Raw genomic sequence first — 134,587 nt, forward strand, 5'->3', positions numbered from 1 at the left:
TTGCCACAGTGCCACTAAACAAAACACTTTAATGATATTTAGATCTTCACAATATTACACAATCTTAAGACAGTACATGGCCTTAGAATGACAAAACAGAAAATTTGGAATTTAGTCCTGTTAATTTCAAGCATTTCAAATCTGCCATGTAGCCTCGGTGAATGTCTGATGATTATATTGCTTTCAAACAATTGCTATTGTCAAAATATACTATTTCAAGGCTAACATTATATTACTTCCCCCTGTCACTAGTACCGACATACATGCCAAAAGTCTTTGAAACTAAATAATTTCCCCCTCTCACTAGTTCTACCAGTACCGAAATACATGCCAACGGGAAATGTAACATCCACAATTATCAGACTACATTCTAGAAAAATCTGTAGCCAATTATTACAGAATTGGATTAAAACCTATAAAAATAGCTTCCTGACCAAGGCTTGCCATTCAAACGCACTCCCAAGTATTCCTTCATTGAACTAAAACATAACTCGTCTAAAGCAAGCAGAGAATTTTTAAAATTTCCTATTCCATAATAATTAATAAGAACCAATTATCGGTTCATCAGATTATTTTTGACAAGATTTTGGCTTTCAAATGAAATTCCTCTATGAAAATCCTACTGACTTTCCTTCAAGAAACAACTAAACCATTAACTATACAAAAGTATATCTATTAAAGGGCCGTCCACACGGTCGAGCTTTGCTCTACGAACTCTGTTCGATGTGACGTCAGAAGCGGAGAAACAGCTGTTTAGGTTCCGACTTTTCCCACTTCTGCCATCGCATCGAACAAAGTTCATCGGGCAAAGCTCGACCGTGAGGACGGTTATTCAGAAATACTCTCTCCTTTCCTGAATCAATCCTTACTTTTAAAAATACCTCAAGTCTTTCATCAAATACTGTACACTCCAAATCAATCTTTCGCTTTCAACCTTCCCATTAAACCCTTATCCAAACTGAATCCTTAAGGTGCGTCCACACGCTCGAACAATGCCCGACGGTCAAAAATGATACCATATCATAGGCGGAGCAGGATGACGTCATAAGCGTTGAAACGATGGAAGTCGATCTGGCAACAAACAGTGGTACCAGATGAGGTTGCATACCACTGTTTTTACTCTGCTCACAAGGCAAAGACCGGCAGACAATTGTTAATTGGCTCTCTCTCTCTCTCTCTCTCTGTGAGTGGTAGGAAGAGGAGAAGAGGCTTGGGAAGGTAGGGAAGTCCCCCCTCCCTGTCTGTCCTCAGCTTCTTTTCTGTGTGTGTGTGTCTGTGTGTGTGAGGGAGGAAGAGTAGAAGAGGCTCGGGTCAGGAAGGGATGTCCCACCCCTTCCTTTCTGTCCTTAGCTGCTTCTTCTTATCACTCTCTCTCTGTGTGAGAGAAGGAGAGAGGAGGAGAAAAGGTCCTGGCCTGGTAGGGAGGTCCCCCCTCCCTGTCTGTCCTCAGCTTCTCTCTCTCTCTCTCTCCTTGTGAGAGGTAAGAACAGGAGAAGAATAAATAGTAAAACTGATCAAAGAGGTTAGTGAGCACACGATGTCTCCTCCTAGGATGGACTAATAAGTTTGTGAGACATCCTAATCCTTGTATTCTTTGTAACTTGTATCACTGGTGGTTGAAGGTGAAAAAAATATATATTTATTGAGAATTTAGGGTAGTCTCCTACACAAGGAGAGCTTAAGGCCTGTCCACACGATCGGGCCTGATCGGCGGACTTCCCCTCTAACGGGCACACTTGACGGGCAAACCGTCAAATAGCCCGATGGGTCTTGTAGCAAAATCACCATGGTGGTGCCCGATGGCTTGAGCTTCGACCCTGGCAGACGTACGTTAACCACACACATTTCTTTTACTGAGCCCTTCTTTGCACCATATTCTCTTCTTTTTTATCAAACACAAAGCAATTATCATGCTACACTATCTTCTTCTTTGCGGTAGGCACCATGTTTATCGTACCGCACTGAACACACTACTGGCATCGTCGGGCACGCCCACCTCTCCATCGCCTCACCCGTGTGGACAACATTCACGGATAAGTCCGCCAGAATTTGCCCGTCAACCCTAGAGCACGCCGATCAGGCCCGGTCGTGTGGACAGGCCTTTAGAAGGAAAGCTTGGCTAGAATGAGAAGTTACAAGGATTTGGATGTCTCAAAGACTTTTGTTAGTCCATCCAAGGCGACATCGTGTGCTCACTTATCTGTAAGAGCAGATTTTACTGTGCATTTACAGTGTCCCAATAATTTTGTCTAGCTTTCTTTTAAACTCTTCCACACTGTCGCTGTTTACAACTTTTGGTGGCAGAGAGAGAGAGAGAGAATCATTACTAAGTTACGTGGGATCTTAGGATAACTGGTAGGAGAGAGAGAGAGAGAATTACAAGGAGTTACAAGGATTAGTATGTCTAAACAAAGACTTGTTAGTCCACCTGAGGAGACATCGTCTGTTCACTTATCTGTTGAGCATGTTTTAATGTGCATTCATAGTGTCCTAATGATTTTGTCTAGCTTTCTTTTAAACTTCTACACTGTTGCTGTTTACAACTTCTGGTGGAAGTTTATTCCACGTCTCACATATCTTGTATGCAGAGAAATTCCCACAATGGGATGTGTTGTATCTCTTCAGTTCTAGTTTTCATCCATTTATTTTTGTCTGGTTTTCGTTTAATGTGAAAAGGTTACTATCTACTTTTGTTATGCCTTTCTGTTTTTTTAATATTTCTATTAATTGTCCTTACAATCGTCGTGTTTCTACGCCATACATGTTCAGGCTCTCTATTCGTCTTCGGTATCGTTACTATTTGCCTGATGGATGGAATTAACTTTGTGGCTCTTGCTTGTACCCCTTCTAATCTATTTATGTCTTTTCTTAGTGTTGGTGACCAAAACTGTACTGCATATTCAAGATGGGATCTAACTATTGATGTGTACAGCTACAGCAGTTTCCTTGTTCCTGTATTTGAACTGCCTTTCTATGTATTCCACTAGTTTCTGTGCCTTCTTTTCTGCTTTTATGCACTGTTTTGTGGATTTTAATTCCTTGGTAATAATGACTCCAAGGTCCTCCTCTTGTTCTACACTATTTATGTCATTCCCAAGCAGCATGTAGCTGGCATGAGGGTTGTTTGTTCTTATTTGTAACACTACACTTATCTACGTTAAAAGACATTTGCCATTTTTTTTACCACTCCTATTTTCATTAGATCATTTCTTAAACTTTCCACTGCATCTGGGTCTGCTGCATTTACACCTAGTTTGGTGTCATCTGCACATTTGGCTATCCTGCTAGTTAAGCCTACATCAATGTCATTAATGTAAGTAAAAAACATGAGAAGCCAAAGACAGAACCCTGGGAAACTCCGCTTGTTACATCGGCCGATTCTGATTCTTCGCCATTTATTACGACTCTGTTTTCTTTAAGTTAGCCAGTCTTCGACCCAGTCTGCTGTTTCTCCTACAGTTCCTAAAGCTCTAACTTTTGTCATCCGTTTCTTGTGTGGAACTTTGTCAAAGGCCTTTTGGAAATGTAAGTAGATTATATCTATTGCTCTACTACTGTTGTAGATACCTAGTATGTTATGAAAAAAACTCCAAGAGGTTTGATAGGCTGGATCTGTTTTGTCTGAAACCGTGTTGGCTGTTTAACAATACGTTGTTTCTATCTATGTGATCCACATTTTGATCTGCAATTATGGACTCAAAAATCTTGCAAACGACCGACGTTAGGCAGATTGGTCTATACCTGGTAGGGGAGAGAGAGAGAGAGAGTAGTCATTGTCAGGTTACTTGGAATCTTATGATAGTTGTAGGAGAGAGAGAGAGAGAGAGAGTAGTCATTGTCAGGTTACTTGGAATCTTATGATAGTTGTAGGAGAGAGAGAGAGAGAGAAATCATTGTCAGGTTACTTGGAATCTTAGGTTACCTAGTAGCAGAGAGAGAGAGAGAGAGAGAGTAATCATTGCTAAGTTACTCAGAATCTTAGGATACTGGTAGGAAAGAGAGAGAGAGAGAGTAATCATTGCCAAGTTACTCAGAATCTTAGCATACTGGTAGGAGAGAGAGTAATCATTGCCAAGTTACTCAGAATCTTAGGATACTGGTAGGAAAGAGAGAGAGAGAGTAATCATTGTCAGGTTACTTGGAATCTTAGGTTACCTAGTAGCAGAGAGAGAGAGAGAGAGTAATCATTGCCAAGTTACTCAGAATCTTAGCATACTGGTAGGGGAGAGAGAGAGAGAGATCATTGCCACATTCAGATGCAATGGCAGTTTGTCAATATTTAACCAACTTGAGTTTCAAACTCACATCCGGATCGAAGCTAGGCTCTCAAATGAAAGGACGAGGGCGCGAACCACTGATTCCCAGTAGTCATACAAGAACTTGGAACCCAACCACTTCTGTACTATAGCAGATTCACATCAACCGTGCATTTGACGCCTAGGCTAGTCCCTTACGACGCTCCTGATTGGCTGTTGATAAGGCAATCACAGGGCTGGAAACGCTCAGTCTCTCTCGAGAGTTCACACAGGGAGGATGTATGTTCCACCTCTCCGGAAAGACGTATCCCTCAGGAGAGGTGGAACATACATCCTGCCTATGTGAACTCGAGAGAGACTGAGGAGTTTCCAGCCAGCCTGTGATTGGCTTATCAACAGCAAATCAGGAGCGTCGTAAATCTACTATTTAGTACATTATATACATACAGATGTTTTAATGGTATACATAATGCAACATTCGTCCATTACGATGCTGTGGAGGAGTCTCCCTTAGGATGTTGGGCAATTAGCACCTTATGAATTTATTTGTATTTTGATGTACTTAGTTTTTTTTTATTTATATTTTGATGTATTTATTTTTTCTCTGTTCCACATCAACTTCTGTCACTTCTTTCAAATGAAGAACACATTCTTTGGTAGCTTGTATTTCAAGTCAGTGACCCTTGCAGACTTGTTCCATACGAATAGGGGCTCAGCTTCTAAATGATAATAATCATAATAATATTTTAAGGGGTCTACAACAACAATAAAAATGTTAAAAGTCAGTTACCCCTGCAGACTTGTTCCATACGAAGTAGGGGCTCAGTTTCTGAATAATAATAATAATAATCATAATAATAATAATAATAATAATAATAATAATAATAATAAAATAATAATAATTCTAAGGGATCCACAGTATTAAAAATATTAAAAGTTCGTCTATAATTTGTAAACACCTTATAAAAGCTTTCGAACCCTTCTCTGGGTTCATCTTCAGGTCAAAAAAATAAAGTGTTTATAAATTATACACGAACTTTTAACATTTTTATTACTGTGGACCCTTTAGAATGTTGTATAAAGTCTCGTGATAGAGAGTTTTCCCCAAATACTAATACTAACAATAATAATAATTGGATGACCAGAGGGAGAACATCCTCAATACAGAAAGACAAGGGCAAGGGAACTATACAGCAAGTAAGTACAGCCCCATGATCTGCCTACCAGTAATGTAGCACTGAAAGAAGAAACCAAGACCATGGTGAGCAAACGAGCTGTGGAGATCGTGTGAGATCAATCACCGGGTTTCTACACCCGTCTCTTCCTGGTGGAGAAGTCTACAGGGGGCTGGAGACCGGTGATAGATCTCTCTCCCTTTAATTGATTCGTTCGCCAGACAGGGTTCACGATGGAAACAGCACGCTCAGTGCTCAATTCCATCAGGGAGAACGATTTCCTGCTTTCAGTGGACCTGAAGGATGCATATTTTCAAACACCCATGCATCAGTCCTCCAGGAAGTACCTCCGCTTTATCCTCGACGGGACGGTGTACCAATTCAGGGCGCTTTGTTTTGGTCTCGCAACCGCCCCACAGGTGTTCACACGAGTGTTAACTCTGGTGTCGGCTTGGGCCCATTCGGTCAGGATACGTCTGATGAGGTATCTCGGCGATTGGCTGGTCCTGGCGAGCTCCCGCTCGCAGTTGCTACAGGACAGAGATCGACCCCTCGACTTATGCTGCGATCTGGGGATCGTGGTAAATGTCGAGAAGTCAGATCTTGATCCCAAGCAGAGGATAAAGTACCTGGGCATGCTGATCGATACAGTAGCAGCACAAGGCTTCCCCGCAGACTCGCAGATCAGCAGGTTCAGGGAGGCAGCCAGACGGTTCCTGTCACGACAAGAACAGTCAGCTCAGCAGTGGCAAGTCATGATCGGTCACCTGTCGTCACTATAGAAGTTAGTCCCTCACGGGCGTCTTCACCTGCCGTCTCTCCAGTGGAGACTAATGGAGTGCTGGTCAGAGGCACTGAATCCACAATCCTTCCTGCTTCCTCTCACGGAGGAAGTAAGGGAGGACCTGGCCTGGTGGCTAGATGACAGGAACCACTTAATAGGAGTGCCCATGCGCACTCCCCCTCCAAAGATGCTGGTGTTCTCAGACGCAACGACCAAGGGTTGGGGCGCACACCTGGAAGAGTTGCTGGTTGAAGGCTTCACATCAACTTCCTGAAACTCAAGGCTGTATTCCTCGCACTCCAAGAGTTCCGGGAACAACTGATGGGACACTGTGGTGTTGAGCGACAACACCACGGTAGTGGTATACGTCAACAAACAGGGTCCTAGTGTCTCTCCCGTTGCACCAGTTGACAATGCAGGTGCACGAGTGGGCCATAGCTCACTCGGTAGAGCTGTCAGCCAGATACATTCCAGGCAAGAGGAATGTAGTGGCAGACAAGCTCAGCCGCCAGAATCAGGTGATTAGGACCGAATGGCCTCTACACCCAGATGAAAAAACTTCAGGTTTTCTTCTAAGTTGTGCCGGACACATGGGTAGCTGCAGAGGACGTGTTCCAACATCTGTGGGACAACCTCGTAGTTTACGCCTTTCCCCTGTTCTGCATGATTTACAAGGTGATCATCAGCAGAGTGCTGATCATCAGCAATCTTCGGATGATTCTGGTGGCACCCAAATGGCCATTTGGTATCTGGATCTGATAGCTCTTCTCTCGGAGGCACTGTGAGAGATTCCCCCATGGCACAACCTGCTGTGTCAACCATACATAGAACAGTACCACCAGGCAGTTCATACCCTGTGTCTTCACGGCTGGCGGTTATCCACCATCTCTTGTGAGCAAGAGGCTTTTCTCGCCAAGCAGCAACAGAGATGGCTGGTTACCTCAGACAGTCCTCTGCAGCAGTATACCAGGGAAAGTGGTCCATCTTCTGTGGTTGGTGTCATAGACGGGGTCTCCCTCCGCTCAATGCCACTCTTCAGCAGGTAGCGGATTTCGTCGTCTTTCTTCGCCGAGAGAAGCTCCTCTCTGTCTCCGGTCGTCACCACGCTGGACAGGATGGTGATGTAGGTAAGCTATGTAACTGAGCTCCATTCTATCCCTTTCATTTAGGGATAGAAGCATTTATCTATCCCTTCCCTAACAAGGGGGGCTTCAATTGGACACCAGTGGGAGACAAACCCAATACTTTATATTTGGCTCTTACATAGGACCTAGTTCTTGCATGCTATTCATAAGAGGTATGCTTGCCTCCCTCTTACGAATTGGTTCAGAGGTCTGACCACTGATCTTGCACACTTCGATCAGTTGGACAGAGGCTAGGTTCCCCCCCCCCCCCCCTTTGCTCTTACCAGGGAGGGAACCCAGGTTGAGCAAACACCAGTCTGTTTACAAGACTCAGATTCCACCCACCAATAAGTGATTCTTCCTTATGTAAAGGACCGAGGGTTTGTATTATGTGTTGGAACAAATCACAATTTTTGTAAGTAAATTGTATTTTTCTTAACTATACAAACCTGAGGCCCTTTAAGCCCCGTACACACTATGCATCATGATGCTCGCAGTGTTAGATGGAAAGCATTGAAAAACGACTTTTTCAACATGAAGCCGCATCACCGTGTTCATGGGTCGGAGCCATTTCATTACTCAGCTCAGTGTTGCACCATCATTCAGAGGGGCAGGACAGCCGCTCTCCGCCACCCGCCAAACCCCTTGAGTGGACAAGGACTAACACAATACACATTATTGAATTACTGAAGGAACATCCATCTGTTTGGAACATCAAATGCAAGCAATACAAGATGAGAAACATCAGGAGTGCAAGCTTGGAAACCATAAAATCAGAGTTATTGAGTTTTGTAAACTGTACATTGCAGAATGATGACATTACTAAAAAGCTGCACACCCTGAAGACACAATTCTACAGGGAAATGTCTGCAATCAAAGCATCACAGAATTCTGGAGCTGGCACAGAAGATCTCTACACTCCGAAGTTATGGTGTTTTGATGAGCTGCGTTTCCTGTAATAAAAAATATTTGTGTACTTTGTACCTATATTTGAACCTTACTCTCAAATAATCCTCCCTAAGGACATTATAGATGGCTTCACAGGTTTCGGGGATGATTAGATCAATGCTCCGTTTTGAAATCCTGGTTGAATATTGGAGGCTTGCATACAATCCTCCAGCTGCAAGAATGAGCTCCTGGTGATATGCTGTTTCAAAAGCTGGTGTCCTGTTTACAAATGTATGGTTCAATTTTTTCCAACAATTTATAAAATGCAAGGATTGGCATTCTTGTGAATTTTCAGTCTGTTGGATTTTTGACTTGTAGCTCCAAAAATATTTTATTGAAGCTTCCCTTCAAAGGTCGCCGAGAAAGCCATTGTTTACACCACAAGGTTCTACGTTTCTTCCTCAAAAGTTTCTTTTTTTGCAGCACACAGAGCAACTACACCCCACAGTAGTCTCCTGGAAAAGTATATCATCGGTAGACATCCTACCGTTGAAAGCTGAACTGCGAGAACAAGTGAGCAGTGTTGCAGTACAGTTTGGCCGCTATTAATTTTTTTCAACACCACTACTGCATCACATAGCTGATACATGATGGCATAGTGTGCGCCATGCTTTACATATAGTCCCACCTCATGCCACCCCTCACTCTGGGCCTAAAGCAAAGCTAGGGTCACACATTCACGTATCTTGACGGCGTATGCCCACGTATGAGGATAGTGGGCATCATCGCAGTGAAATAACCTTGAACAGCTGGTAAACAGGACACGGGCTGACGGACGTAAAGCCAGCACCGTAAATTGCGCTGCAAATGTAACGTTCTATGTACATAACTTCACGTCAGTACCACGCCCACCGTTGTGGGGCCGTAGGATACAAAAGGGCCAGCCTGTAAACAGAGGATACTGTAAAGTGATAGAACACGTATGAGAGAATGTAAAAACATAGCACCTCTGAAAATCAAGGTTGTAAATTCAGTTTGACAGAATTCTGCATGTACTGTAAAATATTGTATATTTTTTCAACATATAAAAAATTGTCAGACATTATAATATACATACCATTGATAGTCCCAACATCTTGGGCTTCTTCTGACGGACAATGTGGGGCTTGACGAAGTGGAATATGTTCAATATCCACTTTTCCCAGTCCGTCAGGCGTCTGCTCGCCCCTTGGCCACTCTTCTCGGCAGTGAGGCGTCCGAAGCGGTTCCTGAGGGACATGAAACACGCCCAAAACTCGTTGCCAGTCATTGGTGACTTGTCCTTGTCATCAAAAGCCCTTCCACACCTTGGCTTTGTCCTTGCAGGCAGCCATCCCCTTGTATATGAATTGGGCCTCGTGCTCGAGCATCTCACCCACCAGCCTCTCCTTTTCGTCCGACAGGATGACATAGAGGTCCTCGACATCTTGGCTGTCCTCCGTCTCAATCAAGGGAACGTTCTGTCTGTCGTCAATAAGGGTAGCTTCATGGAGAGTTTCCATGTCCCTGCCATCACTCTGTATCTCATCCAACTCTGACTCCTGTAGGTGGAAGATGACATTTCCCTCATCCTGAGTGTCTTCAGGAGAGGCTGTAGGAGTCTTCTCCGGGCCAAAAGAAGGTCCTGCAAGATGTGACATTGAAGGTCCCTTCCTTGGCCGTTTTGTGAGGTTCAGCATCTTGAAGGGCATTGTGGAAAGTACTTGGAGGAGACTGCTGGTCTCGGAGACGGAAACAACAGCTGACCTAAGGATGCCGACCTGACCTTTTATACCATGCTACAGCGTTGCCACGTCATACAGGGTTGTAAATGTGCGAATCAGTTTCCCCGTAGGCTACAGCGCATTTAGAAGGCCCACATGCTTCACGGCGGGAAGAAAACACCAGCACCTACCCCGCTGCAGTCACCGTGGGTCCCACGTGCAATGCCTGGAGTTATGTCAGATGACATTTGGCGTGATCACCCACGACTTGTTTTGAACATTTCAAAACTGGAGAGTGGGCTACGGCGATCCAGTGGGCGGAGCTTAGTGCCCGGACGACCCGTCACCATATGTCCACAATTTTACTGTTTTACGGAACATTTACAGTTTACTGATGTAAGCTGTTGCCGAGTACCAATTTCCGTTCGTGCATGGGCGTGCGTGCATTGATACGTGAATGTGTGACCTTAGCATAAAGCAAAGTGATATGTTCACCTCCAGTCAGGCGGGACTCCCGACCATCGGACAAGCAGTTAGTGCCGAACTACCTTGTTAGTAATTACTATTTTACGAACAGTCCAGCTGGCGCTGAATAGTAATTCCTTATGTAAAGGACCAAGGGTTTGTATAACGTGTTGGAACAAATATCTCTCTCTCTCTCTCTTTTCAAACTTTATAAGGTAATATGGAAATATATCTTGTAATCTTTTATTTTCTATAAATAATACAAGAGACTACCAAGCCAATTAGTTTTTCTTAAATATTTAATTATTTCCTCAACTTGAACTGACTCATTGGAAATTTCAGTCCTTTTTCACGAATGGTAGTAAATCCCATGTCTGACCTTTCATCACTACTATAAAGATTTTTCCATGGTCCTTCATCCAAAGAAAGATAGCCATTCAGAATCAACGCATAGTTACAACCATTTCAGGATCTTCAAATACCTTCCCATACTCCCATTCCCCAGAGTTAAACGGTGTAAAATTGATTCCTAAGGACATTATCCTTCCACTGTCATCGTTAACTGAAAAAAGGTGCTTTATAACAGATGATCTGTGAACATGGCCTTTCTGAATGTAAGCTGTCAAGTTTTTGGCATCTTCGTTTCTGGTAAAGTAGATGAGAGCTCTGAAATCTTCATGTGCACTAAACAGATCAGGAATGGTTACTTTTGATGGTAAAGTACTCTTGAACTCTTCATTAAGAACTGACATAACCGTATCTGTAGCTTTCTCATAGTCGTCACTCCCTTCACCACAAAAATGTGTCCAGTGACACCAGTCATAGCGGTTGATTGAATTTCTTAGCCCCCTGTGAAATGCACAGTAATCATCACTCAAGTGAATTACCTCTAGTGCCAGTAGATTTGGATTAATGTCTTCATGATGAAATATAACAAGTGGGTCATTACACCCATATTTCTTAAATCAATTAAATTAACCACTGTTACTTTGTATTTGCCAGGGAAAAATTTTCTAACAGTACAAATGTGGCCAATGATAGTTCCATCCACCTCAGCATTCTGAGGTTCTGTGCATGATGCATCTTTTATATCTCCAAAAGAAACTAAGTCATGGACTTCCACTTTAAAATCATCATCTGTGTCTTGTTGAGGAAACTCATAACCACTTGAGAAAATGTCCTTAATGAACGCATCTTTCTCCTGATGACAAGAGTTCAGTGAAGCCATGGCTGCACCTAAAGGAAAAAGGTGAAGGTAATAAGTCGCAATGTTACATTTTAGGAATTAAATTTGGGACTCTTCATCTTTAGGATTTATTTGTTAAAAATAAAAATAAAAATTAAAAAGTTAATATATGGATTTACATTAATTTTCTTTAACTTTAAAATCACTCACAAAGAACTTCCTTGCTGGAATTTTAAAATGACTGTAACAAAGAAATTAACATTTTATTGAAATCATTAACCAAAACTTAGCAAGGCCTAGGCCACCGCAACTAAGAAAAATGGCTCAAGTTAATTACTGTATTTGTCTTTACACAATGTTGTAGCTTGGTCTGTCTAACTAATGTTAAACAACAGAACTCGCTGATCTTAGCCTTTCAGCCATAATCCATTGTTTGCCCTCAGTTTTTGTTATGAAAAATTATATATTACGTACTTATTAAGTTGTTTCAAAAACGGAAACAGGCTGATTCGGACCATGTACTGGCTCATTCGGACCTTTATCCAGGCTTATTCGGACCTTCATATGATTGGCCGATTCGGACCTAATATGCAGTGGCGGCTCCTGGCTATCATTCATAGGGGTGCTGCTACATATTTTTTTTTCAATTCCTTAATATTAACTCCATAAACACACACATTATATAGTACATATATATAATATATATGGCACTATAAACAATCCCGAAAACTTAACTTCTTCAAGTTCTGTTTTTCTTGGGCTATGACTGATTACTAATGGATGATTACCCTAATCAAATTTGAAACTGTAAACAAAACTGAAAAAATATTAAAATACAAAATTCAAAGAAGTAACTTTCGGCAGCGGAGAGAGACTGGTGGACGGACTGACTTAAAATTGAGAATATGAGGTTACATAAAAATATTAATTTTATGTAAACTAAGCGTAGCAAAATAAAAAATCATTAAACCATTAAAAAGAATAAAAATTCGAAAACAAACACATTAAGTATGACAGTAAAATAAAATAACATAGGCCTATATAAAACAAATGGACTAAAGAACACCCACCTAAAACAGACGCATGCTTAACTGGCCCTACAGACTATCATACATGTATGACCAACATGTTTGTTCATACACTGCCATAGACTAATAAAATGTTGGATCAAACGTCATTACGTGTCGGAGAAGCTTAGCGGAAACATGAACAAAGGAAAAGCTTGTATAGCTATTGTGTCAATAAAAAAAAAAAAAAAAAAAACTGATTTTCAAATGAATGATGTTTGAGTCCCTTTTATTTAGCAACGCCTATTATACATGTGTATATACTGTCTATAGATAAGGTAGGTAAGCAGGGATGAAAAAATATTTAGCTTATCAAATATATTATGAACAAGTGGTTTTACACACACACACACACACATATATATATATACATATATACACACAAACGTGCACATGCACGTGTTACTATCTAATTATGCATATTTGCAAACCATTGTTATCCATTTTCTTTAGTTAAAAGAAACTTTATTCAGTCATTTGGTTATATATATATATATATATATATATATATATATATATATATATATATATATATATATATTCATATACAACTATCTAGAAATTCATTTTTGGTATATATTTGTGTATTTTTCTATCTATTTCTGTGTTTTTCTCTTTCTTTCTTGCTTTCTCTGTTTATTTCTTTTTATTCATTTAAATTTTTCATTCATTTCTCTTTTCACTTCTTCATTAATTTTCTTAATTATCTCTTTTCCTATTTATCTATCTCTTAATTGATTTTATTTTTGTGTTCATTTGCTTATTGACGTATATATTTCAGATTATTTATGCAAATGAAATAAAAAAAAACATTTCTTTGGTTAACACATATATCTCTTTTTTTTATTTATTTGTTTAGTCAATTATTTATATTCATTTACATAACTATTCATTTGTTTGCCTACTTTGTACAGATCTTTGTATTTTATATATATATAGGCTATATATGCTTGCAGTTATGTATGATATATATATATATATATATATATATATATATATATATATATATATATAAAGAGAGAAAGAGTGAGATTTATTTACTTTTATTGCTTTAGATATTCTTTAGAAATCTGATCTGCTGATATACTAAATATTAAATTTATGATTTGTTTATCTATTAGTTTATTCATTTTATAATTTTTTTTCTTTTACTTGTACGAACATATGTTTATCTATTTATATATTTATTTATCTGTTTTAATAATGCTCATTTTCTATCAAACACAGACAAGGAAATGATTGCTAAAGTCCCATGAACTCTAACCACAATTCTTGATGCTCTTGTGTGTTCGCCATGGCTGCTGTTGACAAAATGAGCATGTATGATCAAACAGCAACACAGACTTGTCAAACATGCTGATCAAACGTCTTGTTGGACGGACCAGCTTCAAACAGCTTGTTCAATCCTTCAAACACGCCAATACATTCTCAAGTTGGATTGTCCAACGCCAATTTGATCATACATGTTCGATAGTCTGTAGGGCCCCTAACACACACACACACACACACAAAACTCTTATCTCTCTCTTCTCTCTCTCTCTCTCTCTCACTGAGGAAGGCAGCAGAATCGCTGCCGAAAGCTATTTTGAATTTTAGTATCATTGACATTATTGTGGTTATCATTTTTTCCCATTTGTTGCAACTCCCCACTGAGTTGATTATTCTGCATTACATTGCATATCATTAGTATCGTCACTGATTCGATCATTGTCACTAATACTATATTGATTAGGCTATTGACAATTCCAAGTCACACCTTCGTCCTCCAACAGTTATACTCTGTTTTTTTTCCATCTGTCCACCGGCCTGTGGTGTTTGCGTATGGTAACACTGCGTCCCGGGCTTTAGATAGTTACACTGTGTGTAAGTTTTAGGTAAATAAAAGGACATCTGTGTGTACATTTGCAACTGAAAAGTGTTTTAATAATTTACTGTATGTGAATTACACTGTTAATATTCGAAATAGGATATTATTATAATTGTTGAATGTAAGCTGAATGTAACTATCTAAAGCCTGGGACGCAGTGTTACCATACGCAAGCACCACAGGCGGGTGGACAGATGGAAAAAAAAAAAAAAAAAAAAAAAAACAAAAAAAAAAAAAAAAAAAAAAAAAAAAAAGTATAGGCTAACACTGCTCGAGAGGAGGTCAGTGCTCTCCAGGGCCCATCCCACTTACGTGCGAGCTGGCTACATTATCACCCTACTAGCAAAATAAGAACTGCTGTGCACCAGCAGTTCCACATTGTTTCAATTATTTTTTTTCTATAAAAACAAGAGAATGGTAATAATTTTGAAAGGATTATTGATAATCTATACTTAATTTCTCATATTCACGTCTATATTCATAATTTTGTGCATATATATTATGAAATATATAGGGGGTGCTGAGGTTCCACAGTGCCTGCTGACGAGCCGCCACTGCTAATATGTATTTACATATGTAACATATGTGACATTGTTTTTTAATATTGGTTCAATGTTTGTAATCCATAATAATTCCAAAGTCTATTATGAAAATATACTGGGGAAGCAATGGAAATCCACTCCGCCCACGTTACTAGGACCATTTATTTCATACAGTTACATATTGCTCTAATTTTTTAAATAGTTCATGTAAAAATAAAGCAAAAATAAAGCTCAATTTCACCCGAAACAGTCCCTTTATTTACACTGGCGCATAGTATATATGTGCACATTTCTTCAGTAGCTGACCAGTTGTTATTTTCCTTTCATTCCAGTCCTCCCACGGTTTCATGACACGCCCTTGTAGTTCCTTGACGTGCTTTCTCTGATGTCTCTTTAATTTGGCCTCTTTAACCCTCTTACGCCAATTGAACGTATTAAACGTCGAGATAAATTGTCTCCCGGGTGCCGATTGGACGTATTAAACGTCGACATAAAAGTTTTTTTTTAAATTCGCAGAAAAATACTTATAGGCCTACCAGCCGAAAACTTTTGAATCGCGCGCCTTGGGGGATGCTGGGAGCTCACTGTTCAAGGCGTTGTTTTGTTTACAATCGTTACGCAGGCGCGCAAGCGCGAATTTCTTTCTTATCGCACTAAAAAGTATCAGTGACACATCTCAGAAATTATTTCGTCACTTTGACATAATTTTTGCACCATTTTAAATTAGCCGTTACATGGAGTATTATATATGAAAATGTGCGCAATTTCATGTAGAATACAACACAAAAATACTCATGATTGTAGCTTTTATCAATTTTGAAATATTTTCATATAAATAACGATGTGCCAAAATTTCAACCTTCGGTCAACTTTGACTCTACCGAAATGGTCGAAAAACGCAATTGTAAGCTAAAACTCTTATATTCTAGTAATATTCAATCATTTACCTTCATTTTGCAACAAATTGGACGTCTCTAGCACAATAATTCGATTTATGGTGAATTTATGAAAAAAAAAATGTCCTTACGTCCGCACGGTAACTCTTCCAATAAATTTTTTCGTGCGATTTTCGTAATGTTTGCACCATTTTAAATTTGCCGTTACATAAAGTTTTATATAAGGCAGGAGAAGGGCGCAGGAACATATACACTATCCATTTGATATTTCATTGTCACATCATCAGGACATCTATATAAAAAGGAATCCGAGCACATAATTAAAAGAAACATATACAAAGCATAAGAAAACTTAAAATGGAAACTAAGTTAAACTTAAATACTGAATCACACTTAAATACATTTACACATTAAAAACCAAGAAAGTTTAAAATGATCCTTAAAAAACTAAACTCAATAAAAGAAAAAATAAAGGTAAAAACGAACTTAAAATGAAGAGCAAGGCGCACCTCTCAAAATGACAGAGACAAACGCACTAAAAGAATACACAAGAACAGAAAAAGAAGGCGGACAAATATAAACAAACAAGCTAGTTATGCTATGAACAAGGGAACAGCCGATGATTGGCAATTTAACGTAGGTACAATTCTCTTTATTAGCAGACTTTCCAAGAGAAGCAGTTCTCCAGGTTCCTTGACTTGGCCAATTATTTTAAAGTTGTCATATTTGACAACTTTAAATGGAAATGTGCGTAATTTCATGCACAGTACAACTAAAAACAACCCATGGTTGTAGCTTTTGTCGGTTTTGAAATATTTTCATATAAATAACGATGTGCCAAAATTTCAACCTTCGGTCAACTTTGACTCTACCGAAATGGTCGAAAAACGCAATTGTAAGCTATAACCCTTATATTCTAGTAATATTCAATCATTTACCTTCATTTTGCAACAAATTGGAAGTCTCAAGCACAATATTTCTATTTATGGTGAATTTATGAAAAAAAAAAAAAATTTTCCTTACGTCAGCGCGGTCACTTTTCCGAAAAAAATCAGAAATTTTTTCGTGCGATTGTCGCAATGTTTACACCATTTTAAATTAGCTGTTACATAAACATAGTTTTATATATGAAAATGTACGCAATTTCATGTAGAATACAACTAAAAATGATTGAAGGTTGTAGCTTTTCTCATTCTGGAAATATTTGCATATAAGTCACGATAAATAGAAAAAAACCACGTTCGGTCAACTTTGACTCTACCGAAATAGTCGAAAAACGCAATTGTAAGCTAAAACTCTTACAGTCTAGTAATATTCAGTCATTTATCTTCATTTTGAAACAAATTCAAAGTCTCTAGCACAATATTTAGATTTATGGTGAATTTAAAAAAAAAAAAAAAAACTTTCCTTCCCTCCGTGCGCGGATTCTCCGCTGCAAATCTCCGAAATGCGTACGTCGTATTATCGTTATATTTGCTCCGTTTCATATTAGGCGTTTCATAGAGTTTTATATATGAAAATGTGCGCAATTTCATGTAGAATACAAAAAAAAATAATTGAAGGTTGTAGTTTTTCTCATTTTCGAAATATTTGCATATAAAAAAAATATATATAAAGAAAATTGACATTCGGTCAAATTTAACTCTTCCGAAATGGTCGAAAACTGCAATTGTAAGCTAAAACTCTTATAGTATAGTAATATTCAATTATTTATCTTCATTTTGAAACAAATTGTAAGTCTCTAGATCAATATTTAGATTGATGGTGAATTTTTGAAAAAAAGATTTTTTACGTCCGAGCGTTACGAATTCATGCATCATTTTGTGATAATATTTTCTCTGTGTTGCTTTGATCGTTTTACAATGTGTTATATACCATAATGATCGCAATTTAGTGTACAATGCAACGAAAAAACATTAACTCATTAGCTTTAACCGTTTTGCTCACAGCGCGATTTGAATACAATTATATATGAAATTTTGTTTTCGCGCTATCATATATTTCATTATTTATAGGTATATGATAGTGATATTTTTTCATTTCTGATGGTTGCATACTAAACTTCAGGCAATGACAAAAAAAGGAGCCAAAAATGAACTCTTAATCTTGAAAACTAAGCGCGCTGTGATTTTTTGAAAAAAATATTTTTTCCTCTTTGGCGCTCACTCCGAGACCGCCTCGGCATACAGGAGACGATTTTTATTATACCCCTTCGGCGTAAGAGGGTTAACAAGCTTAATTCACCTGATTCGGTATTTCCTTTGCCTCTAAGTATATTAAAGATTTAAGTGAATAAGATGCGAGGTTACTTTTTTGGCTTTTTTGTTCAGCTTATGATCCCACCCCTCCACATGGTTGTTTGACCTAATACTGCACCCAATCACAGACCAGTTCTCCATTTTCCACACCTGACTCTGCAACCACGTTAGGTCAACATAATCCATAAACTCTCTAATTGGCCCAATGACACCCACCTTGCCTGAAAGTTCATCAAAGGTTTCCCTAATATCATTGCTATAACATAAAATTATTAGTATGGGTCCAAATCACCCAAAACAAAGGTCCGAAACAGCCGAGCAAATGGTCCGAATTAGCCTAAACAATTGTCCGAATCAGCCTAGTAAATGGTCCGAATCTGATCCGAATCACACAAGGTCCGAATCGGCCTGCATCCGATTGTAACATAGGTATATCAAATAAACCCCAATACCCTGAGGTTTCCGATTCATTTTCACCACAATTTATTTGACTAACTACCATGGACAGTAGTCTTGGACCCAATCAATTTCATTGTTTACAAGAAACGGTATTTCTACAGAAGCAATCCGCGGTGGCTTAGACTATGGCAATTGACTGATTCCTATGTTATTTGAGTTACTGTACAAGATTTAAAAGTAATATCCATTCGGCCGGCTGTAACTAAGCAGTAATTGACCTTTGAAAGTTACATAATAGCCGCACCAAACTCAAAGGTATATTAAAGTTTAGTTCCAACCAAACGAAAAAAATATTCCTTACAACCCTTGTAAAGCAACTAAAATAACATAGAAAATGTCAATTGCCATAGTCTAAGTCACCGAAGAACGGTCCTATAGGAAGGTACCAAGTATTCGTTACGGTGAAGGAAATGTAAACACAGCCGCCATGTTTAAATTCCCCAACCACCACTGGAGCCATATGGTTCACTAAGGGGGGGGGGGGGGGTAACGCACAGGGGTGGGCGGGTAAGGTGGAAGGTACGAGTTGTCTTAGCAGCACCCCACTGAATAGTAACATACCTTGACGCAACTTTCGGCGAAAGCCTAACACTCACTTTCCTAAAACATAATAATTAAGAATAATGTTTGGACCTTACCTTAAAGGGGTGGAGGGTACAAAGCAGCAGCTGCTTTTAAGAATGCGTGGAGGCGGGTTTTGGGTTCCTCAAAATGCAGCTTGAAATAAGCAACAGCCAAGTACCCGACGAAGTTATACATTCTCCTCCCGTATCTTGGAGTCGACTGAATGGGGGCAAAAGACCTGCTTTTTCAGGAGGCCGTGGTCCTGGCAAAAACCGATTAGTCGATCATAATTACCTGAGTAAAAGGCAGAAAAATCTTTGTAACTCATGTAACAATTGTTACATGAAGTTGGCAAAGAGTTCCTGGTGAGGGGCTGGGGCGAGCGTGAAGTAGATGCAGCAGTGGATGTCATGGCGGCAGATTCAACAGTGTTGGAGTTCTACAGTTAGGAGGTGGCAGGAGGCCAGACTGTAGAAAAGGGAGGGTAGGAGAGGTGGGGTGGAGTAGTAAAAATGCTTTGATGCTATTGGTTGAGGCAGGGTGGGGCTGAGGTAAATGAACAAGCGCTTAACAAGATAAGTTGGCAATGTTAAGGGTAATAAAAGTAAATGGGTAGTTAAGGAACTAAATGTAAATGTGGGATGGGTTCAAAATATGAAATAATACAAATACATATATAACAGGCCCAGGAGGGGGTGGGATTTAAGTCCTGGGTGGTAAATGTGTAATGGGGCCTATAGTTGTTTTAATAAATACAAAAGACCAAATTAAACATAGGTTAGCATATAACAAAACTAATTAAACTTGTAGGGGATGTTGCCTGACCAGGGGTGGGGTTGGGCCTGCTGTAACCCCCCTTAAAGAACCAAACCAACCTAACATAACCTAACCTAGCAGGGGATGTAACCTTACCTAGTAGGGAACTTAACCTAGTAGGCAATGTTGGCTGACCAGGGGGGCTTTGCCCCCCTTAAAGGCCTAACCTAACCTAGTAAGGAATGTAACCTAACCTAACCTAACCTAGTAGGGAATATTGCCTGACCAGGGGGCTTCGCCCCCACCCCCCGTACCCCCCTTAAAGGCATAACCTAACCTAGTAAGGAATGTATACCTACCTAGTAGGGAACATTGCCTGACCAGGGGGCTTCGCCCCCCCGTACATTTTAAAGACCTAACCAACCTAACCTAGTAGAAATACTAGGCCTAACCTAACCTAGTAAGGAATGTAACCTAACCAACCTAACCTAGTAGGGAATATTGCCTGACCAGGGGGGCTTCGCTTCCGTCCCACCGTACCCCCCTTAAAGGGCTCCTAACCTAACCTAGTAGGAATGTAACCTAACCAACCTAACCTAACCTAGTAGGGAATATTGCCGCCTGACAGGGGGGCTTCGCCACCCCCGTACCCCCCCTTAAAGGCCTAACCTAACCTAGTAAGGAACGTAACCTAACCTAATCAGGGATATACTAGGCCTAACCCTAACCTAGTAAGGAATTGTAACCTAACCACCTAACCTACCAACCTAGTAGGGGAACATTGCCTGACCAGGGGGGTTTGCCCCTCGTACCCCCCCAATTAAAGGCCTAACCTAACTAGTAAGGAACGTAACCTAACCTAACCTAAGTAGGGAAATACTTAGGCCTAACGAACCTAGTAAAGAATGTAACCCCCCCCCTAACCCAACCTAACCTAGTAGGGAATATTGCCTGACCAGGGGGGCTTTGCCCCCCCATACCCCTCCTTAAAGGCCTAACCTAACCTAGTAAGGAATGTAACCTAATCAACCTAACCTAACCTAGTAGGGAACATTGCCTGACCAGGGGGCTTCGCCCCCCATACCCCCCCTTAAAGGCCTAACCTAACCTAGTAAGGAACGTAACCTAACCTAACCTAGTAGGGAAATACTAGGCCTAACGTAACCTAGTAAGGAATGTAACCTAACCTAACATAGTAGGGAATATTGCCTGACCAGGGGGGCTTCGCCCCCCCGTACCCCCCCTTAAAGGCCTAACCTAACCTGGTAAGGAATGTAACCTAACCAACCTAACCTAAGCTAGTAGGGAATATTGCCTGAGCATGGGGGCTTCGCCCCCCGTACCCCCCCTTAAAGGCCTAACCTAACCTAGTAAGGAATGTAACCTAACCAAACCTAACGTAGTAGGTAACCAAGTAGGGAATGTAACCTAACCAACACCCCCCCCCCCCCGGTATCCACCCTTGAAGAACTAACCAACCTAGCCTAACCGGGTAACCCCCTTCAAGGAAGTAAAACTAGTAGTTAAACCAACATATAACAAACTAAACCTAAGGGTATGTTGCCTAACCGGGGGAGGGGATTCGGCCCCCAGTAGGTAAAATGACATATAAACCTAACTGTGATGGGTGTGGAAGTGTTGTAAAATGTTAAAAGTAACCATACATAACTGCATCATAGTAAGGAAAGTGGAAGGGAGGTGTAAATTGTAATGTCTGTAAAACTGTATAATGGAATATATTTAAATGTAGCTTTTATAATAATAATGGCAAACTATATATTTATATGTTATATATTTAAATGTAGGTTTTATAATAATAATGGCAAACTTTAATCTAGGTATTGGTATCGGTGAGAAATGCATTGTAAATGGTGTAACGTAAAGAGCCAGTCGTGAATACTGGAAAGGGGAGGGATTGACTTGTGTATAAATAATATAGGGAGTGTGTATGTAATATGCAACGCAATGTGCAATTTCACGTAACAGGTAGGTAGGTAGGTAGGTAGGTATCGAAACGTCCTAAAACTGAGTTCTATATCAACACGTAGGCATTTTTAGGTGTCTGTCCTCAATTATAACATAATATTTCAAGTTATATATGGTGAAATGAATAGGTGGGGATATTTCAGAACAGTTATTATACAAATACTATGGAAAAAGGAAAAGGAATAAACACTAGAATTCACATAACATGTTTAATAAACAAATTAGGTAAATGCTTTTATGTAACTCAACGTATGGTTACCAGCCAGGGTTCCCACATGACACCACTACCAACCAGCCAAAGTCTACCATGAAACCAGCCAAAATCCCGCCAAATGGAAATCCAAACCAACCCAAATAACCGGCAAATATATGTGCGTTATATTTATCTTTATAAATGCATATTTTTTATCATATATATGCTTGTATAGCGGCATCATAGTTTTAGTTAGATAATATAAACTAATATAAGAATACAGGAAAAAAAACGAGAATGAATTGAAATTTTGAAATGAGGCTCGTTCTCTGAGAATCCGGCAGCCTGTTTTGTGGTCATCTGGTGTGTGATTTTTATTTTAATTCCATCTACATATTTTGCTGAAATGTTACCAAGTTTTTACTGAAAACCTATTCAAATTCCCCAGATTTTCCTGAAAACCTTCAAAAATTCCCAATCTGGGGAGAGATTCCTCAAACGTGGGATCAGTGTTTAGCTCAAATAGAAAGTGTTTGAAACCCAGCCAAAATACCACTAACCAGCCAAAGTGAATTTTTACCCACCAAATTAGGAAAAAAAAAAAAGCCAAATTTGGTGAGAAACTGCCAAATCTGGGAACCCTGTTACCACCCAATCCTTCACTCAGTCCGGTAGCAATGTAGGGGTCATACTGTAACGTGTTTGGCTAAATACATATATCCCTCCCGTAAACCCCCATTTCTTTCCTCACTAAGAAGTCTGAGTTTAGGCCAAAAGCTCCCTTACAGTTACCGCAAGCGCAGTAGCATTAGCGCATGTGTAGTAGGATTCAGTGTTGTGGTAGTAGTAGTAGTAGTAGACGAATATGGGTGTGGAACGGCTCCACTATCGCTAGTTTTGTGATTTCTTATTTCCGCCTGTATTTCGTGTTTTTAAAAGTGATAAATGTGGGAAATACCACAATAACACGGCAAAATCTCCCCCCAAGTGGTTTCTCCCCACCCAAAACCCCGGTTCCCACTGGGGGTCCCCCTTACCGTAGGATAGAGTTGGGGTTTTGTCCCCACCCAAAACCCCGGTTCCCAATGGGAATCCCCTTTACCGTAGGATAGAGTTCAAAGGTAAATTAGAGTCGTCCGAATAAATATTAGTTCAAATTCTTGTTCAGGAGGTAAAACTGCATAGAAAAACCGCAACTGCCATACTCTGGGCCGCCGCGGATAGGTAGTACACTAGATCTACCCAAGAAACTACTGCTGACAAATGGAATCATTGGTAGCACACTCGTCTCAACTGCACTGAAGCTCTTCTGTACGGTGTACCCCCAAAAGTCTATTCTCTCATATCTGGCTGCACAACATTTCAACACACCATCAGTATTCTAAAATCTGCTAACATCAAACCAACCAACTGAAATTTTTAATGCTAGCCTGTGTTACTTAGGCTAAAGCCCCACCGAATCCGTCCCGTCCGTCTTTAGGCGTGTCCGACTTGTATATATACGTGAGGCCCAAGCCGCGGCCGCTCAACCAGACAAACGAGTGACCAGTGACGGTTACAACAAAACAGTCATTTCAAACTTCAGGAGCACTTCCCATCATAAAGGGAGCGCGCAAAGTTTGCTCTGACTCGTTGTTGTCAACCAAATTAGAGGCGTTGAACAGTAGGAAAATCTGGACGTATGACATAAATTTAGAAAAGGAAAGAGTGGAGAATATGCAACACTCTTTCATAAGTTACCACAGCATCCAGACTAGATTTTTTAAATATTGTCAGCTGTCGCCGAAAAACTTTGACTTAATACACGAGGGCATTATCTCTCGAATATCAAAATTTTATACCAATTACAGAAAATCAAGATAAACAGACATTAACCTTACCTTCCACCAACTTTATATCAAGGGTAGTTACTGTTCTTGTTTAAGATTAAGTCAGTCCTGTGCTGGAAAGGCTTCTTTCTCCTACTGAAGTGCGTCTGGACACTGGAATGGACTGGATGAGAAAGTTGTTGTTGGAGATTAAGCCAGCCTTGTGCTGGCACGGGCTCTTGCTCAGTTGCCTGGTGGTCTTTTTATACAGCAGCCAGGATAGGACTGGTGAACGCAGCTCAGTGTTGCCAGATACGAAAGCCGGAATTTTGAGGTTTCTGAATCAGATACCAGCACACAAGTCACAGCAAGAGCAGAGCTAATCTTGCGACGTCACAACTTCCGCATTCAGCACAAGTTCCTTCTTGCCGGCGCTCCCATCAAATACAGTAGCTGCCAGTTGTCACAAACAACATCTTTCATTGGAAGATAGAAATATGATAATTTATGCATGTTTTTCCCTCTTATTAAAAGTGATCAGAGACACTGCATCAAGTAGCTATTGCGTGTTACAGAGAATTATGTGCCCGAGATTTAAGGAAAACTCGGGATCGTTGAATTTTAATACATTTGAAAGGAAACCTACTTTTCACATTTTTTCTTTTTATTATTCAAAACTCATGTTGTCAACGTGACAGATATCATTCATGCGTGACGTAATGGTAGGTAAAATGCGCGTAATAGCAGTGAAATATTACTAGGAATATTAAAAATACGCCGTATTCCCTTTATGCTAATAATAATTTTATATATGTAGTATGCCGTTATGTTCTCCAACCTAAAATATAAACACGAAATACAATAACAAGATGTTGGAATCCTCACTCTTGTGGGATGCTGGGATATGAAAATAATAGCATCCTTTCCTCTTAAAGTTATGGAAGCCACCTTAAGACCATGGGCATGCGTCAGCTGCCTCATACTCTATATCATTAATTTACAAATGGTAAAAACAGAATATGTACTAAGCTCCATGGATCTGAGAATGCATGAAAACAATAGCATCCTTTTCCCTGAAAGTTATGGAAGTCACCATAAGACCATGGGCATGAGTTCAGCTGCCTCATACTCTATATCATGATTTTAAAAAGGTAAAAACAGAATGTGCACTAAGTTCCATGGGTCTCAGAATGCATGGCCGCCGTCCGAAGAGAAATGGGATGGAGTCGATTAATTTAAGAAGAGAACCTAGAAGAAAAGACATATATGCAGGAGTGTTAAGAACAAAAAGAGAAGCTGTTTGCTATGTCTTTTTTTCAGTAAGACTAACGACAATTGAAACATTAGACATGTTGATCTGAAGATTTCCAAGGTATTGTAGCGGAAGAAAAATCTTCTAGGTAATAATTTTACAACACACCCTACCGCCAAGTTTCATTTGTTCTTCGTAAGTATTTTTGTCATTCAATGATTGCTACATCGTCCAACGGCATTCAGTTTTAGCGGCATTTACCCCACACCCGACACTCTCCATCTTGCTGAAACTTGCAGCTGGTGAGAGCAGATATGGCTCCTTTCTCATCCTTCACACAGAGTGATTTTCCTACTCGTCCTATATTATTAATACTTTGGTCCTATCACTTTTATATAATCACCTGGAACAACTACAGATTCCTTTATTTCTGAAGGAAAGAACACGTACTTAATTTTTCTAACAATGACACCAACTTAATTATATAATGATAATGTAGCTACAAATCTGAACTGACCTGAATTGAGTATAGAATTTAGGTCAAAGGCCGACCACAATTGGACCTATGAGGCCATTCAGCGTTGAAACGGAAATTGACTGTAAAAGGTTTCAAAGGTGTAACCAGAGAAAAATCTCGCAGTTGCACTATGAATCAATTGAAATAGAGTTTGGAACGTAAGATGAATTCAGTTGAATATAGAATTTAGGCCAATGGCCAAGCACTGGGACCTATGAGGCCATTCAGCACTGAAAAGGAAATTGATAGTAAAAGGTTTGAGAGGTGTAACAAGAGGAAAACCTCCAGTTGTACAATGAATCAACTGTTAAAAAGAGGGTGGAAAGTAAGATGAAGAAAGAGAATAGGAAATGACGTACTGTAAAAGGAACGAAAGTGGTTGCGGCTAGGGGACAAAGGCACGCTGCAAAGAATCTTAAGTATGCCTACAGTTCACCACTTGAGGTCCACTGACAGCACTAACCCTGATCAGGAGGAACGTAAGGTGGAAGAAAAAGAATATGAATGGAGGTACAGTGAAAGGAACGAAAGGGTTGGAGCTAGGGGCCGAAACCACACCGCACAGAGCCAACAGTGCACTGACGGCAATAACCTCCATAAAGGATACTGAGTTGAGTTGAATATAGAATTTAGGTCTATGAGATCATTCAGCGCTGAAATGGAAATTGACAGTAAAAGGTTTGAAAGGTGTATCAGGAAGAAAACTTCGCAGTTGCACGATGAATCAAGTGTCAGGAGAGGATGGAAAGTACGTAAGTTGAAAAAAAGTGTCTATAAACGGAGGTACAGTAAAAGGAACGAGTGGTTGCAGCTATGGAACAAAGGAATCCTACAAAGAACCTCAAGTGATGCCCATAGGACACTGTTTATATCGTTAACCATTATGTAGTCCCTACATATTATTAACCGCTGTGTAGTCCAACACTTAAAAGCAACTTGCAAGAGTTAATTGCAGCAGTACTGATAATGCAATGTTAAAAACTAACTTTCTAAACAAGGAACAACAATAGTTTTGCTACAAAATGTAAAGTAAAAACTTCTGTAGATTTTTAATAAATGTTTTTCCCTGCAGCTTCCAAACTTTAATCTCCATTGAAATTTAAAATCTAACTCTAAGCAGAATCTCAGGCATTTAAATTCATTCAAAAACATGAAAGCATTGTACTGTTGCTTGGAAATATAATAGAATAGTGTCTCCTGGGACCCGAGGTCATTCAGTGTTGAAAGGGAAACTGAGAGTCAGTAAGAGGGTTTGAAAGTTGTAACAGGACAACCTTGCAGTTGCACTATGAATATTTTTTAGAGGGGGTGGAAAGTCAAATGGAAAAGACTAAGAAAAGAGGCACAGTAAAACAAATGAGAGAGGTTGTAGCTAGAGGCCGAAGGGATGCTGCAAAGACCCATAAGTAATGCCTCAGTGCATCACATGAGGTGCACTGACAGCACTACCCGCCTATAGGAACCGTTTCTTGGGAAACTCCCTACACAGTCAGTTCACAAAAGAGCATCTTAAGGCCAATTAAACCAACCCTTATACAAATAAGATTTATTGCAACTCAGACATTCTTACAATGCACACTATACAAATGATGATCCACTTCTTTCTCCCCTCTAATTAATATTTAATAATAAAAATTGAAGATAAATACTATCTTCACACGTACTTCTAAATAGATATTCACCTTGCTCTTCCTATCAAATACATTACAGCAGTTAGGATAGAAATAAATGGAAGAAAACACTTCAGGCACAAATGACAGTTTACAAGATAAGTGTAATAAAATGATGGAAAACTTCTCATTTTTTTAATAAGGCAACTTTCATTTGCTCAGTGATCAGTACGAAATATTTGCAATTCGGTAATCATTAGCATTTTTCCTTTACTTTCAAACAGGCATTTGCCATCCAAGGCCGGGTATTCACACACAGGTTTACCTGTCAGTCTACCCACAACCGTTCGACGGAAGTGTGTCCACACACAGTAGAACTGTCAATAGGGCAGTCAACCGTGGACTCAAGGTCATTTCCCTCAATTCTCGTCTAGCCTTTGTCGTGGCAACACTATATGGCAGAGATGGAAACTCCGCTGGCTGATAATGAGTTGGAGCTACATCGACTAGCTGCTGCGCCAATTCACTTAAAAACAGGAGAAGCAAAAAGGCGTAACAGAGTACTGTCTAAATATTAATTTTTAAAGTGTCTATTCTCATAGAATTATTGATGAATAAGGTTAAATTAGAACTGAGGGTTGTTTGTTTGTATGGTGTTTTTACATTGCATGAAACCAGTGGTTATTCAGCAACGGGACCAACAGCTTTACGTGACTTCCGAACACGTTGAGTGAACTTCTATCACCAGAAATACACATCTCTCACTCCTCACTGGAATGCTCGAGAATCGAACTCACGGCCACCAAGGTGGCACACCAACACCATACCAACCAAGCCACTGAGCTCGACCTGGGGGTTGGTCTAGTATATATGAAACGTAAGTGAAGCCTGCTTTCACTACCAACACTTTTCGTAAAAAGGTAGGACACTGGCCTAGGCCTATACCAAATTGTAGTATTTATCACACGGAAATGGTTTTTATTTATTATATGATTTGGACTCACAAAGGTCTACAAATAGCACTACAGAGTCTAACAATGAAATTAATTAGGCCTATACATGGTTTATTAATATTCTGGTCGGAGTGACTGAGATCCTTCCCAGGCGAAATCCAGCAGCAAACAGTCATAAAATCGTTGGTTACTCGTCCACACGTGCGATCACCTGTCAGTCCGTCCAAAGAACTTTAGGCAATTCCACCAGTTCATCAGTTTTGGTGAGTGGACTGACTCCACCCACAAACTGTCACCCACACGTATGTTTTAACGTCAGTTTCGTTGAACTGAACTGACAGGGACTCTGACAGGTAAACCTATGCATGAATACCCCGCCTAAGAATCTTCAGTTCACATGACTTAAAACATTTTAGTTACTTTTTGCTCCTCCATGTACCTCACAAGGTTCTTTAAACTCTGACCTTTCATGTATATCTCTAGACGCAGATGCGAAATTGCATTGTTTCAAATTATTTGTACTAATGTCTATGCTAACCTCCCAAACAATGTAACGTTAACTCACAAGCAGTGTAAGAATGAAAAAAAAAATCGCAATAAAATATTCTTCCTTTCATACAGGCTGCATTCCTGGGAGAACACTAAGATCTTAACAGCCTTTTTTTAGGTTAAATTTCCTTCTCAGGATACTCCTTATATTACACCTGGTTCATGTTTGGCATCATCAGCATTCAAATTTTGCTCACAAACTATTCACCAAGATTTTTATAGGGGTTCTAACAAGAGACAAGTATTTAAAAATACACAATGTTGAACAATACTTGTACAGCAAAAACATTTACAAGGACAAAAATGCATGAATATGTTTCACAAAAAATTCAGTCAATAATAATAAGAAACAACTAAAGATTTACCAAATAACACAGTTGTTGTGCAATTTATGAAATAATTACAAAACATTTCAAGTACCCTAATGTAATACAGTCTGAATTGGCTGTACCTACCAACACAGGGAATACACAATTTTTAAAATACAGGGGATTCTTAATACATTACAACATAAAGTACCATTACCTTCAGATGGGATATAAAATCATATAATTCTAAGAGGTTAATTAAAATTATTGCTGTTCTTCTTCTTTCACTTTAATAATTTGAAATTTCCACATTTTTGGGTAAGCTGTGGAGACGATGACAAGTGTAATACCGATGACAGTAAAAGCAATGTAGCCTGCTGTTAGATCTTTATGAAAAGCTGAACAGATTCAACCACCACTACTAATTGCCTTCAACAACAAGGAGACTCCTCTTCCTTGTACTTTCTACTGACATGACTTCATGATTTTGATCTCACAGATAGTGGAGATTACTGCCACTACAGTAACCTAAAGATAATATTTGTGTAATTGGGGAAGATATACTTAATTACCTGATTTTACCAAATAATGGAAAGGTAACTTTAACGACCGTCCATTTGAGTAATGTATTTTAACTATGCAGTCTGGTCAAGATGCATGAAAATTTTTAATAATAATAATAATCATAATATACCAATCTGTCCAGCCCAAGTACATAAAATTAATAAAAAGGACAGGTACTCTATACTTAAAAAGCATCCACCTTCAAATAATTGTGGATAAGGGACCTGTTCACTGACATGACACACTTAAAAAACCATGGACTTCTAAAAGACCCCAATAATCATTTTATAAATGAATAAAATATTACTGGCAAAGATGGCAGATACATCTAGATTCACAAAACAAGTCCTGTGAAAATAAAATATAAAATTTTTTGAAAAACTTTCTCTTTTACAGAAGCAAGGAATAATCCTATTTGAATTCCAATAACTGTCTTACACAGCTACAATTATCTTGCATTAGTTACTGAAATGACCAACTATATACGTTCAAGCTTGACGCTCACATTATAGGCAGAATTAACAATAAACCAAAAACAAACATAATGAAAACAAAAATTACAGTACATGCTCTGGAACTAACATATCAAAATCCCTGACAATCTGGAAACATTTGAAGCATAGTATTTTAAATTCAACTGGCTATTAAATTTGAAATTAATTTTTCAAAATCTGAACTGATACATAATCTCTTCCAACTACCAGCCAAATCCCTCTTGGCCCCATAATTAAAAACACAATAAAAGTTATTGATGAGTATGGGATTTTACTTTAAACAAACAAGTTCCACACTTGTGGAAATGTATGAACTTTGGACACAAGAACATCTGGATAAATTTCACTACCACTGGGATAGAATAATATATCGTGAAATTAAACCCTTTTCATAATCCTGATCTAGAAATGTAGAACTAGACAAATTGCAGTAATATGTACAATATTTCCATTTACATTTCCAGTACAGTGTATATAAAGTAACCATTTTACACATCTGTATAAATACTCAGTTCAAGATGTCAATAACCACCTTATTGTTTGCAAGGTGCTTTTGTTGGCACAATTACAGGGTATAACATTAGGACAATTTAAGATGGAATAATAGCAGGAATGAATGCAAAGGCTGTAGAAATGCTTAGAAGAAGAATTGTGAACATGTGGACTTCTGGTGAGTGTAGGTGGGGCAAGACAAAATGAAGCAAGCATAGAATACTAAATAGTTGAAAATGTGACATTAGTTAGGTGAATAAATGACAGGATAATGAATATGGTAAGCAAAGAAGTTAACAGATACAGTGATTGGCGTGACAGTCAGGATGAATTTGGAAGAAACTTAAAATGGACACATCTAAATATTAAACAGTAGAAAACAGAGTAGAATGAGAAACCATGAAATAAATATAGGAGTTTTGCCAAGGCTTAGATATGATAAATAAAGTCCAAGAAGCCCAGACAAAACTTGAAAACATGATTTTATTACAGCAAAATTTACAATGTAAAAAGGAAGAATATTATTTCACTGTTACACCATGCTTAAATAAAACAAGCTGCAATACACTGAACTAATGTAACTAGAATAAGAGAAGACTAGAAAGAGAAAGAGAAAATGTGCAAATGGCATTCAATATAGGCAGAGGTCGGCAAGGAAGAGCACAAGAATATAATGAGAAAAGAAGGGTCTAGCAGGTAGGTGATGAGGAGAAAAATAAAAATGTAACAAATCATGATCTCAACACAGAAGGAAGATTGCAAATGCGATATCAAAGTGGCTGATGAAACAGAAAAGATATAAAAAGACAAAGAATATAAAGATAAAATGAGAAAAATTCAAGTAGAAGAGAGGAAAATAGAGGCATTTCTACAAAAATGTTCTAAACAAAGAAAATAAATATGAACTGGATTATGCTGACAGGGTAAAGTGACCAACGTAATATCCAAAGGGGTTAGGATTCGGATACGCCTTTGAGAAATAGGTGGAAAAGATCCATGAAAAATATGATAGAGAAGCATGTAATTAAAGCACTGGAGAAAGTACGAAAGAAAGGATGATAATGATGGTTAACACCAACGCACCCAATTTTGCCTTAATGACAGAAATGATCATAGAAGTATTGTTATGACTAGATTGCCTTGGAAGAACACTATACGTACTACTATGAAGAGGGTACTGAGAGGCATCATGACAAATGAAAATAAAGATCAACAACCTGGAGACATTTGAAAGTACAGTATTAGTAAACAAGCTTCTTCAATCACTGAACAGAAAAATGAGCACCTACAAACAAACAAACAAACAAAAAAAAAAAAACCACCACAAACAAACAAACTGGTGATTCTGAACAGGTGTAACTATGAATGCTAAGATTTATACCAGACATGAATCGAGATATTATACGTACAAAGTTGTTGAGATATACACTGTCTAGAGGATGAAACAAACTGATATTGCAAAGCCTAAGGTTGTTTGGGCACATGCCATGAAGGGAAAAATCTACCATGAGGCTGGAACTGTTAGTTTGTAAGGTTTTCCACTGATTTCTCTGGTAAAATAAAAAATATAAAGAAATTCAAATAATAGTTCCTATTAATTTTCAAATTTTAGTGCTTCCCTTACTTTGGAATCAGATCTGGACATAAATGTTCATTGGAATATACCATCAAAGCAACTGTTGATGAATTTATGATCATTAAACAAACCAGATGGTAAAACATACTGATTCAATCACAATCAAAATCCATCAACCTTAAAATGGCTAAGCTCTACAATTGAAAAGTCCAAGTCAATTTCTCGAGTTTCTACCAAAGAGATAAGATGAAATTTATTGGCACCTTTACAGCACTACCCTAACTTCTTGATTCCTTTATCTAACAGCTTTTAACAAATAGGTTCTCCATGTTCCAACTATTTCAAGCTGTTTACTTGGCCGCTAACCTTCCGGCTAGCCTTCCTATATCAATCAAATGTACATGCTATTCAATAAGATTGTCCTTTCACAGACAACTTTTACACTGGTGTGATATATTAGGACAGGAGTACCATTTTCCAAGCTTTGGGTTATTCAACTGCCATTCCAGATTTTTAAGAAATACACCCTGCTAATAACACATAATAAACCTCTTCCCTTATGTATGTCTTACAAGACTTGCCTACACTCTATCCAGATCTGAAAACTCACTTCATAACGGAATAACATCTATCACTCTCCCAAAAGTAGGCTGGTCATTTCTGTAGAAAACAAAAAAAGGAATGGTCCTATGTGTTAAAATGGCTACTCCTAGAAAATAAACTTTATTGTTTACAAAAACTTAATATCAATCAACCCTATACAAATCTTAAATCTGGAAAATCCTCAATCTCTTTTCCTTCTTTTATCTCTGTCATCTCTTCCACGATCATCTCCATCTGGATTTCTCTTGGTCGCTTTCTTAGCTTCTGACAGAAGTCCAATGACACCAAACAAGTCATCATCATCTTTCTCATCACCAACACCTGATCGTTGGAACTCTACTGGACCAGAGCGACTTGCACCTGTGTCTGCTCCTGAAAAACCTCTGTCTGGTACAAAACGAGCAGTGGATAAAAGCTGGTCAAGATCAGCAGCATATTCACTTTCAGCATTCCTTGTTGGTCTATAAATGTTGGAGCTAATGTTGCTACCCTGTTGCCAAGGCCTGTCATATACATTATAAGCTTCATCATCTCCAAATCCAGAATCCATCCCACGGGACTGATTGAATAACCTCTGATCAAACTGGGCCTCTCCACCACCAGCTGTTTTCTGAGGCAAGCCAAGAGCAATCTGTTCTGTGACATCACGCTCACGGTTGGCCAATTTGCCACGTCTTTCTGCTGAAGAATTTGCAATAGCATTCTCACGCTTACGGTCCCTGAAAAACAAAACCAATTTATTAGTTAAGTATTAAAGTCACCAGAACCCATAGAGTACTAAGCAAAAGATAGTACTAAGCAAAAGATTTCTGTAATATACAAACAATAAAGTAGAAGTATAAATTTTATTACCTTGCTCGATCGAGGCGTAATTTTTCTCTCTCTTTTTCAGCCTCATCTGCTCCTGCTGTTGCTGGTCGCAATCCTGCATGTTCTTCTCTTGCTTTCTTAGCAAGTACCTTGAGGGATTCCTCCTTCCTAACTTTTTCCTTCTGTGCCATCTTCTTTTCTAGCTGAGCTCTCATTTCCACCTGTAAAATTATTTGATTTCATCTTCATGATTTTGATAATTTTTGTATACATAATACCATTTTGAAAATATCATGTTTTCAACAAAATAAGCAAACGTACTGCTAAAATAAGTGAAAAAGAATATACAAACCTGTTCTCTGGCTTTTCTATCAGCAATATACAGGGCTTCAGACAGCTTTGCAAATTTTTCATTAATATGAACAGATTGTAGACCTCTACCATCAGCAGCCAGACGTTTATCTAGAGGAATTGTATAACCCTTGGCATTTTTCCAATTACTAACACAAGGTGGGATTCTCCACTCTTGTTGCTCTTTGACTGTGACCTAAAATTAGAATACTGTTAAAATATATGGACTCAAGAACAATAAAGGCACAAGGTTGGAAGAAATACACTATACATGCAATTAGTACCTCAGAGAATTCCATTCCTTTATAAATATTCCAATGATATAAAACAGTTAATGAAACTTTAAAAGTTATATACTCACAAGTTACTATGACCATCTAATGTGTTCAGAAAATGTTTATGGAAAAATGACTAGACTGCATTTTTAGAAAGACAAATACTAATCAATTTTGTGCATCACTTGAAAATACTTTAACAGTTTTGCAAGGGCTACAAGATTTGCTTCCATTACAAGTACTGTGGACCCACCAATTTGAAGTCCATTCCTACATAAAATAGTCTCACCTCGTCACGCATTACTTAGGGAATTAAATAATAACCCAGTAATGGTTATTATTACCTTTGTATTTTCCATTACATACTTGCTAAATCAATAATGCCCACTCTGTCTGTTATCTAAAATGTTCCTCAGAAAATTATCAAAACTTACCATAATAAACTCCTTTCTAGTGTAAAAATTTGACAACCATTCAGAAAAGTTTTTCTATAATACTGTGCGTAGAGCATTCTGTTAAACTAAACTTCCAACTACAACTGACATATAGAGTAAAAATATAATGTGCCCCATACAATAATTTCCCAGTTTCAATTATGTTTTTACTTACCTAGTTCATTTTAGTTAAATTACTTCATGGGAGAAAGTATTGTAAATTTTAATCAAGTTGAAAATATTAACACTGTTACAAATCAGTCACTACATTTGAATGATGTAACCCAATGATAATTGCTTACCATTTGAAGAGGTGTACCTATTGAAAATCAGGATATAAAGAAATGCTGCCAACTCCTACAGAGCTAAAGCTCAAAATGTCAACAGAGTCGTCTTGAGTTTATTATGTTTAAAAAATGCATGCTATATTTAAAAGTGCACACACTTTTTCTTGGAAACAAGTTTACGTATAATGAATGTATGTAAAATAAAAGATCACCATAATGCTACCTTGAATGCTCTCAAAATTTGAAAATGTAATCCTTGGAAAAACTTGAAAAGGCTAAAATATAAAATTTTAGAAAGCTTTATGTTGAAAATTAATATAAAACAAAAGAATGAATAGTTATTACAAACTTCACATAATTCTATGACTTTAAACAGTATCAGGACAAAAACCTGGCAAATTGACACCGGAATTGTAACGAACTGAGAAAACTTTATTCATAAGGTGAAGAAACAGAAAATATGAAGGAAGGCACAACGGTTATTCTTTAAGAACTTTCTTTAAAGCTGCTATCATTACAAGTTCCTATTCTTCACATGCCAATACCTTTAACATGTTCTGACACAATCTTACAATCACTGATAGATCATTGTATATGCACAGCTGCAAATTTAGTGATAATCCTGTATTGAAAAGAGCTGGTTTATTTCAGGACCTGAAATTTCTCAGAAGCCAGGTTCATTAAAAATCATAATTATTACCCTTACAATCAGTTTTGAAATTCATTCTTATCCTTATGTACTAGGACATTTAAATTGAGATTATGAAATATCAACAAACAATTGCTTTTCAATTTATTGATGCGTATAATAAAACATTTAAAATTAGACATGCATCAAACCAATTAACAATAATGTAGGTGAAATAAGACTGTGCTTTATTACCTTTCTGGTCGGCGAATGCATAACAGGAGCTGGTGGAGATGGTGGGCCACGGGGCACTTTCTTATTAATTCTAAAGAAAGGGAAATATTTTTACATTAGTACCTTACAGCAAACTTTAAAATACATCCAAAATTACTACATAAAATTTAAACTGTGACCTTAATCTTCTAGATATATTGTAATATAAACTTTTACTTTCTAGGGTGGGGCTCTATTTCTTACATCTGTTAAGACCTATTATTATTTTATATTAGTTTAGCATGACCACTGAGTCACAGTTCTAGACTCATGTGACTCACTGAAAGGATCATTATTAAGAATTAGTTTGTCCAAACCTCTGAGCCTAATAAAGGCTCTTCTCAGGCTGGTTCAATAGCTGAAAATCTGAGCACGGCTAAGTTAATAAAAGTGGACAGCTTTCAAAATAAAACTGAAAGGAATATAGAACTAGCAAAAAAAGAAAACAAAAATAGTTTGGCCTGAAGAGAGACATGTTAAAGAACCTTTGTGACTACAATGTGTTTTGCATGAACTACCTGATAATGAAAAGAAAAATAATCAACAAAAACAGCCCAACCTAGTACAAGATTAATGGTAAAATTAACCAAGACAAAATACAATTAACTTAGACTTATTGAAAATCAAGGGGTTGGTCTTGAGTTATCAGGAATGGCTTAGTCTCAAGTTATCAGGAAAGATAACAAATAATAATTTACAGTAAGTAACTAACATTTTGTTTGGTAATCAGTTAACCTCCAAACTGAAACTAGAGAAAATATGTGGAATACAAAAATAGCAAACCTAACAGTAAAATAAAAAATTTCATAATAAAATTTATTATTTGGATAGTACTTACCTACTGTTAAATTTAGCTATATCTCTCCGCCGATTAGGCGAGTCGGCATTCAAACAAAAAAATCGAATGGCTGCCCTGACAACTGTCTAGTTTACCTGTTCTCCACCAGGTGTTTCGAATGTTTTAGCTCGTTAGAATTCTCCTTAAAAGCCCACTAAGTTGTAGGGAGGCTAGGTGGGTCTACTTTAACAGTAGGTAAGTATCCAAATAATAAATTTTTATCATGAAAATTTATATTATTTGAAAGGTTTGTTGTACAAAGCCCAAAACATTCTCACCTGATCTGGAATCCTTGGTGGATTTTACTACCACCAGAAGTTGGATTCCATTCAGGGAGGAAGGCTCTCATAAATATGCAGCAAAGAGCAACCTTGCGGAGAAAACCGCTTTGATTTAGCCAGAATGAAATGCAAGCGGTATGAGGGACCCCTGTGCCTGGATCCAAAAGCCCTATAAAATGACAGTCACTTAAAATAAATACCTTTACGATATAAAGATACTCTCCTATACAAAATATGTACCTTCCCGCTCCCCAAAATATTAAAACCCGGGATTTAAACAAGAGAGCCTAAAGAATTGCTCTTTTTTCAGTTCGGTTCACGAAAAGACTACCCACTACTAGTAGTGGATTAAGGGCTTTACTGTTTTCAAACATAATTCTGTATACTTAAGGTAGTGATCAGGTAAAAACCAAATTGTACTTCTACTGTGCCACATCAATCCTATTCTGGAGCGACAAATTGACTTAACACTAAATGAAGTTGCAACTGCTGCTCACATTATGAATGTTTACCTTCAACAAAGGTAGAAGATATGGAGCTAGTTCTCATGCACTAGTCTATCCAATACATCCCAAAGGAACTTGTGTTCCTTGACAAAGTTTCTAAAAATCACAACACAAAATGTTAACTTTGCCTCTTCCAGGCATAACCTTCACAAATACATTCTAGGTTTTCTAAAACCACAACACAAAAAGTTAACTTTGCCTTCAAGTTTAACCATTGGCAAAGGCATTATAAGTTTCTAAAAATCACAACACAAAAGTTAACTTTGCCTCTTCCAGGCATAACCTTCACAAATACATTCTGTTTTCTAAAACCACAAAACAAAAAGTTAACTTTGCCTTCAAGCTTAACCATTGGCCAAGACAGCTAGGTTTTCTATAACCACAAAACCAAAGGTTGATTTTTGCCTCTTCCAAGCTTAACCTTTGACAAAGACATCTATGTTTCTTAAAACCACAAAACCAAAGGTTAACTTTGCCTCTCCAGCATTTACCTTTGACAAAGATGTTCAAGGTTTAACCTTTAAATTTAAATGCCCCCACACGATAGAGAAGTTTCCTCTTCTTCCCCACAAAGGGGTTACACTGGAATTCTTACAGGGCACTGTAAAGCATAGCCTTAACGTCACCCTCAGCTCTAAGGCAGAAAGCTAAAATAACATTCCCTTTACACCAACTTAAAGAAGGGTGCTGACAATATATTTACTTATTAACCACTGCTAATGCTAAATAAAAGGTTTTACAGTAAATTTAGATAAAGTTTAGACCTACATCTAAACTCCAGAGAGAGACTGATATAGAGATGAAGGGGCTTCAATCTCAACATCTTACAGTGCTGGTCCTCAGCAAGCTCTAAAAGTACTTGATGCAATGCGTACTGAGGAAAGTACGTATGGAACGATAACTTTGGAAGTAGACAGTGAAAAGTCTTATCTCCTCTAAACAGAAAACATTAACATCTACAAGGTTCCAGGTGCTGAAAATTCCTCTAGAATGGCACCCTCAGCAATACACAGACCATTGCTTCTGACCCCAGGTATTAGAGTAACGTAATTTTCCGATTTATTTAAGTCAACCTTGTTCTAGATTTAAGTACATTATTTCTTAAGGCAGTTAATGTTAAGTGTTTAGTGTTTTGTTTACGCTATAGTTTCTCGCCTCCTCCCCGCTCACTTAATTGCTTGAACTATCGTGTTAACGATTGTGGTTTGTTTATTTTTCGAGTGCGGCAGGACTCCTGTGAGGTGACTTTTGGAAAGACGGTGCCCGGCCTAAAGTGAGTTCGGGCCTTCCTTTGCTTCCTGATACCTCTGCAGCTGTCGATTATTGGAAAACATTGAATCTTGTTTTTGGAGCTGCCCTTCGCAGGTACACTTCTGTCACCTGCGACGTCGTGTGGCCTGTATTCGATGCAGTTGACTTTGTCACCTGCGACTTCGTCGTACTGCCACCTTAGTGGATATATATATATTCCCCTAGAGTATTGAGTGCCATCGTGTTCTGCTGGCACTAGAGGAGCTTTGGGCAGTCATCAGTCTATCTCCAAGGACACCTTAAGCTGCTGCTGAGGGAGCAATCTGGCTCGTGAGGTGTCAAGTAGGGAGACAGATACCAGGTAGGAGTTTGCCTTTGTGTTGTCGGGCAGGACCTTCTCCGACTCACCTGTACCTGTGGTTACCTGTGTATTCATGTCCTCCCTCGTCTGCAGAGCTGAGATGTATTGGATCACGGCCTCCGTAAAGGCGATTTGAATTTATTTTGGACTGAAGTTTCCCCTGTTTTGTGTGAGGAGTTTGTTGATTTTTTTTTATATATATATCTATTTTTCTATACAATATTTATAGACTCTGATGGTCCTTACACCCTATCGGCCTTGGTGTTTATATTGTAATTCATAGGTAGGAATTTAAGTGTTTTCTCACTTTTATCCTTCACCTTCTTTCTTTCGTTTATAGTTATAGGTATATTTGGGTTTTGGCCTGGCCAGCCATGGTATGAATATATTCCTGTTTAGACGTATTCTTGTGTTTGTTCTCTCTCATGTTTCTATCTAGGGCTTAGTTTTCTTAGCGTTTAGGGATCCTACGGGATTATTTGAGGACTAGTGTACGTCCTTTTCAGTCACAAGGTTGACTTAATGTTATTTTTGTTGTGAATAAATATTGTTGAGTTTTCCCTTTTGTTTTCGTCTCCACTGACCATTTTACGCAGAGTATTTTTGAACATCACTGAGAATATAAATAGTGCAATAAAAGAACTGCACCAGGACCCAATAAAGGGGTCCGTAACCCAATAAAGGTTTAACCTTTAAATTTAAATGCCCCCACACGATAGAGAAGTTTCCTCTTCTTCCCCACAAAGGGGTTACACTGGAATTCTTACAGGGCACTGTAAAGCATAGCCTTAACGTCACCCTCAGCTCTAAGGCAGAAAGCTAAAATAACATTCCCTTTACACCAACTTAAAGAAGGGTGCTGACAATATATTTACTTATTAACCACTGCTAATGCTAAATAAAAGGTTTTACAGTAAATTTAGATAAAGTTTAGACCTACATCTAAACTCCAGAGAGAGACTGATATAGAGATGAAGGGGCTTCAATCTCAACATCTTACAGTGCTGGTCCTCAGCAAGCTCTAAAAGTACTTGATGCAATGCGTACTGAGGAAAGTACGTATGGAACGATAACTTTGGAAGTAGACAGTGAAAAGTCTTATCTCCTCTAAACAGAAAACATTAACATCTACAAGGTTCCAGGTGCTGAAAATTCCTCTAGAATGGCACCCTCAGCAATACACAGACCATTGCTTCTGACCCCAGGCCATGGCAGTTTTAAATTAAGGACAGATCCTATGATAACTTGAAAATCTTATTATTGGGAGGGGAAATTCTAACATCTCCAAGCAGTTAAGGAGATGCCTAAGTTAATGGAAGTGTATGGAATTGTGTAGTAGAGTTGATTTCTTCTTAACGGAAGAATGAGATATCTACCGAGAGCATTGGAAATTCTTAAAATCATTTGCCCTGAGGCTGCAAGGGCTCTACAGGAGACACTAAGCAATTCTTGAACTTGAAATTGCTCAATAGTATTCACAGTAGATACGAGGGGCAGGCCTATGAGTCTGAATTAGGCCAAACTAAAGGAAACAACCACTGCTCAAGCCTGAGGGTCAACAAAGTAGTAGTAATCTTCGGATGTCCTTATTCATTTACATGTTAGTAAGTCTAAATGAGTGCTCCTTAAATCCACACCAAGTGCCAAACTTACGGATGTAAAGGCCCTTGTAGGCAGTTGTTCTTCCTGAATCCCCAATTGCTAAAACAGTCCTTCCAAAGAATAAATGATCAAACCAATATGTTGTTTCATTTCACTCAAAGTAGCAAACTTCCCACAAATACTTTGTTTCTGCCAGGGAATAAACCTGCTAATCATCCTGATGTCTTTCCATGTTGACCATTCTATGTTGGCCTCTTTCCTCAACAAAATGAGGATACAGCAAAGCATAGTGTTGCAACAAACGCCAACCAGCCCGAACAATTTCATCCAACTCCATTCACACTCTTCTTCCGTCAGTGGGCGATGGAAGGAGACAGCTGCCAACAGGAGGTAAACAAAAGGGCTTAAAGGATTGCTCTTTCTCCGCAACCCTTGGCGACAAAAAGAGACAACTGTCTGTAAGAGGTGACAGTAGCCGAGTGCTGTATCACATCCACCACGACTCAATGAGAGGAAGACAGTTTAAGTGACTCAGGACTCGGCCAAGTCCACAAGAGTCACCTACGTTCAACAAGTCAACAATGTCCAAAGTCTGCACGAGTCGACTGAGGGAGAGAGAACGAGGCGCCAGAAGTGAGAGGCGGTGGGAGAGGAGTTACGACGACTCTTCTGCCTCGCCTCAAAGTGAACGTACATACTTGTAAGCATTCCTATACGAAACTAAGTTAGAAATCTCTGAAGCTAGAATATCTAACTTGGCGAGAACTTTAGATACTACAGTGTAGACTTGAAAGAGAAACATTAATCGAGGCAGTAGTAAGAAATCTGCCGATAGCCGAAGAGGAAGCAGGCAAAGAACGAACACAAGCATTACGAAGAAAAAGGAATATGCTAACAGACGAGAATTTAGAATATCCAAAACAAGAGAGAGAGAAACTGTTGACTGAGTCAACACATCTAAATGTGTAAAAGTCGCTACAGATACATTGTTATCTCAATAAAATGTCTATGCCTATATTATATATTATTAAACCTATACATGTTAACACCTCAAACTAGGTGTTGAAGACGACAGAATGCGCCTACGGAGCAAGCATTGACGCTTACCGAAACGTTCCTTATGCGAACACTTTTAATGGTCCTAGGCACTCGCTTAACGGTCCTTTGGCGAATGCTCTAACCGAGATTCAGGCCATGAAAAGGGTAAAGTAGGTATTGGAGGGCACAGAATCCCAGCGTCCCGAGAACCGACCCAGTTCCCTGGCACCGGACACTACCAACTGTTGCAGGGCACTCCTAGGCTCGGGCTACATACTGATGAGGGCACCAACACCTTACTTCTAACAGGAAACATGAAAAAGAGCCCACACTATGGAAGGATTCGGAACGTTCCCGTCACAAACTCAGTTCAACTTGTATTAGAACTAAAAATAGGGTTTAATGTTCTAACTTCTCGTTACACTTTTCCTGAACCGAATGGGGAGCAGAGCTACCAAGGAAGTCAATACTAGCCTACTAAAATGCCTAGTCTGAGTAAGGATAGCCTGACAGGTTTAAGTCCAGACCTAACTAATTGCTTTCGCAATCTATTAGTTTCCCGTCTTTCCTATATCTGGCATATTCAGGCATAAATTTCTCAGAACAATTCCCTACATTCTTCACATCTAGTAGTTCCAAGATCACACTCTGTACCCTTGCAAGTACAAACGGAATGTTGATCAACTTCCAATTTCAACATCCTGGTTACATCAAAAACATTCCTATATAGCATGTTATTGGTATTTTTTCCGGTGGAAGATATCCTAGGAAAATGAAATTACAATACCGTAAACAGGTGTAAAACAGCCAAACTTCATAGAATACCAACAAATGCCTAGCCACAATGGCGGCAAGAAGAATTCTGACAAGAGCTAAAACATTCGAAACACATACGGGCAGCCATTCAATTATTTTTGTTTGAATGCCGACTCGCCTAATCGGCGAGCAGATATAGCTAAATTTAACAGTAGGTAAGATTCATCCCAAATAATGGAGTTTTTGGACCTATCTAAACAGTTAGAGCATAGTCAAAAAGTTCTTGCTAACTATACAACGGGAATAGAGGCCTCTTGATACTGATAAGCAATATTTCAAGAATGATTGCAAAAATTATCCTCTACCAGTAAGCTAAGGACAATCATACAAATTACTAAATCACAGCTAGATCAGATGTCTACTATTAGCCTAGAGTCATTGCTGCCATTTCCTTTTTTAGATGAGTGTAATATACAGGCAATTAACTAACCATAAATATGGGCTCCTAAAAATTATAGTTGTTGTGAAAGAAACTGATTGTAAAACGGGTTAAAATAGAAATATCACATTAAAAATATGATACACAACTGATTAAAATATCCACACATGACGTCCTTTCTTTTACCACTATATGTTTGGTCAGGCCCTTGTGAATCTGGCCAGGCCCTTGTGAATCAAGTATTTCAATTTATGGTCTTGTTAAACAACTGCTGTATAATAAAGGGGAGAATGTCCTACCTAAGAGTTTACAGTAAAAAGGTCTGTGAACACTATTATGGTTTATGCTAAAGGGTCATGAATACAAGAAAGGAATCTATGTAGTTAAATATGGAAAATTTTTCTCAAAGATTTTCTTGAGGTATGCTTCGTTAACCTAGGCTTAAAGTGTATATTACAGTAGCATAAGGAATGACAAATTTTTAATCAATTTGTATTTTTCATAGCTAACAAACCTGAGGTCTTAACAATAAGATAACTTTCAAAGGGCCAGCTGGTAACCGGTTAACACAACCAGAGACTGTAAAGCAAGGAATCTGTGAGATCTGGGAACTCCTGCGTCTGCGAGGTAATACCTGGTCAGAGACCGTGCACCAAACCACATGATGCTTCAGTCTTTTCCCCAACCCAGGATATATAATAAAAGAGAGGGGTGGCTAGAGGTGGGCAGTAAAACGTCAAGACCTCAGGTTTGTTAGCTATTAAAATACAAATTGATTAAAATTTTGTCATTCATTCATATGCAGAACAAACCTTCGGTCTTAACAATAGGATGGACTTATACTTGGTGGGAGGTACAAGTATTCTAAACCAGCTGGGAGTTAACCCCCCTGACCACCTTTCCTAGCAGAAAGAGTTCTAAAGAAGGTGGCTCCATGCCTGTGAGAAGCTAGATAAACTGATATCTAACAACTCAGCCATCTGGGTTGAAACACAAAGATTCATTGCATCTAGGGAACCAAAGAAAATTCTGGATGTTGATATAACAAACCACCCCTCACTCCCCCTTGCTAGAGAGGAGAATTTGCTACTGAATAGAGGGTTTGATTATTTCAACAACATAAAGCAAAACAACTATCAGTATGACTACCTTACTCACTTGTAACAGACCAGTCCAGGATATGACATGTCTATTCCTCAACCTGCCTGTAGGAAGAAGAAAAGAAGAAAGAAAAAGAAAGAGACCAGCCAACTCATTCATTCTCTCTTCCACGCAATCATGAAGTTTTCTTATTAAAACTAATACGTATTGTAATACTTACCTGAACACCTGAATTAGCCCTGGTCACTGACCAGCCCGAACTATATCCCCACATATTTACCCACTAAGTGGGTAATTTTAACTGTCAGTGTTACCAACGCTGCAGGTAAAATCTAGTCAAATGAGTTACCTGTGTTACCATTGGCAACACTGCTGCAAATACCGGCCACCAGAGGCCTGTTTCCTCAATTGAATCATTTACTATCAAATTGAAGTGTGGTGGAGGTTGGGAATCATTCAGGTATTCAGGTAAGTATTACAATATTAGTTTTATTATGAAAACTTCATATTGCAATACACTCCCTGAGCACCTGAATTAACCCAATTAACAACATTTACACGGAGGTGGGATCAATCTAATTCAGCCCGACCTGTCCACGGAACATACGCAGGTAACTCATAAACAACCTACAATGCATGTATCCTAGTTATCTAACTCAGAGGTGAGGATGTTTGCAAAGAAAGTACTTCAATATCAGTGTTAAGTCTATGGTACCATCTGAGTCAGAAGTACCTCCCATGTGGTAAGCTATAGCTATACTTCTTATTCCTGGAGGTAGAAACAAATCTCCTCACCTAGTTGTCCAGCTCAGTAGGTGAGGATGCTTGCAGAGGAAGTATCATACCGTCAGTGTCAAGTCCAAGGTGTACTGCCTGAGTCTGAAGAACCTCCCATGTGGTATTCTATACCTCTCATGTATGAAGGGGAAATGGTGAACCTCCCATGTGGCAATCTAGCCTCTCATGTATGGAGGAGAAGTTGAGTGTGCAGGACCTTCAGTTCTCTACTGCTCACTGATGTAGATGACTTGTGCTGAAGAAGTTGTAGTTATTCCAACATGATCATCAGGATCTACCTAACCTCAAGGAACAATACACTCAGTCTAAGCTTGACCAAAAGAAACACTTGAGTTCATTTAGACTATCACTGCCTCCCTAAACTTCTAACACCCTAACTCTACCAAGCCAACTATAAAACTGAGTTACCACAACGACAGGACCCCGCAAGTAACCTATCAGAAGAAATTGAAATTCCCGAAGGTAGAGCATTGTGAAAAACGACACCGACTCTCAAATAACCACATACACGATCGCTGACACCGAAACATTCCTCCTGAAGCCGAAGGGTAGCCATCCGCGATACTTTGCGCCCTTGGACTCGACTAAAAACCTTCTTATGAATGTCTGGATAGAGTGAGGCAGATGATTTAACAAGAAGTCCCTCCTCTCCTTGACAAGAACATAGTACGTACAACCATACAAAATGTTAGTCTGGTATCCAAACCTCATCGAAAACAAAGTGAAGAGGTTGTCAAACAGTCCAGGATCTGAGAAACACCCATCAACTCTCACCACATCCAAACAGGGTGGGACAAGGCCTCCCACTGGCTGTGAAAGGTGTCTTCCAAATACAAGCCAGCCTCGTGATCCGTAACCACTACCACATGAATCAATGAAGGAATCCAATACAGAAAAACCTCAGCCGACTCGTAAACCGGAACTCGGACTCCAGCAGAAGAGTTACCTGCTACCTCATAAAGAGAGTGATGCTAGCCTAGAGTATTCTTTCCCAACAACTGCCCAACTCGCCGAAACCAGATCAGCTTACTTGATGTTTGAGAGACTACTAGTTTAGTTGAATACAACGTATCAAAAATTACTTGGATTAACTGGGAGATTCTTCCAGAGCCTGGACTGCGGAAAGAGAGAACGGACAAAGTCCCCATCCGTTTCTACTTGGTTCCTTTGCCGGAGAAACAAAAACCCACAACTAGCAACCGATTCTCTCTTCAAAGGTATCTATCCTCTGTCAGACCTGTCCGGCCAGACCAGAACAGGAAAAAAAAAAGGCTGAACCCCAACAAGAGCAGCACCCAAGAACCAGGAACTTACTATGCCTGGCTGCTCAATACCAAATGACACAAGATCCCATCACATCTGAGCCAACCAATCCGATTTCACAACGATATACCAACAAGACGATGATAAACTCCTCAGCAAGTTGTACTCGACTGCGCAATCCAGCACTCTCCCCAGACATGATGACGTAACCCCTGTCCACTCCCTCAGAAGAGCCAACCATCACCAGTTCCGCAAAACCTGTAAGAGCTAGTCTCGCTCAATTGCGCATACCCTCACTACCCTCACAATAACGTTACACCTAAGCCGAATATACCTTGGTGATGAATGTCCACCCCTGCGAGTCAACCCTACACTGTTGCGCCAAATGTGTACCAACCAAGACAATGACATAACCTTGAACCAGTCTCACTCGACTACGAAACCCCCTAAGAGTGAAGAGGTCGCAAAACGCAATCCAACTAACGCCCGTTACCAATACTAAACCTGGACTGGATTCTGGAGTTGAAACTATATTGATCAAGTGAGGGAAGGAAGTATTCCCAAAAGCCCCGGAATCAAGGCCGAACCCACATTGAAACCCCTTGAAGGTGGTACAGAAAAAGCAGCAGGAAAAAGTTGAGAAATAAGCAGCAGAAGGAGAGAGAGAGAGAGAGAGAGAGAGAGAGAGAGAGAGAGAGAGAGAGAGAGAGAGAGAGAGAGAGCTACCCTAAGAAGGGGGCCAAGGGCACAAAAAGTGCTAACTATGGTGCAGATGAACTGCCAACAGCCGTAGCCCCCCAGCAATTACCGCAGTAAGCACGTTACGTCTCAAACACTAAAGGTATATATATGGTAACCGAAGAAGGAAGATTACTAACTACCCTATGAAAGGAGTGGCTGATGACACAACCGGTATTGATACAGTCAACAATGGCGCAAACGAATCTCCAATTGCCGTAGCCCCCACCAGAACTACGGAGGACACATTACGTCTCCAAACAAGTAAAGGATGAAAATACGGAGTTGCGGAAGACTCCGCAGCAACTGCCTTTGAAGCATCAACACCAGCAGCCTGAGAACTACAGGACACGTGGAAGGTGCTAAGAAGGCAGCCCCTCCAGAATTACTTCCTTTAACCCCAAAGAGAGAGAGAGAGAGAGAGAGAGAGAGAGAGAGAGAGAGAGAGAGAGAGAGAGAGAGAGAGAGAGAGAGAGAGAGAGAGAGGTTGAAATCCCCAAATTTCAGGATGAAACTATGAAAACTCTTGCTCTGCTGTGTTATTGGCATAGAAACAGGATGAGGGCGAGAAGACTCCGATGCAACCTCCGAAGGATGACCGATAGAGAAGATTGTGTAGACATTGCAAGTTTTAACAGAAAAATGGGAGAGAGATAAACTAGACTGACTCTGTTCCCCACGATAATCTTGACAAACATCATTGGGAATTCAGGAAAATTATTCAAGAGTGATCGTGAATACAGTCCGTATTCAAGCTACAGTCATTTGTCTTGCGATAATTCGATTTTATGATGGGGTTATTAATTAAAATTGGCACTACATTTTGAAAATAAGTCTTTCTATATCTCTCGCGCAGCTGACATAGGCTGCAGTGTGCAGTCAGGCAGCAAGATAGTTGGGTTTAGTATAGAATTTAGTCCAAAGGCCAAGTATTGGGACCTATAAGGTCATACAACGCTGAAAAGGAAATTGACAGTAAGGTTTGAAAGGTGTAACAGGAGGAAAAGCCTCTCTGTTGCACAATGAATCAAGTGTTAAGAGAGAGTGGAAAGTAAGATGAATAAAGAGAATATGAAATTAGGTAAGTAAAAGAGAGAGAGAGGCCGAATTACCATCATCTAACTTCTCCACCTCCATAACTTTGCCCCCTCTTCTAAGTTAAAAAGTATTATCTTAATGATATATACTCGTATAACTGCGTACAGCTATGAACAATCGAACAAGAACTACTTTGTTGCTAATATGATCGAATCTGATAGCAACATCCATTTATTGTATTCATCCGCGTGCGACAGTAATTACTTACGTATTCATGTTATAAGTGTAGCTGAAGCTGATAAGGCAATATTACATGCATCAGCAACATGGATAAAACTCCCAAGCTTTTGTATGAATTCAAACACAGCCGTGGTAAAAGAAAACTACAGTAGGGCCTTGATAATCGCGGGGGATACGGCCCAGAACCCCCGTGATAAGTAAATACCCGTGTTAGCCTGGTATCCACCCTCAAAAATTGCTTTAAACTGCCTACTTTAATAGTTAACCCACCCAAGACCACTATTCCAATGTTTATAACTGCCTACTTTAGTTCAAGCACCAAATATGTCTTCAACATCACCTTAAACTAAATTCAAGACAGTTTCAGTTATTTTACATTAGCCTTGAAAATATATGGAGTATACATACTACTGGACATATGTAGCCTACTAGCCTATGGATTACAGCTAAAAGCCTACATACACATGTAAATCACATGGGTAATCACCGACGATCTATGATAAAGATGGCGACAATTTTGCAGTGCGATCGGATGTATAACCTTCACCTGACGTTTAGGCTTCTTTCCCATAAGAGTATAAGAATCAGTGCTTTTGGATGCCACATAATTAACTCGTTTATGGGTACAATTTAAAGAATCGGCGAACACCACTTCAGTAACATAAAACAAAATGGCTCCCTTGTTTACTTTATGCCTCCTTTGTTTGCGTGTGTGCTTAAGTTATATGTCTATAATGTCACAAATCTCTTATAAATTCTTTCCTATCTTCAATTTTCCCTGCATCAGATCAGCAAACAGAAGTATATTACCTAACAATTCCTTTCTATTTTCATGATTTGGCTGCTGCACCAAACTAAAAGTACATAGTATATCTATTTTGGGAATGAACATATTTATGATAAAAAAAAAATTATTGACTGTAATGATTACAGCACCCAACTATAATATTAATGTATAAACAGCAAAATACAGCAATAAAAATCTATTTTTGTCTTTTGTTTACATTTAGAATCAGCTGGTGGACGTTTATTAGAGAAAGAATTATTTTGGAACACATTTAGTTGTTAAAACAAACAAATTTGAGAGAGAGAGAGAGAGAGAGAGAGAGAGAGAGAGAGAGAGAGAGAGAGAGAGAGAGAGAGAGAGAGAGAGAGAGAGAGAGAGAGAGAGAGCAGCTTAGGACGAGAGTAACTTGAATAGCTTGCGAGAGCAGCTTAGGACGAGAGTAACTGTTGACTAACTTGAGAGAGCAGCTTAGGACAAGAGTAACTGTTGACTAGCTTTGCTCGAGAATAACATAATGAAATTTGTATTTTAAATATTTTTATGGTGATAAGAAGTGAAACATCGATTGTGATAAGATACTTTCTTGTATACTGTTATAATATGTATGTGATAATCATTGAGTCAACTATAAAAGAGAGATTTGGCTATTTACATTCATAGCATTTGAAAATTTGTGAATGAGTTTATCCTAAAAATGCATTTAGTCATGAAAAGAAGATGAAAACACAGTGATTAGTGATTCTTGCTCTATGATAAAATTCGCGATTTCGTTAATTTTCCGGGATATAGTATTTGGGCTCCACAAAAAAAGTAAGTAAAGTGATTTATGGTAGAGTTTAGAGGATACTTATGTAAAATACATCGTAGTTTGTAGAACGGTGTAACCACTATCACATTGTGTAAAAATAGTATGTACGAACGAGACTGTAGGTTTGGTGACATCACGGTGATCATACGTATTTTTTCGTTAATGATTATACATTTATGATTAAAAGTAGTTACTGTACTTATTACAGTATCATACCATAATATTAATGTAATCACATCAAAATAAAGTAATCAATGCATAATGTAAACTTGTAAAGTGTATTTTTGTCTTTTGAAAAATGCTTTCCCCAAGAAATTATTCCTTGAAGAGGCTTATTATGAAGATATGCCAATAATATATAAGATATGCATTTTATTATGAATATATGACAATAATATATAAGGTAAAAATGGTTTTACGTTTACACTTCATCGCCAATCGCAAACAACAATACGATAATCTATGACATTATCATTTGAGTGACTGCAGTTCAGAGAAGTTGATTAAGTTCTACCAAAACAATAATGAAGTTCGAACTGAAAATTAATGTTTTCCTAAATGTTATTACTACTGTAATTACACTACTACTATTAACATTTCTAAAAGGTTAACGAATGGCAAAGGTCTCTGTGAAGCAATGTAACTCAATGTTCACATTTCTGCTGGCCACTCAACTAGCTACAAGTTGATAACAATGATGTGGAATTATTCCATGAATAGGCTATATATTATGAAGATATGCCAATAATAAGGTGAGAATGGTTTTATTACCTTTATTGCCACTTAATATCATAATGTGAATCTGTTCATGCAATTGCTGGTTATCGGACAGGACAAGGCTTAGCCTACCACAGACAAGCCCGCATTTAACATCCTTATGCTAACAAACTGGGATCGGAACAGATGAAGAGGGAGAACCTCCAAAATCATCAGCATGTAAGTGCAAGGATGAGACACATCCACATACAGAGGGTGAAGAATCAACACTCATACTGTCACGAATATGTCCAGGAGGAGAGACATGGCCGTGAAGAGAAGACAACGATGCATTACCAGCACGTACAGGATACACACGAGGATGCCTCCCTTCCACAAGCTTCACTGTCAACCTCACAAACATGAACCTGCGATGGAGAAGCACAACCCTGCGGGACAGCTGGCGAAGCACCCCTCTCACTTGCACGAACACGGACGTGCAAGGGGGACACATGGTCGTGAGAGGCAGATGGCAATGCATTCCCTCCGCTTGCAGAAGACGAAACCACAGTCCTTGATCTTCCATCTGACACAATGACAAGGCGGTGACGGAGAAGAAGCAAGACAAGGAGATAAATCTCCTTCCTACGAGATCTCTTAGAAGCAGAATATGGAGAAGAGACCTTACTTTTACAATCCATCTTCTTCACAGCGAAGGCAGAAAACCTCTCTTCCAAAACAGAGTCCAGCTCTTGAAGACCGCTCGAAACAACGCCTTGAATGGCTCAGTGATAGAGGACGATGACGTCATAGTGATGGGAGGATGAGTGGCTGCTGCATCCGACGTCATAGGCTGAGAGGGTGCTGAGATTGATGTCACAACATCTCTATGACCAGCACTAGTACATGGCCTCACTGCAGAGCGATAACACACGACCCACAGACTGTAGTTGAGGCTCCACAAAATGGCAGCATGCGAGAGCTAATGTAGAGGAGTCCAGGGGGAGGCAGGAGAGCAATGGGGGCTGGACGAGGGGGGGGGTTGGTTCGAGCCTCCAAGAAATGCAACAACAGTCCATCTAAGGAAGGTGAACCATGTAGCCCAAGCGACACCCAGACTGCTGCCATCTTGGATAACTCCGAACCTGAAACAAAGGAATTAAATGAAGCAGCCTCCTCCCTCTCGGGAAGATAATTGGAACCTGAGAGAGAGGGGACTACATAACATTACCCTGTGGCACTCCCAAAACTTCCATAGACTGATCAATGGAAGAAAAGGAAGGTGGCACGGGAAGAATAGAACTAGCCACAGGAAGAGCTATCGAGGGAGATAGAGCAGCTGAATCATCCAGATGAGACGAAAAAAACCCCTCCCAGGAAGGAAGGAAGAGTTGAAACTCAGCGATGTTCCTTCTTCCTATAAAACACCCTCCACTCCGACTTGGCCCAGGAACAACATTCCGGGTAGGGGTTCATAACTGTACAGAAATTTGCTCTGCACCTACTCCATGTTGTATGAGGATTCATAGCTGTAGACGCAAAAAACCTTGAGCACAGAAAACCCTGAATGCCCAGGCACATGCGTTGATGAGGTAGTGAAGATTCGGAGGAAACCATAATAAACCAAAACAATCATATACAACACACTGACAGAAAGAACATGCGCACAAAACAACCAGCTTAGGAGAGCAAAGCGCAAGCATCTGCTCCACAAGGTTGTTAAGGAACAGACTGAAGCGTCACAAGGTCGGGTGCGCAGTCTCTGACCTGCTATCACCTCATATCCACAGGAGTTGCCAAATCTCATAGATTCCTTGCTTTACAAACTTTGACTGTGTTAACTGGTTACCAGCTGGTGCTCGGAAAATTATCCTATTGTTAAGACTGAAGGTTTGTTCTGCATATGAACAATATAAGTTTCATAAATATTTTCACACCACTACTGAATGTCAAAGTTAATAAAAAAAAGTGCACATCACAGAGTATGAATGAAATCTAATCAAGTAATCTACAGTAAACTCTCACACAGTCACATAAGCTTATATCAAACCTTTGAAAACTATACTAGCTAGGTTATAAGAACAGTGGTCTGCTTACACATTTTCACAGTAATAAAGAAACCTAATAATATGTTCTCTTACCAGGCACTTACAGTTCAAGGAAACCCTTCCAAAGCTACAAATGCTTCTGCTGTGAAAAGACACTGTCCTCTAATATTTCAATTTTATCAAACTTTAAAGGAAATATGAAGGCAGAAAGTACATAGCAAATATCAAATTATGAAAGGACACTTTTCTAAGAATTCACACATTAGAAATGTTAAGAGCTTTCCACTGGGCAAAAATGATAGAAACTAAGACTGGATTAAAATTTAACACTGAAGTCCCTCTAGGGTAGTGAAGTATGCAAAAAAAAACTTGAGAAAAAAACACACAGATCTTTCCAGACTAACAGAATGAGAAGATAAAAGAAAATAGGTATGACAAAAAGGGAAAAGACCATTGACAATACCTTAAGTGATCAGTACATATTCATAGCTCCACAAAACTTGGTAGATTACTATTACTATTAGTGTAACCAACCACCAAATTCCAATAAACTCATCCAAATCCTGCTGTGACAATAATCATGGTTGTGATACAACATTAATTTCTGAACATCCAAAAATAAGCTACACACTTGAATTTTGGAGGTTCCATGGGATCCTTTGGCTGTTCAACCATTCTGATGACCCTCTGTGTTGCCCCAGAGTTGAAAGAAACTCCTTGTTGAGAAGGTGTGTAACGAATATACTGTGCTGGAGCTTGTTTTTCAGCACATCTTACAGGCATGGCTGAAGAAATTTTACCCTAAGGAGAAAATAATGCACAGATAAAACTAAGATCTGTATGGTCATCAACTTCCAAGTAATCATTCATGGTAAAAGTTTTAAAAAGAATGTCTTTCAAATAAACAGAAGAGATAGACAAGCCATTTAATCTGATTCATAGTGATGAAGATGACTATATACTTAAAACTGCTATTATGAACCATTTATCTATAATACAGCAACGAGTAAGACTCAGCTATATTATTCACCTAAAGTTCATTTTAATCATTTAACATGAAAAACTGTATTGAATGGTATACCTGAAATTATCTTTATAACAGCATAACTGTCATGGTTGTAATATTTACTCCTTGAGTTATGACAACCTAACTTATAGTCACACTGACTTACTCTGTATGTGAGGGATATTCATGTAGTGATTTCTAAACATTATCGAGTTTCACACATATTCAAGTTTCTATCCAATGTGTATAATTAGTATTTAATGTGTTTTTTGTCTACCTGGCTTCCTGGGGTAAAAGCTATAAGAACCAAACCAGTTGAATTAAGAGCAGAAACAATGTGGAAGTGTGCTAGTTGATCATCACTCTGTAGTGTTGTTATGCTTTAGTTTAAATTTCAAATCAACCACACATACACTGGGTTACTGAAAATATCTTTTCATCTGTTTCATACTACACATACACTCACCTGGGTAAGCTTTTCTAAAGCTTGTCTTGTTTTCTCTGTTGTATCTTCTATTTCTTCTAAAGTAGGTCTCTGTAGCTCTGGATCATCTTCTGATGTAATGGCAGATGGTAAAAGGTCTGTTAACTTTGAGTAAACAATCTGTTGAAAAGAAAACAACAATACAACTCCTTGTTATCAAATTACCAATCATGCTTTCAATACACTTCAGTATACATAGTTTAAATACCTGGAGATACTGTGCTCTTGGCATTTGACATGAACACAAGTTATATTTATCCAAGAGAGACTAGCATGTTTCTGAGATGTCACAACAAGGACCCATAGTTTTAATACATACATCAGGTTTTTTCATACAAATACATCAATAATACGGCAAATTTTAAAATCAATTTGTATTTTTCATAGCTAATAAACCTGAAGTCTTAACAATAGGATATTTTCCAAGTGCCAGCTGGTAACCAGTTAAAACAAAGATTGTAAACCAAGGGATCTGTGTGATTTGGGAACTCCTGCGCGTACGAGGTGAAAGCTGGCCAGTAAGGTTGAATGTGCATTCAACCTTATGACGCACCAGTCTTTTCCCCAACCCAGGAGACAATTGATTTAAAAATTTGTCATTTGTTCATATGCGGAACAAACCTTCGGTCTTAACAATAGGATACTTATACTTGGAGGGAGGTACAGACATCCTAAACCGGCTGGGAGTTAAGGGGACCATCCACTATGGCGGATGACATGTCAACTTGAAAAAATAAAATATCAAGTTATTATTTGTATCTGTGCAGAAACATGCCATGCATGCTTTCCGAAAGTTTCAGCCAATTATTTTTACAATCATTGTCTCGTGTCATGCTTACGGTATTATAATATGTACCACTTTTAGGGGGAGGACCAGGATCCTTGATGTAGATATCAACAATAAAAGTACAAGTAAAGTATTTATAATAATATTGTTTTGACTTTTCTAAGAAAAAAGAAAAAATTTATGTAGCAAATCTTTGGGAGCTCATAACTCAAAAACATACTTATTCGCATGTTGGTAGCCATTACTCGGTTAATTATTATCCAATTTTAGGGAGAAAGATACCATTGGAAAGAGGAATAAAAATCCCATAATTCCTTGTGAGCCAATTTTTTCTTTCTTTCTTTCTTTCTTTCTTTTTTTTTACAATTTTTTTGTGTAGAAAAAAAAATTTTAATTCATAAAAAAAAATCAAAAATCAAAATTCTGTTCTCACAGAATTATTCCCTATATAAAGAAGTTTTTATGGTATGATTTTCAATACAACTGATGTCATATTAGCGGAGAAATCGCTACCTAAATTTTTTTTTAAATAATAATTTTTGCTAATAAAACTAAAAGTTTTTGCTCAAATGACTTAAAATTTTTGTATGATGAAGGCATTATATATATCTAAAACTTATATGGAAATTATGTATTTTGTATAATAAACAAAAAAATACACAACATAGCGGACGGTCCCCTTAACCGACCTGACCACCTACCTGGATAAAAACTAGTTCTAAAGGAGGTGGACCAATGCCTGTGAGAAGATAGATAAACTGATATCTAACAACTAAGCAATCCAGGTTGCAATACAATGATATATAAGCAGATTCATTGCATCTAGGGAACTAAAGAAAATTCTGACTGTTCAATAACCATATAATCACAGGAGCTTGTTATTACTCCTAACTCCCCCTTGCCATATAGTGGAGTATTTGCTACTGAATAGAGGGTTTAATTATTTCAAAAATACATAACATAAACTAACTATCAGCATGACTAACTTACTCGCCTGTATCAGACCAGTCCTGCATATGACGTGTCTATTCCTCAACCCGCCCTTAGGAAGAAGAAAGGAACAAAGAGAAAGAAAGAGACCACCCAACTCACTCATTCTCTCTTCCACACAATCACCTTAGGTAAGATAAAAAAATTACCCGGTAAAGGGCAATGGATGAGTTACACAACTTGTTGGGCAGTTACCACAGGACCCAAGGAAAACGTGCCCATAGACCTTAGGGCAACATCTCTTAGATAAAATGAGGTGAACGTGGATTGGCGCAACCATGTACCACTGTTCAAAATTCTATGAATAGCAAAACTTTTCTCAAATGCCCGACAGGAACTCACAACTCTAACGTCATGCGATCTAGCCTGCACAGACTCAGTGACAGAACTATCAAGATACAAATAAGCCTGCTTGATCGCCTCACGTATCCAGAAAGAAATACTGTTCTTGTAAACTTCTTTCTTAGATCGACCCGTGCTAACAAAAAGCCTACGACACCCAGGTCTGAGATGTTGAGTCCTTTTAAGATAGCAATGCTGGGCTTTGACAGGACACAACAAGAGCTCTTGTGGGTCATTGTCCACAAAGTCATTTAAAGATGGAATGGAAAAAAGGCATACTTGTTGTCATGTACCAAGGGATTCTGAGTCTTGGCCACAAATTCCGGGACAAATTCAAAGGTCACATATCCCCAACCCCTGGTATGTTTCACATCATAACTTAGGACATGAAGCGGCCCCATTTTTTCAAAGAAACCAATGCCAAAAGGAAAACTGTCTTGAGCGTCAAATTTCTGTCCAATAAACAACACAAGGGCTCAAAAGAAGCTCTAATGAAACTTCTAAGGACACGTGAAACATCCCATGCCAGAGGCTTAAGTTCCCTTGAAGAATAGGTCTGTTCAAAACCCTTGAACAACAAGGAGATCTCCCAGGATGAAGAGATGTCTATGCCTCTCAGACGCAACACAAAACTCAACGCCGCTCTGTAGCCCCTGATAGCAGAAACTGAAAGGCCTTTCTCATCCCTGAGAAAGACCAAAAAATCTGCTATATGTTGAACAGAGGTTTTGAGTGGAGAGAAACCCTGTCGACGACACCAATTACAGTGGATTGCCCATTTCCCCTGGTAAACTGCTGAACAGGACTTCCTGAGATGACTGGACATATTTCTTGCTGTTTCCTGCCGCCACAGGGGAATCTCTCTTGGAACTCTGACAGAAGGAACAGAAGGTCCGGAAACCATTCTGCCTGAGGCCACGGGGGAGCTACCAATGTCATCCCGAGATTTCGAGATTTGTTCAGCATTTGACGGATCAGGCAAAATGGAGGGAAGCCATACACTTCTAGGTTGTCCCAAGGGTGTTGGAAAGCATCCTTCGCCAGAGCTACAGGATCGAGGAACACCAAACAGTAAAATTCTAGTTTTCTGTTGAAGTGAGTTGCAAAGAAGTCCAACATAAGCCTCCCCCTTACCTGAAAAAGTCTGTCTGCCACGACTTGATCCATAGACCACTCAGTGCCCAGGATCTGGTTTCAACGACTAAGTTTGTCTGCGACCACACTCTTCTTGCCTGGGATTTGGCCGAGAGCTCCAATGAGTTGTCAATCGCCTACTGATGTAACTCGACTGTCAATGAATGGAGCTGGCAAGACACCAGACCCCAGTTTGTTCACATAAGCGACCACCGTGTCGTCAAACATCAGAATTACCGAATGACCCTCTACTTTCTCCCAAAACTCCTTCAGGCCGAGATAAGCTGCCTTCAACCCCAAAACGTTGATGTAAGCATCTTATCTTCCATACTCAAAATGCCTGATGTGATGAGGTTCCCTTTACAAGGCCTTGAAGACTCGAGGGAAGCCATACCAACAAATACACACACACCCAACACACTGAAAAAACATAACACCGGCAGAAAAAACCGGCTTGGAAGGAGAGCAAAGCATAAGTGTCAACTCTCCCAGGCAGTTACGAAAAGACTGGTGTGTCACAAGCTTGAATGCGCGGTCTCTGACCACCTTCACCTTGTACGCGCAGGCATTGCCAGATCTCACAAATGACTTGCTTTACAATCTCAGATTGTTTTAACCGGTTACCAGATGGCATTTGGAAAATATCCTAATGTTAAGACCAAAGGTTTGTTCTCCACATGAAGAAATACAGCTTTACATCCATAAACATGGAAATCTAAGCAAACAAACTAATATTTTCCAACACTATGAATGTTTCTACTGTGTCTGCTCAGTCCTGCATATGACAACCATTTCCCTTTACTTACTGTAAACCAAACGTTTAACATTCACAACGTTGGGAAAGAAGGTGGGCATTCAGTATATGATATATGGATTTGTATGAAAACCTGTTTTGCATATAAAATATGCCTTTATTAAACATATATTAATCATATAAAAGCAATCCCTGGTTTACAGTGGGGTTTCATTCCCAACGGCCCGCCATAACCTGAAATATGCTGTAAACTGGAACATCATAATAATAATGGGAATAAATTACAACACCATAAAATCAGGTTAACAGCACTGTGAGCCAAGTGCCGTAAAGTTGGAACACTGTAAACCAAGACTGCTGTAACCCGGGGACTGCTTATACAGCCATATTCTATTCATAATGCATCCAGGCATACCAATTTGAAAAGTACAAGATTTACACTGTGCATGTACCAGCCAAGTCCATTCAGCTACAAGGCAATAATTCTCACTGTTCTGTGCACATTTACATCCATATGAATGAGCTGCTGTTCAACACAGAATCAATAAATGTTTTTCTTTTGTGGTGCTAGTCATGGTTTACTTTTTTTTTTAACTCTATCTTTTTGCCTCAATCTGCGAACAGTAATTGGGGTACTATCTTGGCATTGCCCTGAGAAGCCTGCACCCATTCTGTTTCCTATGTATTGCAGTTTTGTCAGTTTTTCCCCTGTAAATCCAACAAGTTCAGTAAAATTCAGTAATGTTGGTTTAATATGATAGTGTTTTTTGACAATTATGCTTTCATATTCATGTCAATCTAGCTTGTAGATTTTTTCCCTTGCCAAGTCAAAGTCATAAAAAGTAATATCTATACATACTTATCTTACTTTTGATGTGATTTTGTTTCCTTAATCTAGTAACATTTGCCTAACTGCTGCCCTCAATTGTAACAGTTAATAATTATTCTCTCTATTCTATTACACAGTTAATACTCATTCTCTCTATTCTACCTCAGAAAATTAAATGTTTTTATATTAGTAAATAGTCTTATGCACACTGTGTTAATTAGATATTAATTTTTGAGAAGACACTCCTCAACAAATCCAAGCGGTGACTTAACCCTTAAACGCTGACTGGACGTATTGTACATCGACTAAAATTGTCTGTCGGGTGCCAAGTGGACATACGGCACGTCGACTACAAAAAGTTTTTTTTTAAATTCACGGAAAAATGGTTATAGGCCTAGTTTGCAAAAGATTTTAAATCACGCGCCTTGAGGGATGCTGGGAGTTCACGGATCACGCTGTTGTTTTGTTCACAAGCGTTACCCAACCGCACATGCACTAATTTCTTTCCTGCACTACAAAGCATCAGCAACGCATCGTCGGAGAGCGATTTCTTGACGCATTCGTGTTTTGCAGAACTTTTGCAAGTGACTCTGCTGAAACCCTTACATTCTAGTAACATTCAATCATTTACGTTCATTTTGCAACAAACGGGAAGTCTCTAGCACAATATTTCAATTTATGGTGAATTTTTGATAAAAAAAATTTTTCCTTCTCTCTGTGCGCGGTAACTCTGCTGAAAATCTCAGAATTTCTTTAGTCACCTTGTCGTAATTTTCGCACTGTTTTCTATTAGGGCTTACATAAACTGTTATCATGAAAATGTGCACAATTTCATGTAGAATACAACAAAAAATAACTCATAGTTGTAACTTTTATCAGTTTTAAAATAATTTCATATAAATAACGATAAGTGCCAAAATTTCAACCTTCGGTCAACTTTGACTCTACCGAAATGGTCAAAAAATGCAATTGTAAGCTAAAACTCTTACATTCTAATAACATTCAATCATTTACCTTCATTTTGCAACAAACAGGAAGTCTCTAGCACAATATTTTGATTTATGGTTAATTTTTGAAAAAAAAACTTTTTCCTTCCCTGCACGCACGGTAACTCTGCTAAAAATCTCAGAATTTCTTTAGTCACCTTGTTGTAATTTTCGCACCGTTTTATATTAGGCCTTATATAAAGTGTTATACGTACATGAAAATAAGCGCAATATCATGTAGAATACAACAAAAAATAACTCATGGTTGTAGCTTTTACCAGTTTTGAAATATTTTCATATAACGATAAATAGAAAAAATTTGATCTTCGGTCAACTAGAACTTAACCGAAATGGTCGAAAACTGCAATTGTAAGCTAAAACACTTACAGTCTAGTAATAATCAATCAACTACATTCATTTTGCAACAAACAGGAAGTCTCTAGCACAATATTTCGATTTATGGTGAATTTTAGAAAAAAAACTTTTTTTTACGTCCGTGCGTTACGAATTCTTGCATCATTTTGTGATAATATTTTCTCTGTGTTGCTTTGATCATTTTACAATTTGTTATATACCAAAATCATTGCAATTTAGTGTACTATACAACGGAAAAAACTCATTAGCTTTAACCGTTTTGCTCACAGCGCTATTTGTATACAATTATATATGAAATTTTTTTTGTGCTGTTATATATTCCAATATTTATATATGATAATGATATTTTTTTCATTTCTGATGGTTGCATACTAAACTTCAGGCAATGAGAAAAAAAGGAGCCAAAAATTAACTCTTAATCTTAAAAAATAAGCGTGCTGTGATTTTTTTTTTTTTAACTTTTTTTTCCACTTCGGCGCAAACTCCCAAACGCCGCCAGCATACGACAGACACTTTTGTACATAGAGGCTCAGCGTTTAAGGGTTAAGTAAATTGGAAGATGTGTAAGGCTTCAGAAAAAACTGACAGGCACCATTAGAAAGGAAATGCAGTGCATCTGACATGAAATCCTCTGCTCACTGCCAGAAGGTTCACAGCTCGTCCCTTTCAGCCTCTTCTCACTAAACTTTTCTTGAAGCTGTCACTGCTAGTAGAGCCTTGTACATATACTTCTGATCCTGGATACATCCCAAACCCAGGTATTGGCTCTGAAATTTGCTATGTATATGCTTACATATTTTAGTGTTCTGTGTACTTAAGATATTCCCGGATCTTAACTACTCCTGTTTTCAGTGGTATCTCTACAGTGCAGTTGAAAGAGACAAAGATTGAGTTCCAGATACCTACCCTCAGTACCTAAACAACCAAAAACTTCTTGAAAGCCCTATATGGAGCATCCCCCTAGGTTTGTTAACCCTTGCCAAGGATTACTGAGCTATCAACCATGCCCAATGATTCACAAGCATGCTAAACTCTCATTGAATATAACAGTTATTGATCCATCAACCATGCCCAATGATTCATGGGCATGCTAAACTCTCATTAAACATAACAGCAACTCATCTTGATCATGACATGCACACACTTTCCAGTAGTAGAAAAATATCTCTTAAATTTCTTGTCAGGGACTGATCGCTTCTGAGATTGTCCCACAGATATAAGAACATACAAGAACCAGAGAGATCTCCAACACTTTGTGTGCCTCGGTGAGGCTGTGAAAAGGAGAGAGAGAGAGAGAGAGAGAGAGAGAGAGAGAGAGAGAGAGAGAGAGAGAGAGAGAGAGAGAGAGAGAGAGAGAACTGCTTGATAGTCTCCAGCTGAGAAGCATAAGTGATTCCATGGACTGGTGGTACCTCAGCAAATGGGCCGTGTTGAAGCAACAAGGTCACCAAAGGCCATAAGGCTGAAAGTTTTGCTACCTCAATGAGGAGGTCCAGCAGATCAGGCTAACACTCAGCTTCTGGTTGACAAGAACCTCGATAGTCATCCAGAAACTGGGCATGACCAACACATGGTGGGTAATATAACAGATCTGGCTGTTTGTGTGAATGACATAAGCATTGAGGCTGTCTGATGGGGGTTGAATAACATCTTCTCTTGCAGCCCAGAGGTCCAAACTGAGAGAACGGAATAAAGGGGGCCTCATGTTTAACAAGAAAAAAACCTCAAATGGGTGCAGAGATGATTCCAACCCTGTAATTCTCCACCTCCAGCAGAACAAAATCATCATCTCTGATAAACTTGGGTAGAAGGCATAAATTTAGAACTTGAATGTGATCTATACATGGCAATAATTTGTATGAAATGAAAACATGATATTGTTATAATACAATAGTTTCATACATACTTACCTGGCAGATATATACTTAGCTATAGACTCCGTCGTCCCGACAGAAATTCGAATTTCGCGGCACACGCTACAGGTAGGTAGGTCAGGTGATCTACCGTCCCGCAGCTGGGTGGCAGGAATAGGAACCATTACCTTCTAGAACCAGATTTTTTCTCTTCCACCTGTCTCCTGCGGAGAGGCTGGGAGGGCCATCAATCGTATATATCTGCCAGGTAAGTATGTATGAAACTTTATTGTATTATAACAATGATATTGTTATGTTACAATAAAGTTTCATACATACTTACCTGGCAGATATATACATAGCTAAGACTCCGTCGTCCCCGACAGAAATTCAAATTTCGCGCCACTCGCTACAGGTAGGTCAGGTGATCTACCGGCCTGCCCTGGGTGGCAGGACTAGGAACCATCCCCGTTTTCTATCATATTTTCTCTCTTCCACCTGTCTCCTGCGGGGAGGCTGGGTGGGCCTTTAATTGTATATATCTGCCAGTAAGTATGTATGAAACTTTATTGTAACATAACAATATCATTTTCATACAATCAACTTACCTGTCAGATATACTACATAGCTGATTGGCACCCTTCGGTGGAGGGTTAAGAGGACAGGCCGTACTAATATGGAACTAGACAGGTAAACAACATATGTTGTAGGTATAAAATAAAAAACCTTGGTTCTACCTGATAGGTGGTAGACTTGGTGTGTTTGCCCAGTAGTCTGCATCACCTCAAGAACTTTAGCGAGATATGTGATCTATGGCCAAGAGTTCTTGTGGGTCTGCCGATGGGGTCTTACCCACTTACTCAGCAGAGCCTAAAAGGACTTTGTCAATGGGTGCTGATCCACTTATATGACAATACACCTTATGAAGGAGCACACAACCAATCCCGACCACCTGAACCTAACCATTTGTTAGAACTAAGGATTGTTACGAGTTATCCCCGAACTCGTCACAACAACCGTAACTCCAAAAACCACTACGCACACATACATAATTTTTCAAAAAAAAAATTATACTCAACTAATTGGATATGACGAGAATTCTCTATGAACAACATAGAACGCCGCCCGTGCGAGCCTGAATCCTCCATTGTTCGAAGAGATTCTCGACCATATCCAACAGAAGAACAGTATATACATATTAAGGATTGGTGTCGGCTCCTGTACCCAGAATCGTATCTGCCGATACGATAGGACCTAGAGAAAAGCACTTCTCATACGTCACACGCACGTCTTTCAAGTAATGAGATGCAAACACCGAGTTGCATCTCCAATACGTGACAGCCTCTATATGTCCTTTATGACCCATATTGTTATGGAAACAAAGCTAAGAATTCATAAAAGCTCGCACTTCATGCGCTTTTAATACTCAGCTGTTTGAAGGAATCATCAAGCCACTCTTGAAGTGCTTTAGAGATCATACTTGATTCAAAGAAGACCAGGGCTTTCCTTGAAATGGATCTCTTCTGGATGAAGCCTGGAGCCTGGCTGGCGCTTTGAGGCTGGTAGGCGCCTCACGCCTGGAAGGCTCTTCGTGTCTGGCTCCTGGTTGGCTCTTATTAGCGCCTGGAGCCTGACTGGCTCCTCCCCACTTGCTGGAGCTTCAAGCTTGGTAGAGTCTCGAGGCTGTCTGGCGATGTCCATATCGGACACTCTTATCTGTCCAATTTGTTCGCCTCTAGCGCATCTGTGCTAGCTAGGTTGGAGGCCCGCTCTTTCTCCGCATCAGAGAGTGACAGTGTTCCTTGGAAATGTCTGCCTCTGGCATTCTTTCGCCTGTTTTGGCATTTGGCGCCTGGTTGGCGCTACATTGTCCGAAAGTGCTGAACAACCCCAATAGTTTATCAGGAGACTAGGAGAAGGGTGGAAGAAATTCTTCCACTTTGAGCTTTCGGCCTCTCCGGCAAGGGGAGATGACTGTAGTCAGTTACATCCAGTAGACGATAGGATATCTAACAGTACGAGAGATAAGAGTCTTCCTCCAAGGAGGATCCTTCGTTAGTACTTCCGTTATTAGCGAGATCTCTTCTTACATTTGATGAGGTTTCTCGTTGCAGAATCTTCCCTATCCTTGCCTGAAGGAAGGGAAGGAATTTGGAAGTCGAAGGAGACTCTGAGCTGAAATTGGGAGGACCCCTGATTTCTTAGCTCTTTATGTATCTCTCTGAGTACCATCTGGGAAGCATTTCGAGCCCTCATCGCACCCCAAAGACTCTGAAGGCCAACGTTTAAGCCATCTCTTCTTCTGTAGATGAAAACGTAAGTACCCTGCCTGGACAACGAAATTTCTATCTGAAAACGTTGAGTCAGGAATACTAGAGGGTTTTAGTTCTTTTGCCAGACATACTATGCTGGCAAGGACCCATTGTTGAGTCTCTATTGAATCTGATGCGAGATTCCAATGCACAAAAAAAAAAATTTCAACGAAGTTTGATGAGGAGCAGTTCCATCTTGTAGGAACACGGAATCTGAGGCCCCAAAAAAATCTCATTCAAAGAGCCTGATATCCTACTCTTGTCGTATTGAGGTATCTTATAAGATCCGGAAGATCTTAATTCCCTGCTATCTTTAATTCCCCTTGTAGGGACAAAGTATAGCCTTTTACTGCGTCCTTTGATAACATATATATACACAGGTGATTCTTCCCTCTTGAAAGGAAAGAAAACCCGCTATGTGGTTCACAGAGGTATCAGAAGAGGACAGTTTCCTCCTTCCATCTAGCACGATCTGTAGCAATTCCATATCTTGGCCATGACTCTTGTCATTTACCTTGCAAAAAAAAAATCCTCTCATCATGTCTACCTCTGGTCAGTCTGCATGCAGACAGACCCAGCGTGGAGAGATTGTTAAGGTCCATTTCTAATAGATTCAGATCTAATATTCAGACTCTCTTGGAAAAGTCTTCCGAAACATGCTGTGAGAAGAACGCGACCTCTGTGAATCCAAACTCTCTAAGGCCAAAATGAGGCATAAAGTATCATCCTCTCTTCCTTTGACACCCATTTATCTTAATATATGTTAAGACTTTATATCTCGGGAAAAAAGACTAAAGTTTATTCCCCATTTAAAACTAAAGATGGCGTATATTGCTACCTCTCTTGTTCGAGAATAAGGAAGCAGTCTATAGGAAGCTTGTTCGTATTCCACCTTGCGAAGAGATCTATGCAGAGGTTTTTTCGTAGGTTTTCACAACTCTTCCAATAAATGTTAGACAGATGTTAACAGTTATTATCGTCGATCGAGAAGGTTGTCACGGACGTGCAACCTCTTTCAGCGAACCTCTTAAGGATCATTACGTTCCGTGTTTGTGTACGTACTCAATAGATTCCCTTTTGTTAACGCGAACAGGGGCGGGGGGAAAAAAAAAAAAAAGAGAGAGAGATTCTCGATGCTCCTTGAAATATGAGAGAGCTGTTTATTCCCCTGGGATTGGCCCAAGTGATTAAATAAATCATTCTATTCATCCTTGAGATCGACCCCTTTCCCATTAGGCGGGGAGTGAAATCAGGAACGAATCTTGCCGTTACCGAGCCTGCTGTTAGAGAGGCTAATGGACTCTTAGGTTAATCATTCACTAATTCGAGAAATTATCCTGGCTGGCGTATCTGGCGTATCTGGCGCTTCTGGAGCATTGTGCCAGGCTGGCTCTTCTGGCGCTTCTAGCGCATTGAGCCAAGCCGGCGCTTCTGGCGCCTTTGCGCCAGGCTGGCGCTTCTGGCACATTGCTTGTAATTATTTTTAAATTATGTGCCAGAACATTTGTGCCTCTATTATGGTCCCCGGCACCATCTTGTATGTTAATTCCGTTCTTAGCAGGGAAAAACTTTTATAGACGTAAAATAGTCCATTCAGGGACTCACTTCTGCCACGAAGAGAATGTTTCCCATCCGACTCATCCATCTTCTCCTGAGCAATATCCGATCCTAATAAGGTTATGCTCTCTTCATGTGATTCTCGAAAGCATGAGAGAATTATATCATATCGTGCTCTGCCGCATTAGAATCCTCTATAATACTGTCACATTGTGGTAAACAGCATTAATTTAGGAAACCTTTGTAAGGATACTAGGAATTCTGTAGTTAACTTTGGTATGTGCATATGACTTGACCATACCGTAGTCTTAAGGTGAATTCTCTACTACATTCTTTCCTCGCCGAGGCAGAGAGAGAATGGAAATTTTCTATCTTCGTTCTTTTCGTCAATAAGACAAATTAGTGTTAGACGAAGGAGATCCTAATGAGTAGCAAGGATCTAAGAGAATCATTCCAGTTTCCTATTATTTGGACATAAGGCCGTAATCCGCGCCTCTATTACTTGAAGGAGCCTCTAACCAAATAGTGAGAGCTCTTACAAGTCTTGTCCCATTCCAAACAATTGCAAAGCTCTCATTCTGAAACCGGTTTGCTGTACTATATACCTATAGAAGAGGATAATTTATAATCCTCTTAATAGAAAAGAACTAGGAGAAGGAGAGGTGGCAGGACTCCAGAAACTCGCCGAATTCTCGCAATAAACGGGCTGCTAAGGTCTGGTAATCTGAATGACCTGCACCCTCATTGACTTCCTAGTCTAATATATCTTCCATCTCTTGTTTGGAGAAGAGTGAGTCACTTGAGGAGAGAGCCTCTCTTCACAAAGTGAAGGGCTTTTAAGCAGTACCAGCTCCATCCTGATAAGGGCTACGTTCGCCTGTGCGACATCTGAATACCTGTCAGGTGAAGGTTGATCTTGCAAAGAATGTCTCTCCAAAACAAACCCTCCTGACAGAGATGAAGTCGCTTATGCGACCACTATATTACCTGTCATGAGAAGTTTGTTCTTGCTAGAAACTTCCCACAATCTCAGTCCATCCTGACACGGGCGACGGCCGCCTGTGCGACATCTTGCGTCCCTGTCAGGAAACAACTGATCTTGTGACAAATCTCAAAGAGGAGACTCTTGGTGCACTATCTCCAAACACAAAGAAGCTGGAGATCCTGGAGCCTGGCGCCTGGGTGGCGCCTGGGTGGCGCCTGGTTGGCGCCTGGTTGGCGCCTGGCTGGCACCTGGGAGGCTCCTGTCTGGCTCCTGGCGCCTGGGTGGCGCCTGGCTGGCGCCTGGGAGGCTCCTGACTGGCGCTTGGCGCCTGGCTAGCGCTTGGGTCAGAGAATCTCCATATAAAATAAGAAGAAGTGCTGTAAGAATCTTATAATTCGACAGTCCTTCCCTTGTTGGAACATCGTCTTCTGAAATTTCCTTTAATTTGAGAAGATCAGAAAGAGATTGATCCCTTTTATCGGATAATTCTTCCGTAGCCCTCCCTTTTCTTCTGAATGAGAAGGATTTCTAATCTGTGAGGGACTGAGTGACTTCACAGCTCTATATTGGAAAGCATGAGATGTTTCAGTCTCTAAAGGATCCCCGTAGACTGGTGATTCTTGCCTAACTGGTGCCTGGCTGGCGCCTGACTGGCGCTTATGGCGGCTGGCGCCTGCCTCTTCTTTTGGCAGGCTCCTCGCGCCTGTTTGGATCCTCAATTATGGTTGGTCTCTGTCCGTATCGAACCAATATTATCCTGTGTAAGTCCAAAGGACGGGACATCTTGATTGGCAGTAAAACTTCCTTCTGAGGTTTTAATACCCATGACGAGATTACCTTGCATCTTCATGAAATCTTCGTCGATAAATCATCCTTCCCCTTATCCGCCAAGGAGGAATAATAAATAAGGGGAACACACTGTTTTAGGATGCCTTTCCAATGGCTATCCTTGGCAGTCTGGGACGTTCTACAGATTCTGCCGAGGGGACGCCTGATCGGTGGGGATTCTCCATAACCTCCGTACGGCTTTCGACATTCCTTCTCCTCTGGGCCAGGGAGCTTGAAAGAGGTCTAGGCCTGGGAGCGAGACAGAGCCAATCAGACGCACCCTCTATTGCAAAGGGGAACACTATAATCACTTCTTACCTTTTAATAGCTCGCATTTAGAGCTATATTCCTTTATCTTCAAATTGCACTAAGAATTTGTAGTTCTGTGAAGTAAGAAGGTGATGAGGATACAAAACTATTATTACTATTAATACTCTAACTGCTCGTTAGTGCGAGAGCTATTAAACTTCTAAAAGAAGCGTTTCTAGTAATAAGCTTTTCTCTGACTTCCTAAAGGAGGAAGTTAGTTTATATTCCTCAATCAAATTACAAAATTTATTAAACGTATTATGAATAAATATTAATATTTCCCTTTCTTGCAAACTATGTGAGTGTCTACCGAAAACTTCGGTAGTTACACATCATCTATTCTTCGAAATTTTTGAAGTAAAATTCATTAAAAAGTTAATAAAAGTTAATAAAAGCGTATGCCGAACCAAAGATCCAGTACTTCCCTGCAAAAGCCAGCCCAGAAGATCGATGGCGATGAAACACAAAAATCAAGTCAGGAGGTACCGCAAACATATGTTTACAATACGGGCGACAGAGAAAATCTGGTTCTAGAAGGTAATGGTTCCTATTCCTGCCACCCAGCGGCGGGACGGTAGATCACCTGACCTACCTACCTGTAGCGTGTGCCGCGAAATTCGAATTTCTGTCGGGACGACGGAGTCCATAGCTAAGTATATATTTGACAGGTAAGTTGAATGTATGAAAATGAAGAATTATGAAACAGGAACTAAAATGCAACCAATATCACCTGAAAATTATTTAAAAGGCAGATACAGAGTAGATAAAACACTGTTGAGATGTGTCACCCTACTGAAGAGGTCACCAGAATTAACTAAGGGTTATCAAGGTACACTATTTCACCCTGTGCTTGTGCATTATACCCAAAGGTAGCTAACTGCATTCAAGTTTCCAAATACATTACCATCAGTAAGTGTAAGAATATACTGTTTCATAATGTAGATTATTCCTAAGTCATTTATAACATTACTCTTACTTTACCTTATCTTTTCCATGTCCCTGCCGAGCTAAGACGTCATACTTCACTTTTCCTTTTTCATCCAACTGCACAGCTAAGGCATTAGATGTTGACCCTCCACTCCCACCTCCACTGGCTCCCCCTTTACCCATCCCTAATGGGTACTGAGCAACTTGGCATTCTGGAAATGCCCCTCCATCGCCAAAATCCTGCAAATAGATAATTTACAACTACAATAGTGTCAATAATGGTTCAATCCCGTTGTACACTTTTAGTCTTTACAAATAGTTTCCATGTTTAATAATGCAATAAGTAACCCCACACCAGTCATCCACAATATAAATGTAGAAAAGTACATAAATAACGTAAAATATGACATTTTAAAATCATTCCATGCAGTCTTTCATTACAATGGATAACAGAACGCTATGCTTTCTTAACCTTCAAACCCTGTTTGCTGATTAACCCTTAAACGCCGAGGCGGTAAAAATAAAATGTCTCCCGTGTGCCGGAGACGTTTCAGAGTGAGCGCGGAAGCGGAAAAAATATTTTTTTCAAAAAATCACAGCGCGCTTAGTTTTGAAGATTAAGAGTTCATTTTTGGCTCCTTTTTTTGTCATTGCCTGAAGTTTAGTATGCAACCATCAGAAATTAAAAAAATTATCATTATCATATATAAATAATGCGATATATGATAGCGCAAAAACGAAATTTCATATATAATTGTATTCAAATCGCGCTGTGCGCAAAACGGTTAAAGGTAACAAGTTACTTTTTTTTCGTTGTAATGTACACTAAATTGCAATCATTTTGGTATATAACACATTGTAAAACGATAAAAGCAAACACAGAGAAAATATTATCACAAAATAATGCATGAATTCGTACGCGCGGACGTAAACAGATATTTTTTTCAAAAATTCACCATAAATCTAAATATTGTCCTAGAGACTTCCAATTTCTTTCAAAATGAAGAAAAATGATTGAATATTACTATACTGTAAGAATATTAGCTTACAAATGCAGTTTTCGACCATATCTGACGAGTTAAAGTTGACCGAATGTCGAATTTTTTTATATATATTTTTTTATATGCAATTATTTCGGAAATAAGAAAAGCTACAACTTTCAAATATTTTTCGTTTTATTCTACATGAAATTGCGCACATTTTCATATATAAAACTCTATGAAATGCCTAATATGAAACAGAGCAAATATTCCGAGAATGGGACTTACGCATTTCGGAGATTTGTGGCGGAGAATCCCGCGCGGAGGGAAGGAAAGTTTTTTTTTTAAATTCACCATAAATTTAAATATTGTGCTAGAGACTTCGAATTTGTTTCACGATGAAGATAAATGACTGAATATTACTAGACTGTAAGAGTTTTATCTTACAATTACGTTTTTCGACCATTTCGGTAGAGTCAAATTTGACCGAACGTGGTTTTTTTTCTATTTATCGTGATTTATATGCAAATATTTCAAAAATGAGAAAAGCTACAAGCTTCAACTATTTTTAGTTGTATTATACATGAAATTGCGCACATTTTCATATATGAAACTTTATGTAACGGCTAATTTAAAATGGTGCAAACATTACCACAATCGCACGTATGATTTTTTCGGAAGAGTTACCGCGCAGACGTAAAGAAAATGTTATTTTTTTCATAAATAAATCGAAATATTGTGCTAGAGACTTCCAATTTGTTGCAAAATGAAGGTAAATGCTTGAATATTACTAGAATATAAGCGTTTTAGCTTACAATTGCGTTTTTCGACCCTTTCGGTAGAGTCAAAATTGACCGAAGGTTGAAAATTTGTCACTTATCATTTTTATATGAAAATATTTCAAAATTGATAAAAGCTACAACCATGGTTTGTTTTTAGTTGTATTGTGCATGAAATTGCGCACATTTTCATATATAAAACTTTATGTAACGGCTAATTTAAAATGGTGCAAACATTACCACAATCGCACGTATGATTTTTTTCGGAAGAGTTACCGCGCGGACGTAAGGAAAAAGTTTTTTCATAAATTCACCATAAATCAAAATATTATGCTAGAGACTTCCAATTAGTTGCAAAATTAAGTTAAATGATTGAATATTACTAAAATATAAGAGTTTTAGCTTACAATTGCGTTTTTCAACCATTTCGGTAGAGTCAAAGTTGACCGAAGGTTGAAATTTTGGCACTTATCGTTATTCATATGAAAATATCTCAAAACTGATAAAGGCTACAATCATGAGTATTTTTTTGTTGTATTCTACATAAAAATGCGCACATTTTCATATATAAAACTCCATGTAACGGCTAATTTAAAATGGTAAAAAAATTATGTCAAAGTGACGAAATAATTTCCGAGATGTGTCACAGATACTTTTTAGTGCGGCAAGAAAGAAATTCGCGCTTGCGCGCCTGCGTAACGATTGTAAACAAAACAACACCTTGATCCGTGAACTCCTAGCATCCCCCAAGGCGCGTGATTCAAGAGTTTTCGGCTGGTAGGCCTAAAAGTATTTTTCCGCGAATTTTTAAAAAAACTTTTGTATGTCGACGTAAAATACGTCCAGTCGGCACCCGAGAGACAAAAAGTGTCGACGTAAAATACATCCAGTCGGCGTTTAAGGGTTAATGGGAAATAGTTATAGTAATAATAACTTAAGCTATACAACAATATGCACTCACTCAAAAGATACTTTCACAATATGATTTTAAATATTTATACTTGGAAACAAATTTATTCACTAGCCTGTTACAGGGTCAAAAGATACAGTCTACAAATATATACCATTCTGTACTGCAATGACAATCAGTAGTACTATAACACTCTGAAATATATCTTTACATACATCTTTAATGACTATTATAACTGATTGGCCCATTAGAAAAAAAATACTGAAAATCCCAACCTATCAATGTTCTCTTCCAATACTCAATACTTTCTCAACAGGGGTATACCAATTGCAGTGTGCCTGTGTGGCACACTGGATTTAAAAGTTTTTTGCAGCAGCCCTTTGGCCTCTAGCCACAATTCTTTCAATCTATTACTTGTAATCTGTTTACTTTGGTCTCTTCTCAGTGTAGAAACACTTAAAATTTACTTGTCATTTAAGACAAATCATGGGCAATCCCTATAGCAGTCTTAAAAAGGAATTCAGACCCCTTATTAACAACCCACAACAAACAAATAAATATCTACTAAGAACAATCAAAATAAAAAGGAGGATATGGAATCTCCACAAGATATCACTTATAGAGGTATGGCAGTGATCAATTTTGTCATTGCCACACTAAATAGAAAACACTAAAAAAATCTGACAGATAACTTAGGTTAAATATAACAATACTAGTATTAAAAAGTGAACACTGAGAGGATTTTGCAATTCAGTGTTGAAGAAAGAAACGTGCAGTTTTAGAAACCATATCTGTGGAGGCAGACAAGGAAGGAGGGCTGGTTTGACATTATGTATATTAATCTTTGGGGATATGGGGTACAAAAATGGAAACCGTGGCTACCATAAAGGATACACAGAAGCAAAAGGTACAAGAAGACAAGTTTCAAGATGAAAAAGCAAAAGCAGAACACATTCAGTACTATGCTCTAACTAAAGACATAAAGGTAGTGTGTGTGTTCGATGTGTTAAATATTAAATAACCAGGCTGATGAAGTTGACAAAGTTATGTATTCAAAGAGTGCATTGGTGCTACGTTAGCCCACAAAATTAACCCTAAAACGCCAAGCCTGTATTTCCGAAAGTGTCTCCCATATGCCGGCGGCATTCGCGAGTGAGCGCCGAAGCAGAAGAAAAGTTTTTTTCAAAAACCATCAGAAATGAAAAAAATATTATCATATATAAATATTGGAATATATGGCAGCACAAAAAAAAATTTCATATTTAATTGTATACAAATCGTGCTGTGAGCAAAACAGTAAAAGCTAGTGAGTTAATTATTTTTTCGTTGTATTATACATACACTAAATTGCGATGATTTTGGTTTATAACAAATTGTAAAACGATCAAAGCAACACAGAGAAAACATTATCACAATATGATGCATGAATTCGTAACGTGTGGACCTAAAGAAAAGTAGTTTTCAAAAATTCACCATAAATCGGAATATTGTCCTAGAGACTTCCCGTTTGTTGCAAAATGAAGGTAATTGATTAAATATTACTAGACCGTAAGTGTTGTAGTTCACAATTGCAGTTTTTTACCATTTCGATCGAGTTGAAGTTGAATGAAGGTCGAATTTTTTCTATTTATCGTTATTTATATGAAAATCTTTCAAAACTGATAAAAGCTACAACCATCGGTTGCTTTTTGTTGTATTCTACATGAAATTGTGCACATTTTCATATATAAAACTTTATGTAACGGCTAATATAAAATGGTGCAAACATTACAACAATCGGATGAAAAAATTTATGATTTTTTCGGAAGAGTTACCACGCGGACGTCAGGAAAAATTTTTTTTTTTTTTCATAAATTCACCATAAATCAAAATATTGTGCTAGAGACTTCCAATTTGTTGCAAAATAAAGGTAAAGGATTGAATATTACTAGAATTAATAGTTTTAGCTTACAATTGCATTTTTTTACCATTTCGGTCGAGTCAAAGTTGACCGAAGGTTGAAATTTTGGCACTTATTGTTATTTACTTGAAAATATTTCAAAACTGATAAAAGCTACAACCATGGGTTGTTTTTGGTTGTATTCTACATGAAATTACGCACGTTTTCATATATAAAATTTTATGTAACTACTAATATAAAACGGTGCAAACATTACGACAATCGGACGAACAAATTTCTGATTTTTTCAGAAGAGTTACTGCGCAGACTTAAGGAAAAGGTTTTTTTCATAAATTCACCATAAACCAAAATATTGTGCTAGAGACTTCCTGTTTGTTGCAAAATAAAGGTAAATGATTGAATATTACTAGAATGTAATAGTTTTAGCTTACAATTGTGTTTTTTTACCATTTCGGTCAAGTCAAAGTTGACCAAAGGTTGAAATTTTGGCACTTATCGTTATTTATATGAAAATATTTCAAAACTTATAAAAGCTACAACCATGGGTTGTTTTTAGTTGTATTCTACATGAAATTGCACACATTTTCATATATAAAACTTTATGTAACGGCTAATATAAATCAGTGCAAACATTACGACAATCGGACGAAAAAATTTCTGATTTTTTCAGCAGTTACCCCGCAGATGTAGGAAAAAGTTTTTTCCCAAAATTCACTATATATCAAAATATTGTGCTAGAGACTTCCAATTTGTTGTAAAATGAAGTTAAATGATTGAATATTACTAGAATATAAGAGTTTTAGCTTACCATTGTGTTTTTCGACCATTTCAGTAGAGTCAAAGTTGACCGCAGGTTGAAATTTTGGCATTTATCGTTATTTATATGAAAATTTTTCAAAACTGATAAAAGCTACAACCATGGGGTGTTTTTTGTTGTATTCTACATGAAACTGCACAAATTTTCATGTATAAAATTCTATGTAACGGCTAATATAAAATGGTGCAAAAATTATGTCAAAGTGACGAAATAATTTCCGAGATGTGTCGCTGATGCTTTTTAGTGCGAGAAGAAATTCATGCTTGCGCGCCTGGGTAACGATTGTAAACAAAACAACAGCTTGATCCATGAACTCCCAGCATCCCTCAAGGTGTGTGATACAAAAGTTTTTGCCAGGTAGGCCTATAACTATTTTTCCACAAATTTTTCAAAAAACTTTTTTGCACTGACGTTTCATACGTCAATTCGGCACCCAACAGACAATTTTTGTCGACGTTTAATACGTCCAATCGGTCTTTAAGGGTTAATTAAATATCCATGGGAGAAAACAATGAAAACACCTGTCAAAATTAACGACAATATCACAAAAAATATGATGCTCGGCAGAACATTTCTGTCATGTCACGAATATGATATGAGGGGGGATAATCTGGCTGATATACCTGAAACTGAAAACCTCAATGTACCTTTAAATGAATTTAGCTTTTGAGGAGGAATCAATAATTAAGAAAATTGCAGGATGAAAAGATCAGGTTATGATGGAATCACTGCAGAGGTGACTTTGGCTGAACTTGGAATGACACCTTGTGTACTCAATAGATTGTTTTGCAGAATATCAAATGAGGGAAACAATGCCTGATGAATGGGAATTCGCAGCAAAGTTACTAAAGAAAGTTATACTTGAGTTTATGTGGTCAAAAGTGCACTGAGCTTATGTTGGTTGTAATGAAAATAGTATTCAGTACACTTATCAGGCATCTGACAGCATCCAAAGCCCTATGTTACAGGTGGTCCTGCATCACTATGCCATTCCTATTAGATATATAAAACTAAGAAATTATCCATGAAAAGACATACCAGATGCAAAGCTAATATTGATGGAGTGTTATCAAGTGAATTTGCAGTAAATACTGGGGTGCTAAAAGGGTATGTTATTAAACATTTGTGGTTTGCTCTTCTCATATATTGTATGATGAAAAAGTGGTCACATGTGGAATAGAAGGTTTAGATTGTAGTAAGGATAGTGTTGATGAATTTCAGATAGGCAGATGATGCAATTTTAATAAGCAAAACACAATAAGATTTATAACACTTCCTTCATGAAATACATCATATACCATGAGAGATCGTACTGAAAATAAATCAAAGATAAACAGAAGTAATGAGGAGAAAGTATGCACAATGGGATGAAATAGCATTGTAAGAAAGGAAAAATGAACTTGAATTTTTCAAATACTCGGGAAAAATAAAATCAAGTACACATTTCCTTGAGTTGGAATTTAGCGACTCAAAAATAAAACCAGCAAATCAAATAATGAGCTGGCTAAATAAGATTAGAGAATCAAATATACTGACCTTGCATACAAAAGTAAGATTATACAAGACTAGTATGATCTGTATTGCTGTATGGACATGAATCATATTATTTATGTAATAGAAACTACATCTAAGTCACTGTGAACTTGAAAAGAAAACTTTCAGAATAAATTAGGAGTCTTAAAGCTTGACAGCATTTCAAATGATACCATAAGGGAAGTTGAGGAAGTTCCATGTGTAGAAGGAACAGTGATGATGATGGTAGAACTGAAGGGGTAGCCAGGGAAATTGATCGAACTTTAACTATTCTCAGAGCTCATACACACAGATAAAATACAAACATTACCATAATATCATAAATGGTTTTGTGTCAGATCCTTCATTTGTGGGGTCAGATGTATAAAATTTTTCACCACTCTTCTCTGTCTGACCTCCCATCAGGTCTATTTCTTCATCTAGCCCCTTGTTTTATGATTTCCTGAGTCTTCCTCCTGCTGCCTCTATAGCTACAGCTTCTAACCAAATGTTCTTTATCCCTTCTCATTACATATCCAATCCATCCTAATCTTGGATCTCAAGTTTTTTTTTTTTCCAGCTTCCTGGTACCATATTTCTTGATACCATAAATGCAAAATAGTCTGCATCTGAAAATTCTTCATGGTTACATAAAAATCACAATTTTTTAAAGTAAATATTTTTCCTAACTAGGCAGATTTTCCTAACTATACAAACCTGAAGTCCTTTACATTAGGAATTACTTTCAGCGTAGACTGGAATACGTCCGTTAAAATTTTTGAACAAGGTGGTTAGGAAATAATTACCGTATGGTAGGCAGGTAAGCCCATCTGCCCAGATGTAAAACATGTTATTGTTATAATACAATTAAGTTTGTTCATACTTACCTGGCAGATATATATATAGCTGTATTCTCCGAAGTCCGACAGAATTTCAAAATTCGCGGCACACGCAGTGGGCGGCCAGGTGGTAGTACCCATTCCCGCCGCTGGGAGGCGGATATCAGGAACTATTCCCATTTTCTATTCATATTTTATCAGTGCCACTGTCTCCTGAGGGGAGGTGGGTGGGCACTTTAATTATATATATCTGCCAGGTAAGTATGAACAAAACAAAATGATATTGTTAAACTACAATAAAGTTTTTGTACATACTTACCTGGCAGATATATACTTAGCTATAGTCTCCGACGTTCCCGACAGAATTTCAAATCTCGCGGCACACGCGACAGGTAGGTCAGGTGGTCTACCTTACCCGCCGCTGGGTGGCGGATGTACGAACCACTCCGTAAGCTTGTCAGATTTTTCTCTTCCACCTGTCTCCTGAGGGGAGGCTGGGCATGGGGGGCCTCCCACATTCAATTTTAATCGGTATATTATATCTGCCAGGTAAGTATGTACAAAACTTTATTGTAGTTTAACACTAATCATTTTTTGTACATGAACTTCCCTGACAGATATATACTTAGCTGATTGGCACCCTTGGTGGAGGGTAAGAGACAGCTCAATAATACAGGTAAGACGGGAAACAACTAATGTTGTAGGATATAAAAACCTTGGTTCTCACCTTTTCAGGATGAAGACTTCATAGATACTATCTCTGATCTGCATTGCCTGGAGAGCTACAGCTAGGACGTGACCTGATGCTGAAAGACTCTCGGATCTACCACTGGGATATGTTGATCCCCTATTGTGGTAGAATCCAAGTCGGATGCTGTTAGAGGGACCTTGTCCGCTTACCTAACAGATCCTTACCACTACCTCTGCAAGGAGCCAAAACCCACCAGACCACCTAACCAAAATACAAAGGGTTAATATTACGACAAAAAGAGGTGCCTCCTGCAACCTCTTTCAGACAACCAAAAAACAACAATATAAAATATAGGGTTAAAAACCAATAAAAAATTTACACAGGATAAGTTTTCAGCTCCCTGCCCCAGCACCGAATCCGCCGATACGAAAGGACCCAAGGCGAAGCATTTATCATATGTGATTTTTACATCACGTAGGTAGTGGTTTGCGAAAACCGATTGGCATCTCCAAAAAGTCGCCTCCATCAAGTTCCGCACAGACATATTTTTTCTGAATGCAAGCGAAGTTGCGATGGCTCTCACCTCGTGAGCTTTCACTTTCAGTAGTCTAAACTGATCTTCCTTACAGGCAACATGTGCCTCTGTAATAAGGCTTCTCAGAAAAAAGGAAAGAGCATTCTTCGACATGGGCCGAGTGGGGTCCTTTACGGAGCACCAAAGTACATCTTGATTAGCCTTAAGTTGTTCCTTCTCTTAAGGAAATACTTCATAATTCTCATAGGGCAAAGAGTTCTTTCAGGCTCTTCCCCTACTAGAAAAGATAAACTACGAACTTCAAGGCTCCTGGGCCAAGGGCGTGATGGGTTTTCATCGTTGCAAGGAAACTTGGAAGAAACGAAACACACCATAGAATCTTCCTTAAACCCTACATTGCCCTCAATAGCTTGGAGCTCACTCACTCTTTTAGCTGTAGCTAGGGCCAAAAGGAAGATAGCCTTCTTCGTCAAGTCCTTGAAAGAGGCTAAGCCAGGAGGTTCGAATCTAGACGATCCAAGGAATTGTAGGACTACGTCTAGATTCCAGTTCGGTACTACATGAGGACGCTTAATGGTTTCAAATGATCTAATAAGATCATGCAGGTCCTTATCATCGGATATATTTAAGCCTCTATGCCGAAATACCGCCGCCAACATACTGCGGTATCCCTTAATAGTTGACACAACAGATGACATTCTTCTTTGAGGAAAATAAGGAAATCCGCAATTTGGGTCACAGAGGTACTGGAAGAGGAAATGTTCTTCCTCTTGCACCAACGTCTGAAGACATCCCACTTTGACTGGTATACACGCAAGGTGGAAGGTCTCCTCGCTCTTGCGATTGCTTTAGGCAGCTCTGCTGAAAAGCCATTTCGCTCTTGACCAAACTTTGGACATCTTGAAACCAGTCAGACTGAGAGCGAGGAGATTTTTTTTTTTGTGGTACTGTCGAAGTGGGGTTGTCTGAGTAGATCGCTTCCTTAGCGGGAGCGAATCTTGGAAGGTCCACCAACCATTCCAGTACCTCTTGTGAAACCATTCTTGGGCCGGCCAAAAGGGAGCGTTAAGGTCATTCTCGTTGAAATCGGACTCTACGAACTTCTTGATAGTTAGCCCCAGGATCTTGAAGGGGGGAAACGCGTAGACGTCGAGTCCGTTCCAGTCTAGAAGAAGAGCATCTATTGCTACTGCCTCTGGATCCGATATCGGAGAGCAGTAAGGATCCAGCCTCTTGTTCTTTGACGTGGCAAAGAGGTCTATGTGTGGCCTGCCCCATAACTTCCACAGGCTCTGGCATACATCCAGATGAAGGGTCCACTCTGTGGGAAGGACCTGATCTTTCCTGCTGAGGAGATCTGCTCTTACATTCCTTTCTCCCTGCACGAACCTGGTGAGAAGCTTGATTCCTCTTTCTTCTGCCCACAGAAGAAGGTCTCTTGCTGTCTCGTACAGGGAGAAGGAATGCGTCCCCCCCTGTTTCCTGATGTATGCCAGAGCTGTAGTGTTGTCCGCGTTGACCTGCACTACCGATCTTCTGACTTTGGGCTCGAAAGCCTTCAGAGCCAACCACACAGCCATCAACTCCTTTCTGTTGATGTGGCCAGGCTACCTGGTCCCCCACCCAGGTACCTGACACTTCGTTGGTTCCCAGAGTTGCACCCCACCCCATGTCGACGCGTCGGAGAACAACACCAGGTTGGGTGGTCTGTGATTGAAGAGACAGTCCCTTCGCAAAGAGGTTGGGATCTGTCCACCATAAGAGATGTTCTTGATGTCCTGGGATAACGACAGGGAGAACGTCAAATCCTGAGAACGACGACTCCAATTCCGATGAAGAAAGAATTGGAGCGGTCTCAGGTGCAACCTTCCTAGGGAAACTAATTGCTCCAGAGAGGAGAGTGTCCCCAGCAGACTCATCCACTCCCTCACTGTGCTTACTTCTTTCCCTAACGAATGGTTTGTTTACTCTCTCGAATCCTCGGGCTATCCTTTCCTGCGAGGGAAAAGCCCGAAAACTCAGAGAGTTCATCTGTATCCCGAGATACACACACTCTTGCTCGGAATTAGTGATGACTTCTTGAAATTGACGGAAGTCCCAAAGCCTCGTCAATTCTAAAGTTACTTGTAAGTCCTTCAAACAACGATCTTCTGAATTGGCCCTTATTAGCCAATCGTCGAGGTACATGGATATCCTCACCCCTTTCAAATGAAGCCATTGAGCCACATTCCTCAAAATCCCCGTGAACACTTGAGGGGCCGTCGAGAGGCCGAAAACACAGAGCCCTGAACTGAAAAATTTTCCCCCCCATCATCGAATCTGAGAAACTTCCTCGAGGAAGGATGGATCGGTACGTGGAAGTAAGCGTCCTGAAAATCCAAGGAAACCATCCAGTCCCCTGGACGAACGCGCTGCCAGCACTGATGAAGGCGTTTCCATCGTGAACTTCTTCTTTTCTACGAAGAAGTTTCAGGGCGCTTACATCCAACACCGGTCTCCATCCCCCTGAGGACTTCGGAACTAGGAAAAGGCGGTTGTAGAAGCCCGATGAATGATGGTCTGTCACTAGTTCGATAGCCCCCTTCTCCAGCATCTGATCTACTGCTAGATGGAGAGCTTGATTCATGATGGGGTTCTCTGTACCTGGCCGTCAGTTCCCTTGGGATGGTCGTCAAGGGAGGTCTTTCGACGAAAGGGATGAGGTAACCTCTCCTCAAAATAGAAAGGGTCCAAGGATCCGCCCCTTTTTGGGCCCAGACTTCTGCAAACTCTAAGAGTCTGGCGCCCACCGTTGTTTGAAGGACTTGCAAGTTATTTGGGGGCTTTAACAGACTTGGCGAAAGTCTTACCCCTTCTTGAAGGTCTACGACCTCTAACGTAGAGGTTCTTGATGAAGATGCTCGAAAGGGTTCTCGAACACTTGCCTTTTCCTTCTTAGCCTTGGTAGGGAAGGAAGGGCGAGGTTTTCTTGCCGACTGTGCCAAAAGGTCCTGGGTGGCTTTGGCCGAAAGTGACCCTCGAAATGTCCTGCACTCGATGTTTCGGGAACAACTGAGTAGACAGAGGAGCAAACAGCAAAGAAGACCTCTGAGCATGGGAGACCGACTTCGTTAAGAAGGAACAGTAAAACCGACCTCTTCTTCACGATGCCGGCCCCATAAAGGGAGGCGATTTCACTCGCTCCGTCTCTTACTGACTTGTCCATACAAGACAAAACACACATAAGACATCTGGTGAAATTGACTCTGGCACTTCAATTTTCTTGGCTAGGACTCCCAACGACCAATCAAGGAAGTTAAATACTTCTAGCACTCTAAACATACCTTTGAGCAAATGATCCAATTCGTTCATTGCCCAAGTCGTCTTAGCAGAGTTAGGGCAGTTCTCCTTGTCGAATCTACCAGTGCCGAAAAATCCGAATCAGCCGAAGACGGTAGACCCAATCCTAAGGGCTCTCCTGTTTCGTACCAGAGCCAGCGCGTCCTGATAACTTCGAAGGAGGAAAAGCGAACATCGTTTCCCCGCTTCTTCTTTGGAAGCCATCCAGGAACCAAAACTCCTCAGTGCCTTCTTCATAGAAAGAGTTGGCTTCATCCTCACACAAGAAGAACTCTTCGCTGTCTTCGCCGTTGAAAAAAAGCGAGTGAGGAGAAGGAGGAGCCGTAGGCTAAGTAAGGGAATCCCCAAAAACTTGTAAAAGTAGCTCTGTAAGCTTCTTGTAAGAAGAGACAGCAACAGAAGTGTTCGGTTCCTCATCCGAACCTTCTAGGACGTCTTGTCGAGGCGAGCGCGGAAGATCCGTAGGTGACGAAGGGATCCTAGCAGGAGTGAGCGAGAGGTTGGAGAACGCCCTCTCTTAGAAGAGTTCACATCACTGGAGAACGATGAGACTCCCTCTTCGAGGTATACGGAATCTCAGCCGAAGGAGAGGTAGGGCTCCTACTCCGAGAATTCTCGGAAACATCCGCAGGGCGCTTACGAGGAGGCGAGCGCCTACTATACTCTATGCACCTATCCTGGGGCGAGCGGCTGCCAGGAGAAGAGCGCCTATCGAGAGCAGAGCGCTTGCGCGGCTCTCCATACCTGTCCAGTTGCGTACGATCAACGGAAGTTCGACTGGAAGGGCGAAATGCGCCTACTAGGAGAAGGCTGCTTGCGAGACTCTTGACGTCTAACAAGAGGGTAACATTCAGGAGAAGGGCGCTTCAAAACTAACGAGCGCCTACTTGGAGAAGGGCGCTTCCGGGATTCCTGGTGCCTACCAAGAGACAAACGGTCAGGAGAAGTGCGCCTAGAAGCGGGAGAGCGCCTACACGGAGAAGGGCGCTTGAAAGACTCTTGTTGTCTGCCCTTAGGAGAATAATCAGGAGTATGACGCCTTAAAAGAGACGAGCGCCTACTAGGAGAGCTATGTGCAGTAGGCTCTTGGCGCCTACCTTGCGGGGAGCGGCTAACAGTAGGCCGTCTATCATGCACACGACTCCTACCAGACTCTAGATGCCTGTCAGGAGAGAAGTCACGATCCGATACTCGAGGAGAGTGACATCTGGAAGAAGAACGCCTACTTGTATAAGGGCGCCTTCTATAATCTTGAGGCTGCTGAGGAGAAGTCTCACGCGAGGGAGTTGAAGAAATCGCGTGATGATGCAGGTGCAGTGCGCTTACCGGAAGCGGGAATCCAATCTGGAGAAAAAACTTCTTTCTCCATAGAGCGTCCTACCGATGTTTGGCGCCTTGAAATTGAAAGAGAGCCAGCGCGAGCGAGGGCGCTCACGCGAGTGAGGGCGCTCCCGGCTAGCGAGGGCTGCTCCCCAACGCGAGCCCCCTCCCCACCTTCATAACGAAAGCAAACCTCCCCATATGAAGGAGAACGATCCTCTGAAGAGCGGCGCCTAGATCTCTTGATCGGAAGAGAAACGTCCTTCTTCCTACGTGATCTAACTGCTAGAGAGTCTGCTAGCGCCGTGATCTGAGCTTGAAGTCCCGCGAGTACTCTCGTAGGAGAATCTTCTAATTCTTCTCGGAAGCAGGCGCCGAGCGCGGAGCGCGAGAAGAAGAACGATCACAGGATTTCTTGTGTTTCTTCGCCTCCACCGACGATTCTTCCGGGAAAACCTCCGGACTAGAAGCCAAAGGACTGCAGGGAGCCTTCCAAGCCCTCTTCAACGGGCGCGACGCATCCGGGGAGTTCCAACCTCTCTTCGGAGAGGGAGACGAGAGGAGAAGCATTGGCGTAGGAGCTCCTTCTTGTAGCGATCCGAGGCAGCCTGGGAGCGTACTTTCAGGATCTGCCGAGGGGACGCCTGACCGGGGGGGTGGGGGGCTCTCCCTAGCCCTCCTGCGGCTTTCGACTTTCCTACTCCACTGGAACTGGGAGTCTGGAAGAGGGTCTGAGGCCTAGAGGCACTAAGGAGCCGGTCAGACGCACCCTCCACAACACTGGGGACACTGCACTGATCACTAACACTCTCCTTACCTTCCAACTGACGAATCTTCTGATCCACAGAACGATTCTTGGCTTTTCCAGAGCTGCCGCCTCCGAAGGCGAATCTCCGGCTTCGGTGCGGGGAGCCGGGGCTGCAACTTGGGAAGAAGGTTCTAATTCTACGTTAGTACTATTAGGATCCGCATCCAACTCACTCATTCTAGATCTGCTAGAACTTCTAGAGGAAGCCTTACGCACTCTATCACGTTTCCAACTTCCTAACATAAGAAGAGAGAGCCTTATATTCTTCTTCATTCAATCCCTTACATTCACTACAAGGGTTAGCAAACGCACAATCATTCCCCCTGCATTTCATGCAAACCGTGTGGGGGTCTACCGAAGCTTTCGGCAACCTCACCTTACATCCTTCATTCACGCAAACCCTAAACAACACCGAAGTTTTAACTACCGATTCTAGATCAGACATCGTTAAAGAAAGAAAATCAAACTCAAAATCAAACCGGTCCACAATCAGCGTATGCCAAGCCAAACAAAGCGAATACGTCACCAAAAGAAGTCCAAATTAACTCCAGGCAAGCGAGAATCGAAAAAAACTATCGAGAGGAACCGACAACAGTTGTTATCGTTCCCGCGACAGAGAAAAAACTGACAAGCTTACGGGAGTGGTTCGTACATCCGCCACCCAGCGGCGGGTAAGGTAGACCACCTGACCTACTGTCGCGTGTGCCGCGAGATTTGAAATTCTGTCGGGAACGACGGAGACTATAGCTAAGTATATATCTGTCAGGGAAGTTCATGTACAAAACTTAATTGTATTATAACAATAACATTTTGTTCATGAAACTTACCTGACAGATATATATATAGCTGAATCCCACCTTCGGATGGTGGGAAGAGACAGAATAGGATTTTTGGGAAACTAAATTAAGTAGATGATATACATCTTGGTTCCTCACCTGTTAGCATAGCCGACTTCGTGATTACTGTCACCAAAGTCTGCTTCTGCGTTACTAGAGTTGCCAGCGAGGTAGAGACCTGTAATGCTGGTGCGCTCTAGATGAATCTGTCAACGGGGGCGTGACCACAATGTGACTAGACCATATGACCATACTTCTGAGGGCAACGAAGCTAAAACCACCACCTGACCTAACCTATCAAAGTTAGTTCCATAACTTCTAGGCTAAAGAAAAGGAACGCGCTCAAGCGACCACCCTTCAAAGTTAAAAGCACACCTACCCCTTTTCTATAGGATAGGATTCGTGTTGCTTGCTGCCCCCAATAATATATCTACGGATATGTATGGTCCCTAGCGACTTTACAGATCTCAAATGTCGTCTTCACATCCCGTCGGGAGTGTGAAGCGAACACAGAGTTGCTTCGCTAAAGCGTGGCACTACAGGATGTACTGAGTGTCATGCTCTGTTGAAATGCTTCCGAGGCCGCGCCCTCACCTCTTGAGCATTCATATTAAGAAAAATCTCAAATCTTTATGCAAACATAATGAATGAGACTTCTTAAAAGAACTCCTTGACTATAATGCCAGGGTGTTCTTGGACATGAACCAGTCTGGTCTTTATTTTTTTTTTTTTTTTTTTTCGGAACACTGCAGATTGTCCGTTGACCTCGACTTTCTATAGTTTTATTAAGATAAAACTTGAGAGACCCGACAGGGCACAGGACTCTCTAATGCCTTTGCCCAATAATTTGTGCCATACCCTTGGTCTCCAAGCCTTCGGGTCAAGGGTTAGACAGGTTTTTCGTTCTTATCAAGAACGGAAGGCTTAGAGGACAGACCGCATTATGTCCTTTAAAGCTAAAACCTCTGATGATGGCTAAAAGCTCACTAACCCTTTCTTTGCCGTGGCTAGAGCGGTTAGAATGTTAGCCTTTCTGGTCACGTGTATTAAGCTCGCAGAAAGGATAGGTTCGAAATGCTTTTGGCATCAAAAGAAACTCAGACTACGTCCTAATTCATGCCGGAACCTGCTATCCAGAGAATTTCAAGATCTCCCCAGACCTCAAAGATCGTGAAGCTTGTTGTTTGACAGAACCGAATCTCTGAGCCTAGAGGCCGTCAACAACTATTTGCATATTCTACAATAGTTAGGACTTCTATCTTATCTCGTACTTCATACGGAAAGATAGAACCATAAAGAAATTCACAGAGGTCGAGTTGGAAGGAACAAGTCATTTTCCTTTTCCCTTCACTATCCAGAAACGGCCGCTCCGATTGAACACTGAAAACAGCAGCACTGCTTTGCCTTGGCCAAGAGACTGCCATTAATCTTGAAGATCTTATCGCTTCTCGATAGTCTGAACGCCTTCAGACTCAGAGAGGAGAGATATTAGATACTTCACTAAGTGACGATGTTAGATTACACCGATTCTCTCGGGAAGGTCTTTGGACAATTCTCTGAATTACCTGACCTCTGTGAATCCACCTCTCTTAGAGGCCAACATGTGGCGACTAAAGCTAATCCTCTAGGATCATGAATAAGGGAACAACTTAAGAGGAAGCTCCTTCGTCTTTCAATATTACGAAAAACTTAACGAAGGACGCCCTCAGTCTCTCCTCACTTTCGAAATACTTCTAAGTGAGGATTACTCAGACGTCAGTAGTTGTTGCCTTCGATCGAGAAGACCCGCACGGACGTGCACTAGTTTAACGAACCTCTTGAGGATCGTTACGTTCCGTGCCCAAGCCCATAACCAATTCTCTCTTCTTGAGCTATGAAAGAGCTGAGAAATTATCCGAGATGATTTGGCCACTCGATCCAAACTCACCCTCCTTCGAGGAACTGGAGAGCCGACCAATTTGGCTTCCAATTCTTCAGACAAGTGCCAGAACATCTGTTCCTCTGTTCGGATGTCTGGCACCCTCTCGCTATCTTGAAGCTAGAAAGAGCTGAGAAATTATCCGAGATGATTTGGGCCACTCGATCCAAACTCACCCTTCGAGGAACTGGAGAGCCGACCAATTTGGCTTCCAATTCTTTCAGACAATGTGCCAGAACATCTGTTCCTCTGTTCGGATGTCTGGCACCCTCTCGCTATCACCCGAGGTGATCCTCAAGCCGTTGAGAGAAAATTAGAATTATTACAAGATCTTTGTTATTCCAATTTCTTCGTGAGGAAAAATTGTAGAGGTCTGAATTGCTGTTTATTCAGGGAAAACAAGCTTCTCCAGCGAGGAAATGGTCCCAGCAAGCTCATCCATTCCCTCACTCAGCCTGCTTCCTTCCCTAAATAAGGCTGCACTTTGCATAAGCAGGAGAGCATTATTATAGTGCTATGCCGCGGTAGATTCGTACAGAATTCTGTTACCGTGCGTAAACCCGCACCGAACAAGTATAAGAGATATCTTGTTGAAATTTTCTAAGTAAACGGAAGGCATGTTCATTCATGATTACTAGAAATTTCCTCAACCCGAGGCTAAAATCCATGATTGTAGGGCAGAGAGACGCAACCAAACGCGCATGACACCGAGCTAGCCGGTACTGCGTAGATCACATCACAGTAACAGCAGCCTTGTTCATCGTCTCGCACTATCTGCCTGAGTTGCCAGCTACTCCTTTACGAAGGGATAGGTATGAAATTATCGAGCAAAAGGAAACTCTCAAGCAGCATATTTAAACGAAACAAAATTCGCTAAATACAGAATCTGAGTTGGTGTTGTCGTAACAATACCTGAATAGTTATTCTTACTCCGAAAACTCTTGGAAGGTTGAAGGGAGTGTCAAATAAATACATTAGAACAACAGTTCTTTCGGCTTCTATCCGCAGAGGTAAATACTATATGCGTATATGACTTGACCCATGCGTTAGCAAAATGACGCAAAGATAAACTACGTAAGTATTGTAGTAATTTGAACATCGAATTCTCTACTACATCTTTCCTCGACGAGGAAGAGAGAAAGAAAGGAAAACGACTGTCCACGTTCTAATGAATGAGACTTTTTAAAAGAACTCCTTGACTCTTTGCCAAGAAAAGGGAGTAATATTCGAATAGAGATCATCAAGAGAGAACCGAGGATCGAAAAGGACCGTTCAATGTTCTTATGATATTGGACATAAGACTTCCTGGATCTAGTCTACAAGTCTTTTTCTTACTCCCCGGATGAGCCTCTGAAAATGAATGAGAGCTCTTCCGAAATTTGTTAATGAGTTTATCCGCTTAAACGATAAAAACGTTAAAATCTATGTCAATGAGAACTACCCCACCATTTATGAGGGGTCCCCACTTAAATGACAAAACGTTAGTATCTTGACAATGGGGAAAACGTCCTTACTAGACAAAACTATTAGCACTTTGCTAATAGGGGAAAACCCTTTAACATGACCGAAAGTCACCCAGGAATCCGAGTATATAATCTTCCCGATTCTCAGAGAAATCGATGAAGAGGAAAGAGGGATCGAAGAAAAAATTCGGGTATGTCTCTCCGCTAACTCCGAATCCTTTTTAAAAATTTCTGTAAAGGAATGTCCTGTGGAGAGTCCTGAAAAAACCTCCTCTTGACGAGCGTTTATAAAGCGTCAAGCGTCCTAAGAAACGTCCTGAACAGCAAATAAAACGCCTTCTACAAGTCTTTTCTCTCGCAAAGCGTCCTGCCGAGCTTCCACCGAAGCGTCCTGGCGAATGTGCACAAAAGCGTCCTCATAAGCGTCCTGGAAAGCGTCCTCAAAAAACGTCCTGCGTAGCTAAGAGCGTGTCTGAGCAGAGAACACCAAGTCTTCTGAACGACGTTTCAGAGAGGAACTCGTTGAGCGCCCTGATGCATGCAAGTCCCGCCAAGAGGCGTCCTGGCGTTTTGCGTATGACGTTGAATATTTTCAAGGGACGTCCTCATGCGAGTCTCCATGGAGAGCCGCACGCTGCTCCTGAAGTGTGTGAACACTAAAGGAAGACGTATGGCTTTTCGTCTTCAAGACGGGCCTTAAAGACCTTCATACCTTCTTACAAAGACAGTGGCCGCCTGTGCAACAACTTGCGTCTTAGTAATGCAAAAGAACATCTCCAGAAACGCACTCAGCAAAGGAACGCCGAGCGTCCGAAAGACACCCTCGCAAGGTGCTTGCCGAGCGTCCTGGAGAATGTCTCTACTTATAGGACGTCGAGCACCTCCAAAAGCTACCTCACGTCTAAATTGCCCTTCTTATGCCGAACCAGAGACATAAGTTGTTTGACTGTGCAAAGCAGCTTGCCGACGTCAAAACTTATCAGCTTGCTTTTTCGAAGTAAAGCGAACGTTACATAACGTATACGGAGCGCCATGAGGAGAGGAGACGAATACTGAGTTGCTCCTCCAAAAGGTGGAATCTAGAATGTCCTTGATTACCAAATTCTTTTGGAATGCTAGCGAGGTTGAAACAGCTCTAACTTCATGAGCGTTCACTCGCAGGAGGCTCAAATCACTCTTCTGGCAAGCTGAATGAGCCTTCCTGTTAATAATGTATACATGATGTATAAATGAGCGTTCACTCGCAGGAGGCTCAAATCACTCTTCTGGCAAGATGAATGAGCCTCCCTAATATGTCCCTTAGGAAAAGAGCCAGTGCATTCTTCGAAAAGGGTAAATGTGGTCTCTTTACTCCTCATCCTCTCGTGACGAGAGAGAGGACGTGAAGCGTCCTCTTCTCTAAAGCTTCTTTAGGGGGCGCGAGTCCTTCCGAGAGCCCCAACCCCTGTGTGGGGAGGATGCCTCGGAGGACGAGAAACAACCCTTGAAGATTCGTGCACGTGCTCGATCTTCGGCAGCCTGGGAAGCGACAACAGGACCTGCCGAAAGGAAGCCAGATCAGCATGAAACACCCGTAACCCTCCTTCGGCTTTTGACATGCCCTCTCCCTGGTTTTCTGGGAGTCCGACAGAGGTCTAGGCCTAGAGGCGTTATGGGGCCGATCTGACGTTCCCTCCTAACGAGAGAGAGGACGTGAAGCGTCCTCTTCTCTAAAGCTTCTTAGAGGGCGCGAGTCCTTCCGAGAGCTCCAACCCTTGCGCGGGGAGGACGCCTCGGAGGACGAGAAGCAATCCTTCAAGATTCGTGCACGTGCACGATCTTTAGCAGCCTGGGAAGCGTCAACAGGTTCTGCCGAAGGGACGCCAGATCGGTGGGGAGCCCCCGTAACCCTCTTGCGGCTTTCGACATGCCCTCTCCCTGAGTCCTGGGAGTCCGACAGAGGTCCAGGCCTAGAGGCATTATGGGGCCGATCTGACGCCCCCTCCACAACACAAGGGGCACTACACTTCACAACACTGATTGGAGAGCGAGCACTTTAGTCTAAGATTACTTGATGTAATCCTCTAGCAGACACTTCCTTCTAGGCCCGTATGCCATACACAGGGTTAGGCAAAATAAAATCTACAGGAGGTTAGAAGGTTCATTATTTCTAACTTCTGTTTACTGTGGAGGAAAACTCCTGATTCTAACACGCTCTAAAATGCGTACATGAATCCTACTTCTTCCGTAAGTCACACATTACACTAATTACATTGAACTTATGCAAAGAAAACATGTAAACGTCATATATACTAAGCGAGTGTCTACCGAAAGTTCCGGTAGCCTCACCCTACCCCATGCAGACAACAAAGTCTGAAACTAGGCTAACTAGCTTCAGACATCAAATGCAATGAAAAAATTTACGATAGCGTATGCCTAGCCACAAATCCAAGTCAATAATCGTAAGAATAATTAGGATACTTAAGCGGCTAATGAAGTTTCAAAATCCTAGGCGGAGGTCTGTAAACAGTTGTTTACCGACCGGCGACAGAAAAAATATGAATAGAAAATGGGAATAGTTCCTGATATCCGCCTCCCAGCGGCGGGAATGGGTACTACCACCTGGCCGCCCACTGCGTGTGCCGCGAATTTTGAAATTCTGTCGGACTTCGGAGAATACAGCTATATATATATCTGTCAGGTAAGTTTCATGAATAAAACTCCATTTTACCTTTCGGCCCTGGTTTCGGATTGAGGACTGGCATGAGGTGGGTATTAATGTAAAGGACCTCAGGTTTGCATAGTTAGGAAAAATACAATTTACTTTCAAAAATTGTGATTTCTTCCTCCTTGACTTCAGAAAGACTCACTGATTGGTGGGAAGACTCTGAATGAGCCTCTAGAACCGACTGGAGTTCAGCACACCTAGGCTATTCCTCCTGGTCGTAAGAGCAAGGAGGACTGCCGTGCCTCTGACAACTTGATCAGAGTATAGGAGCTGCATGATCAAGAACCAGACTTCTGGATCTTTTTGAAATGAGTGAGGAATCGTGACTCATACGAAAAAGGGCTAAAAAGAATATTTAGAGTCGGAGACATTAATGCAAAGTTCTGGGAAGCGTATGCATTATTTCCAGTCTCCTTCCTCCCCTTGCTAGAGGAAGGAGCAGGATTGCTGCTATGATTCTCAGAAGAAAAATACAAAGGAAACTCAATGTGCAAGCTTACCACATCAAACACCCAACCAGCAAGTGTAAATCTGAGTCCCATCCTCAACAAGAGGAGTAAAAAGACAAGGAGGGGAAAGTGGAGAGGCCAGTCACTCTTGCATCCTTCTTACATCTAGAACCGCACACCATAGTCAAGATGCAACTTGTCCTCTTGAAGGAGCTGGGTAAGTAAATAAAACTTTTTGAGCCTCCACCACCAGTCCAAGGAAAAGAGGTTCCGAGGACCTGCAGGTAGACCCGAAGGAAGAAAGATATAAATGTGTTCATAATGAGACTGCATCAATCTTCTGGTCCGACATATTCTTCGGAGTGATGAAAAGTACCAAGCCATTGGCACTGCTAGCTCACTGAGAGAGCGTACAGTGGACGTATCCAACTGCAGAGGAGTTTCTCACTGGACGTCAGCACTGGACAAAGGTATCAACACTCAATGAAGGGTGTCAATCCTTCACAGGTACAGCACCACACCAATAGGACAAAGTAATGACTGACCTGGCTAAAGCAATACAAAGTCCAAAGCGCAGATCACGAAGAATTCAGACTTGTCAACAGCTGCCGAGATGCCAAATTATTGCGCATCCGAGACAGTCCCGACATGACACCTGCCTTTTGAAGGGTGATGTTCAGAATGAACCATGCAAATCATCTTTCTTCTTTGCCAACAATATTGGGAGACGAGACGATGATTCTCGCGAGGTATGTGCACATTGTACGGGAGTCAAATACCTTCTAGAGACCGAGGTCCCTGTGATGGCAAGACAGGGAAGTTCCTCATCAGCGGTTGAATCTCAACTAAGGAGAAAAAATACTACTTAGTGAATGACTGAGGTGAATGTGGACCTACGTCTTCACAGTTGAATCGGAGAGAAGTGGACTCTAACGATTCTGATCATAAGAGAAAATCCCGTCGATGACACCAACCAATGAAAACAGCTCTAATCCCTGGTGTTTTACAGAGGACTGAAAAAGTTATTCCGGTATTTCATTGCTGCTCGGCAAAATAGTCAGTGCTTGCAATGAAGGCAGAGAGTCTTTCAATAATGAAAATATAGGGATTGTACTGCCTGAAGAACTGCTTCTTGTGGGTTGGATCAGGAAAAAACTTTCCTATCTACTCTGGAAGTAGAGCTAGCCGGGCAGGGAACAAGTGAAGTCTTCCGTTATTCATTTTCAATCTGGGGTGAACAAAGATTAATTGAACACCTTACAAATTAGAAAATGTATACAGTGGTCCCTGTATTTGCAGGGGATGCATACCAGACTTTCCCCCCACCACACAAATAGTTGGAACCCCTATGAAAATGCTTAAAACCTCCTATTTTTTAGTTAAAACTCAAGAAAAACTCGCTAAAAATGTTTATACCTGGTTGTTTTAATGGTTTTATCACAAAAAGTGCATTTTACGACAAAATTGATAAAAAACAAACAAACAGGAATTTGCGGTTATTTCTCATACAAAATACTTTGAATAGGCAGATTTTCCACGAATAATGGGGGGAAATGTTCCTGAGAAAAATCCGCGAATGTGAGAGTCTGCGAATCCGGAGAATGCGAATACGGGGGGTCCATTGTATTAGAAGACAAAACTCAAATTGTCTAAAGAAAATCATTCTGCATCATTGCAGCGGCTGACAGGGAAGGTGCGATGGAACAGAAGACTACAGACTTCTGCTATACAGTGGGGTAAACAGAAAGATGATAATGAGCCTGAGATATATCTGTCTGAAAATTATTGCGAGAATTCCAAGCAAACCACAGACCTATTACTCGGACGGTGCAACTGATTACAGACACAAGTCGCGAGGAGAAAATACAGGCAGTACCTAGTTATCAGCAGACTCAGTTACTGGCGATCCAGTTTTATGGGGCTTCATAATGGGTCGAGTTTCGGTTATTGGGCCATAAGGTGTTGATAAGAGAGTTATGGCGCCAAAACAAACCTAACAGAGGTGCCACTGTCTGGTTATCAGCACCATTAACCAAAACACGGAGCATATCGGCGCCATAAGCGCCATAGAATGCAGTTTCGGTTAACAGCTGTTTTCGGTAATCAGCAACCTGCCAAGAACGGAACCCCCGCCAATAACCGGGGACTGTTAGTACTAGCATATCTATAGGTTCCTGTAAATGGTGCTCCAGCCTAATTTTTCTTCATTCAAGAGACAAGAATAAGGTCTGAAAGCAGAACTTCATTCTCTAATGAAGAGAATGAAGGTGCTGTTGACCTGAAGGGAGACTTCTACGGTGATAACAGGACACTGAGACGAGTACTTCAAGTAAAACTGGTTGTTCCCAAAACAGAAGCACTGGAAAGGCATTCAAACTATTCAGTGCTATCCATCCTGAACAGATTGACATATACAGTGGTCACCCCGTATTCGCGGGGGATGCGTACCAGACCCCACATGAATAGTTAGAACCTGCAAATACAGGCAGTCCCGGGGTTATGACAGTCTCGGCTTACGACGTTCTTTTCAATTATATTCATCAGACGTTATTTCCAGGGTTACGACGCATGTTCCAGGGTTAAAACGCCTACAATGCTCATCTGGCAGATGAAATATGACACCAAAAATGCAAAATAATCAATATTTGAAGGTTTTTTTTATGAAAAATGCCATAAGAATGCAGTTTACATAGTTTTCAATACACCCAAAGCATTAAAAGTAAGGTTTTCTTAGGATTTTTGACGATGTTCCGGCTTAAGACGATTTTCAGCTAACGACGCGTCTCAAGAACGGAACCCCCATCGTAACCTGCCTGTAGTTGGAACCCCTATAATAATGCTGAAAACAGCCTATTTTGTTAGTTAAAACTCAAGAAAAACCCACTAAAAATTTTTATACTTGGTTTTTTACCCACCCTCTTACGCCGACTGGACGTATTTTACGACGACATTTTTTGTCTCCCGTGTGCCGACTGGACGTACTTTACGTCGACTTACAAAAGTTTTTTTTTAAATTCGCGGAAAAATACTTATAGGCCTACCAGCCAAAAACTTTTGAATCACGCACCTTGGGGGATGCTGGGAGTTCACGGATCAAGGTGTTGTTTTGTTTATAATCATTACGCAAGCGCGAATTTCTTTCTTGCCGCACTAAAAAGTATCTGTGACACATCTCGGAAATTATTTCGTCACTTTGACATAATTTTTGTACCATTGTAAATTAGCCGTTACATGAAGTATTATAGTATATGAAAATGTGCGCATTTTTATGTAGAATACAACAATAAAATACTCACGATTGTAGCTTTTATCAGTTTTGAGATATTTTCATATAAATAACGATAATTGCCAAACTTTCAACCTTCGGTCAACTTTGACTCTACCGAAATGGTCGAAAAACGCAATTGTAAGCTAAAACTCTTATATTTTAGTAATATTCAATCATTTACCTTAATTTTGCAACTAACTGGAAGTCTCTAGCAAAATATTTCGATTTATGGTGAATTTATGAAAAAACTTTTTCCTTACGTCCGCGCGGTAACTCTTCCGAAAAAAATCATACATGCGATTGTGGTAATGTTTGCACCATTTTAAAATTAGCCGTTATATAAAGTTTTATATATGGAAATGTGCGCAATTTCATGCACAATACAACTAAAAACAACCCATGGTTGTAGCTTTTATCAGTTTTGAGATATTTTCATCTAAATAACGATAATTGCCAAAATTTCACATTCGGTCAACTTTGACTCTACCGAAATGGTCGAAAAATGCAATTGTAAGCTAAAACTCTTATATTCTAGTAATATTCAAGCATTTACCTTCATTTTGCAACAAATTGGAAGTCTCTAGCACAATATTTTGATTTATGGTGAATTTATGAAAAAAATAACATTTTCTTTACGTCCGCGCGGTAACTCTTACGAAAAATCATACGTGCAATTGTGGTAATGTTTGCACCATTTTAAATTAGCTGTTACATAAAGTTTTATATATGAAAATGTGTGCAATTTCATGTAGAATACAACAAAAAATAATTGAATGTTGTAGCTTTTCTCATTTTTGAAATATTTGCATATAAATCACAATAAATAGAAAAAAACCATGTTCGGTCAACTTTGACTCTACCGAAATGGTTGAAAAACGCAATTGTAAGCTAAAGCTCTTACAGTCTAGTAATATTCAGTCATTTATCTTCATCTTGAAACAAATTCAAAGTCTCTAGCAAAATATTTAGATTTATGGTGAATTTAAAAAAAAATCTTTCCTTCCCTCCGCGCGCGGATTCTCCGCCACAAATCTCCGAAATACGTACGTCCCATTCTCGGAATATTTTCTCAGTTTCATATTAGGCATTTCATAGAGTTTTATATATGAAAATGTGCGCAATTTTATGTAGAATAAAACAAAAAATATTTGAAGGTTGTAGCTTTTCTTATTTCCGAAATAATTGCATATAAAAAATATATTAGTTATATAATATAAAAGTTGAAGACATTCGGTCAAATTTAACTCATCAGATATGGTCGAAAACTGCAATTGTAAGCTAATACTCTTACAGTATAGTAATATTCAATCATTTATCTTCATTTTGAAAGAAAGTGGAAGTCTCTAGGACAATATTTAGATTTATGGTGAATTTTTTGAAAAAAAAATACTTTTGTTTAACGCGTCCGTGCGTTACAAATTCATGCATTATTTTGTGATAATATTTTCTCTGTGTTGCTTTTATCGTTTTACAATGTGTTATATACCAAAATGATCGCAATTTAGTGAACATTTCAACGAAAAAAAAAGTAACTTGTTACCTTTAACCGTTTTGCGCACAGCGCGATTTGAATACAATTATATATGAAATTTCATTTTTACGCTATCATATATCGCATTATTTATATATGATAATGATAATTCAGTTTCTCTGATGGTTGCATACTAAACTTCAGGCAATGACAAAAAAAGGAGCCCAAAATGAACTCTTAATCTTGAAAACTAAGCGCGCTGTGATTTTTTGAAAAAAATATTTTTTCCGCTTCCGCGCTCACTCCAAAACCCCTCCGGCACACAGGAGACAATTTTTTATTTACCGCTCCGGCTAAGAGGGTTAATTACTAACATCAAACAGTATATGTAAACATATTCATTCAAAATAACAAAATAACGATCCCGCCGAGGAAAATCTTGATTAACACCTTGTCAGCAAGAGCTCACAAACATACGTCTCCATCAGATGAGAGCCAAGTGGAGTGTTCATATCCAGGGAAGTGGGCCTACCAGCCTACACGACAGTAGTTACTGCCTAACCGCCTAGTTCACGAATTTAACAGCTGTATTCCAGTCTACGCTGAAAGTAATTCCTAATGTAAAGGACCGAGGGTTTGTATATCATGTAGGAACAAATCTTACTTTTAATCCTTTGACTGTCTTGAAAATGATGTAACCTCTATTTTTATTATTAAGTTTTTCATTTAAAAGAAAAAACTCCAAATTTTGACCATTCTGTTGTTCTGGAGCCATATTTTTTCCATCAGATTGGTGTCGTCAGCATTGAAACCCCAGAATGTCTTGTAACACAGGAAACAATTTTTTATGAGCATGTTTGAAGAGCATCATAAACTCAGAATGTCTTATGTCGGGTACCTCATAACCCAGGGACTGTCTGTATATGATATCCTCAATACTCTCAGGCATCTGACTACAAAATATGCTGTCAATCATACGTCTGTAGGTTTGGGTAATCAAAGTTAGTAGTGCTGACTGGCCTAACACTACTGCATATGTGGGAGTTGTAGGTTACCTATAAACAAACAGTCTGCTCAACTTTGCCTAAGATACAAAACATGACTAACTTATAATAATGTTGTCAGCTTATTATTTAATGATAGAAGTTTCTTGGAACTGTGTAATACATCCAAAAAATGTGTTCTGGAAATGAATCCAAAGATAAAGTTGTTATTAATGAGAGCATAATATCCATATTTGGCAATTCAAGGTATTCTATTATCTGGAAAATAAAAGCAACTTAAGGAATGATAGCCTACATGTGCTTTCCTAATCCCAAACAAGTACCTACTGCCCTTCACTTTTCAAAACTGTGAATCATTCATACCTTACATCTGTACTTCATCCCTTGCCAAAAACTCAACACAATTATGAAAACAAAGGGCTTCCCACCTCTTGAGATCGTGGTATCCATCCTTTCCTATGGCCATAGGGAGGAGCTGCTCGAGATGCTGTAACCAAAGCCTGCTGCTGCAACTGTGCTTGCTGATTACGTCGCCTTCGGTCCTCGCTTTCACGGTCCCATATGGGTGCACTGACCGGTGGCAGTATACTGTAAAGTTAAATAAATTCAATCAGTCTTATATAAAACCATGGAAAATCTTTCATATTCTTAATGGTATAGAAAAACTTCACATCCAAATTTAGAGATAAGTCAAAATTATACCATGTTGTGAGGTATGACTTCAAATTAAATGGGTAAGGAGAGGCATTATAAAAAATTACTAACTACCAGCTAATGCTTTGAGTTTCACATAAATTACTTTGTATTCTGTCTCTGTAATGAAGCCTGCACAGCTTAACATGTACAGTAGATAATGGACTTGTCCTACTTTTCAAATTAAAACTTATTTCTGTTTTGCATGGTGTAAATTTGCAGATCATGTGTAGTATATTAACCCTTCTATTATTACTCTAGTGCACAGAAGGGGTGTATGTGGATATAAAGGAGCATAATAAGGAATAGTGACTAGGCTCACCTAGGTTATGCTACTACTAACAGCCAAAATTCATACAGTAACTTACAAAACTTTATGTCATCCACAAAAATATGAATTATTCATGATACTTTTTATAATTAGTGTAAACGTAAAACCACCAAAAAATATGACACTAGCAAGACAACATTTAACTGAAGAACTTTTTCCCAGTAACCTAGTCTACAAAACTTAAGTATGTATTCAAGATCAAATATCCAAAGGTGCTGTACTAAATGTACTGTATGTATAGTGAATCCTGTGCATGCACCTGCAAGAGCAATAGATGGTTGTTTTCTAGCAGACCAAAATTTTGTGGAAAAAATGCAAATAAAATAAAAACTAACATACGTAATAAAGTCTGTCTAGATGATAGGTATTTTTATACTAGTACAATTATCCAAAAAGTGCAAAGCACCCTGAATAGATTATGTATAGTACTCTATGATGTTTAATAATCATGAAAATATCTTGAGTGTCTTTTTATATCTAAAAATACAGTGGCCCCCCTTATTTGCGGGGGATGCGTACCAGATCCCCCAGAAATAGCTAAACTGCGATAGTTGAAAACCCTATAAAAATGCTTAAAACCACCTATTTTGTTAGTTAAAACTCAAGAAAAACCCACTAAAAATTTTTATACCAGTTTTTTTTAATAGCTTTATAAAAAAAAGTGTATTTTATGATGAAATTGATTAAGAAATATGAATTTGTGGATATTTCTCATAGAAAAATACCACAAATAGGTGAATTTTCTTCAAATAATGAGGGGAAATGTTCCAGAGAGAAATCCGCAAATGAGTGAGTCCGTGAATCCGGAGAACACGAATACGGGGGGTCCACTGTAGTGCAAACTGCACTAATCCCTCAATTATCAGCATTTCCTCTATTTGAAATTTTCCCCTGACCATAACAAAATGAACCCTTGAAGAACATTTCTGGATTATAAACCATTAAAGAGTATACAGCATGTGCCTGCCTAGGAGACTTTACATTTCAAGGATTATTGTACCAAAATAACCTGAGTTTATTTGTATTTTTGCACACTCCTCTATTGCCTGCTGAAAAACACATACATATGTACTTTATAGTACTAGCACCATCAGAGATTTCAAAAACATACAGAATTCATATTAGGTTGCAAACTTTAATTGAATCCATGCCCAAGATACTGATTCTCAAAGAACCAGGTTGTGAGACTAAGAGTATTTTTTTTTTTTTACTTAACTTCCAAACAAGTTTACTTCAAGTTACTGCAAGATTATCAAACAAAACTTCTTCTTTTATAAGTTATCTTTTTCTACAATAATTTATACAAGTTATAATAACCTAAAAATCTTCTGAACTCAAGTTATACATCTTTACATCATTCACAGACTAATTCCTACCATCCAAGCCAAAGCTATCCTTCTATGTACGTATATTTTGAAGTCTTTATGAGAGTTCTGTTGTTTGTTGTTTGTTCAAAAAATACTCATATTACTACACAAAATTTCTTGAATTATTACCCTTCATCTGTAAACCTTATCTGCATTAAATGACCTCTGTATCAAATGTCCAGTGCCTTTAGTACTATGGATCTATCAAGCATCACTGTTCATAGCATGTAAACAATCAATGATTTTAACATACTCTTCCCACCTATTTTTACCAATACCACGTTATTACCAATAACATAGTGCTTTTTGGACCTGTCCCCAAATAACTTGGTATTTACATCATTCACAGACTAACCCCTACCATTCAGGGTAAAGCTAAACTTCCATGTACATATTTTCTTGTCTTTATGCGACTTCTGTTGTTTGTTGTCCTTTCAAAAAATACTCATTTTCACTTATATAACTTACCCGGTGGTTACATATAGCTGTCGTCTCCTGACGTCACGGCAGAATTTGAAATTCGCGGTAGCGCTAATGGTTTGACAGGTGATCCCTCTACTCCCGCCCTCTACCGGGTACCGGGAACCATTCCAACAATAAATCAGAAGTTTCCTGCCGTCGGAACCGGTAACACGGTTCCTCTGCTGGTTGGAATTTGGAATTGATCATCTTGGTTTTCTCCTTTTGGTGATGTACCTTGAGTTTACTGATCTTTTTGCTAGCGCTATAGTTATTTTGGTTTTGATATTGTTGTCCTTTTTAGGAATTATTTTGAATTCTTCACGATGTCTGACACCGGCTCTGTTCAGTATAGGGTGTGTAGTAGTGGGTGTTAAACTAGACTTCTTAAAGCTTCACTTGATCCTCATTCTACTTGTGTTAGTTGTAGGGGACGTGAATGTTCTTTTGAGAATACGTGTGAAGAATGTAAGTCTCTAACATCTCAGGAGTGGAAGGCACTGGGAAAGTATATGAGAAAGTTAGAAAAAGATAGAATCAGAAAGGCTTCACAGAGATCTTCTTAATAAGTTAGGGTGACTGTATCCAGGATATTCCTCTGAATTCTATTAATCCTGTTCCTATTAACCCCGTAGTGGTTGCTCCTGCCCTCGAATCTGTATCTCCCGATCCCGATCCCGTGTCAGTATTACGAGCCGATATGGACTCGAAATTTGTCTCTTTCCTCACCACTATGCAGAAAATGGGTGAGACAGTGCAAGAAGTGGTAGTTAAGTGTGATAAATTACTTAGTGCAAGTGTAGTGGAGGAGGTGGTTGTTCGGCCCGTTCGTTCTCCTAGGTCTAGGCCCTGTCAAACTCCCCAGATCCTGGGAGGAGGCATGCCGAAAACCGAAGGGAGGCGAGCGGGACCTGCTCCCGAGCAGCCGCCCCCTCAAGCAATCCTGTAGCCGTATCCCAGGATGCTGTCGCTCACCATTGGAAAGGTGTTGCGAGAAGTGTTTTTTCGTCAAGTGACTCTAGTTTCAGATGTTTCCTCTTATAGAGGTTGGCGTAATAAGACTTCTAGACCGCTGAAAAGGTCGCGCGATGTTTCGCCTGCTGCGGTTCCCAAGAAGGTGGCGGCTGCCGAACCTTCTTGTAGTTTTTGGGAGGAGCCTGAAGCTTTTTCTCCGGCGGGGTTTCGATTTATCGCCCTTCTCTCATAGAAGTGGAGAAGCCGAACACGCACACTCCTTCGGAGCCTTCTCCAGAGCCTCCTCAAGCGATAACTCCTGCGGCTCCAGACGTGTTTTGTGGATCATCCTTCTACACCTCCCGCGCCTTCTACGTCGGTGGATCCTCAACCTTCGGTGTTTGAACAGATGAATGCCAAGTTAGGCAGTATCTTGGAGCTTTTTGGCAAGTCTCTTTCGTCCCCGAATGCGCTCCCGACCGCCTTACATCTTCCGCAGACTACTGTGCAGTCCTCTTCGCAGGCTCCTTTGCAGTCGCCTCTTCAGGCTCAGACTCTCCATGTGACTCCTCTTCAGACGCCACTTCAGGCGCCTGGTCGGACTCCTTTCCTGACTCCGTCTATGGCGCCACGTCAGGCTCTCGCTCGAGCGCCAGCGCGGCCGGCCAGCTCAGCCGCCAACGCAGCCGCCAGCTCAGCGCCCGGATACTCTCAGTACAGGCTCAGACGTCTTCTCCTGCTTTCTCACACCCTCCTCGGACGCGTCAGGGTGCGACTTCGCCGAACAGGATTCCTCTTCCGATGGAATGTTCGCCAGTTTCGTCGAAGGAAGCTTCGGATTTGGAGGAAAAGAAAGAGAAGGACTTACAGAAAAGACAAGCATTTGTCGGGGTATAAACTCCTTTTACGATCCTTCGTTGACAACTTTGGAGATTCTTTTGCGCCTTCCGTTCCAGTTTCTCCTGTTCGCAGTGGAAAAAGGACAGTAAGCCTGACTCCTCGTCCTCGTTCACGCGTCTCGTCCTCTCGATTTCGGCTAAGAAAGCTATCAAGAAAGTTAACGCTTGGCTTTTGGAGAAGAGGGAACAGGGGAAAAATGTTTTTTGTCTTCCCCCTTCGAGACTTTCGTCAAGGAGCCGTGTCGGTATGACACTGGAGAAGTTTTTCCCTTGTGACTGCCTCCGCTCAGGGAGACTTTTCTAGTCTCGTGGACTCTTCCCGCAGAGCAGCCCTTAATACTGCTAAGATTTTTTTTCTTTTCAACAATGAACTGGAGCATCTTTGCAAGAGTGTTTTCCGTGTTTTCGAAGTTGTTAGCTTCCTGGATTGGTCCATTGCTTCGCTGGCCAGGAAAGTCAAGTCATTTGGACTTTCGGAGGAGCAGTTGAAGGATTTGCCTCGTACTGGATTGTATCGATAAAGGCATCTGTGATGGAGCTTCGGAGCTCGCTGCCATTTTCGCCTCTGGAGTGTTGAAGAAGAGACAGCTTTGGTGCTCCTTCTTGTCGAAAGGGGTTTCATCGAACCAGAAGTCTGCCTTGCTCTTCTCTCCTTTGGACAAGAAACACCTATTTCCGCAAGAGATTGTGAGCGAGATCGCTCAATCTTTAACACAGAAAGCGACCCAGGATCTTTTAACACAGTCAGTGAAGAAGCCCAGGAAGATAGCTCCGGTTCTTTCTGCTTCTCGGAGTGCTCCCTCCACGGAAGCTCCTAAACCATTTCGAGGGAGAGCTCCCGTTCGATCTTCCTCCAGGTTTCGTGGGAGAGGTAGAGCCTCTTCTAAAACCACTCCCTCTTCCATCAAAAAGTAGGCCCGTAGTCCTCCACACGCAGTAGGAGCCAGATTACACCTTTTCTGGCAGACCTGGTTTCATCTCGGAGCGGATCCTTGGACGGTCCAGGTCCTGAAGGAAGGATACACCATTCCGTTCATCAAGCACCCCCTCTCACAGAATTTCCTGTGAATTTGTCAGCCTACTCGGAGAACTGCCGAAAAATTTGCTTCCCTCATCAAGAAGTTCTCGCCTTACTGGCAAAGAGGGCCATAGAGTTAGTGGACTCTCCGCAGGAACCAGATTTACAATCGCCTTTCCTGGTAAAGAAGGCCACGGGGGGTTGGAGACCGGTGTTGGACGTCAGTGCCCTGAACGTCTTTGGTCCTGAAGACGAAGTTTTTCTATGGAAACGACCCAATCGGTATTAGCAGCTCTTCATCCTGGAGATTGGATGGTTTCCATAGACCTTCGGGACGCTTATTTTCATATTCCGATTCATTCGGAATCGAGAAGATTCCTGAGATTCGTGTTCCAGGGCCGCATTTTTTATCAGTTCAGGGCCCTCTGCTTCGGCCTGTCGACAGCTCCACAAGTGTTCACCAGAGTTCTGTCGTCAGTAGCAAAGTGGCTTCATCTAGACGGGATACGAATATCCATGTATCTAGACGATTGGCTTCTCAGGGCAAGGTCCAGACAGAAGTGTGTGGAGGACCTACAAAAGACTTTAAGGATGACGGAAAGCCTAGGTTTGTTAGTAAACAAAGAAAAGTCATGTCTCACTCCTTCTCAGGAGATAGTTTATTTAGGAGTGAGACTGAATTCAGTTCTTTTTCAGGCTTTTCCGTCTCGCCAAAGGATCGACTCTTGCCTGAACAAAATAGACGAATTTCTCGTCAGACAAACTTGCTCGGCGAATCAGTGGATGAGCCTTTTAGGAACCTTGGCTTCAATAGAGCAATTTGTAAGTCTGGGCAGGCTCAACATGAGACCACTTCAATTTTACTTGAAGCAGAAGTGGCAAAGGAAGAAGTTCCAGATCCTTCGTGTTCCCCATCTCGGAAGGAATCCAAACAGGACCTACTTTGGTGGAAATCAGAAGGAAGGCTAGAGGAAGGCTTGTCTCTAAGCCAGTTGAGCCCCAACCTTACTCTTTTGTCAGACGCATCGGACAAAGGGTGGGGAGCTACTCTGGGGAGGGAAAGGAAGTGTCGGGTCTTTGGCAGATTCATCAGAAAAGCTGGCACATAAATCTAAAAGAGTTGAAGGCGATTCATTTGGCTCTAATGCACTTCAAGACAGAGGTAAGAGGGAAAGTAGTGCTGGTTCAAGCAGACAACACCACGGCTCTTCTTACATAAAAAAACAGGGGGGGGACCACACTGTTCTCTCTGTGCGAGGCGGCGAGAGACCTACTCATTTGGGCGAAAGAGAACAAGGTTGTCTTGAGCACAAGATTTATTCAAGGCTCGAAGAATGTAAAGGCAGACATTCTCAGCAGGAGAGGACAAGTCCTCTCCACAGAGTGGACATTACATCCTCAAATATGCAAGAAGCTTTGGGGGATTTGGGGATGTGTCCTCAGTTGGATCTCTTCGCCACAAACAAGACAGCTCGTCTACCACTGTATTGCTCCCCAGTTCCAGACGAGGAGGCGTTTACAGTGGATGCCATGCTTCTGGACTGGTCAAATCTGGATCTGTATGCCTTTCCACCTTTCAAAAATGCTAAGATTAGTTCTGGCAAAAGTTCAGAGGTCATCAGAACGTCAGGATGACTCTGATAGCCCCCTTTTGGCCGGCCAGGGAATGGTTTCCGGATCTACTACTGCTGTTGACGGACTTTCCGAGAGAGTTACCGTTAAGGAAGGATCTACTCAGACAGCCCCACTTTCTGAGGTTCCATCACAACTTGTCCGCTCTTCGACTAGTCGCCTTCAGACTGTCGAGCATCTCCTCAGAAAGAGAGGATTTTCAAAGAGAGCTTCAAGGGCTATTGCTAGACCCAGAAGAGAATCCTCTGATCGAGTGTACCAAGCTAATGGGTCCAATTCAGAGCTTGGTGCAAAGAAGAAGGAATTTCGTCTTCTAAGACCTCTATAGCTCAGTTAGCTAACTTCCTTCTTTTTCTTCGTAGAGAAGAAGAAGCTTTCTACCCAGACGATTAGGGGTTATAGAGCTATGTTGTCTTCTGTGTTCAGACATCGAGGATTAGACATTTCTAATAATCAAGACCTCTCAGACCTGATTCGTTCCTTTGATACGACCAAGACAAAGGAGTCAAGAACAGTAGCTTGGAACCTAGGATGTAGTTCTTAAATGGCTGATGTCAGATAGATTCGAACCGATCTCCTCTAGTTCTTTTAGAGATCTGACCAGGAAGACCCTTTTTCTTTGTGCTTTAGCATCAGCTAGAAGAATCAGTGAGCTGCATGCTATTGATAAGAGAGTGGATTCGCTAAGGCAATGCCATTTGCTCATCAATGCTGGGGTTTTGGCTAAGAATGAAAATCCCTCACGTCCTTGGCCTCGTTCTTTCTCTATAAAGAACATTTCGGAGTTAGTGGGGCCTAATGAGCCTGAATGTCTTCTCTGTCCAGTGAGAGCACTTAGACATTATGTGCAAAGGACCAAAGGTATAAGAGGTAAGAGTGATAACCTGTGGTCAGTGAAAGATCCTTCTCGTCCTCTTTCTAAAAATGCGCTCTCCTTCTTTTTAAGGAGTTGATTTCTGAGGCACACGGACAATGTCAGGACTCAGATATCAAAGTGTTTAAAAGTCAAAGCTCATGAAATTAGAGCAGTGTCTACGTCTATGGCCTTTAGACGTAATCTGCTCTTTGAAAGACATTATTAAATCTACATATTGGAGAAGCAATTCTGTCTTCGCATCTCATTATCTGACAGATTTGCAAACCACATATGAAAATTGCAGTACATTGGGGCCATTCATTGTGACTGACACGGTATTGGGTGAGGGAGAGAAGGATGTATCCCATCCTCACTAACTTTTCTCCTTGATTATGTTTTTTGTATTTTTAAGGTTGTCTGAAGATACAGGGAGTTTTTTGAGTAACTTTCAGTCTTTTAATGTCTGGTGTATTTCTTAAACGGTTGTGGTGATCCCTCGTTTTTCATTGTATTTTGTGGTGATTTGTACTGCGCCCTGAGCAGGGGCATTATAGTCTTGTCCGTTACGGTCACGTCCTCAACGGCAAGTACTTATTATTGTGTCCGACGCACGGATCCATATATCCTGTCGGTACAATAAAGGCCAGCAGACTACAGAGGCAGTAACCACTGAGTCAGCGGTCTTTAAAGGTAAGGAACCTATATCTTCGGATAATTCCAACAGTTATTTTAGCTGCCATTGTCCCACCACCTAAATGTGTCAATCAGCTATATGTAACCACCGGGGTAAGTTATATAAGTGAAACTTTATATTATTATAAAAATGTCATATTACTACACAAAATAATTTCTTGTAGTTATTACCCTTAAACTGTAAACCTTATTTTCAATAAATGACCTCTGTATTACATGTCCAGTACTTTATTATGGATCCATCAGACATTACTTTTCATAGCATGTAAACAATATCATCTTAAGTAAGATACAAAGGTGCCCCGTTAAGGGCAACTATGAGTTACACAACCTGTTGGGCAGCCACCACAGGACCCAGGGAAAACTTGTCCATAGATCTGTAGGCAACATCCTTAAGATACAAGGAGGTGAACGTGGACTGGCATAACCAAGTACCAGCGCTCAGCACTCTATGTACAGCCAAGTTCTTTCTGAAAGCCAGAGAGGGATCAATACCCCTAACGTCATGTGCTCTAGCCTGCACAGACGTGGTGATGGAATCATCAAGAGTCAAGTATGCCTGTCTGATGGCTTCCCGTATCCAAAAAGATATAGTATTCTTAGACACCTCTTTCTTTGTACGGCCTGTACTAACAAAAAGTCTGCGGCAGCCTGGTCTAAGGTGCCGAGTCCTTTTAAGATAGTAACGCAGGGCCCGGACAGGGCACAACAAAAGCTCTGAGCATCACCATCCACAAAGTCAGTCATTGATTGAATGGAAAACGAAGTGAACCTGTCATCATGCACAGAGGGATTTTGGGTCTTGGCCACGAATTCCGGGACAAATTCGAAGGAAGCTGACTTCCAACCCCTGGTGTGCTTCACCTCATAACTCAGACCGTGGAGCTCTCCTACCCTTTTGGAAGATGCCAAAGCCAAAAGGAAAACTGTCTTGTGTCAGGTTCTAGTCAGATGAGCGACGCAAGGGCTCATATGGACTCTTAGTTAAGCTATTAAGAACCAAGGAAACATCCCACATTGGAGACTTGAGCTCTCTAGGCGAACTTGACTGCTCAAACCCCTTAACTAGCAGGGAAAGTTCCCAGGAAGAGGAGACGTCGATACCCTTCAGGCATAACACCAAACTCAGTGCCGCCCTGTAGCCTCTAAAAGCAGACACAGACAAACGTTTCTCGTCTCTGAGGAAGGTTAAGAAGTCTGCTATTCACTGAATAGAGGTCGCGAGTGGAGAAAAACCCTGTTTACGACACCAATCACAGTAGACTGCCCATTTGCCTTGGTAAACTGCGGAGGTTGACTTCCTAAGACTGCTGGACATGTGTCCAGCTGATTTCTGAGGAAAGCCTCTCTCTCGGAGGAGATAGTTGATAGCCTCCAACCATGAAGAGACAGGGATTCTACTGACTGGTGGAATCTCCCTCGGAATCTCTGACAACGACGACAGCAGATCTGGAAATCATTCCGCCTGAGGCCACAGAGGGGGCTACCAAAGTCATCCTGAGACCCTGTGAAACCAACAGCCTGTTCAGAACCTGACAGATCAAACAAAACAGAGGGAAGGCATACACCTCCAGGTTGTCCCAGGGATGCTGGAATGCGTCTTCTGCCAATGCTAAGGGATCTAGGACCACTGAATAGAACACCTCCAGCTTCCAGTTGTAGCGTGTCGCGTAAAGGTCCAGCATGGGTCTCCCCCAAATCTGGAAAAGCTTGTCTGCCACCACTTGATGAAGGAACCACTCTGTGCCTAGGATCTGATCCCGGCGACTGAGTTTGTCTGCGACCACGTTCCATTTCCCAAGGATATACCTGGCTGAGAGCTCTACCGAATTGCTGATTGCCCACTGGTGAAGCTCGACAGTCAAGGCATGAAGTTGCTGAGAAACTAGGCTTCCCTGTTTGTTCATGTAGGCTACCACCGTGGTGTCGTCCGACATGAGAACGACAGAGTGACCCTCTACCATCCCCCAAAACTCCTTCAGACCCAGGAAAGCTGCCTTCAACTCCAAAGACGTTGATATGCTGCTGCTTGTCCTCCAAACCCCAAACACCTGAAGCGATGAGGCCACCTAAGTGCGCGCCCCAACCTGCAAGGGAGGCGTCCGAGAACAGAAGGAAGTCCGGAGGGAGAGAACACATAGGGACGCCCTTCAATAGATTCTGGTCGTCCAACCACCAACGAAGGTCTTCTCTCACTTCCAAAGACAGTGGGACCATAAACAGGGGAGAGTCCCCCGCCGGAGACCAGAATTCCCCCAGTCTCCATTGCAGAGACCGAAGATGAAGACGCCCAGGAGGGACCAGCTTCTCCAGGGAAGATAGCACTCCCAGAAGAACCTGCCACTGATGAACTGACTGATGCGACTTTGAGGGGAAGTTGCGCGCCACAGACCACAACTTCTCTAATCTCTGATCCGACGGGAAAACTCTTGCCACTGTCGTATCGATGACCATGCCCAGGTAGAGAATCCTTTGAGTGGGTACGATGTTCGACTTTTCCTGGTTGACTAATACGCCAAGGTCCAGACAGAACTGGAGAAGACGATCCCTGTCTTGCAGCAGCTTCTCCCTGGAAACTGCCAAGACCAACCAATCATTGAGGTACCTCAGCAAACGGATCCCCTGAGCATGGGCCCAACTTGACACAAGAGAGAAGACCCTTGTGAACACTTGAGGGGCTGTCGTCAGCCCGAAGCACAAGACTTTGAACTCGAAGATCTTGTCCACCAGAGAGAAGCGAAGGAACTTCCTGGACGTGGGATGAACAGGGATTTGGAAGTATGCATCCTTCAAGTCTATCGACAGCATGAAGTTGCCGTCCCTCACGGCTGCCAACACCGAGCGCGGGGTCTCCATCTTGAACCGTGTCTTCCTGATGAAGTGATTCAAGGTGGATAACTCTATCACAGGCCTCCATCCTCCCGATGCCTTGGGCACCAAGATGATGTGACTGTAAAACCCAGGGGATGGACACACTACTTCCTCTATCACATCTTTGTCCAGCATTTTCTGTACTTCCTACCGAAGAGCTAAGAACTTCAGAGAATCTGGGGGATATGTCTTCCTGAGCGGCAGCTTGTCCGATAGAGGAGGAGAGAAGTCGAATGGCAACAGGTACCCCACCCAAAGGACATCTACCACCCACTTCTCCGCCCCGTAACTCTGCCACTTGGCCCAATGGCCAGCCAGTCATCCCCCCACCCGTGGCGCAGGAGAGGAAGAAGCGCCCAACCTACCAACGGCCCCCTTGACCTCTGTCCCTGGGGCCTCTTCTCGGTTTAAAGGAACGAGAGCAAAAGGGGCGTTGATCTTGAAACTTGGGCTGTGTCGAACGGGAAGGCCCTGCCAAACTCGAGGTCCTCGATGGCCTACCAGGCTATGATCTCCTCAACTGCTGCTGGACCGGGGGGAGGAGGAGGGGCCGGACGTCTCTGAGGGCGGGACTGATTTAGACACGGCTTGGTGTACCAGTCGGTCCTTGGTGTCAGCCCTACGTTGGTCAATCGCATTTTCGAGTTCTGTCCGTGGAAACAAAAATTGAGACTCCAACAGATCACTGTTCCTCAAGGCCAGCAAAGACTCGGTGTCGAGCGACCTCTCCATCCTAGACAAAGCCGTGTCCCTCCTAACCAGAAGAAGATTAGCCCATAAATTGGCACTGAGGTGAGCCAAATAAGAAAACGCCTTGCCCCCGGACTGCAATAGACTGGCAAGCGAGGCGGCACTCGCCAACCCATCAGGGGACCTGTCAGAAGCTATCTTGGCAATCACCACAGACCAGAGGTCCAGCCAAGAAACCGTCTGCAAATGGAGGCCGCCATAGATTCCAAAGCTAAGGCGTCTTGCGGAGATAAGGACGGAGCCACTGACCTCACCTGTTCCAAAGTCAAACCCGGCTTCAGGCGAATGACATCTGGGTTAAGGTGGCGTGACGACAAAAAAGCAGAGCTCGTAGCATAGTACTTCCTATAACTTGTGAGAGGTGGGGTAGTAGTTTGGTAGAGCCTCTAGAGCGAAGTGAACCGTCCCAGTCAGAAACAGAGGTGTTAACCTTCTGCAAGACCGACTGAATGTGCCCCGACAATGGCAGCTGAAGAGATGATTTGGGGTCCTGAGTAGCTCCCACCAAGGCTTCCAAGCAAGAAGGAGTGTAAGACAACAGAGCCTGAGTCCTACTTTCCAAATTGTTGAACCCACGAATGAGATTAACAACTTCCAAAAAGGAAGACAGAAACTCCTGCGTGTCCCCCTCCTCCTGCTCTGGCACCGGTGACCGATGACGAGAAGGATGTGTAGGCTCTTCTAACACGCCTTCTTCACCAAAATTCACAGAAGGGTTAGCATCCAAACAGTCTGAAACCCCTACGAACCTATCTGGGCTGGGCCCAAGCGTCAGCCTCCGAGGAGGACCCACTGTAACACTAGGCACATCACTTACCTCAACAGGTGACTCCAGACGTCCAGGAACGGACACGGGCGTGGCGGCCATACGTACGTGAGATGGGGGGGGGGAAACTCGTGCACTCGAGATTGACGGAGAATCCCTTATAGTCGAAGTCTTGGAAGCACCAGTTAAAGAGGCAGGCAAACACTCCGGCTGCACCACCTCTGTGCTCACTACCTTCGACCTCTTGACAGGCGCCTTCAGATCTTTATGGCGACGAATAGGCCTAGGAGAAGAAGGAGCACTAACATCACGTTCACGGGCAGGAGAGGTTGCAACATGCTCGTGATGTGCAAGGACGGAAGGGGGGAGTGGGGTGGTTGCACGTTCAAGATTCGGCGGCGAAGCAACCCCTGCAGAACACAAATCACTAACACTGCCCAAAACCACAGCACTCTAGAAAATACGTTCGCGTTGTTCCTCCCTCGACGGTGAAGGAAGGGCAAAGTCCTTAGCCTTCCCACGCTTAATACGCCGACGAGGCGTAGAGGGGGAAGAGGGAGAGGAAGACAGCACTAGCTTCTTATGAGTACTCTTCTCGGAAGGCGGGGACGAAGCAACGCGTTTCCTACCAGTCCTCCCAACCGACAAGGCAGCCTACTTCACATCCAATACAGAGTCCAGCCTCTGAAGACTTCCTGGCATATGATCTCGGACTGATGTGCCAGAGAAGGCTCCAAAGACAAGGAAGGGAGATGTTGCAAACTGGGCGGCAGTGATGACATCGCGGCTAAGTGAGGTGGATCGGAGGAGGCAACTGGAAGATACATCATCGATGGAAGTGATGTTACAAGCGTTGGTGACATCATGGCTTCCCCTCTGTGTGAGGGGGAAAGAGACCCCACTGGAGGAGGAATACACAAAGATGGACCCCGTGACGTCATCAACGGGGCTGACGCCGCAGCGTCACTCCGATACAAAGCGACGGACGACACCGTCGGAGCAATACAAGATGGCCGACTGCTCCCACCCGCGGAGATGAGGCCGGGAGGAGGGGGGATGACCTGGCTGGATTGGGAAGGGGGGGTGCGAGCCTCCACAAAATGCGCTAGCAACCCCACTAAGGACGGGGTACCCCCTAGCCCAAGTGTCTTCCTTATCACCACCATTTTGGACGCCTCCGACTCTGGAAGAGAAAGAATGATGAAAAAACCTCACCCTTCTCGGGAACCGAAAAAGCTCCCGAGGAAGAGGGGGCTACATTACAAAAAATACCCTGGCGACCTCCCAATACTTCCATCGACGAATCAATGGAAGAAAAGGAAGGAGATGCAGGGACAACGCTACTATGGGGGTTGACTACTGGGGAAGACGAAACATCGGGAATAGGAGCAAAGCCCTCCCAAGTAGGAAGAGTGGAGACTATTAGATGTTCCCTCTTGACATAAAACTTCCTCCGTACAAGGATTCGTAATCGTACAAAAATTCGAACGACACCTACAGCATGTGATGTGAAGGTCTGTCTCTGACGAAGCCAAAAAACGAGAACACGGGAACCCAGGAACTCCGGGGCACATACACTGACGCCGAGAAGGAGCAGAAGAATCCATAACACCAGGTAAAAACACACACACAGTAAAAGAAACGAAACGGGCAATGAACCGGGAAAAGGCAAGAGAGGAAAAACTCAACTCTTGCCCAGGCGGTTAAGAAAAGACTGGCGTAGATGATCGCGTTTGACCACTCTTCACCCGATCTACGCATGCGTTGCCAGATATCACAAGATTCCTTGCTTTCATCTGCTTTTTAACCAGATCCAGCTGGGCGCTAGAAATTATCCTATTGTTGAGACCGAGGGTTTGTTCGCGAATGAACAACTGTCCTTTTTTGCTAGCACTTTCCATTCATTTAAGTCTATTCATTTAAGTCTATATTACTATTTTGACAACTTTTTTTCAATAATTGTATGGCTGAAATAATTTGTTTTTAATTTTTAATAATTGTATGGCTGAACAAATGTAACCTTTAATGCATGCTAGGAATAGCAAGTCATCGTTGCCAATTTAGTAGAACCTGATATATACACGAATACCTTTACAAACTGTTTCCATGAATTCTAGATGTCATAGTGATGCAATAATAATATATATTATGTATATATATATATATATATATATATATATATATATATATATATATATATTATATTATATCACATTAAATTCACTTATTTCCATGGTTTTGTGTAAGTCTTATCCCAGCACTCATTTGAACAATATTTGAGTATATATGTAATGTTTATTGATATTACTTAGGATTGTAGTTGTAATCAGCGCAATAAAACAACATTTTGTTGCCTACTATATTAGTGAAAGTATGAGACGTCTTATTTCTAGGGGTCATGGTCTGAACTGAAATGCATTTTTACATTATAATTGGTGGTTTTATCATCACTGTCCACAACTGAAACTCCACAGTGCTTATTTGATAGTAATTTTACACATTTCGTTCTTAATTCACTCCAAATTTCACTTAAAATACATGAGAGTTCGTTTACTGCAAAGCCATGGCAGGAATAATTTTTCAGCCTTGTTCATCTGGCAGCCAGAATTCACAAGTCGAGCAACAATGCTTTAGTGAATTGTTTATAACAAAAAATTTTTTATTTAGCTAGTGCTAGCACTTTTCATTTATTTAAGTCTATATTACTATTTTGACTCTTGATACAAACGCCGATGCCTTTACAAACTGTTTCCATGAATTCTAGATGTCATAGTAATAATGATAAAATTGCTATAATATTTGGTAAAACTTCAGAAGCATGCAGCACTGGATATTTAAAAAAAATAATCACCTATATAGAAAGACCATGTGAAAAGCTATATAAAAAGTATACAAGTCATTATATGAGATTGAAAGAGGTGGAATTGAGTTTATCAGTTTTTACCTCAAATTTTTCCCAAGTTGGAAAAGACATTTTCCTATGCGGTAATGTTTACTTTTAATGAGCCATGTAACTACTAAAATCCGCAGAGAAATGAGTACACTATGACATCCTTTACAAGTTTGGCCAATCACAGTTTCATTTTATGACACCTCAGAAACTTTGGTCAATGGCGAGGGTGTTCGAAAATTTTCTCAGCGCAAGAATACATTATCCTATCAATAATATTTCAGTTCCTTCTTAGACATGGAGCCGGTAGCCAGCACTTCTTCTGAGCAGTATTTATGAGATAAAATTCCAGATCCTGTTGATGAAATTCCAGCATCTTGTAGTCTTATTTTATTTATGGTAATTTTTGTCTAGTGTACTCTGAAAATACAAGAAAAACTAGTGGATTTGTGCCAGAGACATAGTGCCCTTGAGGGGGCGAAAGCCCTCCGCTAGGCCTAGGTAGGGGTGCAGTGCCCTAGGTTAGGTTAGAAGGTTGTCTTAGGTTAGTATGTAGTGCCCAGCAAATCACTTTTCTCCTGCTCTTCCCGCCCGAAAACCCCGGTTCCCCCTGGAGGCCCCTATAATTGTAGTAGTAGGTTTAGGGTTACATTATATGTGTAAGAGTAAGTGATAGTTTCTTGTTTTTAAAGTTTCCTCATGTTTCTACGCATTCTGCAACACCAATCTGGTGGTTTCTTGTGTTTTTTTTCGTTAAACTTTAAAAAACTGGTGCGGTATGCTTCTGGAGTTTTAGCATTCACTTATCTCCATGATTTTGTGTAAGTTTTATCCCAAGTTTGGAGGGTAAGTATTAACCTATTGCCAACAGTGATAAAAATTGTTCACTGCAAAACCTATGAAATTTGTGTCAGGAATCTGGTTACTTTTACAACAACAAATATTCTAAAATGAATTAGCATGTATGCGTAATAAATTTATACAATTCATAACCTTATTCTCGTGTTTAACTAATTATTTAATTGCTATACTATCTAGCATACTCTTCTTCTCCTTCCCAAACAATTGCCATGTTTACCCGTCCACAAGCGTATACGCCATCGTCATTTAAGATTGTTGGAAGAAAGTGTCTCAGCGTCTATGGGTACGAGTGGTGTGAGGATTTAGCACAGGAAATGGGAAGATTGTTTACACAAGTGACTCCACAAACATAGAGATGGTGTCAATCTTCTAGATGTTATACATGTTTTAAGTACAAATTTCAAAAGCGTCATGGAGGTAAGTTAACACTGCGCATGGTTAGACTTTCATTAACTTCTGTTTAGCCTAATACGAAATTATGGCCTTAATTTCTTACTTGGGAGAAAACACTAAGAGAGGAAAGTAGAGGTCTCAGAGTGTTGCTTCCACAGAGGTTGGCTTGTGACTAACCTTAACTTAGCTTACTACTGGCAGTGCTAAATATATTTTTTAGGAAAGTGCCCGCGCTGCCACACAGGTGGCCGCCTGGCCACACATCGATGTTTTACCCTACTTCAAGAGGAAAGTAGAGGTCTTGAGGTGTTGCTTCCACGGAGGTTGACTTATGACTGACGTTAATTCAGGATACTAGAAGTGCTAAAGTTATTTTTTGGGAAAGTGACCGCGACACAGTAAAGGTGTCCGCCTGTCAGCACAACAGTGCTTTACCCTAGGAGGCTACCTAGCTACAAACTAAACGCTACTTTACTTACTAGCTAGCTACCTACTAGGTAGTACCTAGGGTAGTAGTAGGGTAGAACACCATGGCAGGCCAACCCTCATCACGGTGGACGGGTCTTATTCACTCGATATTTAATTGGTGAAACAAGAATACAATTGCAACTCTAAGCATACCATTTAAAAGTTTTGTCAACATAATTGTGAATAGTATGAAAAGCCCCCATACGAACTTAAAAATAAGCATGTGCAGCCTTCTTTTGTAAAAGATATGTTTTCAAGGCAGTTTTGAAATCCAATATGGCGGCTACGTTTTGCATGGAAGGTTCTCATCAGTGACGGCCACCATCTTTCCCCAGCCTTCCCAGCACTCATTTGAACAATGTTAGCGTATATATGTAACGTTTATTGATCTTACTCAAGATTGCAGTTGTAATCAGCACAATAAAACAACATTTTGTTGCCTATATTAGTGAAAGTATGAAACTTGTTATTCCCGGGGTTATGGTTGGAACTGAATTCATTCTTACCTTGTAATCGGTGGTTTTTATCCTTACTGCCATCACAACTGAAACTCCACAGTGCTTATTTGATTGTAATTATACACATTTTGGTCTTAATTCACTCCACAGTGCACTTGAACCACGCTGTGGTCCTGGTCCTAAGCACTCACTCCCCCCCCCCCCCCCCGCAAACACAGTTACGAGCAGCAGACGACAACACTGATTATGAGAATGCAAAGCTTTATTCCCTTTAATTGTTTACTTTACTCAATATTTAGTTTAACTCTACTTCAAAATGTTTATTTAATTCATGTCCATTATCCCTTTTTGGCAACCAAATTAACCCCCAAAAATTACAAATGTTTCGGATGTATACTTACGAGCAGACGACGTGAGGAAAAATGACTCATCGTTGCCAATCTAGTAGAGCGTCACACATACGCCGATGCATTTACAAACTGTTTCGATGAATTCTAGTTGTCATAGTAATGCAGTAATGATAAAATTGCTGTAATATGTACGTATATATAATTAACCAAATACATACGCTAATTTCACTTATTTCCCCGGTTTTGTGTAAGTCTTATACCTAGTTTGGAGGGTAAACACATACCACTTGACAACACTGATAAACAATTGAAGAGCGCAAAACGCCGCAAAGAATACCGTAGTCCCCTTGAATAAGTGCTGGTAAGAGGTTGGTTTACGATTGTTGTGATGAAAGTGCCCCAGCGTCTATGGGTACAAGTGGTGTGCAGATTTAGCACAGGAAATGGGAAGTTTGTTGACACAAGCGACTATGTAAACATCAAGATGGCGTCAATCTTCGAAACATTTTTAGTTGTAAGTAAAAATTTCTAAAGCGTTTTGGTGAGATTTCCACTGCCGTAGCCACCCTTTTCACTACCCTCTGTTTATCTTAAAATTTGCCCTTAATTTCTAACTTTGGAGAAAATACTTACTTCGAAAGGAGAGTAGAGGTCTTTAGCTCCGTTTCTCACCAACAAGAAGTCGCGACTGATGCCCATCTCCGGTGTCAGGACGCGTTATAATGTACTTTTTCGGAGGGTGGCAAGCGTTGATTGTAGGTGGCCTGTTTGGCCTGCCGTGGTGATTTACCCTAATAATCACAGGAAAAATATTATTTCCAGTTCCTTTCTACATCGTAAAAGGGTCGCTTTGGCCAGGCATCGACTTAGAAATATGGTACACTCGGTTATTGAATGAACGGCCTACCTAAACTTGCTCTACTAGGTAGGTACTAGTACTATAGTATATATACCTAATACTAGCTAGCACTAGGTACCTATGCTAGGTAGTAGGAACATGAGAATCAAGCTACCTAGCATTCATATGCCTAGTTTCAAACATATAATACTTCCTAACCTGTCTCAGATACAATAAAGTATGATTTAATAAGCATTATCACAGTCATTTTAATCTCACAGGCGTAATTCTACTTCCAAATTACATATTTTGCAAAGAAAACCAACAAAATATCGCAGTACATACTCTGATAGCGACACCATTTTTGTTGATACTGTGTCCGTAACGTTGTCTGTTGACAACATAAAAATGTCATTTACTTCTCTCATTCAGAATTTCATACAAATTTCAATTACTTTATCATATAATTTACCAAGAAATATAAACATACTCCGCTCAATCAAATGATCCAGGAAGGAAAAATCGTAAATATAAAATAAAGTCAATAAATTAATTCAAAGGATTCTGACACGCGAAGAACTAGTGTGTTGGTTCCTTCATAACTAGTCGGAACTCTAATACTTGCGTTGCAATAATAATATTGAAATCGGCGATATCACATGGAAAATAAGAAGCTTATTTGTTATTTTAACATTATGGGCTCTCTCTCTCTCTCTCTCTCTCTCTCTCTCTCTCTCTCTCTCTCTCTCTCTCTCTCTCTCTCTCTCTCTCTCTCTCTCTCTCTCTCTCTCTCTCTCTCTCTCTCTCTCTCTCTCTCTCTCTCTCTGTAGCTATATGTTATATGCCACAAGTAGTCGAATATGGAATTCACTATATCTTTAGAATAACTAACATCAAGGCGAATACTTCATATCTAAAATGATTAGCTTGGCCGAGGTTGGAACTCATATGACTATTAGAGTTGCTAATTGCTATATAACATAAACTGCCTTAATAAAGCATTAATCCCAAAAATCGACCTAAAAAATCACATAGTACCAATCCTCGTCGAGTTATGCTTTATGCAATTCCCTTCGAGTGTAAATAGTGAATTCAATATCAGTTGGCCATTCGGAAATATTTGTCATGTGCTAACACACACACACACACACACACACACACACACACCACACACACACACACACACATATATATATATATATATATATATATATATATATATATTATATATATAATATACGAATTGTAAAATTTCTCGTCATCTGTATAAACACATTGATACCTATATAAACCACCCAGACCATCGTCAGATAAATGAAAAACATTGAAGCATGAATTTGTATGGGGTATAGAGAAAATAAAAGAAGTGGTGTAGTAGGTAAATGTTTCACTGACGTTCCTGGATTTGAAAGGCTCCATGGGTTCGTGTCCGGGTCCAGGTAAGTCTATTATCGAGAAAAAATTCCCCTTCGGTTAAGCATATATGAAAATATATTAATTCCGAGGTAGAGCGAATTAGATATTAAAGGACATTGTAGCTCGATATGAATCACGGAAATGTGATTGCTGCTCCTCTATATCTAGATTTTATACTGAAGTCTTGGGTAGGTCTGGTCATTAGTTCTTCCTCCTCCACTCTATCAGATTGTTGGGCACTGGGTTTTCTGTCCTTTACCATAGACACAATTATTGTGACCTTTTTTAGAAAGTAAAGTTAACATTTAAGTTTTTATCTTTTTAAATTTTTAAATGTTAATGTCATTTATAATATTTTTAATTAACATGTTTTAGTTTTACAGACTGATGATGCAAGGAGTTTGTGTGCGGAACGTTTCTCTTTGTAATAAACCAATAAACCAGGGTTTTAAGATATTTTTATGGACCCTACTGTTCACTGATATAAGAGCTCATCTAGAACACCACACACACACACACACACACACACACACACACACACATATATATATATATATATATATATATATATATATATATATATATATATATATATATATATATATATATATATATATATATGTGTGTGTGTGTGTGTGTGTGTGTGTGTGTCAGTTTGTCTGCTAAATAAATGACGTTGAGTCGAAAGATCTTGCAGAAAATCCATTGTTTATCTTTCATTCGAGGCTTAAATCTTTATTTACACACACACACACACACACACACACACACATATATATATATATATATATATATATATATATATATATATATATATATGTGTGTGTGTGTGTGTGTGTGTGTGTGTGTGTGTTGTGTGTGTAAATAAAGGTTTAAGCCTCGAATGAAAGATAAACAATGGATTTTCTGCAAGATCTTTCGACTCAACGTCATTTATTTAGCAGACAAACTGACATACATGAGAAACTAAGAGTACAAGGAAGGGTTGTATAAGTGATAAGGATTATGAGGATATTAGTACCTAGAATCCAACACACCTGGAGAATGAGTAACCTTTCCAAACAAGCATAAACATGGGTACAATTTAAGAACAAAAAGATTAAGTCCAACTGCTCAAACACAGGTACAAGATAACTAAAGGATTATACAGGGAGGCAGCTGACCACATTCAGATCTTTGGTAAACAAAAATTTATTCACAAAACATATTAAACATACATATACAAAGAAAATATCTATAAGGCAACTAATTTGTATTCAAGTCTGTGCCTTTGAGGTCATTCTTAGACATGTTACATATACAAGGGTCTAAATGAAACAGGCTACGACTAATATTAGAATTACAATGGGAAGTAAGTTGTATAGTGGCAGATCCTAAAAGATTTTGTGATAAGGAAACTCGACAGAAAACTCAAAAATGTTATTAATAGCAGTGATTGGACTAATTGTGCACGTCAAGATTGTGTTGTAAACCTATCAAGTGAATAAATAAGTGAAAATGTTGTGAGTGTGCTTGGATATGGTTTATCTTTCTTTATAACGAGTCGGCCTTCTGCTTTAATGATTGTGTCATCCCTAAGTAAATTTGAAGAATATTGTGATCTTCCTCAAAATCATGTTGACATAATTAAAGGTATTATTTACGGAGCTGCCAATGTTAAGCATGAAAGTTACTTCTCTGCTCGCTATAAGAAAAGTTTGACCGATCTTAAAAAGGACAATACTATCCACTTTAAAAAAGCTGATAAGTCAAATAGTATAGTAATTTTAGATAAAGCTGACTACATATCACGTATGCAAGCCCTACTTGATGATGATGTGACCTAAAAAAAACTAACCAAAAATCCCCTTGATCAAGTCATAAAAAACTTTTATAGCACAATGAAAAAATCCTTAAAGATAAAACAGAACTGCTAAGCAAATTGTCAGTTAAAATTCCTTTGCTACCTTACCTGTACAGATTAGTCAAAACACGAAGAAAATAATCCTATGCGGCCTATTATCAGTACTGTTGGTTCATTTTCACATAAACTTTCGAAACATATCACTAAGATCTTGTCCCCGTTACTTGGAACCATCTCCGATTCTCATACATTATATAGTTCTCGAGATTTAGTTGATAAATTAAACAAAATTACTCTTTGCCCCACTGATAGATTCGTTAGTTTTGATATATGATCTCTTTTTACTAAAGTCCCTACAGGCTCTATTTTAGAATATCTTAGTAATGAGCTAACTCAGCTTGAATTACCTCTACCTGTAAGTCACATTATTCCACTCACTAGGTTGTGCATTTATGAATGTAAGTTTATATTCATTGATGAATTTTATCAACAAATATTTGGCATGGTAATGGGCAACCCTTTATCACCATTCCTCTCAAATTTGTATATGGAATTCTTTGAAAAACGCTATTTACCTAATATAACTTATATTCCTTTAAATTGGTATAGATATGTTGATGATATTTTAGCTGTTCTGCCTGCTGGTATTGATGTAAATGATTTACTCTCTAAATTAAATACCCAGGTGCCATCGATTAAGTTTACTTTAGAATTGGGAAAGACAATTGCCTCCCTTTCTTAGATGTTTTGATACATAGAGAACCATTTCAATGTAGGAAACCAACCAACAACTTAACTTATGTTCATTTCTATTCAGGCCACCAGCTTAACATCTAAATATAAATTTTTCCTTCTATGTTTTTATGAGCATTGCGTATTGTCAGTCCCCAATATTTGGATCAAGAAATTGAATACATAAAAAATAGGGAAATATTTATGCCATCCTTCACATATATTAGATATTTGCTATAATAAAGCCCACAAAAAGTTTTATAGTGTAAGTAACACGGAGAAAGAAAATTATAAGAACATTCTCAGTTTGGCTTATTTTAACTGATTTGAAGCCATTAAATCATTGTTAAAATCCTATAAGATCAACTCTGTTTTTTCCTATAATAACACACTAAAAGGAATATTAATAAAAAATGGCCCCAGGGAAAGTGACAACATAATATATAAAATTCCATGTATGGACTGCCCCTCCTTTTTATCTCGACCAATCGAGCAAGGGCTTAGAAGTAAGATTTAAACAGCATAAACATTCTGTCAAAACTGGGCTAACATCTAATGCAATATTCATTCATTTAAATGAAAACAACCACCGGATAAATTGGATTGGTAGTTCAGTAATTGCAAGTTTAAAAGATGTCTCTTCACGAAATCTTTTAGAATTTGCCATCATACAACTTACTTCCCATTGTAATTTTAATATTAGTCGTGGCCTGTTTCATTTAGCCCCTTGTATTTGTAACATGCTTAAGAATGACTTCAAAGCTATAATCACAGACTTAAATACAAATTAGTTGCCTTATAGATATTTTCTTTGTATATGTATGTTTAATATGTTTTGTGAATAAATTTTTGTTTACCAAAGATCTGAATGTGGTCAGCTGCCGCCCTATATAATCCTTTAATTGTCTTGTCCCTGTGTCTGAGCAGTTGGACTTACTCTTTTTGTTCTTAAAATGTGCCCATGCTTATGCTTGTTTGGAAAGGTTACTCATTCTCCAGATGTGTTAGATTCTATGTACTGATCTCCCTATAATCCCTATCTATCACTTATACGACCCTTCCTTGTACTCTCAGTTTCTCATGTATGACAGTTTGTCTGCTAAGTAAAGGACGTTGGGTCGAAAGATCTTGCAGATAATCCATTGTTTATCTTTCCTTAGTGGTTTATACCTTTATTTATGCATTTATCACGTGATTCAGTTATACATACACACACAGACACACAGACACAGACACACACACACACACACACATATATATATATATATATATATATATATATATATATATATATATATATAATATATATATATATGTATATATACATACATACATATATATATATATATATATATATATATATAAACCATTGTCAGTTTCTTGTTAATAAGCTGACCGATAATAAATTTCCAATATGAGCAAGTAGTTTAATTCTTACTATCCGTAAGTATAATATCTACAGTAAGTTGGTTTGCTTGATTAAGTTTTCTAACATCTCAAGTTTATTATTCTTCCATTTTATATATATATATATATATATATATATATATATATATATATATATATATCGTATTATATTAAAGGTACATCATGTATTCTAAATAGTTACAATGCAGTAGTGGATAAGACAGTGGTAGTTTAATTATGTAAAAATTTAATACTGAAAAAAATAATCCTAATAATTTGATGCATATAGTTTATTTTACATTTGTAATAATATTTTATTTGTTTGTTTAATAATTTTACGTCACAGGCACTGTAACCATTTGAGAACTGTCCTTCTGTACCAAGTGCACTTAAAGAAAGGTAGTACAAGAAATTTAAATCCAAGCATTTTAATTCCTCTAGTATATGCTGGCCATCATTGGCTTCACCTGTATGTATGTGAAAAAGTTTACTTTAAATTGCCATCCAAATTCCAGGTCTATACGCATAACATCTGACTTGTGATTTAGTTTACTAAGTAAAATAAATTACTTGGCCTCTTGCATTTTCCCTTATTGTATACGTATATATATATATATATATATATATATATATATATATATATATATATATATATATATATGAGCCTTATCACATCACCGTAAGTCATACATATGCATTTAGCTACAAATTTTTTAGTTGATAATAATTTTGTTGGCTCACGGGTGCAAACTTATAAACTAAGAAATCAGGACGTACAGTAAAGTGCTCTACCCACGCAGCTAGTTCATAGTTTGCGCCCGTGAGCTGACAAAATTATTATTAACTAAAAAAATTCACCTTCGGTTAGCATATATGAAAATATATTGATTCCGAGGTAGAGTGAATTAGATATTAAAGGCCATTTGTAGCTTAATGCACACACACACACACACACACACACACACACACACACACACACACACACACATATATATATATATATATATATATATATATATATATATATATATATATATATATATATGTGTGTGTGTGTGTGTGTGTGTGTGTGTGTATCAATACTTCAGGGGTTACCATGATACATCTAGTAGAAGGCCATAATTTATTTATTATAAAAAACGTTTCGCACACAAATCCCGGTGCATCATCAGTCTGTAAACAATAGAAGTAATTACATTATAAAAAGGAATCCACAAAATCTAAGCTGGTCAAAAATTAGTAGTTTAAAAAGCAAAGCAGAAATTAAAAAGTTAAAAAAAAATTTAAACACGTAAGAAGAGAGAGAGAACCAAGACATCCACTATCCAAGGCTAAAGACGAAGAAGGAATGGCAAAACCTGACGTCCCAAACAAAAAGTCGGTTATGCCAAATACAGAGGCGAAGCCGTGGTGTTATTGTTTAAAGAGGGAACTAGTCTTTCAATAAATAATGACTCCAGAGTAGTTTGATGATCTGGGTCCTATGTATATCCAATAATGTAATTACATTTATTATTTACAAACTAATGATGCACCGGGATTTGTGTGCGAAACGTTTTTTATAATAAATAAATTATGGCCAGCTACTAGATGTATCATAGTAAACCCTTAATCATTGCTATCCTCGCCGACTGGAGACTATATATATATATATATATATTATATATATATATATATATATATATAATATATATATATATATATATATATATATATATATATATATATAATATATATATATATATATATAATAGTCTCCAGTCGGCGAGGATAGCAGTGATTAAGGGTTTACCATGATACACACACACACACACACACACACACACACACACACACATATATATATATATATATTATATATATATATATCTATATATATATATATATATATATATAATATATATATTATATCCCTGTCGGCGAGGATAGCAGTGATTAAGGGTTTTACCATGATACACACACCACACACACACACACACAACACACACACCACACACACACACACACAATATATATATATATATATATATATATATATATATATAGATATATATATATATGTGTGTGTGTGTGTGTGTGTGCGTGTGTGTGTGTGTGTGAATCAATACTTCAGGGGTTACCATGATATTCCATATCACTAATAATGATAATGAATTTAGTAAATTTTCAACAAATCACATACGCAATATATATATATATATATATATATAATATATATATTATATATATAGGAATGGTAATGTTTTGTTTATTGTATTCATATATTCATATTACTAATAATGATAATGAATTTAGTAAATTTTCAACAAATCACGCGCGAACATATATATATATATATATATATATATATATATATAATATATATATATATATATATATATATATATATATATTGCGTGGGTGATTTGTTGAAAATTTACCAAATTCATTATCATTATTAGTGATATGAATATATAAATGTAATAAACGAAACATTACCATTCTGTAGGTTGGTCTCCAGTTTGTTTACATCTTGTGAGCAGCTGATCGTCGTAATTCTATACGGCATCACAATTTAACAATTTTCTCTGAAATTAAATTTTAGTAGTCTATTTGGTATCTGATCTTATAAATACGCAAATAATAGTGTTTTGAGTCGTAAATATTACTATGTATTACAATAATATTTAGCATAAAACTGTTACAAATTTAAGAAATCTAGCTAATCTGTCAATAATCATTTGCTTTCGCTGCCACTAGGTGTCTCTGGTGGATCATGTGATGTGATCGAAGGCGAACTGTCAAGACGAAGCAACAAACCCTAGTTAATTTTACTGACCTAGAGTTTGTGGTGTATTTTGTCTCTGAAGTAAGTAATTTTTGTAAGGTATTTGCACATTTGATTTATATTTTTAGAAGTTTTAAACTTGACAACCAAGCTAGAGTGAAATTAGCGTATGCTAGGTTGCTTATGGCTGAAGAGGTTTGGATCTGTACCCTGGCCCTAGTCTACTGCATTTTGCTTAGGGTACTTGAATTACGATTAGGATGAGTCACTCAACTAATTAAATGAAGCCAGAAGAGCTGTAATAAGTTTATTTTAAATGTAATTTTACATATACGTACTCTTGACCCTAATGATAGATGAGCTTACCCCAGGCTAAATTGGTGAGGCCTCGTAATGCTGTATAAGTTATAGTATATAAGCATATCTAGGCCAGGCTAAGATATGGAGAGGACTTACCCTTATATTTTGTGTAATTATTCTATCCTATTTTTATCCAGAGAAGGAAACTTAAATTTGCCCTAGATTAGCTTAAGCTATTTCTGTGAGCACCCTGTAAGGTTACATCTGAAAAGTTTTCATATATGACAAATTGATTTATCTTGGATACCAAATAAAATACAACAGCAGTTGGGTTTTGATGTTAAAGGGAAAAGAGTGGCAAGAAGAGAGACAGAAGGTTATGGAACTTTGTCATTCAGCACTGAAACGGAAGGTGAGAGTAAAAGGTTTAAAAGGTGTAACAGGAGGAAACTTCACAGTTCCACTATGAATCAGCTGTTAGGAGAGGGTAGAATGTAAGATGGAAGAGAATATGAAAGGAGGTGCAGTTAAATGAACAACCGGGGTAGCATCTAGAGTCTGATGCTGGAGGGGATGCTGCAAAGAACCTTAAGCCTACAGTGCACTGCATGATGTGCATGAAGATACTCCCAACCTATGGGGCAGGTTGTTGAGAACAAAAGGAAGTTTTAGGGGGAAACACTGCAGTGGATCCATCGTTATCGCGTGGCTCAGCCCTATTCACTTGATATTTAATTGGTGAAACAAGAATACAATTACATCTTTAAGCATACCATTCAAAAGATTGAAGTTTCATCAACATAATGTGATATATATGAAAATGCCATATGAACTAAAATAGGCATGTGAGGTCTTCGTAAAACATGTTTTCAAGGCAATTTTTAAATTCAATATGGCGTCCACCGACTGAGGTGCCGTTCGTAACCGCCAAGGATCCAACATCTTTCCCAGGCTTCCCAGCACTCATTTGAACAATGTTAGCAATAATATGTAACGTTTATTGATCTTACTCAAGATTGCAGTTGCCTCCCAACATAGGCTCCTTTGTGTGGATTTAAAGATGAAAAGAGAAAAGAAAATGAAAACGAATGGGGTAAAGAAAATCAAGTGGTATAAATTGTTAGGGAGGGATAATGATAAGAAGAGAGAGTTCAGGAGAAGAGTGCTGGGAGAGGTTGATCTGCGAATTGAAGATGTGGGAGAATGGTAGAGGCATAATGCATCAGTGATTAGAAGACATGGAAAGGAGATACTAGGGGAAACATCTGGAATAGTATGGGAGTAAAAGGAGAGCTGGTGGTGGGGGGAAGTGGTGAAGGGTATAAGGGAGGCAGAGAAGAGATTTGAAGAGCCACAGCTGGAGGAGGACAAAGAAAGATTAAGAGAAAGAAACAAAGAAGTAAAAAGGGTGGTAGTTCAAGCTAAGGTAAGGGCATATGAAGAGGCTTATAATGAACTGGAAGTCAAGGAAGGGTTGAATAAGATGCTCAAACTTTCAAAAGTAAGAAATAAAAGAACAAAGGACATCACCCGTATTAAGCAAATGAAAGATAGGAGTGGTGCGGTCATAAATAAGGAAGAAGACATCCTGAAAAGATGGAAGGAGCATTTCGAATAACTGGTAAATGAAGAAAATGAAAGACTTGTAAGAGAGGATGGATAAGTAAACATGGGAATGGCAATGGGGATATCTAGTGATGAAGTAATACGAGCCTTAAAAATAATGAGGAATGAGAAGGCAATTAGACCTGACTTAATCCCAGTCGAAGTTTGGAAAGCCTTAATAGAGGAAGGGGTAGATATCTTGTATGATCTAGTGGTAAAAATATTTGAACAGGAAGAATTGCAGGAAAGCATATTGATACCTATATATAAAGGTAAAGGTGATGCATCAGCTCCACGTGCACACACTTCACCTGGAGGAATCAGCGGAGCACTGGAAGTACCTGCTAATGCAACTTCTCCATACATGAGAGGCTAGACAGGCACATGGGAGGCTTTAATTCCCCTCCATACATGCGAGGTATTGAATATACCACATGGGAGGTCAGCTTGACAGAGACGAGACCTGACCGATGAGACGAACATTGAGGTACTCTCTCCGATTGCATCTCACCAGAAGAATTGATTGTTGTTCCGATACGTAATACAAACCCTCGGTCCTTTAACAATAGGAAGGTAACTAGCGGCAGCTGGGACGGTCGTAAGCTTCGAACAAGGGGAGAACGGTAGTTAACTGCTTGTCCGATCGTGCGCGCCCGGGTGGTGAAGAATCACTTTTGCTTTCGGCCGTGGTGTGACAGGACGTGCTCGTCATCGCTCTGCCCGCTATTTCGTCGTGTGCTTTGGATGTTTACAATTTCTTCTGACTGGTTTGTTTGTGGTCTTGAATGAAATTGTAAGTACTCTTTTTTCATTTTTCATTGTGAAGTGAATTTAATTAATTATGGATCAAGAAGAGCTTTCGCCGCGCCCACCAGCTGCCCGTAGAGTGTGTCCCGGGCTGGAGGGGCGTAAATGCGGCGGATTCCGCTCTTATCCTGACATTGATCCACATGAATTATGTTATCGGTGTCGGGGGCGAGAATGCTCCCGAGCCGAACCATGTAATGTTTGTGTGAATTGGTCCGAGGCGCAGTGGGTGCTGTACGAGGGTAGGAAGAGGCGTAGATCGACCAAGGAGTCGTCGGAAAGCTCTCCAGCGACTCCTTTGGTGACGGATACCTCGTCATCCTTCCTACCTCCAGCTCAGCCCCCACGATTTGCGCCTTCCCCTGCGGGGGGGGTTTCGGAGTCCTTCTCCTCACTCGATCCGTCGAGTGTAGAGGAGGGCGCCCGATACCCAGATGTTCAATTGTACTCGGGGTCTTCCGTCCGCTCTGGGTGGGGTTCGTCCTCCCCCAGGCGTGAGGATGCCCCTCTAACTGACCCGACTGTTCCTCCCTCAGGTGTGCCTTCTGTGAGTGACGACCTTGGACAGGTGTGGGCGTCGTTGGGACTGCAGGGCGCCCCCAGTATCCAGGGCTTGATTCAAACGTCTGGCGGGGTCGGCAGTTGTAACTCATGTTGTAGTCACAACAACGACTAATACAGTGTCCACACCAGCGTACGCCGCCCCTCCTTCATATCTGGGTTGTTACACGCAACACATTGCGTCGGTGACTCCCACGGCATCATCCAAAAGCCGATTGCTGCCGTACCTAAGAGGGGCGTGCCGCCGCCACCTGGATTCTATGTGCTGCCGACTCCCACTTTCGCTGTCCCAAAAGTTTGCCACCCCTGGATCTGCCGCCGTCCCAATGATGAGTTTGGCTCAATTAGAGATGCCTGTGACGCCGGACTATGCTGCCGTACCTGCCGTACCTGGCAGCTAGTGTTTGCTGGCCCAGCGCTCGCGCCGCTCCTACGAAGCGCGCGGTGCGGGACGCTCATGCTGATGTTGCTGCTGGTGCTGGTCCTGCTGGTGCTGGTCCTGCTGCTGCTGGTCCTGCTGGTGCTGGTCCTGCTGGTGCTGGTCCTGATGGCTGTTGGTCCTGCTGTTGATCCCTGCCGCTCCTGCCGTGCCTGCCCCTGCCCACGTCGCGTCTCGTCATGGAGGTGCTGCACCAGTCTCAGGTCTTTCCGGACAGGATCAGTCGGGGCGTGTTGCTTCGGCAATTGGCCCGACTTTTCCGTGGATGGAAGACCTGACGTCCGTCCTGAGAGAGCTGACGAAGAAGAGGAAGAAGAAGAGGAAGGTGTCGTCGTCGTCTTCATCGTCTTCTTCGTCGTCTGTTGCCGCCTCTCCCCCTTCGACTTCTAAAGGCTTTTCCAAGGGCCGAAGAAGAAGAAGGCTCGGCCTCCTTCCCCCCCTAAAGAAGGCTCCTGCGGGACCTTCGAAGGGCCCGTACTCGCTCTGGTGTGACGGGGGGTGCTTCTGCTGGTCCTCCTGTTCCCTCGGGAACAGGGCCCGTCTCCTCTTCTGAGAAGAAGAAGAAGACAGGGACCAAGGATGTGCTGGCTACTGCTGGTACATCCGCGCCTGGTCTTGGTAGCACTGCTGCTAAGCCAGGTACCGGCTCGACTTCTCGTTCGCGAGAAGGTCCGAGTGTACGGTCTCCTTCGGGCGACCGTGCAGCTAAAGTCAAGACGCCTGAGCTTGCTCACCGTCATGACCGAGGCACGGAGCAGAAGACTGTCGAGAGTCGCGCAAGTGACTCTCGCCAGGCCAGCGGCCGCTCTCGTAGCGACCAGCCGGTACCTCGGGTTGACGTGACGGTCTCTGACCGGCCACGGGCGGTTGAGGCTGGGAAGAGGTCCCCTCGACCAACGGCACCAGCTTCGGCTGGTACCAGCGGTTTGACGTGCTGTGAGGACGCTCACCGGTCTCACCGCGAAAGCGAGCTCTGTAGATCACCTGACCGCCGCTCCCACAGGGACCGGACGGAGACGGTGGCCAGCAGCAGCTCGTCTGACGCCACGGGACCGGGGTCGACGTGCTCAGTCGAGCCGCTCGCCACAGGTGAGCGGCACGGCCAGGCCTGCAGATCGATCCCCACCGCGGGTTGGTGATCGGCTGCAGCCCCCCACGTACACTGGTCCTGCCAGCGAGCGGGGGGGAGCGTCAGGTCTGTCTCTCCTATACCTTCAACTTCCTCGGGCTACCACCGGGGAAAGAGCGAGGTAGCTAGGAGTGATCGTGAGAGGTGCGCCGCTCACGATCCCGTCATGATGCCGCATGCACCAGGCATGGTCTTAGGACCAGCCAGGTCGTACGCGCAAGTGGCTGGAGGCGACCGTCAGGGGTCTGTTGCTGTTCCTCCTTCTGAAGGAGGAGGGTCTCGAGAGCTGCTCCTGTTGGAGGGACTGGACGGTCCTACTCCTCAGGACGCTGTGACTCCCGAGATCCAGAGGAACTTTGCCCAGGTTATTGCGCTGATTCGTCAGCACAACGACCTGGGGGAAGGATCGCCGCTACCACCATCTGAGCCCACGTCCCGGCTCGAGTCATTTTGGGGGCCCGAAGAGGGAAACCCAAATTGACGGTGGGACTGCCGCGATCGGAGCTTGCAGACTCAGTCCTTGACCAGGTGGAGAATTTTCGTCTCAGGACGAGAGGACTCACTTAAGTCAGGACGGTCTTCCAAGCTACTTCCTCCTCCTCTGCAGCGACAAGCGGAAGTTCTACGTGCCATCAGTGGATCCAATACCGCCCAAACAGGTTAACCGGAGCTAGCTAGGCTAACTCCAGGTGTGTCCCTTGCAGCAGCTCCTGTCGGAGAACTTGTGGTTCTCGCAGCAGGAGGCACTGGGCCTGGAAGCTAACCGCTATGGCGGCTTTCCAGGCAGTCTCTTGGTTGGATCTGTGGTCCCTCACAGTATCCAAGGTCGCGGCCGACTCCGGGGCGCTGCCCTCGAAGACGACCCCGACTTCAGGAGACTGTGCCAGTCTGGAGGTAGGGCCATCTCCTACCTCGCCCATCAGACGGCAAACCTGTGGGCCAACTTGGTTCTCCGTCGTAGGGACGCTGTCCTTACACGAGTAGCCAAGGGGGCCGGGCGTGAGGCGGTAAATGGACTCCGTAACGGACCAATGAAGAGTTCCTCCGCTCTCTTTCCCGGAGAGATGGTGGACGCTGCGGTGGAAAGATGGCGCACTGATGACCGTGACCGTCTGGTTCACCAGGCAGTTACGAAGGTTTCTGGGCAACCTCGTACAACTGCGGTAACAAGCCTAAGAGTTTAGCTAGCGCTTCCTCGGCTGCTAAGACGGCTGCTCCATCGAAGCCGAGGAAAGGAAAAGACTCTTCCTGCTTCAATTCGGGTAAAGGAGGCCGTAACCAGCCCTCCTCCCAGCCCTCCTTTCCCCGAGGAGGTGCTGGGAAGAAGTCGAAGCGAGGTGGGAAAAACGCTAGGGACGGCGTTCCCCCTCACCAGCTGCCGGAAGTGGGGGGTGCCTAGCGAGCCATTGGGCAACTTGGCAGCGCTACGGTGCCGGAGACCTGGTATAGTAGACGTCCTTCGGGAGGGATATCTACTACCCTTCGAATCTCGGCCACCCCTCACCTCCAACCCGGTCCATCTTCAGACATATGTTCTAGGATCCTCAAAGGACGACGCTCTTCGGCAGGAGATCAAGACCATGCTGACCAAACGAGCTGTAGAAGTCGTAGTGGATCGGTCACCGGGCTTTTACAGCCGCCTTTTCTTAGTGGAAAAAAGCATCGGGGGGCTGGCGCCCGGTGATAGATCTCTCTCCCCTGAACCGATTTGTTCGCCAGACTCGGTTCAAGATGGAGACGGCACGTTTTTTCCGTGCTGGACTCCATCAGGGAGAACGACTCATGCTTTCAGTGGACCTGAAGGATGCGTATTTTCAAATACCCATCCATCAGTCCTCCAGAAAGTACCTCCGCTTCATCTTCGACGGGACGGTGTACCAATTCAGGGCACTTTGCTTCGGTCTCTCAACCGCCCCACAGGTTGTTCACGAGAGTGTTCACGCTGGTGTCTGCTTGGGCCCATTCGCACGGGATACGTCTTCTGAGGTATCTCGACGATTGGCTTGGTCCTGGCGAGCTCCCGCTCGCAGTTGCTGCAGGACAGGGATCGACTTCTAAAGTTTTGTCGCGATCTGGGGATCGTGATAAACTACGAGAAGTCCGATCTCGAAACCCAAGCAGAAGATGAAGTACCTGGGTATGCTGATCGATACGGGTTTAGCCAGCTCAAGTCCGCCCCGCAGACTTGAGGATCAGCAAATTCAGGGAGGCAGCCGGCCGGTTCCTGTCTCGGCAGGAACAGGCAGCTCAGCAATGGCAAGTCGTGATCGGCCACCTGTCGTCACTCGAGAAGGTTAGTTCCTCACGGACGTCTTCACCTGCGGTCTCTCCAGTGGAGACTAAGGGAGAGTTGGTCACAGGTAAAGGATCCACCTTACTTCCCCGTGTCCATCACGGAGAAGGTGAGGCAGGACCTAGCCTGGTGGCTCGACGACAGGAACCTCTTAAGAGGGGTGCCTCTACGCACTCCCCCCCCAGGAGATGCTGCTGTTCTCAGACGCATTCGACCGAGGATGGGGCGCACACCTGGAGGAGTTGCTGGCTGCAGGTGTGTGGACCCATCACGACAAGCACCTTCACATCAATGTCCTAGAACTCAAGGCGGCGTTTTACGCTCTCCAAGAGTTCCAAGACCGCTTGATGGGACACTCGGTGGTGTTGATGTGCGACAACACCAACAGTAGTGGCATACGTCAACAAGCAGGGGGGCCTAGTGTCTCTCCCGCTACACCAGTTGACTGTGCAGGTGCACGAGTGGGCCACGGTGCTCACTCGAATAGAGCTGTCAGCACGCCTACATTCCAGGCAAAGGAGGAATGTAGTAGCAGACAAGCTCAGCCCGTCGGGATCAGGTAATAGGGACCGAGTGGTCCCCTACAACCCAGAGGTGGGCGAAAGGCTCTTCAACCTGTGGGGGGCGTCCGGTCATAAACCTGTTCGCCACCCGGTCAACAAACCAAAAACAAACTTCAAGTTTTTTGCTCAGCCGTGCCGGACCCATGGGCAGCCTGCAGAGGACGCTCTTCAACACCCCTGGGACAACCTCTTCGTCTACGCCTTTCCTCCCTTTTGTCTGATTCGGAAAGTGATCAGCCGAGCGCTGGTCACTCCAATCTCAGGATGATCCTGGTGGCTCCCAAACGACCTCAAGCCGTTTGGTATCCGGACCTGCTGGCTCTTCTTGCGGAAAAGAACCAGAGAGATGCCCCACTGGCACAACCTTCTAGCCCAGCCACACGTAGAGCGGTACCACCGAGCAGTCCAGTCCCTACAACTTCACGGCTGGCTGTTTATCCACCATCTCTTGCGAACGAGAGGCTTTTCTCGCAGCGCAGCAACAGAGATGGCTGGACACGTCAGACAGTCCTCTGCAGCTGTGTACCAGGGGAAGTGGGCCGTCTTCTGTGGTTGGTGTCGTAGACGGGGTCTATCTCCTCTCAGAGCCACTCTTCAGCAGGTAGCGGATTTCCTCGTGTTTCTTCGCCGACCGAGAAGCTCCTCTCAGTACCCACAGTTAAAGGATATAGAGCAGCACTGGCGCTCGTCCTAAAACTGAAGGGACTGGACATCTCGAACTCGTTCGAGATCTCCTTGCTGAATGAGGAGCTTCGAAAAGGGTCTTGCCCACCCAGGGGAACTCAGGCCCCCTGAGTGGGATGTGACTCTCGTCCCCCCCCCAGACCTTATGGAGTTTAACTCGAAGACCATTCGAGCCACTCCGAGAGTCGTCAGACAGGGATCTGACCCTCAAGACCCTCTCTTGCTGGCCCTGGCATCGGCGAAGAGAGTAGGGGAACTTCATGGTCTGTCCTTCAATGTTAAACATTCCAGGGGCTGGGGATCTGTGACGCTCCGATTTCGTCCCGAATTTCGTAGCTAAGACTCAGAAAATCCGTCCGATCCCCTGAACGACAGGTTCGAGTCCTTTCACGATCCCCCTCCCTAATGGTTTCACCGACAACGATACGGAATGAGATGCTGCTTTGTCCTGTGAAGGGCGCTACGGCGCTATCTGAAGAAAACTCGACACCTCAGGCCTGAGTGTCGACGCCTCTTCGTTAGCACTGGGGTTACCAAGAAAGAAGTATCCAAGAACACGCTTTCTTTTCTGGCTGCGTGAGGTGATCAGGAGAGCGTACGAGGCTGATGGTAGTGACGACATCCGTAACGCTCCGACCGAGAGCCCACAAAGTCAGAGGTATTGGACCCTCTTTGGCGTTCCGTAAGAACTTCTCCGTGGCGCAGGTCCTGAAGGCAGGTGTCTGGGCCAACCAGACTACCTTCACGTCCTTCTACCTTCGGGATATTGCCCACAAGTCCTTGGATACTTTTTCCTTGGGACTGTGGTGGCTGCTCAACACGTTGTGTAAGCTTACCCAGCACCCGAGCAGGCAGAACAGCATCGATTCCTGGTGTGACTGTAGGAATGAATGGTTGAATGAGAGTGCGACTGGCTTCTCTTCTCCATCTTTCTCTCTCTCTACCTGTGGGCAGAGGGTCACGGTCGTCACCATGCTGGAAGGAATTCGATGCAGGTAAGCTACTCGACCGAGCCCCAATCTATCCCTTTAGTTAGGGATAGAAGCAAATATCCTCCACTCCCTCCAACAAGGGGGAAGGAGTGGATGCCACTTGAGACAAACCCATAACTTTATGTTGGCTCCCTGTACAGGGAACAGTTCTTACAATGCTGGTACGAAGAGATACGCTTGCCTCTCTCTTAGTACTTGGCTCAGAGGTCTGACCATTGATCCTGCGGTGCACACCCCGATCAATCGGACAGAGGTTTGGATCCCTCCTTGCTCTTACGACCAGGGAGGCATTCCAAGGTTGGACGAACACCAGTCTGTTCACCAAAAAAAGACTCAGATTCACCCAACCCAAGAAGTGAGTCTTTCCTATTGTTAAAGGACCGAGGGTTTGTATTACGTATCGGAACAAATGACAATTTGTCGAAAATTGCATTTTCCTAACTATACAAACCTGAGTCCTTTACATATAGTCCCTCATACCACCCCTCACTCCTGGCACTTTTGCATGGGCCTAGAGCAAAAAGTGATCTTCACCGCCCGGGTGCGCGGCGCGCGCACGATCGGATCAAGCAGTTAAATACGTTTCCCCTTGTTCAAAGCTTACGACCGTCCCCAGCTGCCGCTAGTTACCTTCCTATTGTTAAAGGACCTCAGGTTTGTATAGTTAGGAAAAATGCAATTTTCGACAAAATTGTCATTTTTGGTGAGTATACATATATAATACATGGTGGGTGGAACTGAGTTACCTGTGAGTCCAGTGGAGAGGTCGGGTGATTTAGATTGATCCCACCTCCAATCAAATGTTGTTAATCAGGCTAATTCAGGTTTTCAGGGAGTGTATTGAATATGAAGTTTTCATAATAAAACTAATTTTTATACATTCAACTTCCCTGCCAGATATATACTTAGCTATAGAC

The 134,587-nt window shown here is 40.9% G+C and overlaps 1 protein-coding gene and 1 long non-coding RNA gene across 2 annotated transcripts; both read right to left on the reverse strand.

Annotated features, from left to right (window-relative positions):
* Positions 1–10,663: 10,663 nt before the first annotated feature.
* Positions 10,664–24,708, reverse strand: LOC135216020 (uncharacterized). Its single transcript, XR_010314787.1, has 2 exons — positions 24,089–24,708; positions 10,664–11,670 (listed from the first exon to the last, which is right to left on the reverse strand). It is a non-coding gene; the product is annotated as an uncharacterized LOC135216020 (long non-coding RNA).
* Positions 24,709–27,316: 2,608 nt separating this feature from the next.
* On the reverse strand, positions 27,317–116,634 carry LOC135216021 (puff-specific protein Bx42-like). Its single transcript, XM_064250957.1, has 9 exons — positions 116,478–116,634; positions 97,014–97,173; positions 69,094–69,279; positions 54,054–54,191; positions 53,213–53,382; positions 35,975–36,044; positions 34,097–34,291; positions 33,787–33,965; positions 27,317–33,653 (listed from the first exon to the last, which is right to left on the reverse strand). Exons 1-9 carry the CDS (start codon positions 116,558–116,560, stop codon positions 33,116–33,118), a joined length of 1,719 nt encoding a protein of 572 aa, XP_064107027.1. The 5' UTR covers positions 116,561–116,634; the 3' UTR covers positions 27,317–33,115.
* Between the last annotated feature and the right edge of the window lie 17,953 nt (positions 116,635–134,587).

Source organism: Macrobrachium nipponense, chromosome 6 (genome assembly GCF_015104395.2).
Source record: "Macrobrachium nipponense isolate FS-2020 chromosome 6, ASM1510439v2, whole genome shotgun sequence".
NCBI classification, from domain to species: domain Eukaryota; kingdom Metazoa; phylum Arthropoda; class Malacostraca; order Decapoda; family Palaemonidae; genus Macrobrachium; species Macrobrachium nipponense.

Bases quoted from the DNA above. Each gene is read 5' to 3' on its own strand.
- LOC135216021 (XM_064250957.1), bottom strand. From the start codon at position 116,560: ATGAGAGAAGTAAATGACATTTTTATGTTGTCAACAGACAACGTTACG. The intron at 69,280-97,013 runs GTGGGAAGCCCT...ATCTATTTGCAG, and splicing joins GGATACCACGATCTCAAGAG to GATTTTGGCGATGGAGGGGC. The intron at 34,292-35,974 runs GTAATAAAGCAC...TTCTAATTTTAG, and splicing joins TGCATTCGCCGACCAGAAAG to GTCACAGTCAAAGAGCAACA.